General features: G+C 50.8%; 5 protein-coding genes and 1 long non-coding RNA gene across 10 annotated transcripts in view; 2 read left to right on the top strand and 4 right to left on the bottom strand.

The window, feature by feature from the left end:
* The first annotated feature begins 37,280 nt into the window (after positions 1-37,280).
* Positions 37,281-38,475, top strand: LOC122183741. Its single transcript, XR_006180348.1, has 3 exons — positions 37,281-37,306; positions 37,379-37,564; positions 37,870-38,475. It is a non-coding gene; the product is annotated as an uncharacterized LOC122183741 (long non-coding RNA).
* A 10,519-nt stretch (positions 38,476-48,994) lies between these two features.
* On the top strand, positions 48,995-57,836 carry GALNT5 (polypeptide N-acetylgalactosaminyltransferase 5). The gene is made up of 10 exons (XM_042877981.1): positions 48,995-50,173; positions 51,845-52,011; positions 52,709-52,828; positions 52,926-53,061; positions 53,622-53,741; positions 54,053-54,170; positions 54,309-54,632; positions 55,946-56,026; positions 56,144-56,296; positions 57,022-57,836. Exons 1-10 carry the CDS (start codon positions 49,041-49,043, stop codon positions 57,160-57,162), a joined length of 2,493 nt encoding a protein of 830 aa, XP_042733915.1. The 5' UTR covers positions 48,995-49,040; the 3' UTR covers positions 57,163-57,836.
* A 1,279-nt stretch (positions 57,837-59,115) lies between these two features.
* Positions 59,116-62,163, bottom strand: ERMN (ermin). The gene is given in 4 exon segments (XM_042877897.1): positions 59,116-60,208; positions 60,210-60,436; positions 61,491-61,595; positions 61,917-62,163. Coding segments are annotated over 4 exon segments (762 nt in total). The 3' UTR covers positions 59,116-60,025.
* Positions 62,164-66,744: 4,581 nt separating this feature from the next.
* LOC122183742 (cytohesin 1 interacting protein) lies at positions 66,745-80,570 on the bottom strand. Of its 2 annotated transcripts, none has more exons than XM_042878017.1 (11): positions 80,489-80,570; positions 78,104-78,286; positions 76,912-76,994; positions 75,239-75,432; positions 72,753-72,802; positions 72,377-72,431; positions 70,302-70,404; positions 70,078-70,171; positions 69,702-69,771; positions 68,040-68,106; positions 66,745-67,504 (listed from the first exon to the last, which is right to left on the bottom strand). In XM_042878017.1, the coding sequence occupies exons 4-11, from the start codon at positions 75,365-75,367 to the stop codon at positions 67,044-67,046; spliced, it is 1,029 nt and encodes a 342-aa protein (XP_042733951.1). In that variant the 5' UTR covers positions 75,368-75,432; positions 76,912-76,994; positions 78,104-78,286; positions 80,489-80,570; the 3' UTR covers positions 66,745-67,043. The 2 variants fall into 2 exon arrangements, with proteins under 2 accessions (XP_042733951.1, XP_042733952.1); XM_042878018.1 differs by having other exon boundaries at positions 78,104-78,207; positions 80,489-80,552.
* Positions 80,571-84,203: 3,633 nt separating this feature from the next.
* Positions 84,204-103,085, bottom strand: ACVR1C (activin A receptor type 1C). Its single transcript, XM_042877813.1, has 9 exons — positions 102,928-103,085; positions 94,766-94,996; positions 88,961-89,206; positions 86,934-87,164; positions 86,579-86,746; positions 85,734-85,890; positions 85,484-85,608; positions 85,072-85,202; positions 84,204-84,904 (listed from the first exon to the last, which is right to left on the bottom strand). The coding sequence occupies exons 1-9, from the start codon at positions 102,983-102,985 to the stop codon at positions 84,779-84,781; spliced, it is 1,473 nt and encodes a 490-aa protein (XP_042733747.1). The 5' UTR covers positions 102,986-103,085; the 3' UTR covers positions 84,204-84,778.
* A 4,971-nt stretch (positions 103,086-108,056) lies between these two features.
* The window catches only part of ACVR1 (activin A receptor type 1), a 45,123-nt gene continuing 11,060 nt past the window's right edge, over positions 108,057-142,119 (bottom strand). The window contains exons 1-10 of one of the 4 annotated variants that reach the window (XM_042877687.1): positions 139,778-139,878; positions 128,544-128,620; positions 125,461-125,715; positions 125,051-125,268; positions 121,976-122,075; positions 119,632-119,778; positions 117,351-117,626; positions 114,392-114,589; positions 110,034-110,164; positions 108,057-109,323 (exon numbers count right to left, since the gene is read on the bottom strand). In XM_042877687.1, the coding sequence (XP_042733621.1) occupies positions 109,189-109,323; positions 110,034-110,164; positions 114,392-114,589; positions 117,351-117,626; positions 119,632-119,778; positions 121,976-122,075; positions 125,051-125,268; positions 125,461-125,715; positions 128,544-128,620; positions 139,778-139,863 (1,623 nt within the window). In that variant the 5' untranslated portion in view covers positions 139,864-139,878 and the 3' untranslated portion in view covers positions 108,057-109,188. Of the gene's footprint in view, positions 109,324-110,033; positions 110,165-114,391; positions 114,590-117,350; positions 117,627-119,631; positions 119,779-121,975; positions 122,076-125,050; positions 125,269-125,460; positions 125,716-128,543; positions 128,621-133,656; positions 133,725-139,777; positions 139,879-142,119 lie in introns of those variants that run through there. The other 3 variants (XM_042877683.1, XM_042877684.1, XM_042877685.1) reach the window with 3 other exon arrangements.

Below are 142,119 nucleotides of genomic sequence, written 5' to 3'. Positions count from 1 at the left end.
GGATTTTCCTATGGTTCCCTCAGGCTAGAACAATATGTAACCAGAGTGCGCACTGTCAGGATGAGCAGATCTCAAAGCCATCATAAAATCTAAATGGGGACTAATTAGGAGGCCCTTCCCTTCTAGAGTTACTATTTCTATTGACATTTTCCATGCATGAGCCCCTCCATAACATCATAAGTCACCAAGATAAGAACTCCCTAGATTATAGGGAAAAAGCTTTAATGGAGAAGTTGAACTCAAAGGCGATGCATAAATTTTCCTTCTGATACCACGGCAAGTCTGTGTTCTCTACTTTCTTTACAAACTTTCCTCCCTGGGCCCGGCTGCGGTTCCTCCATCCCCATCACCACGGCGCTGCCCAGGGCTGGGGGATGTGCGCCTGCGGGGTTCCCCCAGGCACCACCGGGACCTCCATGCCCAGGACAGGAGCACCAGACCCCACTTGTGCACAGCCCTGCATATGGAGCCCCAGAGTCACAGGGCTGCTCCCAGCCCAGGCTGAGACATGCGTACAAGCCGAGATTTATTGGCTGTTTACAGCAGGCTTTACATTTAATTTTCCCTTGTCAGTTGCACACAAGTAATTGCCCTGGTGTGTATGTGCGTATTCCTGTTTGCTGGAGGTGCGGGCACATGTCCTTGCTGCTGCCCTGATTAATGGCCTCAGGCCCGGCCTCCAGCTCAAGGGTTTGGGAATCGTCCCAGCACTGCGATGCAAGATGTGGTCGTGTTATTGAGGTGAACCACGCCATGCTGTGCCACAGTGTGTCATGAAATGCCATGCTGTGCTGTGCCACGTCTTGTCATTCCATGCCACGAGGTGCCATGAAGTGCCATGCTGTGCAGTGCTGCGCTCTGCCATGCCATGAGGTGCCATGCTGTGCCATACCATGCCATGGTGTGCCGTGCCATGGAGTCATAAGTGCCAGGTCATGCCATGCCATGCCATGCCATGAAGTGCTATCCTATGCCGTCAAATGCCACAAAGTGCCATCCCCTGCCATGCCATGCGAGCAGGAGCACAAGGCCATGCAGTCATCACGGGCAGAGCAGCTGTTGCTGTTTTTTTAATGGAAAGCACAGTCCGATGGCACAGTCACAGCAGCTGCAGTTGCACAGAAATGTTGGTGCAAATCATCGATAGCCACCATCATTAAAGTGAGCAACTCCACTAATTCAAACTGACCGTACCACTGGGATAAATGGATTGAAAAGTCAGTCTGGCAGCTCTGGAAACCTGGTGAGGGCAGTGGGGGTTGGAGCTGCCCATCCCAGCACCCATGGGCCTGGAAGCATTGGAGTATCAGCTGCCGTGCCCCCAGCTCTGCTCACACAGGGCTGCATGTGCTTTGGGCGTGCAGGATCCAGAGATGTGATGTGCTTCTTCAGGATGTCTATTTCTGTGAATTAGCAAGAAAATAGGAGAACGTGATATGCGCCAAGCATATCGTCCACAACCTACTCTTCTGTAGCCTCAAAAAGTACTTTGGAAAAGAATTTGGGTGAGCTTTTACAAATATTTTCCCCTCGCATGCATAAAACAATTAAGCAAGTACTCAGAAAGAAACGCAGCAAAGGAAGTTGTGTCGTGTAGAACACACAGTGGCTCCTGCCTTCAGTGGCATTTACCTTTACTCACCGGGGCGCCCAGCACTGCGAATTATCGCATCCCTCCCCACTCCTGAAGGATGCTGTCAGGAAGGCCCCACGGCCCCGTGCTGTCGCTGTGGTCGCTGCTCACCCTGCCATTGTGGGAGCAGGCGCTGCCTGGCGCTCCATTGTTCGCATGCAGCCAGCTGAGCCTGCATGCGGCGGTGTTAAAATGCAATTCTGCCGGAGCTGCGACCTGATGGGAATGCTGGACTTCGCAGTGTGATTATCTTTGATCTTTGAATGCACATTATATTTTTGAAAATTACTGACATGGGTAAACAAACATTTTCTCAAAAACAGCATTCCTGCAGGATGAGTCTAAATACCCTTTTCTCAACTTTGTGTTTACACAGAGTTATACAGGGGAAATGAGCCTTCAGAGAATTATTAGAGGGCAAACGAGAAGCGGCCAAGTTTATGAAAAAATAGCACAAAAATGACTGAGAGGATAGAGATCTATATCCTAAAGTCAACTTCAGTTCCATTTCATTTTTTTAAAGGAAAATCACCGCTGGCTGAGATGCACTTTGTGTTTCCTACCAGGGCTTTGCAGAGAGGAGGAGCGGCTCTACGTCCCCCAGGAGCACAGAGGGGCCCCACTGCTGTTTGCTGGAGATGGACCTCATGTTGGGCTCTGGTTCAGATTCTGTCTGTGGGGAAGTGGGGTTCAGCTGAAGCAGGAGGAGCTGCTTAACGAGAATTTCCTAAGAGAAAGTGTGCAGTGCAGCAGAGCGTTTGAATAAATGAGTATGAGAGGAGTGGCACAGGGAGGGCTGCATGGTGCCGGCCATGCCAACAGCACCAGGAGGGAAGGCCAGCCTTGCACAGGGTTCCTACACAGCACAGCCATTGCCGTGCGCTCATCTCAAGGTTCCCATCTGAGCACCTTAAGGATGCTCCCAGAAAGCGGTGTTGGTAATTACATACAGTATTCCCATGGCAGAGGCAGAGCTGTTTTTCCAAAGTTCTGCTGAGATACACTGAAATGATGGCGTTTAAATATCAGAGATAAACACCCACTGAAAGGCTGTGAATTCGGGGAAATGGGAAAAAAATACATTTAGATTTTAACACTCCATTAATTCCTGTCAAAGGGCTGTTGCATTTAAATGGACCCACGGCCATGCACTGTAAGAGGAGCCAGCAAGGAGCAGCACCCTCCCACGCCAGGTGTATCACCGGTACTGAGGCGGCTGCTTGGGCCCTTTATTTCAATATTTGAGCCATCAGCTTGTGTTGTGCAGATGGGGATGAGTGGGTTTGTTCACCAGAGCGAAGTAATTCAAAACCCAGCCAAACAATTAGGAAAATTTGCTCAGCACCTCCTTCCCTCTGGTTTGTGCTGGTTCTCCCAAGGTATGGGGTGGTGGTGTGGAATGGCTGGGTGAGGGGGGCACAGCCGCACACCATGGGATTGCCTGGGGCCATCCCCACAGTGCCAGCGTGGCCTCACCAGGGAAGAATGATTTATCAACAGATATAAATCAAAATGACTGTTCAGCAGCACTGATTAGCTCGAGATGAGTACTTGTGGAAGAACAACAGCATCTAAACATGACATATCTGTCTCAGCTACTCGGCATGGCGTGTCTCGTTTAGTCCATGTGCCCATTTGTGTGTGCCCTTTAGTGCCTGTAAAGATTTAAAATTGGAAAGAGAAGAATTTTATCTCCTGTTGAGGACAATCCCATTTCACACACACCAGATCTGCAATCCGGAGGGTGTAATTCAGGCACACAGGACGCGGCTCTGCGGACACGGCCATACATCACCTCGGCACGGCTGCCATGCGGAGCATCCCCTGCTCACACCTCCCCTCCGCCCTTCCCCAGGAGCAGTGAGCGAACGAACCAGTTGCACATCCGCACTGAATCCTGAAGGCACGAGCGGAAACAAAAAGGCTGGTTCCTTCGGAGCCCCCAGCTCTGTGTGCGCGGTGCCAGCCCATTGCCCACCAGTGCTGTGGGGGCTGCAGTGGGGGCTGAGGGGCTGCGTGCTGCGGCTGCCCTGGAGAAGGGCTGCAGAGACCCTGCTGGCGTGCATCGCCGTTGGAAACAAGAGGGGGAATGGGTGTTGCTTAGCAATGCGCTACGGCATGCTCCAGTCCTGGGGAACGGGCACAGCGCTGTCAGAAACCCCAGCACTATTACTATTATGGCAAGAGCACCCAGATGCACGCGGCGCTTTGCAGACAAAAGTAGTTGATGGTCCTCAGCTTGTGGAGCTGCAATAGCACAGGATGCTGCCCCAGGCAGCAGTGGGCACGGGCTGTAGAGCAGAACAGTCAGCATGGCCTCTTTTGGCCCTCTCCCTGCACCCACTGATGGCATGGGAAGACTGTGAGGAGTGAGTGCTGCCAAACTGCACCTTGCATCTTTCTGTCTCAAGCTGCCGAAGCTGCAGCACAAACACTGGTGCACGGTGTTGCTCTGAGCCGGTGTGCAACTGATTGCTTTGTTACCAGGTCAGCTGTCACATCCATAGGAGCAGTGGCACATTCTGAAGGACTCAATAACACCTGTTGTGTATGGGGGGGTATCCTGTATCCTGCAGGCTGCCTGCCGGCTGCGTGAGATGGATTTTTCTTTCTCGTGTGGATGCTCTGATGAACACACAGACACCTTGCTTCCAAAGGCAGACACATGGCTGCTGTTGCACTGGAACAGCCCTGGTAGTGGATCATTGTGCTGCCCTGAGCATCTCCGGCACTGAGACCCAAATACAACACGAGCACTTCATCCGGCACACATTCCAGATAACAGGAAGCTTCCTGCAGCTTTTAATGAGTTCTGAACCAGGTCCCAGGTCGTTGCTGTGCTGTTTTGTGAAATTACTGAGATTTATGTCCAACTATTTAACATCAGCCTGAAAAAACACCCCAAAGCCTCACCCCCATTGCTCAGCGATGTGTCGTGCTCCCCAGCCAAAGATTTTAATCTTTTATCTTGTTCGGTCTTTTTCCCTTTGCGCTGATATTTTTTTTTCTAACTCGGCCAACTCAGCACAAGGATTTGGAGGCTCCTGGCAGAGCATCACGCATCAGCTGCAGGCAGGCCGTGGCTTCCAGGAGGTCAGACGGTGAGCGGTGCAGGGCAGCCCTCCCCATTGGGGTCCAGCAGTGCCCACCCCCAGCTGGAGCCGCCGCAGCAGGGCTGTGCTGTGCCCAGGAGCTCCGAGCCGATTGTTTTAATACCAGAGCGACACCAAAGGGGGTCAAGTAAATAAATATGCATGCCTCACTAGTTCAAAATAATAAAATTCCAATGTGTGCAAGCCTGCTTGTTGAACATATGTTTGCGGCACGGCTAAGCCATCTGGCTCAATGTCAAGCATTTACACCAACTGCAGTCTTACACTACCTGACAGCAGAAAAGCTTTATTCCCCTGGTGTTTGGGCACAAATGGAGAAATATTATTGAAATGATTATCTGCATCAAGACTCAGATTTGGTTTGACATTTAGCTGGCTCTGTTTAATCCAAAGGGTTGTCTGAATGAATAAAGAGAAGGGTTCCTCCAGAAGATGCTGCGAGCGGCCGGGGAGAGCCAAATGATTAATGAGAGCCGGAGCCAGGCACACCCTGCCCACCTCCACCCGCATGGGGAATGAGGAGGCACTGCAGCCTGGCGGGATGCACACAGCCTCACTTCTGGACCTGCAGGAACCAGAAGGGATGGCCGTGCTCCTCCCAGGGAAGAGAGCTCCGCATCACAGTTAAATCCATCTAGGAGAAGTCCCAGGGCATCCCTGAATGAAAGCTGGTGCCGCAGGAGAGCACAGTGTCCTGTGCCGTGCAGATGGCCCATTGCAGGGCTGGAGTGGGTCCATCCCAGCTCCTTTGTAGAAAGGTGTTCTGTGACACGGGAACAAAGGAAGAGACACAAGTGTGAAGTTTGGAGCAAGTTAATAAAAAGCGAGCGGGAGCAGGATTTGTTTGAACTCAGGGGCTCACACTGACAAAGACAGATCTATCCGAGGAATCAGGCGTGCAACGTCTGAAAATAAAATGGGATGGAGCTGCAGAGCACGGGGTGATGAGCAGCGTTACGGCCCAGAGAGCTGCTCCACCTGGGAGTGCTGAGCAAAGGAGCCCTCCCTCCCCCCAGGAACGCACTGTACCATTTTTTTCCCCTTTTTCTTTACATTTCCACTTCCGATCGCTGATTTGGATTTAAAATTAATTTGGTGATTTGAGTTTAATAAGAATGTTAGACATGATTTCCTTCTCACTCTTACTTTTAATTAACTTTTTAATTGAGATTTAAATGAATTCTAATGAACAGAATTGGTTGCCTGATGGATTTGTTGCAGCGGCGTGGTGAGGGATCAGCGTGCTGGCAGCAGCGTGATGTATCGCTCTGTGATGTCAAACAGCTACAGGTTAATTTTTTGGCAGAGGTTACTTAATGTCGGCTGAAAACAATAATTTATTTTTGATTTATTAGTAAACAGTTCCTCAGAAGCACACGGCCCGTGGTTCTTAAGCACACTGTGTTCATGCCCAGCCACCTCTGCCAGCCATCAGAGGACAGTGATGTGGGGGGGTTGGGAGGCTCTCGGCAGTGGCTTTGGCTGCCAGCACTGCCTGTGGATACTGGGACCTCCAACCCACTGTCCTGCACATGGGGTTCTGGTTCAGAAGGGATGACCCCATCGTGGCTTTCTGAAATAAATGCCTTTGAAAACCCCTTGGTTCTCCTGTTAAGAACACTGAGCAGTGGAGGGCACACACTGAAAAGTTGACCACAAGCTGTGATTTCTCAGGGCACAAAAGGTCCATTTTCATAGAATCCTAGAATGGACTGGGTTGAAAAGGCCCACAACGCTCACCCAGTTCCAACCCCTGCTGTGTGCAGGTTGCCAACCAGCAGCCCAGGCTGCCCAGAGCCACATCCAGCCTGGCCTTGAATGCCTGCAGGGATGGGGCATCCACAGCCTCCTTGGGCAACCTGTGCCAGTGCCTCACCACCCTCTGAGTTTTCCCCCATTGTGACCCAGACTGCAAAAACGAACGTTTCTGAAAGAAAATGACCAATGTGTGATTAATTGCAAGCTCACAGAATTTGCGGCTTCTAGAGTAAATCAGCTGCTAAGAAGTGCTAACTTGCTAAAACGTAAACTAATTTTAGTCTCCAGATATTAAAATATAATCCATCTTCCTCCTCTGTGGGGAAGCTAATTACAAACCATGACTGACAGAAGGGAAATAGAATCATAGCACCACCCCACCGTGCCCACAGAGCCACGTCCCTTAGTGCTGGCAAAGCTGGGGCAGCTCCACCAAGAGCTGGGACAGCCCCTTCTGCTCATTCCATGCACAGCAACAGCCTGTGCTGCCCCTCTGCTCTATGCCGTGCCTTGGAGCCATCAGATCCCGACTCACAGGGCTCATCCTCCTTCCCACAGCAGGTGTAAATCAGCAGCACTGGGCCTCCACTGGTGTAACTGCAAAGCTTTCGAGAAATTACTGCCGTCAGAGCATAAAGCAGGATGTATGGAAAAGGAGAATGGGGACGGTGTGAGAAAATGGGATGGGAGAGAGAAATATTACCTGCAGTGCCCCAAATGGTTTGAAATACAGGGTGCTACAGAACTGAAAGAATCGACCTTAAAAGTTTCGTTCTGTGGACTGTAAGTAATTTGTGAGAAATACCATGCAAAGACTTGCCCTTTTTTTCCCCAAACACCACACACTCAGCAGATGAGGAGCATCCCTGGAAGGCACCCAAAGACCCACCCTTACCGCAAGGGATCCCTGTGTGCCACCTTCCTGTGCCCATTCTCAGGCCTCCCATCACAGCACCTCTCTCCTCATGGTACCCAAGGAGAACAAACCAGCATGTTGAGGTGGAGGTGAAAGCTGTTGGTGCCCCTTTATGTCCCCCATCCAGTAATAGTGGCTTTTTTTTTCAAATGTAAGATAATGAAATTCATCATTTGCTGCAACGTGTTCCGTTTGGAGTGCATGGTACATCACAACCTCAAGATTAAGGAGAGAGCCTTTCTCAAGCGCAGTTTAATTTTGTTTTCAACTTCCTAGGCTTCTGTTAACACCTTTTCTGTAATCAGTACAGTATCTTTCAGTTAATTAGTTCTGGAGAAGAATTACCAGTGTGAGCAGTGCCCCTTCCATTCAGCAGACTGAGCGGCATCTGATGCAGATAAAAAGGACCACTGGAGGCTTCTTTAGTGAGAGAGATGTTAGATATCACTCAGACACCTCTTCAAAGCGTTTATCCCTCCTCCAGCCCTGTGAGCAGGGAGGCCCACGTTGGCTGCACGAAGCACACATCCTAATAGCAGCTCCCTCCATCGTTGCCCAGCTCCCGGCGCGGTGCTGCACGGCTCTGCCCGGCTGCAGCAAACAGCTGTGTGGCACTGCTGAGAAGTGCAGAAAGCTGAGCCCATTTCCAGCACTTCTGTAAAGCCCTGTCTCCAAATTCAGGTCTTTTCCAATCGTTCTGTTGGAAAGCTGTCCAGAGGCATCCAACTGTACAGTACTGTGTGTTTGATGCACAATGCTGTAGAAGGTCCTGCAAAGCCTCCTATGGAACTGAGCTGAACATTGGGTCTGTGCAGGCCCATGGTGGGCTGACATGTCTGAAATGCATCCTGCCGTTGGGCTGCCAGGAAAGGCTGTGTGCTAGCAAAGCCTGAGGTCCCGTCCTGAGACCCACTCTCAGCTTCCATTTCAGCAGCTGAAGGATTGGCCCTGTGTGAGTGATGTCCGCAGATCCTATCTGACCCTCCACGTGTTTGTGTACATCACTGTATTCTAGCGTACAAGAGCTGTCCCCATTGAACTTCCACATCTCTTTGACTCACTGTCAAGCTCAATAGTGTCAGAAATCAATCAGCAGTGCATAAATTTCCCTTCCAAGAAGAGCAATGCACAGGACAAGTGTCCTGCTCTGAGCATCCATCAGCAGAGCACAGCAGTCAGCATTCCCTGTGCCTGCCAGCCCAGTGCAGCCAAAGCTGGGTTCAGTGCAGCCTCGTCTCAATGGAAATCATGTATGGAAAATAACAAATTTTTATTTCCTTTTTTTTTGTTTGTTTTTTCTATAAGCCCCAGATATAGTGGTACTTAATTTGTCTCTTTCTGGAGAGCTGGTGTTTGTCAGTGTGACTGTGGATGCCCCATCCCTGCAGGCATTCAAGGCCAGGCTGGATGTGGCTCTGGGCAGCCTGGGCTGCTGGTTGGTGACCCTGCACACAGCAGGGGGATGGAACTGGATGAGCACTGTGCTCCTTTGCAACCCAGGCCATTCTAGGATTCTATGATTACTTTCAACTTTCCTTGTTTGCATGGAAGGTTCTCTCCACACCATCAGTGTTGAATAGTGAGGGCTAAAGCAATTCAGCTCCCAGGTGCCGAAGGCCCAGCAGCACTTTGTGGCCCTGTGACAGTGTGTGAGCTCAGTATTCCAGACCCGAGGGTGCTGCGACAGCTGGGCTGCTCCCAGCAGCAGCACTCAGTGCTACGGCTGTCTCTGATGTTTGTCACAGCGTCCTGTGCTGGGAGTTTGGAAGATGATTTTTTTAACATTCTTTTCTGCCATGCCAGAAGAAGAGAGGCTGGAGATGAGCAGAGTCTGAGACAACAGGATTTATCTTCAAAAAACAAACAAACAAGCAAACAGAAAATCATCTCCACATCATTATTGAAAAAGAATATGAGGAAGGCTCCTGGTTTTTCCTTCAGCAGCACAGAAAGCGTTGGCTGCCTCTGGGTGAGCTCAGCCTGCCCTGGTGGCACGGGGTTCCTCACCAGGAGGGTTTCCCCCTTCACACAACACCTTTTTTTCCTCCTCCTTCCTTCTAATGCTGTTCTGTAACTACTTACATGATATCATCTGCCAATGTCTTTCAAATTTCTGCCCTGCACTATAGACAAAGAATTCTTCTCAATTAATGTGTTTTGAGAGGTTCCTGTCACAGGAACGTAATTAACTCTTTGCTGGCCTGGCTAATTTCTGCATTTTAAAAAGTAGCCTGATAATGACAAAAGTGGAGCACTCAATCCACAGGATAGCCATTAACTGCACTCAGTTATTGTGCGGTCTCAATTCAGACCACAATTACTGTCAGAGGATTGCGCTGGAAGCGGCTTCTTGTACGCAAACAAGAACGCTATTCATTAAAGGCCACTTCCAATAAAATACAATCTATGTTTTTAATGAATATTTGAGAAAGAAAATACAATCTTGGGTTCAGAAACCCGCAATACAGTTATTATTCTTTTAATAACAGACTTCCTCAGGTACAGCCGCTGACAGATGCCGGCGAGGAGCAGAAATGCGATGTTTGTTGGGAGAGCTTTGGCTGCAGAAATGAGGGGCGGCACACGAAGCCCTAAGCCGGCGGTCAGGAAGGTTTTCCCGAGCGTCCCCCGCCCGGCGCTGCCTCCCCCCGTGCCCTTATTGCCGCCCCCGGGCCGGGCTGCCATCCCCAAAGCTCCGTGCCCGGCGGAGCAGCACAGCTCGGCGCGGTGGGTGCTGTGTATCACCGCACCGCACAGCCCCGCAGCACCGCCCGGCCCCGGGCAGCGCTCGGACACGGGCACCGGCAAAGGGCGCCGCCATCCCCCTTGGCTTCTCCATTTACAATAATCATCATCATCATCTTTATTTTCCCTATGAAGCACAAACGCTGCCCGAAGGCTAAAAGCCGAGCAGCGCCCGGTGTAGGAGCGGAGATGCGTGCGGCTCTTCGGTACGGCGGGGGCTCCGCGTCGGCCCCGCGTGTGGCACCGCATGGCTCCGGCACGGAGCTCCGCCAGCGGGCACGGAGCTCAGCCGGAGCCGCAGCCCGACAGGCCGCTTCTGCACGGCAACATTGCCCTCTTTTGGCAAAGCGGCGTGCGGAGCGGGGCGGCCCGGATTGCCGAGCCCTGAGCAGCCCCGCGCCGTCCAGGAGCAGTTCGGTGCCCCGCAGCCGGGGAGCGGCCGGAGCTCGGCAGGCGGCTCCCTGTGCCCCATCGGTGCGCTGCCGCTTCCCCAGATGCTGCACAAAAGTTTCCCTGCAGAGCAGCAGAAGTGTCCTGCAAGGTCCCCTGCAGCCCCACAGGAGGCCCCACGCATCCAGGAGAGCTCGAGGTCTGCTGTCAGCGGTATCAGCCCTGCAAATACTGTGTTGGTTATGGAGCAAATGTGGGGGAAGGTTTTGGGTCAGCAGCTATTGGTGATGGATTTACTGTGAGGCCAAATCTCCTCTTTGGCTACAGAGGTTCTCAGCTCAGGCATGGGCTGGTCCAAATGGACTGGACGTGGCTCTGGGCAGCCTGGCCTGGCGGTTGGTGACCCTGCACGTAGCAGGGGGTTGGAACTACATGAGCATTGTGGTCCTTTGCAACCCAGGCCATTCTAGGATTCTATGACACCAGACTGGAGGCAATCACTGACTGGGAAAGGGAAACAGAAGAGATCCCTTCACAAAGGAGTGAGTTTTGTACATATTTCTCAGTTATTTGTTCTCTGTGCACTTTTCCATTATGCTTTATAGAGAGGTGAGCACAGCCAGAAATGAGCAGTCAGCAACAGCATCATTCAGTGCATTTTTTTCCTCAGGCATGTAGAAACGTGGATGTAATCAACACAACATCACCACATAATGAAAGATTACTATCTTTAATATCCGAGGTTAAATACACTGCAAAGGCCTATGATACTTGCTCTTCTTTAGCACGATCTGCCCTTCTTAAAGTAAAGGTGCTCTGTGCAGTGCCATCCTCCAGCTGCTGCTCTGGGCTCAGCAGTACCACCATGGCTATTGCTGGTAGCTCAGTGCTCCTTCCTCCTGCACCAGCTGACCTGACCTGCTGCAGCAGTGCACAGCGGGCTGCAGGCTGGGACTCTCCTAGGAGCAGAGTGCAGCACAGCACTGCTTCTCCTGCAGACTATCAGTGCTGCAGTTTTAGGACCCCGAGCCCGAGGGAATTTTGGCTGTGTGCTGTGCAGTGAGAGGCACAGGGTGTCAGAGCACATGCTGTGGGCATGCAGTGTCGGTGTCATTTATGGGAGATAGGAGTGCACAGAGCTGGTGGGCTCCTTCCTCTGCAGCTCCTGCAGCACAGCAAGCATTCTGTGTTTGGAAAAGCAGGAAGATCTGCAAGGACTGCTGGCCTTCACTGTTATTACCATAGAGCAGCCCTGGCATGATGCTGGTGCTACTGTGTATGTGAAAAACCCCACAAAACTCTTTAATGATGGCAGCATTTCTGATGGACTGGTGAAGTGATGGAGGAATTCAGTCCCAATTTTAGCATGGCAGTTTGTGTTTCTACATATTTCTACATATGCAGAGCAGCCAAAGGAGGAACTCGTGTGATGCAGAGCAATCCCCTCCCAGGAGCAGTGGGAGGGAGGAGGGTCGGGTGCCTCTTGCTGAAGTGACGATTTCCAAATAACCTTTGCCTCCTCAATATCAAAACTATGTTTAGTTAAGATTTTACAAATGAGAACTTTAATGATCATGAGAAAGAGAACTAAAACTATCATTGTTGGTGTTAAATCCTAGCGGGGCTATTTAACTTAACGGCCCCACAAAAGCTGGTCCATCAGAGGGATCCCTCCCCCCTCTCCCTAACAGGGTAAACACGGTTTGTCACATTGAGAGAATACTCTGTGACATGGGAATAATCAGAACGCATTGTAGGATCCGATTTTCTGTCATTTGCTTTTGGGTATCGAACAAAAGTAAAGCCCAGGACACAATCTGACCGTGGGCAGAAGGAGAATTAGCCACGTCACGCGGGCTGCTTTGGAAGGGAAAGTTGGGGGATCTGTGGCTCACACCAACTCGAGTTGCTCGTCGCCCTCACTAATGCGATGAAGGGATTTTGATTTTCAGTGTGATGTCCTTTGCATGTTGCTTCTATCGGATCAATGGGCTGCTTCCCTCCTCGTTTTCCCTGCAGCCGATCTAAAAGGCTTTCTGAAAGAAAACTGAACTCACACAGACAAAGACTGATTCTTCATCCGCCTGACATGTCACGCCAACAAATGGCTTTTTGTGCACTCTGTCAGTGTCTTAATCAGAGTGTCACGCCAGCCCACAGCACCTCCACAGCTCGGAAACCTCTCCCAACACTTAATCCTTCAACTTGTATACGTTGTACAGACATTCAGATGAGGGCCGATAATACAGGAGATTTACATGTTTCTGTCATCGCTGAGATTTGTCACACATCATAACAGGGCCGGGCAGCACAGCGGGCTCAGCAAGGGGAAGGAGCTCTGTCTGCTCTGCTCTGCTGGGGGCACTTGCTCTGCATCATAGGATCATAGAGTCATAAAATCATAGAATACAGAATCCTAGAATGGCCTGGGTTGAAAAGGCCCACAACGCTCAACCAGTTCCAACCCCCTGCTATGCACAGGTCGCCAACCAGCAGCCCAGGCTGCCCAGAGCCACATCCATCCTGGCCTTGAATGCCTGCAGGGATGGGGCACCCACAGCCTCCTTGGGCAACCTGTGCCAGTGCCTCACCATCACCCATCACCAGTTGGGTCCCACCTGATGGGTCTCATCTAACGGGTCCCACCTGATGGCCAGGAGGACGGATTGTGCCCAGCTGTGTTCCTCACCCATGTGTCACCTGCCCTGGCCTGAGCTTCTATGACCAACTCTGCAATGTCTTTAAGCCTAGAAGTATGGAATCACAGAAATACCGAAGTAGGAAAAGGCCTCCAAGGTCATCCAGTCCAACCGTCCACCTATCACCAACATTTCCCACCATATCACACCCCTCAATACAACGTCTAAATGTTTCTTGAATACTTCCAGGGATGGTGACTCCCCCACCTCCCTGGTTAACCCATTCTAGTGCTTGAGCACTCCTTCAGAGAAGAAATTGTTCCTAATATCCAACATCCACTCCCCATAGGACTGTGCTCAGACCCTGCACAGCTCAATTGCTCTTCCCTGGGCCTCGATGTCTTTCTTGTAGTCAGAGGCTCAAAACTGAACACAGCTCTTGAGTTGCAGCCTCACCAGAGCTGAGTACAGAGGGATGATCACTCCCTGCTCTGCTGGCTGCCCTATTTCTGATACAAGCCAGGACAGCATTGACCTTCTTGGCCACCTGGGCACACTGCTGGCCAAGCACTGACCAACACCCCCAGGTCCATTTCTACCACATAGCCTTCCAGCCACTGCCCCACACCTGTAGTGCTGCCTGGGGTTGTTGTGGCCAAAGTGCAGGACCCAGCCCTTGGTTATGTTGAATTTCATTCCACTGGCCTCAGCCCAGCAAACAGCTGCAGGGACAGCAGCTCTGGTCCAACAAAACCAGAAAGTGTGCCTGAGATTTTTGGCAAGGTGATGGTGAAGCTGTGAGATGGGTGCAGGCTCAATGGGTGCAGGCACCCACTGCTGATGGCAATGAGAGTGGTAACAGCAGCCCTGGGGCAGCACATCTGGGACTTCTACGAACTTTTAAGAAGGCAAATGCTGAGAGGAACACCAAACCAAGCTCTTATTTCCTCTTCCAGATCTCCACCAGAGCAGCAGTTGTGGTCCTGCTTGCTCTGGCTGTGCAGTGAGTGCCCCCACCACCTTCCAGCACTTTGCACATCATTGTCTCCCGAAATGCACACATCGCCAACCTGTGCGCTGCACACAATGCTGGAATCGGGCTGCTCTTTGTCTCACATCCAGTTTGTCTGGCATCTGACATTAGCATTGCTAAGCGCCGGATTGCTAAGTGCTTACCAATTCAGATATTGTACCACCACATCATTCATCCCGTCCAGCAGCCAAAAAGCAAAAAAGAGAAAGCCAAGAGAGGTAAAGACTTCCCAGCCAAGGGGCCGTGTTTTGAGAAATCACATATGCTAATTGCATGGCTTTGGGAAGCGGGACGCCAAGGAGAGAGTGCTCTGTGCGGGGCGAGATACTGAGCGGGGAGTGCAGGGCTCAGCTGACCAGCAGGGCCACAGCCAGCTGTCCCCAGCACGGGGACGGAGCCAGAGTGCCACACGCTGCCCAGCCCCACAGCCATCCCTCTTGCCCGCATCCCCAGCCCTGTCCCCAGGTGGTGCCAACAAGATGCTGGGCTGCAGGCACAGCCCTGGTGCCGGGCTCCGTCAGTGCTGGGTGTGATAATGAGCTGTAATTCATGGCAGGATAAAGAGTAGCATCCACTCTGTGCCACGGAATGCTTCCCTATAATCACCGCAACACATATTTTAAAGTGCATTATGCAATACATAAAAAATAATGATTTTGAGACAAATTAAGCCATAACAGCCTCAAATCAGTTTGCCTACACAGTTAATATGTTGATTAATGTCCTGTTAGGACTGAGACACTCATTTTTATCTCATTATTCAACTCGGTGTTTTCCCATAGCTATTGAATAAAAATGTAATTATTGCTCTAAATTATGTTATTATTAACTTTCACATGGTGTTTCTTGATAAACAGCGGCACAAACAGAGGGCTTCTGCTGGTGGGGAAACAGGAATAAAAGTACTGCAACAGATGGAACGGGCTGTCTGCATTACTTTGAGTGTTAGCATTGCAAAAACCATGCAAGCAAAAAGTGGGCAGAGCTTTAAAAGCACACAGACATGGTGCAGGAATTGGTGCTCCAGACACTCGTGTGATGGGCAGTGCTGCGCATCGAGGTTTGTTCAGCTGGGGGGCAATGGGTGCCCGAGCCCTGTGCTCATCCCATGGGTCGTTGTGTTGCTGTTCAACCACTGAATGCTTCAGAACTTCAGAAACACATCGCTGCTATTCAGAAACAACAGCTGTCAGCACTGGGGGCAGCCGCTGCTCTGACACGGCTTACCAAAGTGTAGAGGTAAAACCCTTGAAAGTAAAACGGAAGAAAACTTTTCAGCATGTGAACTTCGTTTTCAGGTTTTTGGTTAGCTAGAAAATATTTTTTTTCCCCACATTTCTGTTGTTTAATTAAATAAAGCAACATTTAGAGACATGTAGAGACATATAGAGGGGAAAACAAACTGGAAGCATCGGCTCTGCATGTCTTCACCTCTCTTTCTGAGCAGATTTTTGGAACGCTGGAGTGCACAGGGACAGCAGGCTCAGCCCGCCGGGACGATCCTTGTCTGGATGCTCGCTTGGGGCACCAAGAAAAAGGGAAAATAAAGTGATGTTCCTACAGATGAAGCATCTCCCCGTGGCTGAGCACCCGACCCAGCACCCCCAGCTGCCCCCTGCCTGCCCCACACTGCTGTGCAGTAGCAGCTCACCGTGCTGCTGCTCCATGCACATGGCTGTGGGTGCGCCGCCGCCTAGAGAGGTGCAGGGATGCTTAGCTTGATTGAGAAAGGTTAATTACATGTGAAATGAGACTGGGATTCAGACTGTGTTTGCTCTAGATTTTGTGTAATGTTATATCAACACTGGGATTCTCTGTTATTCTATTAACAAAATCAACTCATTTTGTTTGGTTTCATTTTACTGTTGTTTTAATCCCGCTGAACATTTATACTGTTATTTAATTTTACTAAACATGTGTGGATAGTAAAATACCTACAGAATTAAACTACCCAAGGATATTAAAGTGATCCGGTTCTCATCGAGATTTGATCTGCTAATTAGCCACACCAATTTTATGGATCATTGCAGCGCACTTAAAATGTATTGTTATATGTTCATAATCTTTTCTTAATGAGCTTTTATTGAGAGCAGAGGCCGGCCTCGGCACACTGTTCTTCTGAGCAGGTTTTCCAGCCTGTGTGCCTGCTGTGGTTAATGGCAGTGCGGTGTGGGCAGGGCAGGAGGTGCAGGAATGCTCCTGGTGTGTGCTGCTCACATTTAGGGCAGGAGGAGCAGCAGCAGCCCCTGCAGGATGGCAGCTTCCCAGGGGCTGCTTGGTGCTGCTGATGTCACACTGCAAGCAGGGCAACGTGGCACCTGCACTCTGCACTCTGCTCTGGGAACTTCTCCAGAACTGCTCGTGCTCATTCAGTACATCAGTGCTGACACTGTGCTGGATGTGAAGGGGTGGCTGAGGCTCGCAGGAGTGCTGGCTGTGCTTCGATGGATGGGTGGCCGTGCTCTGAGGGTCACAGATCTGCACACTGCGCTTTGGGCCCTCCTCCATGCTCAGGTTCCTCAGCCTCCTGCATGAAGAACTGAAAGCAGATTTAAGTTCTCTGCTCACCAAGTATCATTTTGCACCTACACATGCACGAACGAAAGTTATGAGGATGCCAAAGGCTGGATGTCCCTCACACAGGAGGAGCTGGATGAGCCCAGCTTTGGGCCACCAATGAAACCAAGCACGTCCAGGCAGCACCATCAGCTCTGGGTATTCCCCAGGCTACAACAAGTGAACAAATGGCATTCATTGAGGCAAAAAGGGCCGTGAGGATCCCTTGGACCACGAGGTTTCAGCACTTGCCAGGTGTCCCACTCCCAGAGTTCGTTCTGACCCCACTGCAGGGGTGGACGGATGAGAGCTGGGCACCGCCGCCACGCCGAGCAGCCATCCAGGGTCTCGGTGTAACAGCCCAGGGATGGAGGCGCCGGTGGTGAAGGAGGGAGCTGGGATCGCGGAGCGCCGTTTGGCGCCGGCTCACGCAGCAATTCGAGGTCGCTACCTGCGGCAGCGAGGACGCAGCTTACAACGCGCGGCCTCAGCCCGCAACATCGTGCGCGACGGGATAATGAACTTAAAACAATCGCAATTAACAGGCAAAGACAAAGGCTTAAAATTAAAGATGAATGGTGTGCCGCGTGCCGCTCGCTTGTAGAACAGCGCTAAGCCGACGTAATCCATTCGAATCGCGGGCGCCGGCGGCGGAGCCGTGCGGCAGCGGCGGGTCGGGTTCGGCTCCTGGGACGCGCGATACATCACCTGTGCCAGCCCTTCCCGCTGCGATAAAGCCGCCCCAGCGCCTGCGGGAGCCGGCCCGGCAGCGGGGCGTCCCCGGGGAGCGGGTGTCAAAGTTGTCCATCAGATGGCTGAAAGGGAAGAAGGGGAGCGGCACTCCGCGCTATTGTGCCACAGTTGTCATTGACTGATCGGGCCTTTTAAGCGAGCTTTCACAGTCAATGAAACCACCTGAATAGATGAAAGCCAGACAGCTCCTGACAAACAAGGGGCTGTGGAATATTCATTGTGCATCTGCGAGGGAAAGATTAATGTATTAGAAATTAAAATGGGGCCGGGACGTATGATCTTGCTCTAACACTTGGCCAGACCTGTGTCACCCGTTGCTGGTGCCTGAAGTCGACAGACAATCCTGCCAAGGTAACGGGAATCATTAAGCATCCTGCTATTGTGCGCGGTGAATAATAAAACTTTCCCCTATTCTTTGCCCGGAGCTGACAATGAATAATTCTGGAGCTATTTGCAATGTTAACAGCACCTATCTTGCCCATCCATTCCTTTACGATAAGGATGAAAATATGCATTTCAACAGTCTGTACAGATACTGATTCACAGGCATTTCAAAGGACACCTGTCACTCAAGTGAAGGACCTGTCAGTCTCCAATGGATGACGGTGCCAGGAAAATGGCGAAAAAGATTATCTGTACTTTATTTCTTTTCTCCTCAGATTATAACACTGTTACATTTGCCATCAACTGACAAGTGATTTACACTCGCAACCGTAATGTGTTTAAACTAGAAAAAGCTATTCTCTTAGGCAGCCCTTATTCTTTCAAGGTTTACAACTGTATCAAATATACTATCACGGATGTGATCTAGACCATACAGAATGTCATTATGTGAGATATTAGAAGCATTTAATCTGTTTGTTAACACAAAGGTGACATTGATAAAGTTGGATCTTTGACGTCAGGACCGAGCTGGATAAACCCTCTTCTAAAACCACGGGGTCAGCTGCAGTTCTGGGGGTGCAAAGCCTGGATCTCGGCAGCTCCCGACCTCACCCCGCAGGAGCCAGCAGCAGAGTGAGCCCACACAGCCAGCACTGCGATCCCATGGGGAGCAGCAGGCAGGGTCAGCCAAGAGGGACAGCAAGGGGTAAAGCCGTGCAGAAAGCTGCCAGGGAGACAACCCTGAATATCTCTTAACTCAGCTGGCTTCCAGAAATGGGGGTGGGCAGTGAGCCAGCCCGTGATCATAGAACCACAGAGCCATAGAACCACAGAATGTCTTATGTTGGAAGGGACCTTAAAGATTATAGGACCATGGAATGGTTAGGGGCCTCAAAGATCATAGAACCATGGAATGGTTGGGTTGGAAGGGGCCTCAAAGATCATCCAGTTCCAACCCCCTGCCATGGGCAGGGTCACCAAGCGCTGTATCAGGCACTGGATCTGGCTACCCAGGGCCCCATCCAATCTGATCATGAACACCTCCAGGATGGGGATCCACAGCTTCTTTGCAGGAGTTGTGCTTGGGATGAGATGTTCAGAAGTGAATATGAGATTTCAGAAGTGAAAATGAGCCCACTGCTCCTTATCTGCCTCTTCAGTTGTGCACCCAACCACACAACCATTGTGGTTAAAGTCAGCTGATGTCTGAGTTTCACCCACCCACAGCCTCTACTTTCCAGAGCCACAGGAGAGAGGCAAAACCTCCCAGGTCACCCCAGCGATGTGTGTGGGGATGTCCATAGGGCTACTGCCCCACAAGTGCTGCTGTACTTCCCTGGATACTAAATAGAAGAGCTACAGCCCTGACACACATACACAAACGCGTAGTCGTGTGTCCAAGAAACAAAAAGCCCCTCCCCACACTGCCATCCACCTGGTTTGCATCTACCTGAGCCCGCTGTCCTGGTGGGGTGCTGCTGGCACAGAGGCCTCTGCCACACAGTTCAGCTGTTGCTCTGCATTGGGTTCTCCCCACAAAAATAAACAAACAAACAAACAAACAAACAAACAACAAAAAAAAACCAACACTGTTCACATTTATCTTAACTATTTTCCAGATTATTTGTTTCCAGCTTTTCCTCGACAATCTTCCTATTGTGGCTTTTAAGCAGAGTCTGCAAGCAAAGGGGCTCCTCAGCATGAATGTTCACTTTCTTCTTCAACCCAGTAGGCAGAAATGCCGCAACGTGACTCAGAGCTTCTGTGACTACATTCGAGTTCTTTCCATGGCAGAAACAATTTTAGCCCCAGAGGAACAAATGCTGTTGTGTTGGGCTCCCACCCGTGCAGTTCGCACAGCTCCCATGGACCTGCAGCACCAAGCAGCGCCCAGCAGCGATGGGCGTCACCTCTGCTGAGGTGGATACTGACCAGTTGAGCAGGACGTGCCGCCTGGCCCCGAGTTGGCCAAGACAAATGGCAATGGTGATGGAGAGGGCAGAGCTGCCCTCAAAGCAGAACTGAAACGTTTTGAAATTGCTGAGGGAAAAAGCTGATGTGAGAGAGAGGGGGTGGGGTGGCTTCAAATCAGAGGGTGCTGCAGAGGAAGGTGGAAATCTCCATCGGGGGAGGAATAATGGTGCTGTGGCTCCCCCTCTCCTGCCGTCGGTGTGCAGCAGTTTGCAGTGGGCAAACTTTGCAGAACTTGTTTCTGCACAGCTGGATGGGGAGGAGGGGAGCAGGTAAGGTGCTGCCAGGAGGTGGAAGCAAGGAGCCTGCTGCATGTTTCTTACAGCACGTTGGCCTTCAGCCTTGCAGCCTGCCTGCAGGAAAGTGCACTGAAACCAGAGCGCATTTCTGCATGCTGCAGGGATGCCGGCTCAGGGTCGTTGTTGCAGGGATAGTAAATGGCACCTTAGCATTTTGTATTTATTCTCTCCCAGTGACTCCCACATAAAATTTGCTTGGTAGAAAAGTCAGAAGCAAAGTTTTATGACTGCGAATGCTGCAAACCTGACCCCATACCTGAAGAATCATGCAGCAGTCTTTCTGCTTTGCGCATTGCTGGCAGTAAAGATTTGAGAATTGGGACCTGGCAATTTCATTGCTAATTCATGAGCAAAGGAAATGCAATTTGCTCAATTCTATTGCTCCTAGATCCAGAGCGGGACCGACAGGAATTCTTTCTTCATGTTTGCATCTCCTTGTGCTGCTGGATTCTTGTCTTCATCAATAGATGCACACCCACAGGGAGCAGAGGGACTGGAGCACATACCCTCATGGCTCCATTCGGGCTTTGTTATGGGTTCCCTCAACGTGGTTATGGGATTTATTCATATTGACACTTCACAGAATCACAGAATCACAGAGTCATAGTATGGCTTGGGTTGGAAGGGACTTCAAGGATCATGAAGCTCCAACCATCCCACCACACACAGGGCCACCAATCTGCACATTTCATAGCAGCCCAGGCTGCCCAGGGCCCCATCCAACCTGGCCTTGAACACCTCCAGGGATGGACGGGGCATCACAGCCTCTCTGGGCAGCTGTTCCAGCACCTCACCACTCTCATAGCAAAGAAATTAAATGCTTCTCCCTTCTTGCCTGCTACCAGCTGTGCCATGGGGCATGTCAGAGGTGCAGCCATGGTTCCCACCAAGGCCACAGGCAGGCAATGATGGGAGGGACCAGTTTGTTCCTTGCATGAAATCCTCATGATGCCAAAATGTCATTCTCCCAGTGTTGCATTGCCTGATCTTCTTGAGCAGAGCTGGGTTGTGAAGGGTTTGCTTTCAAGGTGCAGTGTTTTCAAAGCAGCTCATTTTCATCCACTGCTGTGGTAGAATTTTCTGTTGGAAGTGGCATTTTGAAATGAAGCACTTTGTTACCTTTAAAGAGTTTTCCATTCACTGAGAATCGTAACAGCTACACGCTGTGCTGTTGTGTTCCTCTCAATGCGCTGGTTGTCTGCCGCAGTCAAAATCATAGGAACATAGAATCATTGGATGGACTGGGTTGAAAAGGACCACAATGCTCATCTACTTTCTATCTCCCTGCTATGTGCAGGGTCACCAACCACCAGACCAGGCTGCCCAGAGCCACATCCAGCCTGAATGAGCCTGCACACCTCAGCCCGGTGTAAATAACGAGGGCAGCAGATGGGGTGCTCCCTGTGTGCCCCTGCTGCAATTCCAGCTGAGTGCGACCCCAGCACAGCTCAGGTCAGGGAGGACCCTCTCTGGAAGGTGCCCACAGTGGTCACTGCAGCAGTGCCACCATTGTGGCAAGGCACCAGCAACAAAAGGCTGCGGTGTTGGGTCGCCCTTCCAAAAAGCAGCATATAATTGATCTCGTTATGCAACAGAAGCAAAAGGAAGGGGCTCTGAGTCAGGTCACAGCGGTGCCAATGGGCGCAAATAGAGCAGATTCTATTCCAGGGAAGCAGTTTGAGAGCTGCCCATGGAGAAGGAGCGGTTTGAGAGCATGCCACATTGTTCCCCTGCATGCACACAGAGCTGAGGGCAGCTTGAGGAGACACAGAGGGATCCCCTTCCCACACAGTGTATTCCCCCAGCCGAGTGCAGAGCCATCTTTTCTATTCCCATAGCTCTCCGGCTGAACAGAACGGCAGATTCAGCCTCTGTCCCACTAAATTACCCAGCGAGGGCTGAACCCTATTTTTCTTTTGAAGAAGAACAAGGGCGTGGAAATAATTTGTGGATCCGGGTTCCTAATATTTAATAATTCTTACCATTTAAAACAGTTTTTGTAGGAAATATTTTATAGTTAGAGAAATAGTTTTTGACATTTTGGGGGGAAAAGAACAATGGACCGTTTACAGGTCTACACAGTAGATTAATGAATCTAATTGAGTCTGTAGGGAAATGCTTCAGTTTAACTACTGGAACTAATTTATACATTCACTACATCGTAATAAGTCAATTTAAGTTTCTGGAAATAAAACTGGATATCCTGGGTATAGATTTGAACTATAAATTTCTGCAAGAAAGGAGTCTGTGTGTTCATTATACATTGTAAAATTACCATATGGACCTGTCAACACTTCTTAGCACAGCTTTGTAATAGTGTCATTTAGTTTAACATTGTAATGTGCCAGCTGAATTAATGCGTGGCACAGCGAGCGGCCCGGGGGGGGCACGGCTTTTAGGGATGGATCTGATGCCAAAGGGTCCTGCTCGCGTTTGCAAGGCTACCATGCAGCTCTGATCGGGCACTATCAGTGCTAATGAGTGTCAGAGATCTGCATAACTGCCGGCAGCTCCTCCCGAGGGCTGGGCGGGGAGGGCTGGAGTGCTACAAACACACAAAGCCCCAGTGCTGTAGCTGGACATGGCCAAACTGAGTCCCAAATCACGTTCTGCATCTCTCACCACTGCTGCCCGACTTCTCCCTCGTCCCACTGTTATTTACTGCTCCTAAAGCTGCACTGGTGCTCCTCTGTTTGCCACGGCGGCAATGAAAGGCGCCCGTTGTTGAGTCACATAGCAGGGCTCGCTGCCCTTCTCGTTCTCTACTTTCTGTACTTTTGCCACAATGCGCTTTTCATTCATTTATTCATTCATTTATTCATTCATTCAAAAAAAAAACCCAAAAACTCCCAAGGAGGAGACAGAGCCACAAGTGTGTGCAGAGCACTGATCCGCTGCTGTGTGGTGACACACTGGGCAGTGCCTGCAGCCCTCAGGCTGGGTGCACACCAGCAGACACCTGTGCTGTAATTAAGCACTGCAACAAGGGCTTCATGTTGCTAATTGCGTATTAAAACCCAGTGGTTATTTACATTTCCACGCTCTGATTTCTACTTAGATCTATAATGGTTCATGTCGCTGCTCCTGCAAGCCTGATGGCAGCTGCCTATAAAAGGGTGATTATAATAGATGGTGCCTCACCCATAAATTCAGCTCACTAATAAGCAATGTGCTTGTGACTGAAAGTCAAAGAGACTTTTAAAGTAGTTAGATGCTTTTTTTCCTTTAAAAACTCTTGATGAGAACAGAACAAGTGCTTCAGAGCAAGGTGCACGTCAGTAGTGTTAGTGCTGTGCGTTCAGTAGCTCTGGGAAGAGTGATGAACAGTGGGTCCTCAGTGACATCTCCACTTTATTCCCCCAGGGACTGTGTTTGGGCTGATATACAGCCCACGTGATTGCTGCAGTTTCCCAATGCAGGAAAATGCCCTTCATGGAAACATTATTAACTGCACGGAGCTCTAAGTGTGGGAACGCTATACAGGGGGCAGGGAGCTGCCGCAGAGCCCAGCCCCGTTTGCCCTGCCTCGGGTTTGTCACCTGCATCCCACATCCTCCTTTCCGAGAAGCAGACGATGCTGGGACAGAGGCAGTGTGCGCCCAGCAGCGGTGAGCAGCGGTGCTGCAGCAGCATCAGGACAGCACTGTGCTTCCCAGGGTGTCTGCAGGGATGGCTGTGTCCATACCGCTCTGAAGTTCCGTCCTGAAGCACCTTCCCTAGTTCATAGCACGGACAAGGAACAGCAGCAAAGGGTTCTGGATGCTTTGGCACGGAGGAGGGAGCTCAGTCTGGGCTGTGGGCCGGGCTGCACGGTGACAGCAGCGTGGTGCAGCCTCCGCTCTGCAGTTGAAGTGCCCTCCATGCTGCAAAGGATGTGGGACAGCACATCTGCCTCCAAATCTTTGGCCACAGTGGGACATTCTTGGAGCCCCAGGGGCAACTGCTGACACCAGTTTGGCTCTGCTGGAAAAGCACTCACTGCACACCTAAGCCAGCTTTATCCATTGATCATACAGTCCCTGTTTCCTTTAATAAACTTGTGATTGTACTTGCTCACAGATATTTGCCATGCTTCACGCTCTGACATCTCCTGCCTGAACCCCATCCAGGTTAAGTGAGGTCAGCAGTCAGCAGTGATTTCCCCAGAGCCCCCACCAGGACGTGTGCTCATTTGCAATACCTGCTGCCTAATTGCTGCTGTGCAGGGCACACAGCACTCCCTGCTCGGCCCACCAGCACAAGAAGCACTGCAGTGCATTTCCAAGCACGGCATTTCTCCTTCCCACGGCGCAGCCCCTCTGCGTCAGTGCGGGCCGTGCCCACGGAACCCGCCTGCTGCTTCCCTTCCTCCCTCCTTTCCTCTCTCTCTTTTTAATTATGAAAATCAAGGAACCCATAATTCCCATGACAGCTGTGACTACACTCAGATTTAACCATAAACTATGCAGCAAATGCTTGGTTTGTAGAAAATCATGTTCTATAACATATGCTTCTCATTATGGGGTGAATTTGCAAAAGAGTAAGGCTCATTTCTTCTGCAGGTGCAAAGCGAATGCATGCGTTTCCTGCTACTGCTTTGCACCTGCAGCCCACACATGGAGGTGCAAGGCTGTCCACCCATCCCCCTGCAGGGAGCAGAGACCCCCCCCTGCTCCATCAGGTGCTCAGAGCCCATCCCCTGACCCTGGCCGTTTCCAGGGAAGGAGTAACACCTTTTTCAATCGAAATCTATGCAAACCAGGATTGAAAGTATAGAACAAAGTGTTCAGTGTACAGAAGTCTTATTTCTTACACGTGTTACAAAATTGCTACACTAACTGTAAGAGCAGGGTTGCCATTATGTATTAACTAGACAGGTATTAGCAATAGTCCATGTCAGTGCTTTAAAGGAAATCAATACGCGACATAAATGCAAAATCAAAAGGTTCTTCCCTGGATGGCATCTCCTCCCAGCACTGAGCAAACCAACACTGCTGGCTGGCCCCAGCACAGCGCATTGCTGCCCACAGTGTGCATCGGGATGGCAGGACAGCGTGCACCAGGAGTGTGGGCATGGCTGTGCATGAGGGCTCGGGGGCACTGACTGCTGTGAGCGGCTACCGTGGAGCAGGTCATGGCAGCTGAGCTCCATTGGGTAGATATGGAATCTCAATTAACCAGGGGGTGTGCACCTCATGGTAACTGCTCCATACGTTTAATTGTGCTCACTTCTACTGAATTGCGCTTTCTTTCCAGGCTGAGTGTGTCTGACCTCCCCTTTCAAGCGTAACTTTAAATGAAGAATGAGGATTATATTTTTAGGATGTGTGAGCGTTTGCTGGGAACACAGAACATATCGGGAGAAGTTGCCTCGTTAGATTAATTAACTCATGCAGACGAAGCCTTACGTGCCAGCTCTAGAAGGAGTACAGAGCCCTCCCTGCCAGCACTTTTGGGGGGGAGAGGTCCTGCAGGAGTATCCAGACCTGCAGTGGGAAGGAGCAAGTGGCTTAGCGTCCTGCCTGAGCTGCCCCACGGGTGGCTGCAGCTGGGGTGTCCTTGCTGCTCATCGGGGTGTCCCTGCTGCTGGTTAGGGTGCTCCTGCTGCCCACTGGGGTGTCTCTGCTGCTGGTTGGGATGTCTCTTCTGCCCATCGGGGTGTCCTTGCTGCTGGTTCAGGTGTTCCCGCTGCCCACTGAGGTGTCACTGTGACCCATCAGGGTGCCCCTGCCACACACTGGGTGTCCCTTGCCCTAAGAGCCAGGGGAGTTGGGTCCAACCATACCCCCTCGCCTTCCCCCCGTCATCAGCTGCCAGAGAACAAAGGGCTGAGGCCATTGCATGCCCCTGTCCTGCTTCCCTCCGCTCAAAGCCCACTCCCTTCCCGTTGTGCTAATATAATTCAATGTCAAGGGGGCTTATGTAATATTTAGGCATGTATTACACTAAATTAATCTTAACATGAAAAATCTTTTGATTACATAGTATGCTTTTGTCATTGATTGATTAATTCATTTATTCATATAGTAATGCTATGTCCAACTCCTATTTATATTCAGTTGTAAGAGAAAGTTCCCATTCATGTCAGGGGAGATGAATTAAAATGGATATCGCTGCTGTTTTCCACCCTACTTTTGTACAATACCCACTTCCTCCACCTTTTTCCAAGGGATCTGCCTTCCATTGGCCCCTGTCTGCCATCCCCTCCATGGCACCACGAAGGCTGACAACAAAGTGAGCTAAAATTACCACCAATCTGTTGTTTAAATTGCGAGCACAATAACGAAGCCATTGAAAAAGTGGTGTGTACACATGAAATATACCTTCTGCTATTTATATGTGTTTTTCTAAATTAAAGGGAATGTAAAACCGGTGAGAAATCAACTTGGAAACATTCCCCTTTTGGGTAGAATAAAATACACTGAGTCAAGCAACGCCAGCAAGGAGGGGAGTGCCCCAGTGGGGCAGCTCCATGTCTCACCATGCAGTGGGGCAGGGGCTCTGGCCCTGTGTGCCTGGCAGGCAGGGATAGCACCGGCTGCATACAGACCCCAGTATGGGAGCCCCCTGGTAGAGCCCAGTGCTTGGTAGATGGGCTGGAAAATGAGCAGGGGGATGCATGGTGGGGCTGGGAACCGCAGTGGGAAGATGTTATGAAACTCACAGCACCTCAGTAAGGACTTGAGGTGGTGCCAGAGGCGACCTCAGCCTGTCTGGTTGTAACTGTTCACAGGCAGCTCATGTGCACACAGGTGTGGATGTGCTGTCTGCCCAGGGCTGAAGAGTGTCAGCCATCATCTGGGAGACTTCTGGCTGAGGGGAACATGGAATGCTGGGGGCACTGGGCATGCAGGTGGTGCTGGGGACACTGGGGACATTTGGGATGTGGAGAACATAAGGGATGCTGGGGACACTGGAGGCACTTGGGATGCTGGGGATATATGGGATGCTGGGGATGTGAAGAATGCTGAGGACACTGGGGACAGTTGGCATACTGGAAACCTGTGGTGTGCAGACCCCTGACCTCACGAGCTTTGGATAGAGGTGAGATGAGCAGCACCTGGTGCACTTACTGGCCTTGTGGGGGTCTCACTGCCAGAAGGGGGCTGTTGCACCTCACAGCTGATTACACACAGGAAATCACAGCTGCTATTGAGGGCCCGGCCAGCAGCTCCTCATTTCACTCTTAGCCCACAGAGCAGGGAGCTGTGTTTAAAACCACTGTGATTTTCCCTGCCTGAAAACTGGTGCTGCCGTTCCCATGTACACACCGCTGGGTCTGTTCATCAATATTTCACACAGGCAGGTGTAGGCAATCTTCATTTTCATGCAAATCTGGCTGCAGCCAGACAGGTGCGCTCTGATCTCTATTCATCATCCAGAAATCCAATAACGGGGCTCTGTGCTTACATTGGGTTGGGGCTGACCCAGTGTGCACTTAAGCATGGATTTCAGATACGGGCAGCAGGGAAATAGCTTATTTCCCCCCCGGCCTTATAAAATTAAATGCAAACCCCCCAGTGTTAATGCAATGTTAATGTTGCAAGATCAAGCATTTAAAAGTCAGGGAATTCCATAAGTGGTGGTGATCCCGCGGTGCCGAGTCGATACATTGCCCCTCCTCTGCGATTTGTGGGATGTTTGACCGATAGAGAGTAACAGCACAACATCACTGCGCTTCAGCCCGGAAGGAAAGCCTGGCAGAAAGCAGCACATCCAACAGGAGAGCCCCCAGCCTGCCCTCCCCAGCACAGGCAGCGCTCTGACAAAGCGCTCTGGGAGAGGTGGGGCGGAGTTGTACCAAACAGGGGGCTGAGAGCCCCGGGCTGTTTCCTCGCCAGCACCGCATCCCTGCACGGCACCGCTGGGGCTGCGTGCCCAGGGAAGGACCTCCTGAATGGCACTGCCATTGTCAGCCCCGATCTGCTCAGGCTCAGAGAAAGGCATCTGTCCTCATCGGGGCCGTAGCGGAGCGTGCCAATCCTCCAGCATGGTAATGATGCTGCTATCGCTGCTGCTTCAAAACGCGGCTCTTTGTTTTCGTTTTGTTGGAGTGGGAAGAGCGCGTGTTTCTTTTATTATCTTGGAAACACATAGAAAAGATGAACTTAATGTCTTTGAAAGGAGAAGAGCAAAAGGCTGTGTGTTTTGGGCACGGGCCAGGCGTGAAGCTGGACTTTTCCAAGTCTCTTCCAATAACCAGAATGAACTGCTCGTGTCTCTTGCAACTCGCCAGCTCCTCCCCAGCAAGAAGGGATGGGAAGACCACTACAATTGTACGTGCAGCTGTATAAAACTAAATAGCTGGGATCAATGTAGCTCACCAAAACTGCCCACTGCCAGACGCCTTGCATCTCCATGGAGACAGCCGCCTTGGCCAGAGACAGAGCTCTGCTGACAGCACAGCGCCCACAGAGCTTCTGGGGATGGGGACCCAATGTTTAAACCACAGTGCAAAGGGGTAAGGGTCTGCTGTGCTATTCCTGCCCAGCTGCTGTGGCTGCTGCACTTCCACTCCAAAATAATAATTTTTCAAATGAAGTAGCAGAAAACAGCTTTACATTTTTGTTATCCCTTCAAGCACAAAATAAAAAATGCCTGCGCTGCCACTACCTGATTCAATCAAGTGGAGTACATTGGATACCCACAGGCTACGAGCACTGGAAAAAGCTGACTTGTATTTTAATTAATAATGCGATACAGTGTCTCAACAACTGGGCCTTTGGCAATATGCTGTGCTTTGTTCATTATTTGCTGTAAACAATTTCCAAGCAACGCGCAGACGACCCTGTGTTTTAATTTCTGCTAATTCATAACGTTATCAAACACAGGATTTCTTTTGTGCAATAAAGCAAATGATTAAACCTCTTCTTAGCGCATGAAAGATCTCAGGCTGCATGAGGGAGCCCACACCCTGAGCTGGAAAGGGATGAAGGCTTCAGCAGCCCCACTTGTATTTCCTGGGTTGTCCAAAGCACTGGCAGCAATCCATCCAGCAGTCAGGCAGAGGCACAGCTGCCCATGGAGTGGGGGGTCACCATCCCCGGAGGCATCCCAGAGCCGTGGGGATATGACACTGAGGGATGTGGGCAGTGGGCACGGGGGGGTGGATGGGGTTGGGCGTGGGGATCTCAGAGGACTTCTCCAGCCTGAATGGTTCTGTGGTTTTATTCCATGATTCTATAATCGGTGAATGCTCAGACTGAAAACACATTGCACCAGAACAGCTCTCTTTCCACCGTGCTCATCATCAACACGTGGGCTATACATCACAACGGTGGCACACGCTCACAATGTGAGACAAGTGTCAGAAACAGTGAGCTCTGAGTGCTCTGATAAATATGTAAACATATCACTCAGAGCCACATAGGAAAATGGACCAGAAATAAGAATGTGTATTCTGAAGCTGTACACCATCTGCTGCATAAAGAATTCTTACACAGCCACAGCCGGTTCATTGGTACGTGGTGATGGAGACAGATCTCCCCTCCCAAACATCTCCGATGGCCTGGAGGACAGCCACAGCATCTGCAAGAGCAGGAGATCTCAGCACAGCCTCAGTACCATGAGTGTTTTGCTCCATCAGTTGAGCCCGTGCGTTCAACCAATCCATCAGGGGAGCATCAGCACGAGGGGAAACCCTGACCTGCCCAAGTCACAGCAAGGCCCCTCAGCCACTGAGGCTGTGTGTTGAGACAAAGTCGTTTCACCTGTGATCACCCTCTCAGTGACATTCATTCCTCAGATCCCTTCACGCCTGTATGTGCACTTAGTTCTTGTAACTTCAGGATCAGCTTTCTCCAGGTCTATATAAACATGTGCACAAATAAACACATTCTCTTCTGACTGCTCAGCAGACTCCAGACATTGCTTTGAGAGATTTGTTGGACACCAACAGAATATGTGATAACATCATCACTGCTTTAATGGGCTGCAGAGCTCTGAAAGCCCTGCATCTGCCTAGAGGAACCCACAGCATCACTGAATGCATAGCCCTGCATGGCAGCACTGCAATTACACAGCTCCCAGCAATTACCTGCTTACTGATTAGCAAAGAAAAGAAGCTGAACACCGTCAGATGGTATTGCTGCTGAGTTATTGAGTTGTTATTGGCCACATCCTCAAGCTCTGACTGCCCTTACTTGATCAAAACTCCTCATTTAACTGAATGAAGCTGAAGAATTTTGCTCATAGTATTTCAGTGTGTAATCTCAGGACCTTTACAAGTGCCATTTATAATCCCAAAGCATATTGTTTTATGCTTGCTGAGTTTTAAACAACTGTTCTTCCTGCAAGGATAAAAATGAAGGCAAGCAATGGCTTCTGCATGTAAGCCAGTCACCCCAAAGTGCAACAGGCAGGATTTCAGAAGGTCTGGTTTAGAAGTTATGGGAGATGAAGGGAAGAAGGCTCTTGGAAGCTGACTGGTTCTGTGTGTGCTACAGTAAATTATGTATGAAATAAGGTCATGGGTGCATTATCTTTGTGCCATACATTAGGCATGAAATGAAACGAAGCTGACGAGCACTTCTCTGTGTGTCTTTTGTTAATATCACAAACGTAATTCAGGTGCAAGAAGATTCTTAGTGCAGAGCGTGCCATTGTCAGAAAGGTACCACGCAACTGCAGAGAGGACAAGGTAAGTGATCTTCATCATTATTATTATTTATTCCATCTCTTCTCTTTTCCCCATTAAGCCTTTCATTTGGAAATTCACTGGGGAAAAAGAACGGGAGGAAATGCGTTCTGCTTTCCCATCTGAATATCCTTAAGTCACATATGTTATAATATATTTGCATTTTTAAGTAAACACCCCTCACAAAAACAAATTAGAAATGATTATTTATGTCTTGCGAAGCTATGTTACCCCGCAGTGCTGTCAGAAGGTCAACCATTGCCTCTAACTTTGCTGTGCATACCATGACCTGGAAGTACCATCGATAATGACCCCATGGCTGCGAGTCTTGAAGACTTAATCATCTGACATACAAGGAGCCCTGAGGCGCCCGTACTTGGCATTTGCCTTATTGAAACGTACACAGACAATATACATTTTAAACAATTCAAAACTGTGTGCCTAAAATAGACGCCGGGCCACAGAGCCCTCTCTGAAGCAGGCTGCTGGCTGCTCCAGCTCTCTCGCTTTGATGAGCAACTCAGCTAACGAAACAATCTGATGCATCTGGAGCTAGAAACTAGCTGCATTTATTACTGGCATTTGCTCCATATTGCAAGGGAAAGTTATCATCCGCGTCATCTGGAACTTAATTACTATCTGCCACCAGCCAAATTTGATTTTAAGCCTCTTGGAGAGAGAGTTGATAGAGAACCACAGCAAAAAGGAGAGGGAGAGGGGGAAGGAATGCTGCCCTGCAGAAGGAGCCCAGGCTCAGGGGTCTGCTGCACGGCTGCAGGCCTTAGGATGGTCCCAAGCCCTGGTTGCTGTTGGGGCAGAAATGGAAAGACCCTTGGACACAAAAGCCAAAGTGAACGTTGCCCATCAGGGTGGTGAAGCTTGCAGTTGGACGACGGCCACGAGGAGCACAGCGCTGCGTGTTGTGCTGCTCTGCAGCCCTGCATGCTCACCCACCTGCATTTCACATTGCTGGGAGCCACAAGCAGCAGCCCGTGCACTTGCCATGTCTTCTGTTTTAATAAAGCACACATTAGTTTCGTTCAGCAGCTCCAGCCCCTGGCTATCCGGTGCGCTGTATATTAGTTTTAAATACACATTGCTTGCAATAACGCTGGGGCAGGGAGCTGTGCCTCAAGTTAAGAAATGGTTAGGATTGCTTTACATTCGCAGCCTCATTGAAAACATTTATTCAATCAAAGGGAAAAATAAATGCGGTCCCTCCGCTCTGTCAAGTATAAACTGTTATTGATCCCCTAAATGAAATTTGTCCATGCTGATCGATCAAACACATTATCTTTTTTTCCCCAGTCTATTACCAGCAATTGGAAACTCTCAAGCATCAATAGCAGTTTGACCACACAAACTGCAAACTTAGCCTATTGGTTCCCAAAATGTGAATTACTCCAGTCCCCCTCCTTTCTCTGCAAACAGCTGCACCCCTGCATGATGACTGTATTTTTCCTGAGCTGAAGGTTAGGAAAAATTAAATTTAGTAAAGAGCTGAAGATCGTGTTTGTGTCGTGTTAAACTCCAGCTGCATGGTAATGGCTGGGTGTGCAAGATGAGGTGCTGTGGGGCTCCCAGTCCAACACAGAGCAAAGCACTGGGGTAACCACAGAGAACATTGTGTGCACCTGCAGACAGCTGGCACGGAGCACACGCTGCACTTCCATGGGTTGTAATGTCACTGTGTGGTGCTCCTTGTCTTCACACCCCAGGGGAAGACTGGGAAGGAGGGGAAGCTCATACACCTGGCACTGCCCAGAGCTGAGGTGCTTCAGGCTGTGGATGGGCCCTGGGCAGCCTGAGCTGGGGGCAGCCAGCCCGCGGCAGGGCTGAGGCTGAGGGGTCTCTTCCAACTCAACCATTTCGTGGTTCTACAATCATTAAGGACCATTCCAACACAGCCAGTCCCTGCTTCTGTGATCTTTAAGGCTTCTTCCAACACAACCATCCTGTGATTATTCCGTGATCTTTTATGGCTAATTGATCCTTCCACAAAAAGAGAGGCTGGAGAGGGGATGGAGGCTCTCTCTTCTCAAGGAGACGACGAAGAGCTGCAGGTACAAGCTGCACTGGGAGAAGTTTCCTCTTGGTAAGTTAAGGGATGTGGTGTGTTCCCATCCCTGGAAGTCTTCAAGTCATGGTAGGGCTGGGCACTGTTTAACCCCACTGAGTCTCTTCTTCCACAGGAGGTCGGAGACAGCGATCTTCTGAGGTCCCTTCCAGCAGCACTGGTTTGTGGTGCTGTGATTCTGGGATTCTATGATTTCTGGCAAGGAAACGTTGTGCCATATAAGCCTGGTTTGTTCCAAGGTTCCATGGACTCCAGCCCCAGTAGTGGCCAATATTCCTGCAGGGAAGCCCTCAGTGCCCCAAGGGCAAGCTGACATCTCATGGGTCTCTCTGTGGGAGGACACTCTGGGGTGGGCAGTGCATGTGCACATGTGTGTACGGCTGTGAGTACACGTATGTGTACGTGCATGGGAACACACACACACAAGGTGGAGGGGGCTGCTCCATCCTTGCTGCCTGTCACACCTTTTGCATCAGTTGCCTTCAGAGATGTTCAGAGGTTGTGTGAAGGGAACTCCCAGCTGCTCAGAGGAGCACCAGTCTTCAAAAAGAGCTTAATTTCAGGTACACAGTGAAAAAAAGGTAACGCTTGTCCCTTAATAGTCACCATGAGGGGTTCACTCTCTGCTGCTGTCAATAGCTCATATGTTTGTCCTCTGTCTTGCTGATAGGTAATAATTTTCCAAGCAAGCTTAGGGAGCAGTGACTCTTTATTAAAACTAATAAGGGAGGGAGTCACGGGTTTTTAAAAATCACTCAGGAAATTATTACTGACAACTCTTTCTTGTCTCACCACGCAGCAGGAAAGCAAAGAGAAGTTAAAGCTGTTCACAAGAGGCACGGTCAGGGTACGGCTGTCACATTCACTCAGGACATGCAAACTTGGCAATGCAATCCCTCACAACAACGGCAAATAAATACATTGTGAATAAAGCAGTCCCCAGGCTTCACCTGGAGCAACAAAAGCCTCAAATGGAAGTTGTTGCAAATGTCTAATTTTGGCTAAATACGGCAGAAATTGCATATTAAGGAAATAACTGAAATACTTCGGGTACTTTCAGCATCTGCTTAGGTACTAATAATGTGCACACTGAGAAGTACTGGAGCCAGCTCTCACGGGGTGAGGATGCATGGCAGAGCACTGTGCCTCTGCACACCTCACCCCAGCCAACCCATTCCCACATTACCTGGTGCATCCCATTGCCTCCCCTCGCCCTTTCCCTAGCTCCCACTTCCCAGGTGCCAACCTTGGTGCTGGACACGTTTTGGGGCAGTATTTAACCCAAAGCTTGGTGCTGTTTCAGAGCTCAGCAGCAGCTGTGTGCCCAAAGCCCTGTCTCTTGCAAGTGCACAAGCCAGGCTAATGGAGGCAGTGACCTCTGCTGAGATTCCGCTGGGATGTGCTCTCAATGAAGTTACTTTTATCAATCGCACTTTTAACCTAATAAAAGAGATGACCGGGGAAATGACATAAAGACCAGTTTCTTGCCAATATTGTTGCATTTCATGCTATTACAACAATCTTCTGTGAAAAAAAAAGAACACGGTCATATATGGCAGCATCCATTTCTGCCAGGAATGTCCCTGCGGAGGGAGCAATCCCTTCACACCGCTGGCTGGGAGCGTGCCTTGGCCATCCATGTTTGGCCCCATGGGGGGCTGTCCCACCTGTGCTGTCTCACAGCCAGACTGTCATGTAGATACAATTCTGCTTTGACCATGGCACCTGGCTGACCGAGGGAGGGGCAATCCCTGCAGCCTGGTGCCATCCCAGCCCAGCCCAGTGCTGCCCCAGCACCAGCCCATCCCAGCCCAGCACCATCCCAGCCCACTCTGGAGCCCTGCTGCTCATCCCTACATGGCAGAGGTGCAGAGCCTTTGCTGCAGATGGAAGTTGGCTGTGTTTGGGGGAGCTGTCAATGCCTGCTAAAGCATGGGGAGCACAGAGCTTGTGGTGGCATCCTCACCTCCATTCATTGCTTTACTGGGTTCCATTCATTCATGCTGGGAAGTGTCTGCAGGCCAGCTGCCACAAAAGGTGCTTGGTCTGCACAGTCCTAAGGGCCCGTGCCCTGGGCAGAGACTTAAAGCAGAAGTTAACTTTCCACATGCCTCATTTTCTTCCAGGTAAAAGAAAGGGATTTGCTTGTGTTCCTGTGCCTTTTCTCTCATGACTCTTTTTAAAAAATTGCTAAAAAACATGGACCTTCTTCCCCCAAACATCCCTTCCCCTGAACTTTTATCCAGGTGACTGCTGCTTCCCCTGCTGCTGACAACCCCCTTCTCTCCCAGCACTGCGTCCCTCAGGGCTGTCAGCAGCCCCAGACTCAGGCTTTGCAGGCAAAATGCCTTCAGGCTTTTTCTCTCAAACTAAGCAAGGAAAATTCTGCAGTGCACGCAGTGCATGGCACTCAAACTGCAAGCGGGGCAGCTGCTCTTGCATGCTCTGCTTTGCTCTGCTCTGCATGCTCCACTCAGCTCTGCTCTGCTCAGCTCAGCTCAGCCCTTCCTTCCCACCTGGGACCTTCAGAGCCCAGGAGCCCTGCTGGATGGACCCGCAGGAGATGGGGGCACTGCCGACTCCCAGCATCTCCGGGCTCCATGAGTGATCATTAGAGAAGTGCTGTAATTACAGAGTTAGCTTTGAGAAGAAACCCAGCAAAGTCGGCCAGGTTCCATATATGATATTTACCAGTAGATAATTCAATTATTGTGAAAAATTATTTTAAGCATTAAGATGCACAAAGTTCGGTTTTTCCCCGTTTCTGCCGCTATCATACAAGCTATTGATAAGATGTCTAAATTTATTGCAGAATAATTCTGCAGGAAAAGAGATAAAAGGTTCCTGAATAAAATATGAGGCGAGAGCTGTAAATTGTAGCAATGCATATCATTTCATTCAAATGTAGGAAGCAATTACCATCTGCTATACTCATCAGTTCCCTCCTTTATGACTTAATTATATGTTTAATGCTATCAGATCAAGGAAAGGGCACAATAGATGAATGAGTGAAAGAAATAGAAAAGATTCGGCAACAAGACAAAAGGCAGATGAAAAGTAACCGAAGAACAGAATTGATTTCATTTGTTGGGAGAGAAGTTAATTTAAATAGTATATTCTATCATCTCCCGTGCCGTGCCGAGATAATATAAATCATGTGTTTGTGAATTTGCTTCATACAATTTTAACAAAAGCATTCAAGTTTCTGAAAACCTGGGGTCTGCAGGTTTTGATTTATTTATGAAACGAGTAACATTTACAAAGAAAGAGCAGTGACTGACAACCCAAGCATTTATATTGCTATTAACAGCACTTTGCTGTACAAGTATCAGGTGGTGGCGGAGGAGCTGACGGCCCTCACCGGGTCACATATCAGGTCATACAGCCAGGTGACACAGCTGGGCACACAGCTGGCTCACCGACACCATGGGAGCTGCTGCCATGGTACCTGTGGGGAGGCAGCTCTGTGCAGGGGTATGCACAGCTGCACCCTGCACCCATACACCTGTACCTGCACCCACCCCATACCTGCACGCCATGCCCTGCCTCTGAGCCCTGCTCTCCACTCACCTACAGAGATGTCTTTTTAGTGCTACCCTTGTTGTCCTGCTGGGTGCTTTCTTCCCCAGGCCCTTGCACTGTGCTGCAGTCCTGTTTTCCCCAGATGGAACAGAGCACACCTCTTTCCACCAGCATTGACACAAGCAACACGTTGCAAGTACCTCCTGCACCAAATATTTTGCACCAAATACTTCATTACATCCAATGTTTGAAGCTCCTGATGCTTTAAAGCTTTTGCCTGTGAAGTTTGGCAGCACACCTGCCTGCTGCGTGTTGGTTTGTGCTCAGCTGATGATACCTGTGTGTGCAGCTGCTCACAGTGTCCAGTGAGCAGGGCAGGGAGCCTGGGGCTGCCCAACCCACCCCTGGGGGTGCTGGTGAGAGCAGTTGGTGTGGGACCCTACCAGCACAGCCCAGACAGCTCCTACACCTGGGAAAGCCTGACATTTAGAAAGGATAAACGCTCTATTTAAACTAATCCACTTGATCTAACCCTAGTCTGTAGGAGATTGCTTTGACAAAACACTGTGGCACCCACCAAAAGCCTGGCAGAGCAGTCAGAGAGCCCCTGGCTCCCACCCAGCCTGCACCTGGGAGCTGCACCCCAACCTCCTAGCAGCAGATGTGAAAAGACATTGAGTAACCAGGTTGCAGTAGAAATGCTGTGTCGCGACCTGAATTAGTGATTGAGCACCTGGTGGGAAGGCAGGGCCAACCCAGAGGAGCTCAGGTGCATGCAATGTACCTGTGTGTCAGGAAGGGCTGGAGCCAGGATCCACCCCTTCCCAGATCTCATTTAAAGGTTGGCAGTGGAGGTGAGGGTGTCTTGTTGGAGATTTCTGTATACCTGAGGTCTTATGAAGGTAAGCAGCTTTTTTTTCCTATATTTCTATACACACAGCTGTTATATTTGAGCAAATCCTCCCTTGATACAGCCTGGGACTTTGCTGCTCTGCTGTCATTGAGGTGCTCTCCATTGCATCACACAAGGATATTGCAGGGAGCAAAGATGGCTGCTCAGAGCCCCTGAAAAGAGCCACCACCATCTTGATGCTGCTCAGCACAGTGTGCCTCCTGCAGACAGAGAGCCAAACCAGTTCTCTGCTGCCAGCTAGAGAAAAGTGAGTAAGAGCAAACAAATCAAGTTTAAATCATTGAACTTAGAAATCATAGAGTCATAGAACTATAAAGTTGCAGAAAAGCCTCTGGGATCCCCACGCCCAGCTCACTGCTCACATCCCCACAGCTCTGGGTCACCCCTAGGGATGATGACCCCCCTGCTCCTTGGAGAGCTGTACCAACCACTGCCTGGCTGCTCTTTAAGAAGGAATTATTCCTCATACCCCCCCTGACCCTCCCCTGGTGCAACATAAAGCCATCACCTCTCGTCCTACCAAACTTATATTTGCCCTTCTGATCACTGCAGGACTGGCTCCCAATGAAGATGATTAGGCCAACCCTGTAATCAGCAGGGTACCTGACTGAGGGACAGCTCTTGCTACTCCTCACCACTGACAGGTTTTTCCATGGCAGCAGCACACATGGACTGCAGTTGGTGACCTGAGGCAGGGCTCCAGTGCCTGGCTGCCTTCAGACAAAGCTCTCTGCTGGCACTGCACTCTCTGGGAAGGACCGAAGATGCTCTCCCATCAAGGAGCAGAGCTGTGTGGTGCCTGGTGCCATGATCTGCACTCGTGCTGTGCTGCTACACAGGCATTCACACAAGAAGGCCTTGCAGAACACCCTATGTGCACATGTGTGTGCTGGCGGTCTGTGGAAAAAGGATGAGATTTGATACCAATTCCCTTAATTTATTCACACCAAATGTCAGTGTGGTGTCATATAAAAATCTTTAATGATTTTAAAACAAATGGTCCTTGAGGCAGGAAAATAGTTATAGTGCCGTTTCTAAAATTAATTTAATGCCTTTGGAATAGAAATAAAAATGAATGCCTGCTCAGCTGCGTGTGCACCTCAAAAAGCATCTGTCTGTACCTGAGGACCCTCCGGCTGCCCCGGGCTTCCTGGCTACATGGCCCATGTCTGTGGGGCTGTATTGCAGGCTGTGTTCTCATTGTCTTGCTGCAACAAGCACCTGTGCTAATTAGTACCTGCAATTTGCTTTACACAGAAGCAGAACCTATTTTTATGACATTTCCAAATGACTCATAACAGTGCATCTCCTCACCATGTGTGCTGAAGCCCAGGCCAGCACTGTGTTCCAGGCCTGGAGTCCTCTGTGCAGGCTGCTGGGATGGCAGTGCATGGTGCTGCTGTGCCCTGGCACATTGCTGGCAGTGGCTCCAGCCCTGTGGTCACTGCAACACTTGAGCATGTGTGTCTCAAAAGGAGCTCAGCCCAAGAAATCAGGAACAAAGGTTGGGAGCAGCCATGCACACCTGGGCACAACCAGCTCTTCTGCTCTGCCTGACCAGCTGGGACCTCTGAAACAGGCCGTGAGCACGGCACAACACCTAATGTTTGGGTAAGATCACTCCAAGCACTTCTTTAAAGACTATATGATGATACTGATCTAACACCTGCAGTTTCACATGTTGGTGCACCTCTCCCAGCCAGGCTGTGCTGCAGGCATCCCAAATGCCTGCCCAAGGTGAGTTTGCAGCCACCACCATCTGTGCTCCTCTCTGTGCCAGCAGCCCAGCCTCCAAGGTCCAGGTAGGATCCTCGTTCCTATTTCTGAAATGAATCACATGTGCCTTAGTGAGCCCTCACTGAGAGGCAACGTAGCTCCAATATTTCATAGAACCATGGAATCATTAAGGTTGGAAAAGATAACTAAGATCGTACAGTCCAACCGTTCAACCTCCAGGAGGAGAGTCACTGTCCTGAAGGGTTTCCCAGAGCCATGGGAATGTGGCACTGAGGATGGAGTTGGGCTTAGGGATCCTAAGGCTTTTCCAACTTCAGTGGTTCTGTGATTCTGAATGCTTCTGCCACCTCAAAGGCAGCTGTGCTGAACGGGCCCCCTCGTTAGCTCCATCACACTGTAATTGAGGACCTTACCAGGGATTTCCCACCTGTAGCTGGGATGGCAATAATGTGCAGTGCTTTCTCTCAGGCACAGAACAGTGCCAACATCCATGCTTCTACTGCATGGAAACCAGAATCTTCATTTCACGTCCTGTGTGTGATTGCAGCATAGAACCACCTGTGAATGCAGGCTGTCATTAAATGCAGCAGCCTTTATAGAAAAATATGTCTGTGATTAGTAAATTAGACATTTGTGTTTCGCAGTTCTTACGGTAAGTTTTAGGAAAGCAGAAGCACGGGGCAGTGAGGGTAACTCTACTTTTCCCTAGAGGGTGGTGAGGCACTGGCACAGGCTGCCCAAGGAGGCTGTGGATGCCCCATCCCTGCAGGCATTCAAGGCCAGGCTGGATGTGGCTCTGGGCAGCCTGGGCTGCTGGTTGGTGACCTGCACACAGCAGGGGGTTGGAACTGGATGAGCACTGTGCTCCTTTGCAACCCAGGCCATTCTATGATGATTCCCAGCCATGCCAGCATAGCTGCATCAGCCCTCAGGGCCATGAGGGTGGGCTGCCACATCCCCACTGTAACAGCGCTCTGCTGAGAGCCCTCACCTCCCATTGACGCCAGCACTGCTCTGCTACCAACAGCACTGTGAGTCGTACAAAGGTGGGAGATTTCCTGGAAGTTGCCAGCATGGATAATTAAAAAAATACCCAAACACATGAAACTCTGTTCGGTGACTCAGTGCACACACTCCCACTCTCCCCTCCCACGTTCCGTCTGATGCGCTGCGAGAAATTCAGTGCTTCATGCTGCTCCCTGCAGCTCATGCCCATAGCCGTGCCTGCGAGGAGCCCTGCCTTCCCCAGCTCACCACGGAGAGCTGTATCCCTGGGATAAGGATTGTACATCTCATGGCTTTACTTGGAGTGCCCGACTCACATCGGCTCCTTTAAAAAGCACAGAGATTGTATAATCGCTGATCCCAGGCTCTGAGCAGGGCTAGGATTTACTGCAAACTGTACACTTGATGATTTGGATGGGCTTTTGCAGAATAATGGGGCTTCATTTTGCTGTGTGCCTCCCACCTGTGTGGTTGAAACTGCTCACAGATCTCTCACATCTGTGCTGCCCATTGCTGGGCACCTTACTGGTGGGGCTGCTTCCTAAAATGCTCCTCTGGTACTCCTGGAAGGAGGCAGTGCCACGAGCTGAGCTGTGCCCAGAGCAGCCCCTCCTGAGGGCAGGAGCCGGGGAGGGGGGGGGGAAGAAGGCAAAGGGCTCCCAACTGCTTCCATTCCTTTCCAGTTCAAAATCCAGCACAGTGTCAGCAGCCTCTATGATGCAGATAACTGTTTGAAGGAAAATATTTCCAAAGGCACAGGAGTAAGCTAGGTGCCTAAATCTCATTTACTTTAATTAAGGAAAAGGTAAACAAATCTCTTAAATGAATATAATAGATCCGGTGTCAACAATTCAGTGTCTTTGTTTCCGGCGTTGCTGGGAAGTAAGTTAAATACCACGACTTTGAATTAGTGGCTGCACTTAAACTGAGGTGCCAGGTTCTAATTATTAACAGATTCGATAGCATCCATATGACAGTAGATTACATTTCAAATGGAGATTTGACATTTTAATTTCAGCTGTGCCTTTAAATTTATTCAGGTGGAAAATAGAACAAATGACCATCTCCAAAGATATCACGAAGCCATATGTTCTTAGCCTGCCTCTCCTTTCCTGTTAGTTTAAAAACAGAGCTGAAATGCAAGTACTCAGCAAAAGCCTCAATGCCACCCTTGGGATGCTCACTTTCACCCCTGGTGCTGCCCCAACGGGCTCCCATCAGCAGATGTGTGTTTGTGGGCCAGGACATCGCGCAGAGGGGCTGAGTGCTGCCATTCAACATCTGGGAAGAACAACACACCTGGCAGCGTGGAGTGGAGTGTCTTCAACTCACAGCTCCGTTGATAGATCCAGTCGCTTTCAGGTCTCACAGAAAGCTGCCCACACAGGATGCTGCCCAAGGGCTGAGGGCATCTGAAGGTATCTGATGCAGAGCCCCATTGCTGCCACTCTCCTCCTGCTGAGCAACCCTCCGTCCCATTGGCATGACCTGCTGCTCCTTGGGATCCCTCCAACAGGGTTTCCAGGGTTGTCTCTGTGCCCTGCTGACAGTTCCTTGCAGCAGATCCCATGTATCCAAATGCTGCCCAAGCATTTTTAAAAATCTGTCCTGGGGGCCATCCGCTCATTTCACATTGACAGAGCTCTGTGGGATGGGAATAATTCTTCGGAGAGGAGAGGAGAGGAGAGGAGAGGAGAGGAGAGGAGAGTAACAGCTTTGTACAGAGCAGTCCGGGGACGGGTGCGTTCACTCCCAGCTCTGCCTCGGTGCGGGAAGAGCTTCTGTAAGTGGAGAGGAACAACTGCTCTGATCCCCTGTGATTCTTCTAAAATTAAGGACTTTCTTCGACAGTTTCCGAGCTATTTTTACTGCTCGACGGGCTATAGGGAGGGCAAAAGCACCACCCTGTGGCCGGAGGAGAAATAGGCCGCCCATAATGGCAACACATTTGTCCTTCCTGCGGCTATGTTCTGAAACATCCAACTTCCTGATCAAACAGCAAACGCACCTCCTCTGCATGCGATGCGCTGAGTGAGCGCGGCTGCGGATTGCAGCGGATTCCTCCACACAAAGTCAGACTTCCCAGCCAGGTAGGGACACAAAGTCACCCCATGAGAACCATAACTTCAGCCTAAGCCCTTCAGGTCAGGCTGTCATCAGCTCTCCAAGGATGGCATCCCAGTAATGCAGCAGGCAGCGCCGGCTCACACGGACAGCCCTCCCCAGTGCTGACAGAGCTCAAGCATCTGCTGGGCCAACAGCCTTGTCTGTGTCAAATACACTTGGCAGGGCTCTGCTTTGGTTCCCCTCAGCATACAGCCATGGCAGATCTCGCTCTGGCCAACCTCAGTGGTTAGGACCATGTCGGTTCACTATCACTGTGATAGAGTGGCATTAAAATACCTGCAGCTGCTCATCTGCTCCTTCCTTCCTAAGCGGGGCCAGCAGAGGTGGTTGGATGTGTCCACCCTTTCCCATGGGCATCCACAAGTTGTGGGGATGCCGGATTTTATTGTGGGCACAGCAGCAACAAGATCAGGAACACACTTCCAGACAGCCTCTGGGCTTTTGAAATTGGGGATTTCATTTTGATTGGCGAGTCTAAAGAGTACACTACATGCTACTGGTTACTTTCCCTGGCTTTCAATAGATTACTGATTACTTTCACTTTCTTACACACCATGCATGTGAACCACTCAGTTTGACAGTGGCTGGCTGCCTTCAAGTGGTCATGCTGACCATCTGCACATGACACATCCTTTCATGGCCATCAACTACCACAGCATCTTCACTCACCCTCAGGACAGGACGCCACGCACAGCGACCGCCCCGTGTTGGCCAGCTCTCCCTTTGGGACTCCATGACCCTTGCTGGCTTCAATCTACGCCAGTGTCAAGATCAGCAAGAAAAACATTTCAAGAGAATTTTCCACAATTACTTCTGGTAAACAAATGACAGAACCCCAAGTATTCGCTTTGTGACAGAAGAGAGGTGGCTTGTGATGAGCAGATGGAAGCAGCCCTGCGCACATGGATTGCTTCAAGTACCAACAGAGAGCTGCCTATGCCACACTCAGCATCAGCACCTCAGCCAAACACACACTTGTGTGCTGAAGAAAGTGCCCCTCTTTTCTTAAAAATTTGATGTACAGAAATTAGAGCAGGAAATGAGCTGCTTCAGTGTGTAACAGCAGTTTTAGCCTCAAAACAACACAACAATCCCTCAAACAGAGATGAAAGGGTAAGCTGAGATGCAGAAGGGAGACTCTTATCTCTGTTTTTATGCTGGTAAAGAGAAGAAACTCTGCCAGGTTATTTTACTCGACACTGGGCTACGTGCATTCAGGGAACAATGGGGCCTTTCTTTCCCACCTGCAGAAAACCTTGCAGACCTCACTTCTTAAGTTACTTAACCAACTCTGCCAACGTATCCAACATTGCTCGGAGGGATGGAAGAACCCAATGGGTGGAAGGGAACACCCACGGGAGGCAGCGGGCAGGAGAGCTGCCAGGCCTCTGCTCAGGCCATGCCCAGGGCTGGGATGTGGCATTGGTTTTGTTGGGCAAACCCCTCCCAGGTGGGGCTGGGTGACATTTGCCTCCATTCCCAGCAGCCCCATAGGTTTACCATTCACCAACGTGTGCACATGGCCCTGCTCATGCAAATATTAGAGGAGTGCTGTTGTTGGTGCTAATGTAGCTTTCCATGGGCAAACAAAGGTACCCGTGATTGCACACCTGCAATTCACCATCTATTAGCTAGCACTTGTGATATCTTTATTAGGGATTTAGCCTTTCAGGCAGGAGGCAGAGGAAGGAGTGCATAACTTCAGAAAGCACTCCAGTACCTGAAATATTAAATAATTATTTTGCACAAGCTTTGCACACCCCACCCTGTGAGCTGAGCACATACAGAAGTATATATTTACCAAAATCTGGATCCCTTCTTGAGTTAATCAGGATCAGAAGGAAAGACTGAGCTCACCTGCAAATGCATTCGTGGTGGGGTTGCAGTGTCCAGCAGAGCTGGCAGCCCCTGAGCAAATGGCAAATGGCTGCAGCCATGGTGGGCACAGTGAGTTCTGGGTGGGTGTCGTGTTGGGAAGGAAGGGTGGGGAGGAGAGGAGCCCTGGGAGAAAGCACCTCATTGGACAGCATCCATCCATCCTGCAGGAAATGCAGCATATAAAAAATATGCATAATATTTTTCACAACCCCCAAAAAATTAACCTGCTCGTGCAAAAACACTGCTGCAATTTTGTTGTTTTTTTATTATTTTTTATTTCCTCCTTTAAGAATTCTGAAAGTAATTTGTCTTGTATTCTGCTATGCAGAACCACAGAACCATTCAGGCTGGAAAGCCCTGTAGGATCCCCACGCCCAACCCCACTCAGCCACCCCCCCACGATGCCCACTGCCCACATCCCTCAGTGCCACATCCCCACAGCTCTGGGACACCCCCAGGGATGGTGAGCCCCACTCCCTGTGCAGCTGTGCCACTGCCTGACTGCTCTTTGGAGAAGGAATTGCTCCTCATACCCACCTGACCCTCCCCTGGTGCAATGTGAGGCCATCACCTCCTGAATGTGACCCAAAACCCCCAGACATCCCCAGCACTTTGCTGACAACTTGACAAATTTACTTGAACTATTTTGATGTAATAACGTAATTAGGTAAAAGGGTTCAGCATCCAATCCCATTCCACTAATTTCAACCATCTGCTTCAACATTTGTGTGCCAGACTTCAGAGTGTCTTTGCTCTAATAGTAATTAATGAAACTGTTAATAAGCTACATATATCATATTATGCTGCAATGATTTATCAAAGGATAATGTTATGAGACAAATTATATATAACAATTATAGAAAATGGCTCGCATTACTAAGCGTTGCATGCTGCTAACTAGTTGCTTTACTCATCTCTTCTTAACGAATTCCCTAATTAATTTAATGCATACTTTATGCATAATTTGAAATTTAAAAACACCGCTGGGTCAGGTTGTAACCGTCCTCTTTTACATGCTGTCTGCTCCTACAAGACACACATTAGCCAAACATGACCTCTATGCAAATTGTGGGCCCTGCTGCTGCTTCCACTCCCAATCCCAGCGCACGCGCTCCCATCCATGGGCATGCAGGAATCTGGGTCACTATTTATGCAAAAAAAAAAAAGGAAAATAAATGGCTTTTCTAATCTTTCCTTACATAACCGGCTCCCTTTGGGGAAAAGCTGTCCTCAGACAAGGCTTGTGCAAACAGCTACCTGAGAACAGAGCTTCCCCAGCACCGTGCGCCCAAAATCCCACCCCAGAACAGCAGGGTCAACCCCAGGCCAAAAGATCTTTAAACATAGAAACACAAAGTTCAATTTCTTCATGTTCAAACGTTTCAGCCTACACCACATAACTGTCTGATATTCGCCAGTTTTCTACATCGAGAGCTTGGCAGCTTCGCCACAGAACCAGACCATAAACTTTCCTTCCAAAGCAAAAAGTTCCATCTCATCTGATTGCAGAGCAATTACTGTGAGCTGAGAGTTCAGGAAAGCCACCAATTCCCCCAGCATCTGCACAGACCACCAGCATACACCAACTTTAACATTTCCTCATTCTTTGTCGCCTGACTTTCTGTGTTAAGAGAAAGGAGCTGCCCCACAAGGCTGCGCCCAGCGGAACCCATGGACTGCCTGTCGGTACAGAGCAGCACAAAGCTGCCTTTTCTGACACTCATTTGATAACCAGAGACTGAGATCGAGTTTTGAGGCACTCAGTGATTTGCCAGCATGACGCAGGACATGCTTGTTGAGGCACTGAGCATACCTGCTTCATTAGGGCAACACTGTATTACACTTAGGAAGTTAATTCATAGAAGGTGGCAAGTCCCATCGAGGAGCAGCTCTCAGCTCTGCCCAGGGCTCATTCTTAACCTCAGATGGAGAGAGGTGCTTCCTCCCATAGGAACGGCTCTCTGGCAAGCAGCATTAGATTTATTTGCAGAGCACAACAGGAAGGAGGAGCCCAGCTCTGTCCCCCACCCCATGAGTAACTGCCTGCCCTGATAAATCTGCTCCGCTGGGGAAGGAGCCCAAAGCCAAACCCAGCACAGCGTGCTTCCCCTGCCTCTGTGTCCCCAGGGCACAACACCCGCTGAGCAAGGCCAAGGGTTGCTGGAGCACAGCCTCCATCTGGGTCCTTCTGACAGCAGCATGGATTCTCTGCTGCCTGGTGCAGTGGCTGAACATCCAGCTTTCCCTTCAGTGGGGCACTGAGCTGGGGATTTCCTTCCTCAGATTGGGAACCCGAGGTCTTTGAGATGTGTATTGCTCTGTCAGATTCGATTAAAGTTAATCAGCAGATTCAAACCCCAGCAGGACCTCGGAGAAGATGCACAGACATAGAGAGAATTGTCATATCATTCTTAATGAATATAATTAATACTTCATGGAACTCAATATCTCAACGAACAAATCGTTCAAAAATAAAGTTACTGTAGCAGCCGATTATCACCTGTAGGCACAGTTGTGTCTCAGAAACAAAATCATGATTTCATAACTGGGAGCATGGATGGGAAGAGCTGGGGTGCTTGGGCAGCTGGGTGCTGGGTGCCTGGCCGGGAGGAGGTGACCCACAAGTGCAGCAAAGGTGGTGGCAGAACACACAGAGCCATTGCTGAGTGGGATCCCTCCGTGGGAAGTCTTCCCTTCTCCCATTGGCATTCCTGCTCATGCACATCTCTCCTCTGCTGTCCCTTTGTGCACTGAGCAGGCCTTCTGTAAATGTGATTTCCAACACGGCTTTCTTAATGCAATGCCTGTGTCCGTGTCTGTGCCACCTGCCCATGCAGGAAGCACTCTGGTGCTCAATGGCAAGAGAAGTAATTAAGACATCAAGTAATTGAGATATGGCAGATCCTGCACTGGGATGAGAGGAAGAGCTCAGCGGCTTCCTGAACAACCCAGCTGTTCTCTGCCATTTCCAGGAAAGGCCCCATGCATTCTGTGTGGTCTGACCAACCCATGTGCCCGACTTTGTCATCTGTGGCCCTATGTACTGTCTTCAACTTTGCTGGGTCTCTCATGCTCCAGACCAGAAGGACAGTTTTCCAAGCCTGGCAGCCTTTAGTATGGGACCATTCCTCCCCAGTTTCTCTTTGGACAGTATTTTTTATACAATAGGAAACTACTATACAGAATTATCATAACGTTTGCTCGCCTCCAGCACACTTCTGTGCCAGAAAAAAGAATACTGAGTTCTCATCTACAAGTTATCTCGCTTCTGTGCTTTTCAGTCTGAGCTTTGGATTGCTGTAATGGCAGAGTAGCCTCAGTTAGATAATTTCTCCCTGCAAAAGCAGCTGCCTTGTGCCAGGAGTCTGCTCCAGGATCTGGAATGCTTACACTTGCCAAGGAGGATGGAGCGAGCCGTGGCCGTGCACAAGCAGCCCAGCAGCCCTGTGCTGACCCAGGCTGGAGCTGAGCCACTGGAGTGCAGGGACCTTCCCTGCTTGAGGCCATGGGCAGGGTGAGGGCAGGGTGAGGGCAGGGTGAGAGCAGGGCTGCCCCTTCCCTCAGCAGAGCACAGCTCGGAGGTCCAAGTCCTCCCTGTGGGGTGGCTCTGAGGGTCTGCACTGAGGAGTTAAAGTAAAACAAGGAACTGATGCCAGTGTGGGGAAGGAAACCACTGCCTGTGGTTTATCTCAAACTTTCTCTTTTACGTTGAAGGGATTATTTATTCTGCATTCAATCTTGACTCCAAGCTATCATCTTTTCCCTTTTAACCATCCCTTTGAATCCTATCCCTCACCCCCTCTTCCTGAGGGTCCCTTAGTGCACACCATGCACACACACACATCCTGCAGGTGCAGAGCTGCCCGCACAGCAGGGGAGAGGAGCTACACAGCCCTGGAAGACCATCTCTGCCAGGAAGGTGTGCCCATAGCCAGCAGCACGAGCAGGGGCTGGGCTCAGAACCTGCTACTTTTTCTTAATTATGAACGCAGCGTTTTGCCACTTGCTTACTGATCTTTCAATATTCATATGTGCACTGCAGTAGGCTGGAGCCCGGGCTTGCAAAGATCTGTCATTTTGTTACGTGGGACGCGGTGCTTTGGCTTTAAGGTCATCGATGCCAGATTTCGAGAGCTGCAAACTACCGACTCCAGCTTTTTCCTCTCAATCCGCACCCGCGCTTCCGCTCATAGGCACGCACCACGCGGGGCCGCGTTCCTCCACCAGCCCGCAAAGCTCTGCGCGCTCCGTAAGGGGCGCAGGTGGGGAGCAGCGCGGCTCCCGCAGCAGCCGCAGCTCCCGGTGCGCAGCGCTCGGAGCCCCACCGGGCCGCGCCACGTCACCGCCTTTCCGCCCCGCTGCCCGCAGTCACCGGCACGGCGTTCTGCGCCCCGTCCGTGCCGTCGAGTAAATGAGCCGGCGGCAGTCCGAGCGGTGCCCTGCGCTTGCCCGCGGGTAGTGCCGAGCACATGCGCTCTTGGCCGCGGAGTTAATGAGGAGTTAACGAGGTAGCGCGCTGCTAAAGCAGCGAGGGAGCGTTGCGGCGGCACGAAGCGTAGCGACACGTCCTGATAAAGTTCTGCGAACGCAGTCAGGAGCTGGGACGGCGCGGAAGGTAAGAGCCGGGCAGAGTTGGCCGGATAATGAGAGGCAATAGTTTCCTTCTGTGCGGAGGTGTTGGGTTACAGCGCGGGGCTGGGCGGGGTGGGGAGAGGAGAAGGGGAACCTCGCCCCGCCACCTCCCCGCTCCTTTTCCTTCGGGCTGCCCACGGCGGATGGGCGAGCGGAGCGCGATGCTACGGGCCCAGGGGCCGGCGGGTGTTGGGGGGGGGCTGCCACGCAGGCAGGGAACGGCGGGCGGCCGGGGCTGCGGCTGAGGCTCCCCCCGCGCTGCGCTGAGCCGGGCAGGGAAGGGGACCGAGCCGCCCACCCCCAGGCAAGGCGGCCCGGACTCGCCTGGGTGGCTCGCGGGGAGGATGAACGGGCTGCGGAGGCTGTTCCGCGGCAGCGGCCGGGCGCTGGCGTTCGTCTTCGTGGCCTCTGTTATCTGGCTGCTCTTTGACATGGCCGCGCTCCGGCTCTCCTTCGGCGACAACGGCGCGCGGGCTGCGGCGGGACGGGGACGGCGGGAGCGGGAGCGGCCCTGGAGAGCCGCCCCGGAGTCGGAGGGCGGCAGCCGCCGGGACCACAGCCTCCCCAAGGCCACGGCGGCGCGGCTGGCGGCGGCCGCGGGGTCTCGCGGGGGCGCGGACGGGAGGAGCGTGCCGACGACGGCAGCGGGGGAGCGGGGGCCGGGCGGGGAGTGGAGCCCCCCGGAATCGGCAGCCCCGAGCGGAGGAGCGCGCCCAGGAGGCTCGGTGGCGGCGGTGTCCGTCCCGCACAACGTGGCACCGGCGGTCAGCGCGGCCCCGGCACGGGCGGAAGACGCGGCGGCGGATCGGACCGTTCCCGGGGGCGGAGAACCGCGGGTGCCGCCGGGCAGGGCGGGAGGTAGCGCTCCGTCCCGCAAAGCCGCGTTTCCTGCAAAGCGAAATGGGACGGAGGGACCCGCGCACGGTGCCCACGGCGGCCCGCACACGGGGGGGGCCGCCCCGACGGCCCGGGCAGCGCGGCACGGGGAGAGCAGAGGGGGAGAGAATGCAGCGTCTCCTCCTGAGCACTTTGTCCTTATTAGCAAAGAGGGGGTCAACGTCAGCAACCCTGCAGCCCCCAGCCTCGGCTTTGACTCTGAGGGACACTTCACCCGGAGCCAAGCACCGCACCAAGTACTGGGGAGCAATGGCACCTCTACCACACACGCCTCCAGCAGCACTGCAGCACCTCACACCCCAGGCCATGGCACCTCCAGGGTAGCAGCGGTGGGACCAGGGGTGGCCCCCGAGCTGGGTGGGCAGGAGGCAGCAGGCATTGGCACGCACCGAGTCCTGGCCATGGATGTCACGCTGGCACCCAGAGACCCTCAGGCACCCGGGCAGTTTGGGCATCCGGTGACAGTCCCCGATGACAAACAAGAAGAAGCCAAAAGTCGATGGAAGGAAGGAAACTTTAATGTCTTCCTCAGCGATTTGATCCCAGTGGACCGAGCCGTAGCAGACACCAGGCCTGCTGGGTAAGCCCTGCTTCGCCACGCTGCTGGGTGAGTGATGCTGGTAATGGTGAGGCTGGGAGAACTTCCAGTGTGGCTTGACTGGCTATGCCTGCTGACCAGAGAGGTGAGGGCACAGCTCAGCATATATCAGGTGTATCATATCAGGTGTTACACCATTCAGTGCTATTTGGTGTCAGCGCTCATACATTTGATTCCACACACTGCCAGTGTGCCTGGGTAGAGTAGCCTTCCCTGCCCATGAGATCGGGGGCTGGCACCCACCTGGAGAGTAGGTGGCAATCTGGCCAAAGCCACCTGCTGTGTGCCAGCACACGGATGTGCCTGTGGCCAACACAGTGATGGGGTCATCCCAGGATTGCTCCTTTTCCCACTGTTACTGTCCTGCTGTCCAGCACAGGGATTCAGCTCTGCGATCCTGGGACCTGTGGGCAGCATGGTGATTGGAAAGCAAATAATTCGCAATGATAATTCATAATGAAAGGTGATGGCCTCACATTGCACCACGGAGTGTTGTGTTGGGTACTAGGAACATTCCTTCCCCAAAGAGCAGTCAGGCAGTGGCACAGCTACCCAGGGAGTGGGGGGTCACCATCTGTGGGGGTGTCCCAGAGCTGTGGGGATGTGGCACTGAGGGATGTGGGCAGCAGGCCCCCCATGCCATGGGTGGGTGGGGATCCTACAGGGCTTTCTAGCCTTAATGGTTCTGTGGTTCTATAGCTCCCCATGAAATGTGCTGCTGGTTCTGTAAATGGCACTTTGGGCAGGTGGGAGAACTCTGGTGCACAGACCCTCCTGTCTCTGCCACAAGAGCTGTGACATGGGGTTTGTGCTGTGGCCTGTCCCCATCAATGCACATGCATTCCTATGTTGCTCTGGGAGCCACTGGAGGTCCTTGCATGGAGGAACAGGGCAGAGGAGGAGGGAGGCAGCCATGGCAGCTTCCCAGTGAGCAGAAGGTGTCACATACAGAAGCCACCTGCACACAGAGCAAGAACTGCCTGCAGCAAAACCGGAGTTGAGGGCCAAGTGCTGGGAGCTGCAGTGCAGAACAGACCTGCAGGAGCACTGCCCACCTCTGGTCGATCAGAAATGCTGCTGTCACAGCCGTTGGCTATCCGGGATAACGCCTGGCTATCCGGGTAACAACGCCTTGGCCAAACAGAGGCGGGTCCCCACGTGCCCCGGTTCCTCCCACACTGCTGCTGCAGTCCCTCTAGAGCAATTTGCCCAGGATTAGGTAGGAACCCAGATTTCCTGGCCAAAACAAAGGCTGCACACTGTGTGGCACTGCGTGGTGGGGCTGAGCACCATGTGGGTCGGGGTGGCAGTGCCAGGCTGCTGCCAGGCCACGGGCAGGAGACCTGAGGGAGCAATCTCCAAAGCAGCTCCAGCAGTGTCAGAGCATACACCTTCCTGACTTCAAGGGGACATCAGCAGAACATCAAGGCTGCGGGCTGCTTTTCTTTAGAGTCCTGTCTAGGGGTGCGGTTTCAAAAGAATTTGACTTGTGCTTAACATTAGTTATATAGAATTAATATGCATGCACATGTATAAAATGTATGTGTTTATGTATGTATGTTCTGTGTAATGAGCGAAGAAAGGAAGCCCCAACTCACAGAACGTGGTGAATTACCTTCGGCAGTGACAAACCCATCGCTGCCCTCCATGCAGGTGCTTGGAGCAGCAGGTTCACAACGACCTGCCGACCACCACCATCATCATGTGCTTCGTGGATGAGGTGTGGTCCACACTGCTGCGCTCGGTGCACAGCGTGCTCAGCCGCTCCCCCCCACATCTGCTCCAGGAGCTCATCTTGGTGGACGACTTCAGCACTAAAGGTGAGTGAAGCCACTTCTGCCTTGGTTAAGCTGACACAGCTGGAGCCAGAATACAGTTTGTTCTTTGTTACCCACTTTGAATACTAGTAAGAAGTTGCATTTTCTTCTCCTGATGTATTACAATGCACACACAGTGACTCCACATGTGTGGCACAGACACGCAGATGGTTCCAACCTGTGCTTTGCTGTACTTTGGCTCTCTGTTGGCTTTGACTCTTCAAAATGTTAAACTGATCCAATTCTCTAAGTGGTGCTCCTTCAGGGAGCGTGCTGCCCAGACACCTGTGTCCCTGCTGCAGATACAGACCCCTCCCCAACCACCTACAGTGAGCAAAGCAGCACAGGTGAGAGAGAAGGGACTCATGAAACATTTTAAACAACCAACAGTATGTGCTCATACCGTTTACTCCCTCCCAATGATGTCTTTTCAGTGTCCCTGTTCATTGTTGGACCAGATGGCCTTTGAAGGTCCCTTCCAACTCAAACGATTCTATGTGTCCATGAAAACTACATTTTGGAGTCTTTTGCCAATGGTTGTATTCCCAGCTGGGGCAATGAACCACCCCAGCTTGTGCCCCAGACCTGCAGACACCCGTGTGTCCTGGAGAGCTTCCAGGAGCACTCTGCCCATCACTTCTCACACCTGGAAATGGGTGCAGGGTGGGTCTGTCAGCCTCGCTCTGCCCTTCTCCCTCAGACTACCTCAAGGAGAAGCTGGATGCATACATGTCACAGTTCCCGAAGGTGAAAGTCCTGCACCTCAGAGAAAGGCATGGTCTCATTCGGGCCCGGCTGGCGGGCGCACAGGTGGCCACAGGTGAGACACAGCCAGGGCATCCAGGGCTCCCCATGTGGCCCAGCATGGCCAAGGGCTGCTGGCACGCACCCAGCGGTGCCACAACTCCTGCCCATAGGCACCGTGCTGACCTTCCTGGACTCACATGTGGAGTGCAATGTGGGCTGGCTGGAGCCACTGCTGGAGCGTGTCCGCCTGCACCGTGCCAGGGTGGCCTGTCCTGTCATCGAGGTGATCAGCGACAAGGACATGAGGTAACACGGCTCAGGCCATCCTGCCGTGGGAGGAGAGCCCTCGCTCTGTCTGTCAGAGTGCTAATAGTGAGAAGCTGTGCACCATGACCCTCTGCCCGGCCTTCCACAGGGGGCTACACCAGAAATGAGCAGCAGCGGTCCTTGCCACTGCTTTATCGCACACACCTCTTTGCCTTTTCATGAATTTCAGGATAAGAGGTGATGGCCTCACATTGTACCAAGGGACGGTCAGGCTGGGTGTTGGGAGCAATTTATTTTCAAGAGGAGTGGATGGGCAGTGGCACAGCTGCCCAGGGAGGGGGGGTCACCATCCCAGGGGGTGTCCCAGAGCCATGGGGATGTGGCACTGAGGGATGTGGGCATGGTGGGGTGGGCTGGTGAATCCTAGAGGTCTTCTCCAACCTTAATGGTTGTGCTGTTGTAGATGAAGAGAGCTTCTGATGAAGTTTGTCAGAATCTTGTTTTAATTAGGTACAGATGTTCTTCTTTGTTCATTAAGGGTGACATTTCAATCAGGAATGTGACTCAGAATTCGTCATCTCCATCTCTGCCCTGTTCAGCTACATGACTGTGGACAACTTTCAGCGTGGGATTTTTACTTGGCCAATGAATTTTGGATGGAAGCAGATTCCGCTAGAAGTCATTGAGAAAAACAAACTCAAGGAAACTGATATAATAAGGTACGGACAGCAAATCTGAGAGCTTTGGGAGCCCACCTGTTTGCAGCTAGCAGCTCGCTCTGTGCTGGTGGTGTGACACAGGGCATCACCCCACCAGCCATGGCAAAGCCCCAGCCACCAAATGCTGTGTTTTTAATGTTACCTTTATCAGTTGGCACCAAAAGGATGGGTCCCAGGGTCTGCACTGTAAGTGCAAACCCACACACCGATCCCAGGCACCTCACAGCCCTGTTCCTGGGTGACCCCTTGATGAAGGTGGAGGAGATGGGTGCATTCTAACCGCCTGACTTGCACCTTGCCACCTGTTGCAGGTGCCCAGTAATGGCAGGGGGCTTATTCTCCATTGAAAAGAAGTACTTCTTTGAGCTGGGGACGTATGACTCAGGACTGGATGTCTGGGGAGGTGAAAACATGGAGCTTTCATTCAAGGTAGGTTGCTCCTGGCAGCCTGTCCTGCACGCCTGCTGTGCACACTCCTGCAGGCACAGCCACCAGCCCTGCCACTGCTCTCCTGCCTTGCACAAAGCCGGAGCGCAGCGTTCCTGCCCAAACATCTCTGCTCCTCAGGTCTGGATGTGCGGAGGAGAAATTGAGATCGTCCCGTGCTCCAGAGTCGGGCACATCTTCAGGAACGACAACCCTTACTCGTTCCCGAAGGATCGGGTGAGAACGGTGGAGAGGAACCTGGCGCGTGTGGCTGAGGTGTGGCTGGACGACTACAAGGAGCTGTTCTATGGCCATGCGTACCACCTGCTGCCGCGGCGCGCGGAGCTGGGCGACCTGAGCCAGCAAAAGGCGCTGCGGGAGAGGCTGCAGTGCCGCAGCTTCCGCTGGTACCTGGAGAATGTGTACCCAGACCTGGCGGCTCCCCTGGTGAAGGCCAGCGGGCTGGTATGTACCCAGTGGTGCTCTTCCTTTAAACCTCGTCTCGCTGGCTTGGATTAGAGGCACGGAATCATCTTGGTGTGCCTGGCTCTGAGCAGCTTCCTGGCATGTGGTGGTGGTTTAGGCTCTTTAATCCATCATGACAGTCAGGATTCCGCTGTATTTTTATGAAGTTTCTATAAACTTCATCAAGTCTGAATTTTTATGAAGAGCTCCAAGTCGCATTTCTGAGGGGCGTTGAAGAGCCGTGCAGTTCTGTGCTATTTCATTCCGTGCCCACCAGCAGGGCGCAGCACATCGCCGCTCTGCTCCGGAATTCTGCCAAGACAACGCGCTCAGTTCCTCGCAGTCTATTTCTGATTGCAGTCACATCAGTAAAGTGCCTGCTTTGTAAGATGAGGTACAGCAACACCAGCAGTGCAACCCAGAGGGCTCCCCGCCTGCCCCTTGTGTCTGAGTGCATGCCCAGGAGCTCCACGGCAAGCTGGGCTTCGCAGCACTAGTCTTGAGAACACGGAAAAAATGTTCCAAATTTCTGGAAAGCATTCACTTTTTTAGGAGTTCTGCTTCAACTACAATAATAAAACCCCACATCAAATCCAGCACAGAGCAGTGAGGCTGTACACAGGGACCTTTGTTTCAACGGAACCACAACCTCCTCAGTTCTGTGCCTGTGAAAATGTCCATGGTGCTGCCATGCTTTGTCCCAGTTCAGGCCACCTGAATTGCCCTTTTATCTTCATTCTCAAAATTTAATAGGGCAGAAAATCTGTTTTTCAGCTAGCTCTGCAAATTCCAGCTGTGCTGAACCCTAACGAAATTTACTTGGGAGCTGTGTTCTGAACAACCTGTTTATTCCCCAGGATTAATTTGGAAATTCTTCAGCAATTCTGAAAGAGGGAAAGGAACTGTGTTTGCAAGGAAAGAAAGACAGGAGTGCACAGCCCTGCAGGGGCTGGGATTTGATGGCAGCACCTGCAGCCGTGGCTGCTGCCATCCCTGTGGTGCACTGCTCTCAGCCACAGGTCATGGGCAGGGCTTGGAGCTGCTTTCAACGACCTGACCCAATGCTGTGCACTGAAAAGAGCTCATCTTGTCCTGCTTTGAGTGCTTCCAGAAGGGGCTGGGTTCAGGTTTCTCCTGCTGTAGAAATGTGTAGCAGAGCCAGTGTGCGCTGACACACGCACCAAGGAGCGTGATGTGTGGTGGCTCTGCTCCCCCCCTTTGAGTGTGCAGTGTTAATCAGTGCTGGCACGAGCACGGCCTATGCTCTTTGTGACAGCTGATGTCTCAGTGTGCATGTTGGTGCTGTTTTCCAGCTTGTGAACGTAGCCACGGCGCGCTGCATTGCCGCACAGAACACCTCTCTGGCTCTGCAGGCCTGTGATGCTAACAACAAGGTAAGGTGCCGCACGGAGCAGGCAGTGCCATTGCTGTGCGTGCCTCTGCCCCTGTGGGAGCGGCTCCCGGGGTCCTGGCAGAGGGTCCCCATCACCCATCCCTCACCCATCCTGCAGGCGCAGCACTTCAACTATACATGGCTGCGGCTGCTGCGGCACGGAGAGCTGTGCGTGGTGCCTGTGGGTGCTGCGCTGGGACTGCGGCCCTGTGGGGGCTGGGAGAGCGACCTGGCCTGGAGGCACAGCTCCATGGCAGCACGCCCTGAGCTGGTGAGTGGCGTCCCAACACCCCACAGCCCCCAGCCCTGACAGCCTGGCCACTCTCTGTCTGGAGTGGGAGGGAAGCGCCATGGCAGGGCTGTGCGCAGCAGGGCTGCACCGTCTGCAGTGTGGTGACAGCCACAAGCCCTGGTAGCACACCAGGTGACGGGTAGCACTTACACTGGTGTTGGTATCCACTGGTGTTCCATTCACAGTCTGGCTTTTTTTAAAGAAAAGTGTTTTGAAGAGGAAGAAAATGGGAACTTAACTTTATGACCTGTACTGCAATGCCTGTGCTGGCCCTCTGCAGGGCTTTGCTCTGAGGAACTTGGTAATACTCCTAATTTTGCAGAGAAGAACAGTAGCTGTGACTTAGCACTTCATCCTATAGCAAAGATCCCTTTCCTCTTCTGTCCAAAGCAGTAATACTTCCATGCATTATGGGGAGAGGGGCAGCATGGCATGTGCAGTGCTTTACCTTCTGATGCCACAGTGACTGTGTCACGTTGGTGATGTAAGTTGCATTTACCACGTACAAAAAAAATCCAGTTTTTGCCCAGGCAGAAATGCACGTGTCCTTTCAGGACTGTTTCCCACCACATGTGTGTGCAAAGCACTGCAGGCCAGGCACAGAACACCCCAATAGGAGCAGCCCTGGGACAGAGCCTGTCTGGTATGAGGGTATGGGGGGAAAGATGTGTAGATGTGAACCCAAAGGATCACCCTCTCCACAGGCTGAGCACCTTGTGGTGCAGCAGCAGCATCCACCTGCCTGCCTGCTCGTGCACCCAGTGCTGCTGGCCCTGAGGCTGGGTGCATGCAGTGCCACCAACCGCTACCAGCAGTGGAGGTTTGGCAGTTACCACATGGCGTGATGGAGCACTGGGCCACTGCAAGACATCCAGCAGCAGCGACAGAGCTGAGAGTTCCTTTCCAAGCCAGAACTGAACCAGCACAGAGAGAGCTTGGAGCACCCTGTGTAGCACAGCTGGCATAAGGACATTGGAAATGTGGTTTTCTTTCAACTGTGAGGCAAAAAACCACATCGTTTTCTGTGTTATTAAATAGAAATATTTTCTGAAATCCTCTGTATTCTCATAAGCTGACCTTTTTAACATCCCAGAAGCAGCACGTGCTGACAGGAGTACCCCTGGGCTCCCTGCTCTGTGTGCAGCCAGCAGGGCACTGTGGGGTGGCTGTGGGCACTGTGGGGTGGCTTCGACACTGCAGCTGCACATTGCTGTGCAGCATTTACAGGCTGCTGCAGACCAGCTCACACTTCTCCGAGTTCAAGAGGCACAGTGTAATGTTACCCTTCACATTGAGGATCAGTGCTGACAGCACTTGACAGCCTGCGTCTGCCAAACCATTGACTGCCCTAACAGATTTCCACAATTGGCTCCTGCTCCATATGTCTTCCTGATTTTATCTCCCCCCTTTGGTGCTGCTTGCCTGCAGTCACTATCAGAAAAATTGCACAGATGTTGTTTGTGCAGTCATGTTGTATCAGGAGCATGGATTTCATTAAATGCTGTTTGCTGACATTCAATCATTTGTCACTGAACAGTCAGAGCGTGTTCCCATGTCACAGTCACATCCCATCCGCAGCATTGTCCTTTGCATTTATCCCCCTGTGCCTGTGTCAGTGCTCGCTGCGCTGCTGGTGTCTTTGACTCAGACCCCAGCACACCCTCAGGGACTGCTGGTGACGCACAGGGAGCATGGATCCCAGCACAGCCACACAGCTCCTAACCCAGCACAGTGACAACAGAGAGGAATTAGTTTCAGAAAGAGGCTGTGCCTCCAGTCCTGACCCCCTGGAGCTACCTCCCGTTCCCACCGTGCTGTGTGCCCTAAATGTCATAGAATTACCATGGTGACTCTTAAGGTTGGAAGAGACCTCTAGGATGGCCGCGTCCAACCTCGGCCCACCCCCGCCATGCTCACTGACCACATCCCTCAGAGCCACATCTCCCCAGGCCTTGAATGCTCCCAGGGATGGTGACTCTACCACCCCCTGGGCAGCTGTGCCGGTGCTTGACTGGCACAGGAGAAGAAATGTTTCCTAATACCCAACCTGTCCCTCCCCTGGCACAATGCGAGGCCATCACCTCTCAGCCTATTGCTGTTACCTGGAAGCAGAGGCAGACCCCCACCTCACCACAACCTCCTGTCAGGAGCTGTAGAGAGCTATAAGGGCTCCCCCGAGCCTTCCCTTCTCCACGCTGACCCATTCCAGCTCTCTCAGCCTGTGCTCTCCATAGGTCTGTGCTCAGAGCCTGCACAGCTCCATTGCCCTTCTCTGGGCGCACTCCAGGACCTCAGTGTCTTTCTGGTAGAGAAGGGCCCAAAACTGAACACAGCACTGAGGTGCAGCCTCACCAGAGCTCAGTACAGAGGGACAATCACCTCCTGCTCTGCTGGCAGCACCACTGCTGACCAGGATGCTGTTGGCCTTCTTGGCCACCCGGGCACACTGATGGCTCATGATGGATCAGCCTGTCCTGATCCTCTGCAGGGCCTTCCCACAGAGCACCTCCCCAGCGCACAGCCCTGAGAATGCAAGCCAAGCACTGCAACACGGTACAGGCAGGTGATAAATGGAGACCTGCAGTGGGGTTGGAGCTGCCCACAGTGCAGCCCCTCCGGTGCCTGGGAAGGAGCAGGGGGAGCAGGCAGGTGCCAGCAGCCTGCCGGGAAGTGCTGAGCGGGGCCGGGGGAGCACCAGGCAGCGGGGAACAGACCGGCACTATGGGGCATACAACCAACCTCTGAGGTTTTTGCAAACCAAAGAGCAAATAAACAATTCTGAATGGTACAATGAGGACTGTGTTTTGTTTGTACAATACAGAATTGCCATTTATTATTTTGACGTTGCCAATAAATAATTGCCTTTCTGTGGAACAAAAAAAAAAGTCAAAGCAATACTCAGTGCTGCTGGAAATAATGTAAAACTGAGAATTAAAAAAGCAGTGATGGCTGAAGGGGAGTGCTGGGGTGGGAGTCACGGTCCAACCCTGCTCAGACCGCCTCTCCTTACCTAAAAGATCCCCAGTCCTTTCTGGGATGATGTCTGCAAAGCTTGATCCCAACTCAAGACAAAGCTTTCCATAAAATAGTTTGAAAGAGAATGCATCCACAGCACCGTGGTTATACAAGAGAGCTTTAAAATGGAGAAAGGGAAAAGGCTGTGTTCAGGTGGCAAAAAAATATTACCCCTGAAACCTGCTTTGTCTCAAAATAAAATAAAATAAAATTTTGCATCTAAACTTAGTTTGAAAATTGAGAAGAAACGTTAAGAAATGCAGCCACAATGCAAAACGGCAGCATGTGGAGAACACAGCTGTGGTGCTGGCAGGCTGTACTGGACTGATCCCAGAGCTGCATGGGGCTGGGTTGGGCTGTGCTCACTGAAGCTGGGCTACGTGGCCCCAACCACCCCAGCAGCACGAGGACTGCAGTGTGCTCAGGGCATGCTGCCATGTGAGTGTGGGTGTGAAAAATGGAGAGAAAAGGAACAGGTGAACTTGAAGTGAATTGACGTTACACCTTCAGCAAACCAATCGTTCCCTGTCCTATGGATGCCCCACCTGCTGTCAAGGGGAAAGTAGTTGGGAAATCACATACAAAAAGGAAGCAGGGGTGGATCTGTGCTGTGTGAAGGCCGTGTCTTTGGACACAAACAAAACCAGAACCAGCACGAGCTCTCAGGCACATTAAGAGATTCCCCACCTCGGTTTATAAGTGCATCATGGACTCAAATTCATCGATTCTTTGTTTGGTGTTTCCTTTCCTGATCTTCCTGTAGGAGATGGTGTTGTACCGGGAGTAGCTGTGCCTGGAGATGTCGTTCTTCTTCCCCAGCCCCAGCTGCTCCCCAGCCCTCTCTGCCGGCGCATTGCAGGTGGGGCTGCAGGGGGGGGGACATCTCCATGCTGCCCTCCTGCTGCTGGGGGACCGCGCCGCTCCCCTTCGGCACCTCTATCACCTGCACCTCGTCCTCCTCGGTGTCCTCCTCCTCCTCCTCTTCCTCCTCCTCTTCTTCCTCCTCAGCATCTTTCCCTCTCTGCTCGGTGCTGTCCGTGGGGGTCACCGCATCCTCCCCACCAGCACTGCCCGCTGTGCCTGCTGTACCCAGCGCCCGCTGCCCTGCGGCACAGAGAAGCATGGTGAGCCCCGTCTCACTCGGGTGGATGAGGAGTGACACCTCCAGGATGAGTTGTGACACCCCCAGGATGAGGTGTGACACCCCCAGGCTGCACCCACTGTGCACACACGCATTGCAGGCACAGCCCAGCACACAACAGTGCCATAGCTGCACCCCTTGGGGCTCAGACCCTCTGCCCACCCAGGACGTGGGCAAACACACGTCCCCACTTGGGAAGCGTTTGGTATTGTTCTGCTTGGCACATCTCTGCTCCCATGTCACAACAAACACTCTATTCAGTGTCTGCCTGCAGGGTTCTGGGTAGTAATTAGACTAAATTGGTCAGGTACTAAAAAGCTGCCTGCAATTTGGAGATAAAGTGCTCGTGGCTGAGGTGAGGGGGCCGTGCAGGATCATTTAATAGATTTTACTGTGCACTTGCAAAGCAGCACAGCTGGAGTGGGGATGTTGGTGTGGAGAGGGAAAGCCTCCATCCTGACTCATCTCAAAGCCATTCAGACGTATTTTGCTTAGGACAAATGCTCATATATTTTTTGCTTTCTTAGGGAAAGGTACACCAGTTTCTGATCATGAGGCACAGCCATGTATCTCCTGTATCTGCATTCACACGGCTCAGCTCTGTGACACTCACCCCAAGCTGCTCATTTGCTCCCCTCTGATGAGGAGCTCAGTATCAATGCGGCAGCTGACATATAGGAACCAGCAGCTCACGGCAGCCTGCTGGGCACGCGGGTGGGGGCAGCAACGTGGGACAGCAGCAGCCATTCCTGGAGCCAGCAGCTCTCATCCCAGCCACCGCCTGTCCCCGTGAGGAGCCCAGAAGCGTCCACATGAATGCTCAACACTGGGACATTACACTGGAGCCCTCATAAATCAGGGAGGAAAAGGGTCAGGAATGCATCTCTGTCCTCTGCAATGCAACGCGAGGTTTTGGCTGAATTTGGAAGTGATAAAACTCTGCATAACATTGCCTGGGAGGCTGCTTGCTGCCATGCTCAGGCTCCGGCACTCTGCGCACACAGCATTCTGCATTACCTTCCTCCAGCTCCTGCCTGCAGGCTCCCATGTCCTGGGGCTCAGTTGTATCCTGGGGCTCAGCTGCTCCCTCCTGCAGCATCGCAATGTTGTCCTCTTGCTTTTCTTTGGGAAATACAAAGGACAAGAATTGGACTCGTGGAACAGTTAGTGACAATAATTAGGCTTTAATTGTTGCAGATTGGCAGCAGAATTTTCGAGCAGAGCTAAGAAATTGCTCTTTTCTTTGGTCACATACATTCCAATCCATCCTTTGTAACCACCAGCTCAGATCTGTCGCTAACAATTACTCCAAGTCTTGACACCCACAGTTGCAGCTCAGGAGCTCTGAGCAGCACACATAACACATCCAGCTGTTCGTAAGGCTGCACATCAAACAATCTTTTCCGCCCAAATACTAAACAAAAAGGCAGCACCGCACATTACCTCTGCATCGCTGCTCTCCATCACAGTCCCCACGTGCTACATCCTCCGCCGACGAGTTCCCGCTTTCCTCCACATTTCCTTTTGCCAGCAGAGTGCCGAGCTGCGCACCCTCCTCCACGCAGGGCACCGTCCCCACGGCTCCGGTGATGCCATCGGTGATGCCGTCAGCCAGCGGCAGGCCCTCCTGGGGGGCCGCGGTCCCGTTGCACGCTGGCAGGCCGGGCACCGAGGACACGTTGTCGCTCATGCTGAGCGCCCGGCGCCGGGCCGCGTGTGCGGGCAGCCGGCCCTGCTCAGCCCCGGCGGTGACAGCGCGGGGTTTGGCCGTGGCACCGCGGGGTCCAATCGGCGTCTCAGCCACCACGCGGGCTGCCCCGGCCGCACGGTTAAATGCCCACTGCCATTTACATAAACAAACAATATGAAGCAAGGCGGCTTTTGTGCTGGCGCGCAGAGCGGGGCTCTAACGTGTCAGCCGCGGTCACACACAGAGATTTTGTCTTCCCGCACAATGGCCCTTTGTGCCTTCCCCCGCAGCGGGAGCACCGGCTGTTCTCGCCCCGTAATCCTCAGAGGGTGACCGCCCCGTCGCAGCCCCATAACCGGCTTAGCGCGGCTCCGGCTCTGCCCCGCGCAGCTCCGGTGCGCCGGGGCCACATTGGTACCACCGGCACGGAGCGAGGGCACCGACCTGACATCACATCCCAGGGGATGCTCAGCGGCCGCTCCGTAGAAAGGCGCCTTTGGATTGCAGAAATGCTCCCTGAGGAATATGGAAGGGGAAGGCGTGAGACAAATGTGCGTGTAGGAGCTGCCAGCCAGACCTTCCAGCCAGACGGCGTGTGAGGGCTGCAGCCGGCCCTTTCCTGACCACAGCTGAACCCTGCCCTGCCGACCAGAGCCAGGTTTACGTAAGGATGTAATCTCCTGCTCTGAACAACTTTTTTGTATTCGTACAATGCAACATTTCTGACATCTTTGGGCTCCGGGATTTGGAAATCCTCTTGTTGAGGTCAGACCTCGATTAAAAGCAGAGCCAAAGCCCTGTGAACTGTTTTAGTTCAGCTGTGAGTTTGCATCTGTAACTCAACGACTTCCAATTGCGCTGTACGTGGGGTTGGTGCGATTGATTCATAACATTGATCTTTTGTTGGAAAAACGAGTCCAAGAAAAACGGGTGCAAATGGTGGGAAACTGCTGCGGGTGCCATCAAGAGGTGTGTGTTACAGGCTGCAGAGCTGAGAGGTTATTTCTGTTCTTCTGAGCTATTGGCATAGCCCCAAACTAATCCAAACGGCCCTTTGGTGAACGCTGCTCCTTGGTGGCCGGGTCCTGTCCCCACAGCTTCCCTCTGGTGGACACGGCACTGTAGAAGCCCTGAGACACAGCTTGGTGCCATCTATTGGTGGCACACTCCGTCCTCACCCAGAGGCACCATTCCCAATTAGCACCTGGTGGTCATAGCACTACTTGCACGAATCTCTTCTGAACCACTTCCCGAGTGACCTTTGAAGCAGGACGTTTCCACTCCAGAAGTCCCTCCCCTCACATTTCGCAGGTAGCACTGTGAGTGAAGACAGCAGGAAGGCACATAGGAGAGCCTCATTAGAGCCACAACTCCATCTCAGCAATACTAAGCAGCCATTCCATGAGGTGCTCACACGGCTCCTTGTGCTCTCCGTAGCTCATCGCCTGCCTCCACATTTCTGCTCCAGTCACACAGCTCAGCTGTAGCGGGTGCTGCAGCCTTGGGCCAGGGCAAGGCAGTGCTGCTCCTGCCCTTGTTCCAGAAACAGTGAGCCAAGGCCATCGGGCACTTCTTGACTGCCTCTGCAACTTAATGCTGCCTGGTCTGAAAGGCACAGAGCTGCACAACTGTGGATGTAATGGGGCTGTGCGGCAGGCACGAAGTTCCAGGACTGTCTCACCTGAATTGTGGCTGGAATGGAACAGTACTGACCAAAGGCAATTCCTAGCTTTGTGGATATGCAAGGTGTGCTCACCACTTGCACCCCAGGTAACTGCACTCTGTAACCCCCTCAGCACCACGAGAGCTGGCTGCCTCCATTGCTTTGCACAGAAGCCTCTAAAGCAGCTGCACAGAACAGAAATACTTGGTGAAAGCAGAACTCACCTGGGCAGAAGCACCCACAGAAGGCAGAAGAAGCACAGCTGACCCTGAAACGCAGGTGGAGATCAGCCACTGAAATGAGAGCTGCCTCCGAGCAGAACGGAACCAGGGGCAGGCAGAAACCCGAGGCTGAGACAGGAAGGTGCAGAAACCTCATGTAAGCCCATGGCTTCCAGGGTCAGGTCTCCAGACAGCAAGGGGAGAGCAGTTGCAGGATAAATTTGAAGCCAGAATAGTTTTCCATCATAATCCCTGCAGAAGCCAGAACACATCCCATGGCTTTGGGGGAAAAAGAAACAAAAAACATCAGCTACAGAAAGTACAGCTCGAGAGAGCCAAGCACAAAGCCCACCCAAGGCCAGGCATCCCACCTGGGCCCTGAGCTGCTGGCGACAACCAGCCCGCAGCAGGGGAGGGACTGGGGGGCTCTGGGGTCCCTTCCGAGCCAACCGGGCTGTGGTTCTATGGCTTTCCCCCAGAGGGCGGTGGGCACTGCACAGCTCCTCAGGGCAGCGGGCAGCACAGCCCAGCGCTGCCGGAGCTCAGGGAGCGTTGGGACGCCGCTCTCAGCCATAGGGTTTCGGTTTTCAGTGGTCCTATGTGGGGCCAGGGGTTGGACTCGATGGACTCCTTGTGGGTCCCTTCCAACTCGAGATGGTCTGCAGTTCCGTGATTCTCCTCGCACACCTCGGGCTGCCCTCAGCGCTTTCTGCTGCCGCTTGCGCGGAGCAGCGCGGCTCAGAACAGCGCTCATTCCCTCGGCTCTGCAGTTTGCCCGTGCTCCTCCCCCCCGGCCCCAGCCCGCTGCAGAGCTGTGATCGCCCACATCCTGTTTTTGATGCGCTGTGCGGCTCCTGGCCGCCAGAACACCGCGCTTTGGTCGCACACTGTGCTGTAGCAACCAGAGCTCGCTCCCACCACTGCAGAAACAGCATCGCCTCCCTAACAGTCTTTTTAAGGCTTTCTTAGGCCAGTTGGCTGTACGGGTACGCTGGGTCCCTCCACAGTACCAGCAGGCACACATCAGCCAGCACAGTGTGTTACCCTCCCACACCAAGAGTTACTGCTTGTGACCACAAACCTGCATTAATTCCCACCAAGATGCAGCCCCAGGAGCAAAGCTCACATCGCATTTTGAACACCTCTTATGCAAAAGGAGGAGCAGGATGTGCAGCAATGCAACTGCCTGCCCAGAGCCCGCAGCCTGCACCAAGGAGCGTGTGATGGCAATGCAAAGCATGTTTCTGGGGAGCCGTGGGGGCAGAGATGCCCCTGTTTTCCTGGAAGCCCTGAAAATAAACCATATATTTACTTACAAGTGAAAATGATGGTACCTGAGGAATTCCCAGTCTGCTTCTTCATAACATTATGCACCAAAGAGGGCTCTTAGCCCATTTGCAATCTGTGTATTTCTGGTGATTAATCTGGATACTGAAATGGACTTGGAAGGTACTTGGAAGGTATGGCTTCCCCAGGCATCATTTAGTAAGGATAAGCAAACAAATTAGCCGAGTGAGATGTCTTTCCACCAATAAATCAGGCACGTCACTTGGCAGAGGGTACAAAATGGGAATATTTGCCTCTCTACACTGCACAAGCATGACTGAGTGTAATGCCCCTTTTCAAATGTGGGATCTCTTCTGGGCATTAAATCAACTGGATTGGCTGGCCATGGTGCCCATGGCTGCTGTCACTCGAACAGTTCTGTGTCTGCCATCAGCGTCCACTTGGGAATGACCTCTACTTGTCCTCATTCTTTCAAACACCTCTGTTGGCAGAGGGAAGCTGCGCCTCAGGACAACAAACCATGGGTTGAAACCTTTGTGTCTAAAAAGGAGCTTCAGTGAGGAGAGTCATGGGGAACCCTGTCCAGGGGTTGGTTGCACCACAGCACAGCCATCCTCGCTCATCCTCATGGTGAACATCTGCCTCTGCACCGTGCAGAGCTAAGAGCTCAGTGAGCCCGGATGGTGCAGTCAGACCATGGCATGCTGATTAGCATTTTCTCCAACCTGCTGAAATTCCAGTTAGCCAATCTGACCACAGCAACCTCAAGGGGCGATGGTGATGACATCTAGCACAGAAATGACCCGTCACTGGGCACAGAAAATGCTCTTCTAGCAAGCCTGGTAGGAATGGCACAAAAAAGTCCCATGGCTTCAGCAGGGCCCGAATTGCCACACTGCCAAGCTGTATCACAACATGGGTCACAGAGCACCACACTCCCATAGCCCGCACTCCACTGGGATTCTCCCTTCAGTATCTCAGCATTGCCACCAGCCTGTTTTCCTCCCTCCCAAACTCACAGATGATCGAATCACGGAATGGGTTATGTTGGAAGGGACCCCCAGCACTGCTGCTGCTCTCCATCGCACTCGCCCTGCACTCACCGCCACGCACCCCACCCCAGCACATCCCTCGTGTATCAGCATCAACGCCTTCCGTCCTGCACAAGCCAGCAGCACAGCAGCTCTCCTCCATCAGCAGCGTGCAGTTCTGCAGCACAGGCTGGGCACAGGGCTCTGCTGCGTGACCCAGGACATTGGTGCTGCACATCCCCTGCAGTAAGGGAGGCTCAGCTGAGCAGTGCCCCTGAGCAGCAGCACTGTCCATCCCAGCATCACCTCTGGGACCTACCCCTGGACGAGGTCTGGGCTCTGCCCTGCTCCTAATCACCAGCTTAGTAGAAGCTCTCGCTTTATTGAAGATCTCTGAAGATTGACTTCAGTAACAGAAAATAAATAGTTAGAAAATTTGCACTTGATTAAAACCCGTCATTAACACTAAATATGCTGAGGGAGTCGCTCACAGTTCTTCACGTCTTGGAGCTAGTCATTTTTTCTGTTAATGAAGAAGTCCACGATTCACTCCGATTAAAAATTAAAATAATTAATAAATCAGAGCATTTTAAATACCATCAGTCCTGCTGTAAGGCCGTGTGGGTAAGGAACAAACGCAGCCTCATGCTGCTCCTCCTGGCCCTGGGGAACGCAGGGTCACACCCGGCTTTCCTCCTCCTCCAGCGCCCGGTGAAGACCTGGAATGAATTTCAGGAGCTGCTTTCGAACGCTCGATCTCCTGCTCTTCCTCGGGAGCGTCCCGAAGCTGCTGGAGCTGCCGCCGCTCTCCCACAGCGGGGACATGGAGCCGCTGCTGGCCAGGCTGATGCTGCGGTGCCTGCGCAGGGAGCACCTCCCGGCCGTGCCATCACCATCCCTCGGTAGGAAGCAGTCGTCGTCCATGCTGGACTGGCGGCTCAGGCTCTCTGCTGCAGAGTCGTCGAAGGCACCGCTCTGGTAGAAGCTGTCCTCGCTGTCCAGAGTCATGGAGCTCAGGCGGCTCCGGGAGCTGCTCTCGCTGGAGAATCGGGTCTTGGTCGGAGAGAGTGGTCTTGGCATACAGTCCTCAGATAAGTTGGCCTCTTCCAGCTCCAGCAGAGCGTTGTCATTCACCTCTCCTGGAAGCAGAGGTCAAGGAGTGTTATTCAACAGCATCAGCGAGCTCCTGGAAGCAGACGTAGCCTACAGCTCTGCAGAGCTGCCTAGATCTATGCAGGGCGGACAGCCCCGCTCCTGTTCTCCACCCAGCCAGGGCCACCAGCTGGGCCTTCGTTCTGGCCCAGCCTCCTGCCCTTCCATCCCACTGTGGGGCTGGGCAATATCTTACCCATATCATATCTCATCCCACATTTCCAGCTATACGGGACTCTCTACTGCTGCCTTGCCCCAGAATGCAGAAGCAAAGTCCAATTGAAAACAGAGAACAGAAAAGAAGCTTTCCAACCCACATGAACTCCTCTCCTAGAACTCATACATCAGCCCAGCGCCCAAATTCTTCAGACACTGATAAAAATCTTCCCCCGGGGTCATTAAGACAGAAAAAAAGAAAGCAGATGGAAACCAGGTTAGAGGAGTATGTGGTGCTGCTCAGCCCCAGCTTCCCCTGGAGGTCTCAGCAGCGCTGCGGTTTCCCACCCGGAAACGGAGACTCACCATGCAGCAAACGCTGTTCCTGTAAGTGCAGGGAGCGCAACTCCACCCACTTCTGCTGCAGAGTTTGCTGTGAAGGATTAAAAGAGCTGACTGTCATTCACACTTTCACAAAGTTACAAAACACTTCAAATAAAGCAGGTTCCCAGAGAGCACTCTTTGCCTACAGGATGCGGAGGTGTGCCCTCTTTCTGCACAACACAGCATTCCTGGGGCTCAGCAAGCCTCCTCCAGCTTCCCTGAGCAAAGTGCTTTGGCTGAGGCACTGTCTGCGTGAAATGTGCAAAAGCAGAAGGCTGAAATCTGGAATGCAGGCAGCTGTACTCAGATGGCCTTTCACTGAGCCACTGCTGACGTGCTGACATCCCACCCTACCAGCGAGCAGCATTATGTTATTTCCTCTGTTGCAGGTCAGCCACTGATCTAACAACCAACTGCTGCACTGGTTAAGAAGCTGCCAAGTGAGTGCCGGCTGGGTCCACAGGAAAACACCGCACACTTCCTTGGCAACCTGCATGAGCACACAACAGGGCAGTCTGGCAAGTTACATGGCTATCCATGCAAAGTGCCCAGGCAAAGCTCTGTGCTCTGTGGCATGGCATGGTGACACGGCACTGATGCTGGGCACAGCCCTGTGCCATGCATCAGGTAGGAGTGCAGACACACAGGGCCAGGCTCACACCTGACTTCACACAACAGTGAAAGCTCTCCTTGCAGAGGCTTGGCACTTTTGGGAAACCACTGCTATCTGAAAGCTGAGTGTTTCACAGCAGCTTCTGTCTTCCTGAGTTCTCTGAACCATACGGGGAGGGGCAGCCACAGCACTGCTCACACAGGCGTTGTTCCCAGATGGCAAATCCCATCCCTGCTGCAAAGTTCTGGCAAGCCTGAACATTTATCATGAGGTTTATTCTAGCCAGATCAGTATCCAGTTTGAAGTACTCCATTCCTGCAGGGAGGGCCTTGGCTCAGTGCTGCCATCAGGAAAAACTCTCCATCAGGTAAAGAATACTCCAAAGTGTCTACAAGCCACACTTTGACATTCCCCAAATGCTGGCCCAGCTTACTGTTCGCTTACAGCACTCATCAATTCTCACTCTGACGATGTTTAAGAAGAGGCCAAAGTTATCTTAACAGGAGGTCAAAATTATCAAAATGACTTTTTGATTATTTTTTTCATCATTTGACCTAATGGAAAACAAGCCTATGACATGCAGTCAGCATTATTTCTTCCCTGCATCAGGCAGCAAAAAAGCTGGAGAAGCTCAGCACCCCTGGAAGGACGAGAGCTTGGATGCTTTCAAAAAATGCCCAGGGGCTCACAGAGATGCTTTGCAGCCCCAGAGTTGGAGACACGCGGGTCCTCGGGATGTGATGGGGAGCCAGGGCCCCGTGGTTGTGGCACGGCAGCCTCATGTGCAGGCTTATGCTGCAGCCGGAGCGATGCCGCAGTGCGCTCAGTGAGGTGGTGCTGACATCACCCCCACACACAGCACTGGCACCCGGCCCCCACAGCATCCACCAGGGAGGCAGCAGGGCTGCCAGCAGCAGCACTGGGGACACACGGCTCCCCAGCCCCCACTGCACCCCACGGCTGCCCCCACAAACAGCAGACCCATGGCAGCACTCTGCGCTTCACAGCAGCACACTGGTTCACCACGTTACCTTCAGCAGCTGCAGCTTGTTCTCCAGCTCCATCTTCCTCAGGAACAGGGCCCCATTGACGGTCTCCAGCCTGGAAAGAAGAGGGGCTTTGGGTACCAGCATGGGGGAGTGGTGCCCATCAGCAGCACATGGGGCCACGGGGTCCTTAGGGAGGGGATGCAGACGGGATGGAGGGTGCCCTAGTGTGCCATCAACTCCCCTCCACGGATGGATTCAGCAGCTGCTGTGGGATGAGCAAAGTCACAGCATGGGCAAGAGATGCACATCACAGTGCTGTGTGTCTGTGAGTATGGCACTGCTGCTTAGCACAAGAAGGTTTCATGGTTTCCAGCAGGACCACGTCAAACTCAAAGCACTGTGAAGGGCAGATGCTTACCTTAAATAGTTCCCTGAAGACTTTATCAAGTCTACAATTTGCTTGTGACTAAAACCATCGGTGTTCACTCCGTTGACGTTGGCAAGAATATCACCTGTAGAGATAAGCAGAAACTACAGTGAGCATCTTCAGCACACACATCCCTACCACACTCTCTAAAACAGAACTAACATGGAGAAAAGCAACTAGGGCCACCCGCAGATAGGAAAAAAGCAAGTCATTACCAATTTGAAGGCCAGAAACATGGGCAGGACTTTCCTCTTGAATTTTGCAGACACAAGTGCATACCTCCAAGGAGTAATCGGTTTGGTTTGGAAATCTAATAGTCTGTAAATAGCAAAGGAAAAGTGCTGCTGATATTGAAGACATGACTACAAGTAATATTTGAAATACTGTCATGTGATCTACTTTCATTTCACACTCTTTTTTAAAATGAGAGGCTGTGTTGAGCAGGTTGTATTATCGTAACTCTTGGTAGAATCCATCGTCCTGTTATCAACTCTGACATTCATTTAGAAAAATGCTAAACTGAGAGATACAACCAGAGCATCTTGTGTTGACAGGAAATGTATTTTGGGTTGCATGCAAATATCAGTATTCAGCCACATCCTCTGCCAAGAGGCTGTTTAAGACTGAAACTGAAGTTCCTGAAAACCTACGACAGTCAAACCTACCTTACACACATCATGATAGATTCCCAAATTCCTCAGTCAACACTGAACAGAGATGAATTCTATCACGAGTTCAGAGTTTGTTAGAGCAAATCACAACAGTATGGCGATTTCAGCCTTAAAACCATCAGCAAAACTTTCAGCTAAACTAAGAACACCAAATTATGTGATGCCCTGTCCCTGGAGGTGTTCAAGACCAGGTTGGATGGGGCCCTGGGCAGCCTGGTCTATGAAATGTGGAGGCTGGTGGCCCTGCCTGTAGTGGGGGGGTTGGAGCTTCATGATCCTTGAGGTCCCTTCCAACCCAGGCCATTCTGTGATTCTGCGCTGAGGATTCTGAAGGAATCTGCATAACTGAGGCAGTAGGACATGCCTGTCCTTCTGTTTGGACCTCGTTGAATGTCCCAGAGAAGCAGGATGAGATTCACCATGCCTAGCTAGACGTCTGTCCACCAGCTCAGCATCCCCGCCAGAGCCACCCAGAGGGGCAGATGTCCCCAGTGAGTGACTGGTGGCCCTAAGAGCCCCATTTTTGACCAGGAGGATGGGATTCCCTCACCACACACCTTCCTCTCTTCACAGACCGCAGAAGAAGCCGGGCCATCACTTTGGGTGGATAACTGGGCTTTAGGTGGCCACAGTGCTGGGAAAGATGTGACTCGAAGCAGCTGATGTGCAAAATCTGGGCACAGACAGAGGCACACCGAGTCCATGTCACCACCAGAATCCACTTAATAAGTGGGAAGTACCAGCACAAGCAGCACACAAGAGACCCCGTGTTCCACCATGGCTGTAGCTCTGAGGAGCTCCTTGCAGATGGCAGACCCAGAATTTCACATCCTCTTATTCTGGTTTGCCTACGATCAAATTGTAGCAATAATGAAACTGCAACTTCTAAATAATGCCTTATGCTTGGTACCAAACTGATGCTGTCATTTCACAGCCTGGACTTTCTAGTGAAATGCTCACACTGAATGTACGTTCAGGAAGAAACACGCCAAGAACAATTATTTTTAATCAGAATGTCACATATAATGAAAATCTGCCCCGGCAATTTGTACAAAAGCCCGATAATGGACTCAATTATTTTCCCTTCTGAAAGCTCTCTGAAAGTGTTCCTGAGCCGAGCACTTACACAACCATTAGTCACAGAATCAACTCTGAACAAGTTGGGCTTTCCCATAGCACTCCTTTCACCAAAGCTAGCACGTCCCTCTGTGCATGGCAGTGCCAGGTCATTTCATACAGCAGGCACAAGGGATTTCTAGGAAAAGGAGAGGATTTTGATCTCTCTCTTTTATATAAAAATATTTCCATGTGGCATTCTCTGAAAACGTGATTGCCTAAGGAGGAAAGAAGGCGTTCCCATTGTCTGCTTTGTATCTGAGCTGTCTCCTATGGTCAGCACTCCAACTTGCCATGGACCAGGCTCTCACCTGTGACCTATGAGAACTCCTCAGAAGCACATCCCATTTCTGTGGTGCTTCTTAAGCACTCCGGTTTCACAAAGGATTCACAGGTGTCTTTCTCTACCCCATCCCATGTTAATCTAGTTTGGAGGATGTGATGCTTAAGATTTCACACAGTATTTTATCTTTAAATGAATCAATTTGTCACGTAAGTCTCACCTGGATTTCAAAGCCAAATGTCTCCTTATCTTCTTTGAATATAGAAATGAAGTGTCTGCAAGAAAAGCACTCAGGATTACCCAGGTTGTACAGCGGGGAAAGGCTGTGCTGCAGAGGGCGGTGGGCACAGCACAGCTCCCAGGATAGCAGGCACAGCCCCGAGCTGCTGCAGCTCAGGGAGAGCTGGGACACCAACCTCAGACTTCGGGTTCAAGTGGGGCTGTGCAGGGCTCGCTGCTCCTTGTGGGTCCCCTCCAACTGGGACACCTTATCTTTCTATGACCTCATTCCTGAGCCCCTTCCCCCTACTTCCCCCATGAGTCCATCCCACCCAGGGCTGCACTGCATGAGCACAGCTGGCAGGGCATCACTGTACCTCTGCGGCCGGGAGCAATCCCCCAGGGAGCTGGATCTGGTCAGAGCGAGCTGCAAGCAGAAAGGGGAAAGGAAAAGGGTCAGTGGGGTCACAGCTCCTCAGGGCTCCCTGCGGCCTGCTGCTGGAGGAATGCCACTGTGCTGCTGTTAGGTTGGAAATCAGTCCCTCAAATATAGCATTATTCCAAATCTTTTAAACACGATATTCAGCACTACCAAGATAGGAACACCACAGAGAAAAAGCAAAATCATAGGTGCTCTTAGCTCTTGATCCAGTTGTTGACACCCAGAAAACATCAAGGGATGTTTCTCCCCGGGGGACTGTGCTGCACTGCCAGTCCCAACCCGATGTGAAAGCATCACTGCCCAACAGCTTTCTGCTGTCCCGGCCTGCCTGCAGTGAGCTAAGAATGGGGAGCTGAGTCACCGCCAGCCGATACCTGCTGATAACATTTTGTGCAGGGGTGACAATGTGACCTCTGCCAACCGGCTGTCAGCTCTCAAGCATCGCTCCCAAGGAAGAGGTGAGCACAGCAGGATGTGGCTGGGGAACACAACCCATACATACACCGGAGGGGTTTGAGGCAGGAGGGGCTGCACAGGGATCTGAGGGCTGCTGTGCTCATATCAGTGAGTGCAAGAGAAAAAATAGTGACGAAACCCCAGAAAAAAATCTGCTGGGAACAGTGCCTGGAGTAGGGAACTCTTCACACAAACTGCTGGAGGTGCAGCTTCTCAGGAGGGCAGAAACTAGGAGAACAAAAGGCACAGCTGCTAAAGAGGAATGCTGCGTTCTGTAGGGCATCAAAGGAGGACCTCCTGCTGCACATCTGCATTCAGCACTAAGGCAAGGAGGCTGCAAAACTGTATAAGCCAGGGATTTACACTAACACTGTAAGTATCACCTATACTGTACCCAAATCACACTTTTGTTATGCTGAGACCTCAACTTACTTTCACACCTATCCCCTAAAAAATCTGTAGGTATTTATAACTTCAACACCCATCAAAAAAGGCAGAAAACAGACACACACACATACACACACCACAAAGCTGCAGGCAGCTCTCAGCAGCTACTAGTGATGGCCAAATAGTGTTTCCAAGCTGACGCATGGCCATGGCAACAAGCACCCAGCATCCCTGCTTTGGGCAAGGCAGCCTTGTGCCTACAGAGGCCTGAGAAAAGCCAGGATCAGCTCTTAAACATCCACGCTTTCCATAAACATGAGCCAAAAATAAGGAATTACATTACCACTAAATTGTACAGTCAATATACTAAAAAGTCCTAGGCTTCAATACTGCAAATCCAGGCCAATGTGCAACCACCAACACTACCTCCATTTTATGAACCTGGTTCAACTGGAGAGAGAAACAGGGAGGAGCAAGGGGTGCCATGCAGTAACACACTTGGAATTCTTTGTTAACACCCACAGACACATCACGGCCATTATTGCTCATTTATCTGCAGCAGAACCACAAAGTGCTGCTCTATCACTGCTGCTGGTGGCTGCATCAATGCAGTGTGCCCAACGCTTGTCTGCTTCTGGCTGTCTTTTACATCCCCAGGATTGTATGGGAGGAATGTGCTTCTGTTGCTGCACAAAGCAGAGCCTTCAGTGCTTGGATACTATGTGCCAGTTTTCTGATAACACTTCAAGATTATAATGCGTTTCAAGCACTTTCAATTCAGGCTTATTCACACAAGACAAAAAGGTGGGCTACAATTGCTCAGCTGGCAATTTACAGCAGCAGCAACAGGCAGTTTTGTTCACCTCCCGTTGCAAACAACAGAAATTTGCTTTTCCGCATGAAAAGGGAGCTTATAAACAGGAGGGAGACTGACTTTGTACCTGGGCAGATAGCGACAGGACAAGTGTTTTTGAACTAGAAGAGGAGATTTAGGTCAGATATGAGGAGGAAATTCCTTACTCAGAGGGCAGTGAGGCTGTGGCACTGCCCGGAGCTGAGGTGCCCCGTCCCTGGAGATGCCCCAGGCCATGGATGGGTGCTGGGCAGCCTGAGCTGGGAGGCAGCCAGCCCACGGCAGGGCTGGGGCTGAGGGGTTCCTTCCAACCATGCTGCGGTTCTGTGATTGATTGCACAAAAAGCACAGCGACAGGGACAGCCAAAGTAGCTACAATAGTTGTAATAAAACAGCCCAAAGTTTGGAAGGAAACAACCCACGATAGATGCTTCCTGCCAAGGATGCAGAACAAAGCCCAGCCTGACCACCGTGCTGAAGCACGCCCAAGTTTAAGGGAACACCAGGCAGCAGGATGCTCCCCTGTGCCTCGCAGCACACCTGGAACAAAGAGCCGCAGCCGGGCAGGATCCCAGCTGCAGGAGCTCTGCTGACCGCCGGCAGTCCCGCAGTCTCTCCCGCACCTCCCCTTGGCAGTGCTCCCACACAACAGCTGCTGGAAGGAGCCCATCGCCACCCAAACTCACTCTCCGCCCGCGGTGCCCTGCAGGCTGGAGGTGCCCTACCTGCTTGCGGCTCCTCGGTAGCGTCCCCACCGTGCTGACCAGCTGCTGCAGCCGCCTGCTGTCCATCTGCACGCCCCGATCCCCGCTGCCTGCGCGCTGGCTGTGCTGGGCGAGCCGCCGCAGGGACATGGCGCTGAAGGGCAGTGCTCAGTGCAGCATGGCAAAGCGCGGCAGTTTGGGTACACTTCTCCTCTCTGAGCGATCAGAAAGTATGAAAATGGAAAGCGGGCCATGTGACTTGTGGTTTAGGTGCACATTACATAAATCTCTTCTTGCAGCTCACCAGGGCTGCTCCGTGTTTGTGCTCATGCGGGAGCTAAGAACTAGGCTTGGCAGCTACAGAAATCTGCTTAATTTTTCCGACCCTGCACACAACAACCATTCTTACTGCACAGATCCCATTTGCTGTAATAACGTGTCCTTAAAGAACTGTTTGCTTTAGACACTTGCCCGAGCTCAGCCTGTTCATTCTTTCACTTGCTCGGCCTCCCTTGCTTTGCTCAGATTTCCTTTTGGCAGAGGCAGGAAAGTAATGCTTTCTTTGGAACAACAGCATCAGTGCATGATTTTCCAGCCACAGGGAGGGAAGCAAAAACTAAAGGCCACGGCCTGAAAGTAGGAGCTGAAACCAGCGCTCTGCCCTCACTCTGCAATACCATTAGCTGAGCACTGGTGTGGAACAGTGACTCACCCAGCAGATTAGGCTGTGAGCAATGGCAGTGTGAGTGCAGTGAGGAGGGCCGGGGTGATGGGGATATGCCTGCTCCATGTGCCCTCAGGATGATGCCACAACAGGTGCCCACACGGCAGCACTGCCACCTGCAGCCAGCTGGGACAGTGCCTGGGCCCTGGGCACAGTGCAGTGTGGTCACTTTCAAATGAAGTCACATGGGGCTCCTTTCTTTGAAAACACATCTGGGAGGACCCGTAACTGTGACAGAACTGGCGCTGCTTTGCTTTCTCCCTCCTGCAGAGGCGCAGCACAGGCTGGCACAGCATCTCCTGCACTGCGTGGTTGCTGTGCTTCTGGACACGGCTGGGTGTCTGGTTGTGCCTCAGAGCATTCACACACACAGAACAGGGAGGTTTTTAAGGTCTGTGAAATAAGCAGTATGAGTTCTTAAAATACATATAATTTAAAGAAACCCATGCCTGCTCTTATACTGGAAACAAGGCCATTTTTGGACTGCGGAGCACTGTAAATCCAACCAGGATCTGAGCAGAAACACCGGATAAGTAAAACCATGAGTGCAGTGGGATGGGCCATCCAGACTAAGAGATAAGCAAAATCCATCTCCTAGCACAGCGATTTTCGGCAGTGTTTTTTGTTTTGCTTTTCCTTCTAGCACAGCTGATTTAAATCACATCTCTGCAAGAGCACGCTAGTTTTCCTCCCTTCGTTTGGCAGCCCCTCGCCATGTCAGCACACGGGGAGGAGCTGCCATGGCTCTCACCCTGCACTGCCAGAGCTCAGCACACACGGGTCACAGCATGAGATCAACGCTGGCTGCTCCCAGTGCAGCACCAGGCACAGGCAGCTTCACCCCCCGGGGCCTCCTCCATGGCCAGCCAGGCAACCCCCAGAATGCCTGCACGCACATTTCACTCTCCCTGGACTCACCTTTTGGTTAAGGTTTCTTTTTATTTTTTAATCCTGTGTTGCCTCATCTTACCTTCTTCTTTCACATCAAATTCCAAATAATTTCTGGAGCGATGTCTGGGCCACGAAGACGATCAGAGGGCTGGAGCACCTCTCCTGTGATGAAAGGTTGAGAGAGGTGGGATTGCTCAGCTACATAGTGGTAGGACAAGGGAGGATGGATTTAAACTGAAAGAGTGGAGGTTTCAGGTGCTACGAAGAAATTGTTCACTCAGGGTTTTAAGGCACTGGCACTGCTGCCCATAAAGGTTGTTCATGCCCCATCTCTGGCTGGATGGGTTTCTGGGCAGGCTGATCCATGGTCTGGCAGCCCTGCCCACGGCGAGGGGGTTGGAACTAGATGGTCTTTGAGGTCCCTGCCAACTCAAGCCATTCTATGATGCAAATTACTTCTTAAGAAGGATAGCAAATTAAAAAATGCTATACTGCTATAGCAGTCTTCAAAACCATTCAGGGCTAGGAAGGAAGTAAAAAATGACTTAAAGAAGGAGCCAAGCAGCCCAGTTCTGCAGGCCAAGCAGACCCGGCTCATGGCCCTGAGCTGACAGGGAAGGACAGTGGGGCACTGAAGGTGTTTCCTGACCATGAGGTGTGCAGCCACCTCCCACCTTGGCCTCCTGGAATAAATGCCTGGCTTCTGCAGCTCAGTGGTGCCCATATCCTGGTCTTGGGGGGGGGGGCTTTCATGTCAGCCCCCAGAGCTGAGGCTATCAGCACACTGCAGCGCTTGTTTTCTGGCACCAAAAATCCAGGCTATCAAAAGATGGATATAACCCAGATTTTGCAGCTGATGTAGGTAATACAGGAGGCAGATAAACGGTGTATCCCACTTTTTACAACGAGCAGACAGAACTTTGGGATACAACAGTAAACAAAGGGATTTTTATTTTTCCCTTGTATAAATCCCAATGCCTTGACAGGAATGATCTGTAATGCCTCAGGGGTTATCCCCCACCTGACACTGGACGTCTTGTGAAGGTCATTGCCTGTCTGTATCTCACTGGGGATCCTGAGGAATGTCATTTCTTTTTTCAGCCAGCAGCTGAGTTACCATTAGTACTATTAAGTATATCCAATTTAAAATATGGCCATGGAAACTTCTTTGTTTGATATGTATGTACAAAGAAGGAAAGGGAGAAAGGAAAGAGGAGAAGGAAAGCAGTGTGTGATGGGAGGAAAGCTCTTCCTTCTTTTCAGAGATGTACCTCAGAGATGATAGCAGTGCCCAGAGCAGGCTGAGTAATGCGGGGATGCGGTGACTCAAAGCCTCTTCCTCTTTTCCTGCCCACCATCACTACACCGAGTAGCTCTGAAAACAAAGTGCATTTCAGTTCCTCAGGCAACCCTCTTCTACGTTCCTGAAACCAAGTGACACATCTGCAAACAAGCTGAGAAGAGAAATTAAATAGATCAGGGCTCTGTGGAAATCACATCACCGGCCCCATCGCCCTCTCCATGGGGACACGGACACGCACACATGCCCACATGGCCATCACAGCATGGCCAGGCCCAACATGGCACCCGGTGGCCCAGGGCAGAGCACACAGGGCAGCCCACTGTGGTCACACCGTGCTGGGGACCAGGACAGACAGGACAGGCAGCATCGCATCGCCGCCCAGAGCACGTCCCTGTGCCGCACCATTCCAAAGAGCCTCTCGGTATTTTTAGAAGGCTTTGTATTTTTGCACTTGTACATACATACAGAAAAGCCACAAAAGCCATTTTGTTTATCTACTCATCCTTTGTGCTACCAGATTTTCCACTTGACAAGCAGCTGGCAAGCCGTGCAATGACTCAGAACAACGGTCTGCAAACCCAAACATGCATCAGCCCTGTGCCTCTGCTCTGCTGAGCTGTCTCATGGGTTCCTCTCCACTTCCTAACCAATAATAAAGATTTTCATAAAACAGGGCTCATTTTCAAGATATCTTCAACAACAGTCCCCATGCTGAGGGTTGAAATTGTCCAGAAGTGTTACATTCCTCACCTCAGCTGCCATGATTTGACATGAAATTTTTGAACATTTGCAAAGTGTAAGATGATGATCATGAGCACAGCCAGTAGGTTTCCACCAGCTCTCACTGAACTTCCCAATGAAATCAGAAAGGTGATTCACAATGGATGCAGTTTCAGCAATCCAGAAGTGCATGAAGTATCTGCATGATTTGCTCCATCTGACTGTATCTCACTGCAATAAACATCTGAGCACATCAGGACTTCACGATGGCTTTGCACTGTGCACTGTTCAGTATCATAGAATCACAGAATGGCCTGAGTTGCAAAAGCCCACAATGCTCATCAGTTCCAACCCCCTGCTGTGTGCAGGTCGCCAACCAGCAGCCCAGGCTGCCCAGAGCCACATCCAGCCTGGCCTTGAATGCCTGCAGGGATGGGGCATCCATCCCTCCTTGGGCAACCTGTTCCAGTGGTTTCAGTATCTGAGAGTGGGTTTCACTGGAGCCCTCCCTGCCGTGTTCCAGGAGCAGGACATGGGGCGCTGAGCCCCCGGCGGGGCCCGGAGCTGCGGCTCCTGCCGCGCTGCTTTCCGACATCCCGGCAGCTTCCCCAGATCCCGGCAGCCTTCTCAGCCCGCACCGCCGCTCCCTGCCACGCAGCGCCGAGCAGCCGCAGCTGCAGCGATCTGTTCGTCCACGAGAGGGCCCGAGAAGTCAGCGCACCTACGGTTACCCTGCAGTGACTTCCTGCTCCACTGGAAACCAATTTCTGAACAGCAAAGAGAGCTGCTGCACGTTTGTCAGCGCTACGGAACAGGACTGCGCTGCTCTACCTCTGGAGGCACCCGGAGCTGCAGCAGACACTGCCGGCGCTCAGCGGCTTGAGCAGGCTTTCCTGCAGGCTGCAGCCTTCCTTCCTTCCCTCGAGCTGCCAGCCGTGCCGCCCGGCACAGGGCCCCCATCCCGCAGGAGCTCTGTGCTAAGGGTGCGCAGTGCAGAAGAACTGCGCTGGCAGAACGTCTCTGGAACATGGGTTTATGAAACGATTGCAAGCGCACTTTAAGCCCCCTGCTAAGTTTTGGAAGGCTGTTTGTAGAGGAAAACGCTACAAAGATATTTCAAGGGGAAAGAAACCAAAAACAAGCAAACAACAAAAGAAACAGTATCTTTCAATTTCTGCTACTGAGTAGCAAAGATGCAATGGGACGCAATGAGAGAGGAAAACGCTGCAGCCTACTGACAGAGGATGGTTTGGCCTTTGGTTGTCTGGGTGTTTTGCATTTTTCCTCCCTTTAATTTCTTTATGGACTGTCCGTGTGGTTCTCCTGCACTCACGTACATCCTGAATTCCCACAGCCTGTTCTGGCCCAGGAAAGAACCAAACAGGGTGCTTCGGCTTCCAGCAACCCCAGCTGTTTGCAAGCAGACCCATGCTACCCCATGGCTGTGAGCCCAGCACTGCAGCTACTGCCTGTGGGAGCTCAGCAGGCACTATGGCACACAATGCTCCTACATGCATGCTCCGTGCACACAATAACACAGGTGTGCACACTGCCCTCCAGGCCTCCCAGAACCACCATTGACATCTTCAAGCTGCAACAGCACTTGCCATTACAAATCAAAGCCTTTACGTACCACAGGCAATGTTGGGTTTACCACTGCTCTGCGTTCAGATCGCTGTGACTGAAACACCAACTGCAGATCTCCAAGGGGAGCTGAATGGAAAAGAACAGCAGTTAGCATCCCAGCATGGCCCAGTGCCAGGCTCAGCACTAACTGAGCTCTGGAATGCTCGGGAAGTGGTGGGAATGCCCACAGGAGCAGACTGTGCCACGTGCCACCGTGGTCCCACACCTCCCAAACCCATGGCCATGCCCACACTCCTTACCAGGCAGAAGGAAGGAGGGAGACATCCGTTCTTAGCAGCACATGGCCCTGTACCCGGGGAGCACAGAGCTGGCACCAGTGTGCATTGGTGACTGCAGCACAGTTGGCTGGCCTGGACACAAGCATACAGAGCATCAGCCTGGGCTCCTCTGGACCCAAAGAGCACTGAGTGTTCCTGAGCACCTCCACCTCCCAGCATCCTACTGATGTGCCAGCAGGCGTTGGGCTCTCCAAGGGGAGCAGCAAGTGCTGGTGAGCCCCGTGCAGCTGCTGCCGACCTCAAAGCATGCACCTCCTAGCAGCACTGTGCCCACAGCCAGAGCATCCCTGAGGCAGACTGCTTCCAAAGCACAGCAGCACACTTACCTGAGCTCCCTGCAGCACCTGCAGAAGGACAGAACTCACAAGCAACTGCCAGTTACACGGTGCTGACTGCAAGAGAACAAGAGAGGCCTACAGCATTCTGCAACAGTCATGAGCATCTCAACATGGCTTTGTAGTGCAGGACTTTGCACCAGCATATCTTTAAATTGAGCACAGCCCAACTTAAAGTCCTAGGTTATGACTCTCTGGCCAGGGCTCTGCCACCTGCACAGCACAGGAGTTCTCCCTCATGGACCTTCCTGGGCTCTGGTGTGCCCCTGTCCTGGTGCTAGGCACTGCACAACAGAGCCCGGCCCCATCCCCTGCCCTTCAGCTGTGGGTCAGCGCTGCTCAGAGCCCTCAGCCTTCTCTCCTTTGGGCACACAGCCCCAGGGCTGCCTATGGCTGCCTCAGCCCTCCCCGCTGCCCTCCCAGCACAGACAACAAACAGAGCTCTGCACATCACGGCGACACAACGGCAGAGTGTGCTCAGTTTATTAAAATCTTCCCAACCTTTCCGAGAGTATATTGGTCTGTAAAATACACATACAAAATACAGCATCTCAACTAATTATTTACATCCAGCAGCAACTTTAGCAACAGTTTTAAGAACTTGCTGCAACATACACAAGATTGGGTATCTCACAAGGTGCAGATTGAATTTCATCGCTAAGTTCTAAAGTATTGCAGCACTTCCAGATAAAGTATGAATGCTTCTGTATAGAACAGACAACTCAAGCTGGTTTTTGAGGTTGACAAAACGCGACGCATTTCTCTTTGGGGACTGAAAGAACCACAGCAGATTTAGACACAAATGTGATAGCTACATTCAAAATACATTCGGTCTATTTATGCCAAAAATACATTCGGAGCCTTTGGTTACAGATTATTGCACGTCTTATGTCCTGCAGAAACGCACTGTGCCTCTGGCTGCTTTCCTCCCCTGTGTGCCCACAAAAGGTTCTGGGCACACAGAGCGGTGCCTCCCCAGTTCCAACAGACAGAAGTGGTGTGTGATGGGACTTGCTGTGGGGTTACCTGAGGGAATGAGTCCAGTGGAGTGCAAACGACCATAAGAGCAGCAAAGTGCAAAAGAGATTGCAGTTTGAGTTTCTCATGGGGTATTTAATGGGGGAAGACTTAAGGAGACATAAAATAAATGAGGTGCTAAACGTTCGTTAATTAACTTTGCCTTTCAGTTCATGTTCTGCACACATCATTGTAGGTTTTTACTACTAGTAAGCTTAAGAAAATGTAAAGTAATTCCCCCAGGTGAGAATAATGGCTTAAATAGGTTGGGAAGGCTGGGCGATGAGCAGCATCCAGCATCCCCAGGCCTGAAACATCCCATGAGCTGAAGAGTCTGCACTTTAAGTGCAGATTAGCAGCAGAGATTGTCATCTCTCTCTTAAGAAGCCCATGGCTCCCTAAGGAGCAAAGAAGTAACTGAGTATAACCTCTGTTATTAAACAGGGTGTTTACATGGAGGGAAAGGGTGACAAGACAAATGTTGTGTTGTGTTTTTAAAGAGAGGGTACAGCTTACAAACATTTTAAAGCCCCATACAGCAACACCGGCCACCTGGCTCCCTTATTTGTACCTGCAGTTTGTTAAGATGTGTATTCACCTCTCAACAAAAGGCAAAAAACCCACTGCAAAAAACACTGAGCTAAGGGAAAAGCAGGGAAAGCAGACTGATCCTTGTGGGAACCTCGCAGTGCCCTCGCAGGGTGGCACAAAGGAAGCAAAGCAGTAAGGAGAAATGATTCTCAGCCCACTGCTATCAGTTTCAGATCAATTGTTCTACGGTTTCAGGGAGCTGATCTCAGTGGTTACCAGATGGCCTTTTCCCACTCTGCAACCAACACCTCCATGCTTCCTTTGCAGCACAAAGGGTTTTTTTCAGGTTATTCTCAATAGGAGCAAACTCTGAACCTCAGCTCTACAAATCCTTCGATGCTCATGTGAGTATCACCATTGGGATTACACACTTGCAGCACCTTAGGAAGTACCATCTGTTGAACTCTTGGCATAGTTCATGCAGTAGAAGCAGATGAGAGTAAAATCTATCTGATGACTTTGATTACGTCTCAGAAAGCATGCTAGGCAAATTCTACTGGCAATCTGATAGAAATACTCTCACCATTCAGCAAACAGACTGCAAAACAAGGCAAGGTTTGCACTGCTCAACACAAGCAGAAGCAGACAGAAGTTATTCAAGGAGACGCGTTTCATTCCATCCTATTTACGGGCCAATTAGCATCCATAAGAGCCCATAAAATCCCCATTTGTGCGTCTGAAGGAAACACGGAATACTGATAATATTGATCATCCCACTCGTCCACACAGCCCATTCCTCCACAGAGAAGCTCCTGCTCAAGAGGTTCCATGACAAATATTGAACATAAGGACCATAATTAGCCAAAATCTCACTTGCACAGAGCTGTGGTGCTACTCCAGATTTCTGCAAACCTTCACTACTTGGGGACGTCGCAGGCTTTAACTTCTCTGACCACCTGGATTTAGAAACACCTACAGAAGCAAGATTGTTGCACAAGGTGTAATGCTGGCAAGCAAAGGCACGAGAACACTGTACTCAAACAGATGGCCATGGAGTGGGACAGAAGTCTTAGAGACTTCTAAGAAGCTGCTTAAAAATGCACACATTCTCAGCTTCAGTAGAATTTCTCCCATTCCATTCCTATGTATTCACCAGAATATTATTGCTTGCACTATACTTCCTAGAGAGAAATCAATTGGCCTTTGATCGATGCACTCAGCTCAGATGAAAAGAACAAAATAACTTCAACTCCTGACTGTAATACTGTGTGTGAAACTGAGACAAGAAGAATAAAAGTAAAAAAAAAACAAAAACAAAAACAAACAACAGCAACAAACAGGCTTTTGTTCACAATATTTATGCTCAGTGGAATTTTCATAGAATCACAGAATGGCCTGGGTTGCAAAGGAGCACAGTGCTCATCCAGTTCCAACCCCTGCTGTGTGCAGGTCCAGGCTGCCCAGAGCCACATCCAGCCTGGCCTTGAATGCCTGCAGGGATGGGGCATCCACAGCCTCCTTGGGCAACCTGTGCCAGTGCCTCACCAGCCTCTGTGTGAAAAACTTCCTCCTAATATCCAACCTAAACCTCTCCTGTCTCACTTTGAAACCTTTTTCACCTTATTTGCTTAGGTAAAGACAAACACAGTATTTAAAAATGCATTTTACTGACAGCCCCTTCTCAGATCCCTGCGTCGAAGCAGCAAAAAGCTTGATGAAATTTGGTCTTTTGCTGGGTTTGAGGACGAAACTGTGCTTTCTCTTGCAGACGTGCTTTAAGCAGTCCCAGCGATTTGGCAGTACATTGGCTTTGACAAGGACAGAAAGCACAATAGCAGAAGGTACATTTACACCGACGTGTTTAAAGCTCCTTCCTGCTATTCACCTAGCATCCCATCTTCCTCAGGCAGCCCAACCAGCAGCTTGCTGTACAGAGCAAGAGCTACAGGTCACAATGAGCCCCTTCCAGTAGCCAGCTATGAAGCCAGATGGCAGCACTCTGTTCTGGGCACTTAAATACCGACCTGCGTCACATGAGGTAGACCAAAAAGAAAAATAATATCACATGTCAACAGATGAACAGCAGAACGCAGTGCCCTCCTCCTGCTGGAGCCGTTAGGTTTTGGAGTCTTCCTGCACACAGAGCTGTGAGATGGTCTTCTTGATGCGCAGAGCAGTGAGCCGTGCTGCACCGTTGGCGTACCAGCACTCCCTCATGATGCGGCCCATCACCCGCAGTGCCTGCAAAGTGTCATGGGGACAGGGGAGAACACTGGGACATCACACACAGCTCTCTTCAACAGCAGCATAACAGCCATGCCATTCACTAAGAGCCACACCGACCACCCTCTGGCTCGCCGAGCAACTCTGTCTGCATCCAGAGAGGTTTCCTAAAGAACTGCTCTTACCTCACAGCTTTGCCACTGGTTTGGAATATTTGGTCGGAGCTTCTGCTCACAAACCACCCTTCTCATATCTTCTATCGAGGGATCAGAAGGCACGACATCGTAGTAAGGCAGCTGGTACTCCTCAGTGATCCCTAGAGAGATGCAGCAGACACGTCACAAGATGTGCAGCAGCTGCCCCAGGATAAAAGCATGGCTGATGTTTTCATGGGCAACGAGAAGGAACAGAGCAACTTTCGTGGCCACCTCATTTCCCGGTGGAGAAAAAATGCTCAGCAACAGATTTATTTCCACCTTCACATCCTGCCAAGATAATTGAGAGTGCAGGGCCAGGGACACAGCTCCTTTAATTGCTCTGTGTTTATCTGGGATAAAAGCAGTCCAGATTGCAAAACGCCAAGGGCAGACAGCTCACCTCCAACACAACACCTCCGTGCTATCTCCCAGTACACCAGCCCAAGAGAGTAGATGTCCGCACGCTTGAAGGACTCAAAGATGTTGGTGTTCATCGCATCATCCAGTATCTCAGGAGCCATGTACCTTTAAAGGGGACACAGGTCACAGAATTACACCCCGGCAGGATGGTTGTCTTGGAGGGGCCCTCACAGCCCCCCATCCCCTGCCCTGGGCTGGCTGCCCCCTGTCCCACCCTGCTGCACCCATACCTCCTTGTCCCCACCCGCGGGTTCTGGGGGATGTCGATGGTGTTGAGCACGGAGTCGTGCTTCACTGCCAGCCCCAGGTCTGCAATGGCACAGCTCTCGTTCCTCTTCACCAGGATGTTCTTGGACTTCAGGTCCCTGTGAGCGATCGCCGGTTTGCCTGTTCATGGGAAGGAGAGTGCTGGCTGTTCTGATGGCCACAAAGAAAATTGTAACATAATGAGCAAGCAAAAGAAAAGTGACTGCAATCAGCTTTGGTGCTCTTCCTTGTAAAAGATAGGACAGTCGATTCCATTCCAAGTAAAGCTCTGCTTAATGCTATCCAATTAAAAAACAGCAACAAGACCTTGAAGGTGTTTTTGTTCAAATGTTTGTATTTCAGGAACAGAACTGCAAAACTCCACTCCAAAGTGGTAGGGAACTGCTCATCAGTGCACCCTCCAACAGGTGCTCCTACAGACACCCACTTATGATGACTGGAGCAGGCCAGGAGTGCCTGAGTGAGCCAGCACTGCTGAGCCATCACATAACAGCAGAGAGCTTTGTCTGACTGCAGAGCAGATCTTCATGTCTGACTGGCAAGGAAGGGTCTGTTTGAGCTGTCTCCCCAAAAAAACAGTGCTGAAGCTCAGAAAATTTGCATTTTAAAAGCCGAGAGGACCGCAAGCTCAGTCGGGCTGACTGTTTCCTATCTTCTGTTTGCACTGTATCATGTACACTTATGCTAAGAGCATTTCTTGCACTGCAACAGCATGTAGAATGCTCTGCTGACAGCTAAGCATTTCTGCCAGCAGCAGTGCAGTCCCTAATGCAGGTGAAGGCGGAGGATCGGGAGGAGGAGCGCTCACCCTGCGTGCCCACGATCTCCATGTGCAGGTGTGCCAGGCCGCTGGCGATGGACAGTGCCAGCCTCACCATGCCCTCTGCCGTCACCGTGCCCCTGTTCAGGTAGTCAAACAGGGAGCCCTGCTCGTGGTACTCGGAGACGAGCCACAGCTGGGTCCAGGTCCCGTTGTCTGTTGAGAAGAAGCAAGGAGATGCAGCTGCCTAACAGAAGGCATGCGGAGGAGCCCTCCCTGCCCTTTGGCCAGCGCCCACCCCAGCACACAGAGCAGTCAGAGCCCACCCCAGGCAATGTGCAGTGATGGTCTGCTTCCCAGCCAGCCCTCAGTTGTGAAATGGAATGAAGAAACGCCACCGTACCCTTGTTATCAGCAGCAATAAAGCCCAGGATGTTCTCATGTCTCAGCATAACCGTCTGATAAATCTCTGCCTCCCGGAACCAGGACCGCTCGTCTCTCGAGGAGAAGATTTTCACAGCCACGTCCTCCCCGCACCACTTCCCACGCCACACTTCTCCGAAGCGCCCCTTCCCTACGATCTCCTGCAGAACGATGGTCCTCGCAATGGTTCTCTGTACGAGCAGAGGTAAGCCTGGTTCAAAAAGAAAGCACAGCATCGGTGAAACACTTCACCAGCAGTTTTCCAAGGCTGAAGTCAGAGGTCATCCAGTGAGCTGGCAGACAACGACCCTTCCCCAGATCAAGTTTTCAATTTTACTTTCCATCTGAAGCACGTCGCCCACTGCTGGACATCAGACAGCTGAGGCCACGCTGCACCCAGTGCAGCCCACGCCGCCCTGCCCTGCACAGAGCGCACACAGAGGGCTCAGCCCAGGCTGCCCTGTGTCACATTCACCTCTCAGAGATGGGCCATACCCCAGGGCTATGAAATACCAGCAGCAATAACATTTTCCTCGCTTGGAGCACACACACCCACGCTCTGCCCCTATGCCTGTGTCTGCTGAGAATGCAAAAGCCGTCAGAATTAATAACATCTGACCTGCACTTGTCTCTGCTGTGTACTCCTCTGAACAGGGAGTCATTTTCATGCACATGGAGCTCTGCATGTGCTCCTGGTTTCCCATTGGGCCGTGCCTCAGGTGGGCATAGAAAATAAGGTTAACTAAACTCAGCACCCTTCACATATTTTTCACCTATTAATAAGATTAAGCACAATATGTGTGTTTTTTCAGATAAATAAAAATCCTAGTTACAGCAAATTGGGCCACACAGACTAGATGTGCCACGAAGTGATGATCTGGAACTTGGAGATTTGCGATTAGCTGATTTAGCACGTTCTCAATAACAGCAGAGCAGGTAGGATATAAGAAGGAGAAAATATTACAAAGGTTGGGATTCTGCTCCAAAGAAGTGTGTGCAGTAATGGTATCCTGGAGCCCTCAGGAAGATCCTGGAGCACCTCTCCGACTCACCCAGCTCTGCGGCCAGCCACAACACATCAGCAGTAATGCCTCCTTTAGCACTGGCAGCAAATATCTGAATCACAATGCATTAACTTCTGTACCAGAACAGGGGATTGAGCTTGGCTACCTGACAAGACCACCCACTCAAGGCCCTGCTGCCCTCCATTCACATGCAGCCCTTGCTCAGCATGGGACTCACAGTGCCCACACTCAGGGTGCTCGGCACAAGCACTGCCAGCACCTGGAACCTGCTTCAGGAACCTGCACTGGGGAACTCCAGAGCTCCCTTCCAAACCAAATGGTTCAGGGATTCTGATGTCCCCAAAGACCTGCAGGGGTGGTTTTGCATTGGAACCAGATGATGTTAGTGATCTTTTCCAACTTTAATCACAAAACCATAGAATGGCTCAGAATCATAGAATCACAGAATCACAGGATGGCCTGAGTTGCAAAAGCCCACAGTGCTCACCCAGTTCCAACCCCTGCTGTGTGCAGGTCACCAACCAGCAGCCCAGGCTGCCCAGAGCCACATCCAGCCTGGCCTTGAATGCCTGCAGGGATGGGGCATCCACAGCCTCCTTGGGCAACCTGTAACAGTGCCTCACCACCCTGTGTGTGAAAAACTTCCTCCTAATATCCAACCTAAACCTCCCCTGTCTCAGTTTAAAACCATTCCCCCTTGTCCCATCACTATCCACCCCCATAAACAGCCATTCCCCCTCCCGTTTATACGCTCCCTTCAAGTACTGGAGGGAGGTTAGGTTGAATGGGACCTTAAAGATCATCTAGTTCCAACCCCCAGCAGCTCAGGCTGCCCAGGGCCCCATCTATGGCCTCGGGCACCTGCAGGGATGGGGCGCCCACACTGCCCTGAGCAGCCTGCAATGATTCTGTGATTCTGTGGTCCAGAAGCAGGACAGATGCCGGCCGGTTGGAGACGCAGCTCACACGGACACCCACATACCAGAGCCGGAGCCAGACGTCGTCATGTCATAAATGAGGTCCTTGAGCGTCTTGCCCGCGCTGACCAGGTTGCATTCGGAGAGCGGCTCCTCCACGTTGGGCGGCTTCGTCCTGCCGCGGGCGCAGCGCCGGCCCTGGCAGCTGCAGGCAGCCAGCACTGCCACGAGGGACAGGACGCAGATGGGCACAGCCACTGTTGCCGCCAGCACCACGGGACCCACAGCAGCACGACTGGGGGACTCGGAGGCTTCAGGGAGAGACGAGGGAAGAGGTGGGATAAACAGACGGTCAGTGAGGAACTGCTGGGGGCTGAGCTGTGCTGTGACCCAATGGCTCACAGCCCACGGGGAACAGGGCCCTGCCTGCTCCTTCTGGTTTGTGCATGGAATTCTCAGCGCCAGCCCAGCCAAACGCAGAGCCCTGGAGAAGCTGCCTCCCTAACACCCAATGGATGTGGGACACACAAAGATCTAATGAGACAGTAACAGGATTCCTAAGGCAGAACACTTGGAAAACATGTGCTCACAAACTGTATTTTACAAGGGTCAGGAGATGGGACTGTCCCACAACACGTTCTGCTTTAAAATGATATGGGAAAAGCACACAGCAAGTGTCTGCAGGGACACATTACTAAGGGATTGCACATCCATACACAGACTCCTAAGGCCTAAGGAGTTGTGAATAATCTAAATAAACAAACAAACAAATAAATAAACAGCCACTCAGAATCAAAACACACTGAAGCACAAGTACCCCACGGCGGATCCACAAGCTATCAAAGCCTGGGAAACCATGCACACCCCACAGAGTTGGCAGCTATAGAACACCAAGAGCCTCTCTCCCTCCAGAGGGCACTCAGCAGTGTGCAACAGCCCTTCTGGGGGCAGCGGGGCTCTCTGGGTGCTGCACAGCCCCAGCATTGCTCTGTGTTGTGGAGGAGGAGGAGGAGAAGGAGGAAGGATGTGGATCTCCCCAGCCCAGCACTGAAGGGTTACACTCCTCCAGGTGCAGTGACACCAGCAGCAGTTTCTCCACAGTGGCAAGATGTGCCCTCGGCAATGCAGAGGTGCCGGGGCTGTGATCAGCTTTGCAGAGCTGCCTTCTTTCTTCTGCCCAGCTTTGACCAAGGGAAAAAGGAAACAGAGTGTTAACAACAGAGGTCTGCGTCTGTTTGCAGTGTGCAGCTCAAACTGCTCTGCAAACAAAATTCGCCCCATCTTGCCTGGGAGTTTTCCTTCAATACCGCTCAGGAGGCTGTGCAGACACGGGCGCTTCCCAGTGCCAGGGGCTGGTAAAGAAATGCATACAGGAAAGACCCTTTGAAGCATCAGTTCCTGCCACCAACTGCTGAAAAACAGCACAGCAGAAAATGCTCTAAACGAAAAGCTTGCTCGTCCTAAGGACGGTGCGAACAGCATCCAAAGGGAAATGCTCAGGGAGGTGTGAAGTGCACCGAGCGGGCAGCAACGTGCAGCAGGTTTCAGCAAGTGCAGCAAGATTCAGACAGATCCACTCATGAGGCTGACATCCAGCACCAGGGATGCAAACAGACACCAACTCCACAACCTAAGCAGCATTTTTGGAATGAAATGGACTTCAGCAACACTTACTGGTCTGCTCTGAGATTGCTGCTGCAGGTTGGGAGCTCGGGCACAGAAGGGGAGAGGTTGGAGGATGGGGTTCCCAGAACAGCTTGGGGTCTGCACTGAGCTCCTGGGGGACACAGAGGCCCCCTGCCCAGGGAAGCCTGCTGGGAGGAGCAGCTGGAGGCCGCAGCAGCCATCTCCTAGCACTCACTGGTAGGGAAGACAAAGCACTGGTGGCAGCCACTCCAGTCCTGGCCAGGCCTGCGCAGAGCACACATAGGAGTCTCGGGAATTACCAGCACTGTGGTTTCTGCTGCACTTCCCAGCACTGACCCCACAGCACAGCTCCTGCAGCCACAGCCCCACCTCAGGGCTCAGAGCTGGCACCCGTGGGGCTGCTCCAAAAGCACATCCCGGGGAGGGACAAACAGTGCCAGTGCAAAACACACAGCGCTCGCCATACAAACAGCAATTTAGGACCAAATCACCAAATAAGTGTGGTAATGTTTACAGAATTGTGCAACACTCAACTCTTTGAGAAATAAGAACATCTCTCATGGATACCTAAAGCACTAAAATCAACACCATTAATCAAAACATGTTGCAATCTTATTTCTAATCTATTATTGACTTACTGATCAGGAATAGGCCCTGCAGATTTGTTGTCATGTATGAAACAAAAATAGAACATCTGGCAACTTCCAGCAATTTCACAATGTGGTGCAGCTCTCTTCCAAGTGGTGTAAACAGGAGTGCTTTCAGGCAGGAAAAAAAGAAGGATGGTTCTCTTTGCTGCCATGGAAAAGACATTCTCTCACACAGCACCTGCCTGGGTTTTGACATGCCACCTTAAGACTCCCGAAAGCACAAAACTATTCATATTTAAGTTACCAAACTTTTCAGAGATGGAAAAAGAAAACCAAAACCATTCTTTCCATTGCTGTAAGGAAATACACTGCATTTAATGCAGAGTTCCATGACTGCAGGCTTTCAGGACATCCAGAAAACAGCTGGGAAAGGGCTGCCAAAGGCTGCCGAGGTTCAAGGAAAGCCTTCGGGGATACAGCTGTGAGATAAACAGAGCATTATCTAAATTGCTGTTTCCCTGCCCCTGCCCCCACCTCCCTTCCACTGGCTGTGCTCTTACAAATCCCCGCAGAGGACACGGATCTGGGCCAGGCGAGGTGCGCGCAGCCAGCAGCGCGCACGGCGCACGGAGCGGCCACGAAGGCTGCAGCACCGCCTGCAGGGCTTCTTAGGGCGAGCATCCCGAGGGCTGCGGCACAGCACCGAGCTGCATGGACGTGAGGAGCGAATGAGTTCGGGTTGAGGGCGCTGAGAGCTGGGCGCAGCAGCTCCTCCTGCCCCCCGCTTTTCCCAGTCCTGACCCCGTCCTGATGGCCAGGCTGCCGCAGACCGAAATGCCTCCGACAGAAAACAAAGCAGAAAGCGGCCAACTGGATGAAGTTGCTGCAACACAACACAACCTGCAGTAACACACGCTGTCAGCTCTGCACTCCAGCATCGGCGCCCGAGCTCATCCACTCAGAGGAACCAAAGCGGCCACGAAGAAGGGAGAAAAATATATCAAAATATCTCCCTGCCTCTCCTCTCTGTGCTCCATTCTCCATCCTCCCTGCTCTTATCCATCAGCACGTTCTGGGAAGATACTGGAAAGCCTCTTCACTCACTATCTGCTCTGCAGCTTCCACCTAACTGTGCTTGACCAAGTGAGTGCTGGGAAGGCAAAGTGAAGCGTTGTCATCCTGCTCAGTAACAGACAATTAATGCCAGTTTTATAAGGTTCACGTTTTGTAATGTGAAATTTGTAAAAGCTCTCATACAGCAGTGTCCACTTCTTGAATACTTAGATGAATGGAATGCACAGATAAAGGCTTTGGTGTCTTGAGGCACTTTCAAGCAGGTAAATGTAACGGAGTTATGCACAGAATGGAACATTTCTCCTATGAGGATGGGCTGAGAGCTGGGGCTGAGCAGATGGAGAAGAGAAGGCTGCGGGGTGACCTGTGAGCAGCTTGGCAGTACCTAAAGGATAGAGACAGGAAAGAAGAGACAGATTCTATAGCAGGGTCTGCGGTGATAGAACAAGGGGAAATGGCTTGAAACTCAGGGAAGGGAGGTTTAGGTTAGATATAAGGAAAAGGTCTTTCACAGTAAGGGTGGTGAAGCACTGAACAGATTGCCCAGTGATGTGGTTGATGCCCCATCCCTGGAGACATTCAAGGCACGGCTGGATCAGGCCCTGGGCAACCTGATGGAGCTTGGTGTCCCTGTGCATTGCAGGGGAGTTGGACTGGATGGACCTCAGAGATCCCTTCCAGCTCTAAGGATTCTATGACTATATGTTTGTTCATACAAAACCTACAGACAATATTGAAAAGAGTGAGAGAGAGGGAGAGAGACAGAGAACGTTGCCTGGCAATTAGTCTTCCAGTACAAACCACCTTTTCCATCAACATGGACAAACACAAGGGACGTGTATTTCTAAATCCAGCTCTATCCCACTTTTTCTCTCCCTGCTGCACATTCCCACGCTGCAGGTGTGAGCAGCAATGGGTGCTGCCAGTGCCTCCATGCCGGCTGGGCAGCAGCAGGGAAGAGCCATCAGTCACAACTCATAGCACTTGTTAACCCCACGCCACTCATTCTGCTCCACAAAGCCCTGCCACTTTGTGAGGAAGGGCCGCTCAGTATTGTGGTTTAAATAGCAGAAACCTGGGGTACATTCAGGGCAACACAACAAAACCCCCATCACTGCAAACTACTTCTGCTCTTTGGAACATTTCATCCCCTAATGCAAAAGTATGGTAATGAAATCCATGGCAGCGAGTGCATAAAAAGCAGATGGGAAGCCTGCATCTGCCCCCAGAAAGGTTTGCCTTCACACACTGTGAAAAGCTCAGCTCAGAACAGGAGCAGCCTCCTCTCGTGCAAAGCAGCAATGGGAACTGTGCAGCTGAGCACAGCACACAGGTGTGGCCCGAGGAATGCTTTGCTCTGCTGGAGCCTGAACACAGCTGGCACACAGCTCCTCCTCTGCAGATACCCAAACCCACCGGGGTGCACTCCTGTGCAGCTGCTGTAGGGAACTGCTTCACACAGGTTGACCAGAGAGTGCAGAGAACCCTTCCAGCCCTGCAGTGCTGTGATACAGCGAGGGCTGTGTGAAAGGGGCTGTCAGGGGAGACCAGGAAACAAAGGGCCTTGGCACTGTCACTTTCTGACTACCGTGAGCTCCCCCAAATGTTCAGAGGAAAGGGTTCAGGCTAAAAATTAATTAATTTTCTCTGGTACTGAAATACAAAACCAGAGGTTTCACAACCCAGCCCAAACATTGGGAACAGACATGTCTCCATTCTCAACTGTAGGCAGCAGCTTCTCCCAGGCCCCAGCGTCTCTGCCTACACAAGCGTGGCGGTTTGTTTCTGCATTTCTGGAGCTCAGCTTCCACTGGCATCTCCCTTCTGCCTTCAGCTGGAAGATGTGCACCTGAACAACCCTTAGCCACCAGCAGCAGGCACGGCTCATTCCCATGGATGAGATTCACAGCCCTCCTTCCACCCTTTCCCTGTGGTCACCTGCCTATTGCTCACATACTGAATGGTGTTATAGGAGCATTTCATCCTGCCAAGTATTAACAGAGTGCTTTCACTATGCTGCTAATGATAGCAGCTTGAGTGGAAGTTGTAACTATAAATTACGCATTAATCCACATCTTTCTTACCTGTAAGATCTCTCACTGCTCTAAGTACATCAAAAGGTGTCATCTGATAAAGCTGAGTATTTGACAGCATACTGTAAAGCTTGGATTAGACACACAAACCCTGGAGAGAAGGGTGAGGTATTTTACCAATAATTAAATCTAAAACCAGTGCAAACATACATTTTTTAAAGAACCAAACCAACTCCATTGCACAGGAATTGGTCCAGCACTGTGCGGTGCACTCAGCTCCTTCATCCCCTGAAGGCAGAAATTTCATTCACACCTTGTGTCTGCTGGGCAGGGATTGCTGACACAACTGAGCTCTGAGCAAGGCTGTCCCACAGGCCGCTCCCCTGCACTGCATGGCCAAAAGCTGAAGGCAAACCTGCCTGCTTGCAGAGACACAAGGACTCCCCCCAGCAATGACAACCATACACACCACCCCCCTCAGCTTCAGTTCTGCTGCCAGCCCCCAGAGCAGCGCCGCAGCACGCACCTACAGGCAGGCGGAGGGTGATGTTGTTGCAGAAGTCGGTGTAGCAGCACTCGGTCTTGGTGATGTTCTTGGAGCTGTGGCAGAAGACCTGAGCGTTGAGCTCCGGCAGGGACACGCAGGATTTGATCACCTCCTCCTTGCCGTTGGTCAGCATGACCGAGGCCCAGCACGCTCCCTCCGTCTGGCAGGTGAAGTTGGTGTGCTCGCACAGCTGGCACACGCACTGCAGCCCTGCAACACACGGTTCTGTGAGGACAGGGCCAGCGGTGCCCCTGCAGCATCCCGCCCGCCTGCCCTGCCCCACCATGGACTTGTGGGATGCGTTCTGCACACCCTCACTGGGTCAGCGGCACCTGCAAGGTGGAACTCTGCTCTGTGACACAACCTGGGGTCTGCACAGAATAAAAAAGCATTATCCTTGCGCCATCCTGTTGCTTTGGGAACCAGGCCAGGCTGCAGAGCACTATTTATTTTACTTAAAGATGACGTCTAAAAAGCAAAAGCACGAGGTGACTCAAATCTCAGATGGCCAGTGGCCACCAGGGCCAGAATAGCACCATTCCATCGCTAAGCCACGCTCAGGAAGGCAGCACAGCCCCGCACACACTGCAGTTCCTCTCTGCCAGGCACCACCTGCCCTAGCCAGGAGCTCCACCAGGCTGTGCCATCACACCTCATCACACACATCACACATCACACCCAGCCTACAGAAGATGAAAGCACAGAGTGCCCACCCCTCCACATAACCTACTGCATCTGAGCTCACATCTGAGGAGGGACGCAGCCGAGGCAGAGCAAGCTCTGACAGAGATCACCACGAATCCGATTTCTGTCTCTGCCACACAATTTGCTGTCTTTACAGCAATCTTCATCCCATACTACAAGGAACAGCTTGTGATGTTTATCCTCAGCTCGGGCCCCACAAACTTCCCTGGCACCATATGCCCGTGTTTATCCCACCCGCAGGCAGGCAGGGCGCATCGCCGGCTGCAGCTCTGTGCAGGGAGAGCACAGCCACCCGGTGAGCTGCTGTGAGATACATCATCATGGTCCTGGGGTGGGCAGGGTGAGACCCAGCACATCCAGGGAAATGAGACATCGGGAGGGAAAACACTTCGTCACTGATGCTGCAAAACAAAAGCATTACTTGAGGAAATGAAAACAAACTGCTGCTGCAGGGTCTTCAGTGATTCAGATGTGCCATTATGCTGCTTTCTCTCACCTTCTCAAGGCTAAAAATAAAATAGGAAATGGTCTTTTCAATGCCATTCACGGTAGATAACTGTTTTATCTATACCCTGACACTCTGTGGGTGGCTTCAGATGAGCGCAGGGGGAGAGAAGGGCGCCCCGGAGCCCTGTGTGCCCACTCTGACCGAGCTGGGGCCATCAATTATAGCCCAAATGAAGAGCTTCACCCTTCCACCTGGAGCCTGCTCATGGCCGGGGGCTGGAGCTCACACACACAATGTCCAACAGCCAGCTCACTGCAGGCAGAGCAAAGCACCACTGCATGAAGGTTGGCATTTCCTGCTGCTGTGCTCAGAGCGCTCTGTTGGAGTGCCCAGGTCCATTTTTCCTATTAGTTCTGGACATTCTGCTTGAAACTGACCCATCCAATTCGCTGCCCACAGCTAAAACCAGGGCTCTTCCCCACAGAGTTCTTTCTGCAAGACACCATTACACCACGCAGAACAAAAAGTTTATGGGTACAGACTGTCAGTACAGCCCCATCACATTACCACTGCTTCTGAAAGTGGAGGTGTTCAGCCCCCAGATGAATCCCCGCCCCAGCAGAACACTTCAGAGCCCGTCCACCAGCTCCTTCCAGCTCTGCTCTGGCCCTGACAGCCCCCACTGCCATCACTCTGTCCTGTTTCTCCACTGAGCAGCCCTTCAGCTGCACGGCGCTCCTGCAGCCAGCCTGCAGTACTGCACAGTGTGCAGAAGAGGAGGGATGAGGGACAAGAAGGGCTTAAAAGGAAAGGATCAAAGGGGCAGGAAGAAAACATGCTCCCAGATTTCAAAACGAGGCAATCTTAATGCAGTAACAAGAACAACTCTGTTATTTACTCAAGCATGGCAACATTTCCCTTAACACATTGCATTCTCTTGTTGAGAAATTAGGAGAAAGAGGACAAGCGAAATCCTGCGGCCTCGCAGAGCTATGCCAGGCATCCAGCAGCCTCTGGCCCCACACACAGCCCTCCCACAGCCCCACGTCCCCTCACAGAGATGGGCTGAGCCCCGGGGCTGCACAGCCTCTGCCCTGCAGAGCAGTCGGGGCTGACCTTACCCAGAGGGGCTGCAGTGCCAGGAGAGGCAGTGGGTGGGTTCACAGTGCCAAAACTCACAAGGAAAGCAACTTCTAGCTAGAGAGACCGGGCAGAATGCGTGCTCCCTGCTTCAGCATCGTTAAGGGTGTTTTTCTTCTGTTCTTGCTACAGGAATTGCAACAGATGGAAGAACACAAGTTCAGACACCGGCTTAAGGACAGCAGTGAACAGTTAAAGCAAGCAGAGATACACAGTGCACGTTTGAAAGTTAAATGGAAAGAATAGAGCACACATGTGGCATAGACTGACCAGCAGCGTGGCACAAAGTATGGGCTGAGGCTGCAGGAGGAGGGGACTTGCTCTCCTGTGAGCTCTGCATTTAGCGCAGATTCCTCACTATGCAGATCGGCACAGCCATAATCCTCCATTAAGTCATAATCTGGCAGTATCCACAACGGTGAGCAGATCCTGACTGTGCTTACCAGGCAGCAGAGTGCCTCAGAATGAAATCTGAGTGCAGACATTGATCACATGCAAAGAAATGTGCTGCCACGAGGCAGAGCCGCTCTCCCCCTTACCACGAGGCCGTCCCGTTCCTCTCCAAGCAGCCGCGCAGAACGTCTCTCAGCCACGTGCAGCTGTATGTGGCAGTGGGCCCCACGCCTGCTACTGCCATGGCAGGGGTGGCCCAGAGGCGGCCGTGCTGCCCAATGGCCCCAACCCCATTGGGAGGAGCAGGGAAACACTGCCGGCCCTGGGCCTGGCCTCAGTGGCATGTTGCAATGGGCACAGAGCCTGAAAGGCACGGAGCAAGTAGGGGGGTGAGACCAGCTCGGAATTGGGCTCTTCTGCAGAGTCTTGTAAAGAAATTGTGGCTCACATTGAGAAGATGAATGGGATTGGTCCCTTTCCCTAACAACATAAGGTGTACGTCTTACCTCCACCACTTAGGATAAATCATCATAGAATCACAGAGTTATAAAGGCTGGAAAAGCCCTCTCGGATCCCCACACCCCTCCCCAGCCCAGCCCCTGGAGAACGGGTGCCCTTGGAAACCTGGCTTTGAAGATGAAGATATGGATGTTTTGAAACTACTGCAATAAGAAGAGCAAACTATTTCAGATCAGCACTGGGAAACCTGAAGTATCTCTGTTTCGCCCCATTCCACAGTGCCCACATACGTGCTGATGGAGGAGGCACTGAGGTTCTGCATCCAGCTCAGGTCGTCTGCAATCCAGCTCTTCAATATGTGTTACTTATCTTGCTGCTGCCGAGCTGAAGATGAGCCAACAACAGAGAGGTAAAATGCCACTTGCGTGAAAAACAGAATGTGCAAAGATCACTTGTGCTGAAGAAGATCGCTTCAGGAGCCACATCCAGCACAGAGGTGCTGCCTCTTCAGCCTCCAGCTCGGACTTTGCTCTCTGCAGGGCAGAACAGCAAAGGGCAGCTCAGAGCCCAACAGCAGAGAGCTGCGAGGGAGGAAGCATTTCTGACCTGGGTTGGAGTTATTACCCAAGCAGCTCGCCCTGTTATCTGCCCCCTGCTCACTTCCACGTTGCTGCTCTGTAACCCCCCAATGGTACCGAGTGCTCCTCAGGCAGAGCACGGGGCTGGACTGAGCCCCAGACAGCCATCCACACCAGTTCAGATTGAGCCCCAAACAGCCACCCACAGTGGCTGCTGAGGCCCTGAACACACTGTGCCCCACCACATCCCACCTACAGCTGCTCATCTGACTGCTCCCCACAGACCGCCCAGGGCTCGCAGCACCAGGACTGGCTCTCAACAGAGCCCAACTCATTGATCGTTAAGCACTTGGCATTCTCACTGCTTTGTTATTAAACCTTTTATTAATATTACTATTGTTAAAGCTTTCCTCTTGTAAAAGCAATGGAAAAGAGCATCAGCTCTCACAGCCATACCTTGGTACAGAGCAGCACATTAAATCCTCCAGCAAAGGGGTACAACTGCTTTGCCACCACGGTACATAGGGGTGCTTTCTGCTTTTGGTACATCACCACAGGCATTTCCACATTCCACAACAAACTCCACTACAGAACCTGCCACAGGGCATCTCCACAACTGCTTTTATCAACAGATAAGTGTTTTGCAGTAGGAGAAAGACAAAGAGCTGAAGTTTGGTTGTTTGGATTTTAACACTGCACTTACTGCATAGCAAGAGCCCAGTTCTATGCTGTTCTCATTCATTTATCCCTGTTTAGCAATTTTCAGCTGCAACCTGTTCTGAGCGGGGATCCACCTCTCCCAAATGCACAGCGCGTCCGAGGAGTCTCTCAAGAAATGGGAACAGTGCTGACACTGGGTGCCAGGTGAGCCCCCAGGCAGCACTGTGCAGATCCCAGCCCTCACTCCACAGCCCCTCAGGCACCCCGAGCAGCACAGGAGGGACTGCCGGCACCGAGCACAGTGCAGGCAGAGGAGATGGATAGCAAAGGCGGTGGAGCAAAGGATTAAACTGCCAATAAACCCAAGCACCAAACCAATGCAGACCTGAGAGTAAGCCCCAATTTCGAGTGAGTCCACCCAAGGGATGAGAACATACAGAACAGTGGGACAGCTCTCCGTGTCTGCAGCAAAACCCTTCTCCTCTTAACCCTACAAACATTCCCAAGCACTGAGATACACTGATAGCTCCTCAGGACCCTGCAGTGCCCAGTGCAGCGCTCAGCCTTGCTGGAGAGGCAGACAACCAACAGGGTGGGAAGAACAGAGAACAAACCCACAGCAACCCAAGAGAAAAAGCCATGCAAGATGGTTGAACACAATGATAAAGCCAACTCCTCTTTCCCATGAGGATCACACAAGTCCTTCGACATGAGAGGCTTCATCCCTTCCCATCAGCTGGGGCTGCAACCACCTCTGTGGCAGCAATCTGAGTATCACACCACAAAACTCCCACAGTGGAAACACTGAGAAAAGCAAACTGCAGAGAGCCTATCAGAGTAACTCAGATCTGTTCTACTGCATGCTGTGCTGCTGCTCCTTAAAGATAAAGGTCGCTCTGTAACCCTGCAGCTGACACCCAGGGTTAGCTTTTAAAGGAAAGAACGAGTAGAGTGAACACCCCATAGTGCTGTGAGGGAAGCAGCTGGCTTGGGAGGGGGCAGAGCAGGACAGGTGAGGATGAGATGAGATGGGATGGGATGGCACGGGATGGGGCACACCACTACCTCCGAACCCCAAGGGAACACCGAGTGAATGCGAACAGTACAGGACGAGGTGCAGCGGGTACGGCCCGTCAGAACCCCCCGCTCAGGAAGTTCAGAGACATCAGAGCCGGGGAGCGTGGGCTGGAACCAGCGCCGGACCGGCAATTCCCTGTAAATCCCACCTGACCTATTTCTGGCGGATACACGTTGATCATAATTAAATGCATTAAGCTCTTTAACCTCCCGAGAAACAACGCTGACCCCGGCCAGGCGGCGGCACAGCTTTCGGAGTGCCGGGCCGGGGGTCGCGGGCACCAAACAACCCCGAGCGCCCCCCGCCGCCCCCTACCTGCGCACAGCCACACGGCGGCGCTCAGCAGCGGCAGCGCCGCCCGCAGCGCGGAGTTCGGTGCCCGCCGCATCGCCGCGCATCCACGCCGGGGCCGCAGCCCGCAGCCCCGCGTCCCGCCGGCCGCTCCGCGCTATACGCGGCGGGGAGGGGCCGCCCGGCACCACCTTCTCCTCGGCCACCGGGCAGAACCCGCCCGCGGGAGGTGCTGCCGGCGGCCCCGCCCGGGCCGGGGCTGGGGGCGGGCAGTGCCGGGAGGGGCGGCCCCGCACCGCACCGCACCGCTCCGCACCGCACAGGGCAGCGCCGCGGGGCCGCGCGTCGGCTTGGTGCCCGGCTCTGCACGGAGATGCGCTTCAGCATCTCTCCGGTCGGCGCTCGGTCAGACCGCTCCGCGGACGCCGGCGCGCCTCGGCGGCCGAACCGCTCTCCGCATCGTACAGGTTGGAAAACACCGCCACGGTCATGAAGTCCAAGCACCGCTTCTCCATCATCCCGTTATCTAATCCGTGCTGAGGGCCTCAGAAAAATTCTCCTTTCGGCCTCACAAGCTGTCCCGTATGCCGCAAACTGCCGGGGAGATTTTTACCCCTCTGTGCCTCGTCAGTACCAAAGGGTACCATCAGAAGTCAATCACACTGCAAACGTAGCCAAGGAAATTCTAACAGGGCCACAGGCACAGGCTGTACCCTAAATCTTGAGGTGTTGTATGCTCCGTGTGTCTGTGTTTGCTGTAAGATAAAGCCACTCCCAAGAGCCCGGTTCCCCACGGGCTGTTACATGCATTTCTACTGCTGCCAACTAAGTAGCACTTTCTATGAAGTTCTTACTATTATTGCTATATCTCCATTAAGTCTTTTGAACATAACAGAAAATTACAGCGCCATATCACCAGCACAAAACCCAAAGCACCTGTGGTTCGTGTCAAAAAAATAACAAAATAAAACTGAAATGAACTCATTCACCCAAACAGCACTCAAAGCCACTTGGTTTGCTTCCCCTCAGCCTTGGTTCTCTCTGAATCAATCAGTTCTGCAATTCCATTCTGGCCTATTGCAGCCCACAGTGCTCTAACTGACTTGTCCCAATGAGCTCATAGAGGATCCGTAATGAGACACACAGACAAACAGAAACAAATAAATTAAAAGACAAATCTGTTGCTCTTGATCGTGTACTTTCCTTAATTACTTGTTCAGGACCCTCTCACCCCAACCATTCTATAGCTCAGTGACCCCCAAGTCCTTCCCAACCCAACCATTCTATGAGTCCCCCTGCAGCTGGAAGCAACACTCAGCCCCCAGGAGGAGCCCGGCTCAGCGCAGGGCTCTGTGTGTCCCTTTATGAGAGGGGCATCCAGGGGAGGAGGCCTTGAGAAGGGGCAAGGAAGACAACAACACAGCATGCAATGAAAGGAGCACAACCACCTTCCTCACCCGCTGCCTCTGCCCTCCAGGACAGCCCCAGGGCCCTTCGCAGGGCACTGAACACCACACTGCCCCCCTGGCTGCAGGGATGCTGGCTCCTCTCCTTCCCCACAAAGGCACCTTCACAGACCTGAAGGATTGGGTTGGGCAGGCCGGCCTGGGAGCCAGTAGAGCAAACAGAGTGTATTTGTTGGATTCAGTGCTGCGGGTTTGTTCCCTTAATTTCATCATGGACTCACCTGGATTAATGCTCAGACGAACATTATTTGGCTTCAGTTCTTCTTCAAGAGCGCTCTGTCACAAGAAATGTCACTTGACTGAATACTTTTAGAAAGACTATGAATTAACCTCTACCAAAACAAAACTTAAGATACAGAAAAGACAAAATCCAAAACGTCCAAAATTGCACAGCCATTGGCTGAGACCAAAAATAGTTGCTCTCCTACAGTTCCACCCTACGAGCACAGTTTATAGACAGAAATTTACTCTGCACATGCAAGCAGTCGATATTCTTGAGAACTGCACTGTCACAGAGATAAGGGTAAGAAGTGACTTAATACCACGCTTTGGGTTTGTTATGTAACTGCCAGGTTCCATACAACATCTCCCACATAACTCTGGTGGTGACGCCTGGCAGCGATGCACCAAACCAAAGCCATCAGACTGAGATGGGGCACAAGGATTTGAGGTCCCTTCCCTCAGACATCAGTGAGAGCACGGCGCGATGCGAGCCGCGTTGTGATGGCACCACACGAGGCTGAGCTGCAAAACCAAGCAGACAACTTGAAAGCAGGCAGGTGTGGGTGCTGCCCTTCATTGGCTCTGCACCAGGTCCTCCAGCAGTGCCACCAGGACAGCCCTGTTTGCCATTGCTGACAGAGGAGGGCCCACCGCACAGCGGCCCTGAGCAGCGCCAGCTTCCCAGAACTGAAGGAACTGACTTGAAATCCCAGCACCTCCGGGCTCCTGATTTCCAGGGCAGCTCTCATCTCCTAACATTGGTTCAATATAGTTCCAGGTTTGAAATTGGTTCCAGGCCAAGAGGCTCACGGCAAATCTGCTCACAGCTGAATGTGCTCCATTTCAGAGCTCTTTTATCCCCACGTTGTGATGAGGGCAGATTTGCATGGGGAGCAGCAGAGGAGCAGCTGACTGAAAGCAGAACAACTTCCAGCAGGAAGCGCTCAGGTGAGAAATCCTTATTTCATAGTAAGAGCAGAACACCACGGCATGAGAAGAGTTAGGGGCTGCCTGTCTGCAAAGGCACAACCAGCCCGGAGCTGCCCCGCTCACACGTGCAGGGCTGCTGGGATCACTGCAGGAGCTGCCCCTTCCCCAGCACTGCAATGAGGCTGTGCTCACAGCCCACTGCAGCCACGGAGCTCAGGGAGCTGCCTGGCCAGGTGGCACTGCTGCCTGCAGCCAGGATGCAAAGCACTCAATGCTGTGCTACAGAAAATATTTCCATTCCACTGAAATTGTTTTCTCTTCTGCCACAAAATGAGCTCTGTTCCAACATGACATCTACAAAACCAATGGCACAGAACCCCACACAGGATGGGGTAAGTTATTTTTAATGCACTGCTGAGAGAAAACGCGCAGAAAAGAAAAATAGGGGAGAGATTTCTGGGGACAAATCAAACAGCTCTGAGGTTTTGTGCTGGGCTTTGGATTGCTGGCTTTTTGGGGTTGTTTATTTTCAAACAAACAGTATGGTTTAAGACTAATTAATAGCTTGGAGACATGAATTAATACATAGATATAAGTTTTTCACCCAGAGGGTGGTGAGGCACTGTTACAGGCTGCCCAAGGAGGCTGTGGATGCCCCATCCCTGCAGGCATCCAAGGCCAGGCTGGATGTGGCTCTGGGCAGCCTGGGCTGCTGGTTGGTGACCTGCACACAGCAGGGGGTTGGAACTGGATGAGCACTGTGGGCCGTTGCAACCCAGGCCATTCTAGGATTCTACAGTAAAAAAGGCTTTATAGAACCCCAGCAGGGCAAAGTGCTGACAGACTGAGCGCCCTAAAGAAGTGCAGCCCTGCCTCTTTCAGCAGTGCCACCAATAGCTGTGTGTGAAGTGGAGCCTTTTCTTTGGGACCGGGGTGCACAGCTGTTGGAAAATAGAAGTTCTGAGGCTGCTGACCCACGTCACTACGGGCAGTTTGTTAATCAACGGCCAGGTTTTATAAAATAGAGGTTTTGTATCAGAATAGGAATAAGGCTCTGGTGTATGCGTTAGCACAGCTCTCTGTCTGGCTTTTTCATGCATCGAATGACAACACTGCTGCTGTTATCTATTTTAACCCTGATCTATAATACCGCTAACACTGTGTGTCTTCAAAACACACTTAAGACCTTTTGCTTCTATGTCAGCTACTAAAAATTAATCGTCTGGACATTCCACACGTTACTGTATTTTGTGGTCTAAGATGCCTGCATGATTTGGAATAATGCCTTTCAAATCACCCCTTGGGTCTGAAACTTTGGAAGGCTTCATGGAAATAAATATATCAGAATTGTTGTGGTTATTATTGATACAAAATTACAAACTGTGCCACTGCAGAGCTGCTTTGAAACAGAACTAAGAACCAGCCAACTCCACACCGCTGTTTTCTCAGCCCTTCTCTCCCCTCAGCTCCCCATTCTTGTTTGCTCCCACTCTAACCCAGTCACTGCTCAGGAGGCACTCAGAGTTGCTACCCTACAAAAGGCAGCCCGCTGCTGGAGCAATAGCAAGCAGCCTCGTGACAAAACTGCTGCTCTGAACATTGGCCTTTTCTTGTTTTCCCAAAGATTACCAGCATTGCTTTACTCTGAAGGCATCAGTGTGGCAAGCTGTTTGAGATGCAGTAAAAGGGGGAATTCTGTGGCCTGAATTTAAATTGCACTGCTGGGACTTAAAAGCGAGGCTCACTCAGCACAGAGATGGAGATGCTGGGCGCCCACCCTGCTGCCAGCCGGGGTCTGGGGACGGGGACACGGCAGCCCCTGCTGTGCTGAGGCAGTAGGGGCTGGGAGATGCCCAGGATCATGGAAGGAACTTTTAAAGCCTCATCCAACCCAACCGTCCCATGGTTCTATGATCTTCAAGGTCCCTTCTGGCACCACTACCCATGGTTCTATGATTCCTGAGGTCCCCTCCACCCAAGCCATCCTATCGCTCCATGATATGATACCTGCGATCTCTGATCTCTCACCCTCTGTCCTCATCAGACCTCTGACACACCAAACGCCAGTGGGAACACGAGCCGACCAAACAAAGGATGAGAATAAAGAACAAAGATCCTACTCTGAGGCACCGTGGGGCAGACGAGCTCCCAGGCGGGATGCCTGCACGGCATGGCTCACAGGGGACCGAAACAGCGTATCTGAGGGATGTAAGGGCCTCTGGAAAGGGGTAACACCGTGAAAGCATTTACCAACTGGAAGTACTTCTGGGGTTGGCGGGGAAACAGGAATTCTGTTCTGTAGCTTGTTTTGTTCCACACCAGGACAAAACCGATGGGACTCCAGTGCGAGCAGAACGAAGCAAAGCGCACAGACAGCGCCGGGCAGCGCCGCGCACACGGCCGGGTCTGCGCCGTCCTGCTCCGCTCCCTCAGAGCTCCCAGGAATCCGCACAGCTGCCGTCAGAGCGACGTCCGCGGAACGGCACCGCTCTGAGAGCGACGGGGAAAAGACTCCGAGGATTCCCGGCCGTTCCGGGCGCCGTCGCAGCGCGGAGCTCCGCCGGGCACCGCCAGAGCCGCGCTGCAGGACACTTTTAGCACACAAATGAGATGATCGCTGACCCAAATCCCCGCCTGACGTCACCCTCAGCGCGGGGCGGAGCGGACCGACGAGAGAAGGGAATCGCGCAGCGGAAAGCGGCGTCCCACGAGCGGAGCAGCATCAGCTCCCCGGCGGCAGCTCCGCGCCCGGCACTGCAGGCACCGCCTTCGAAACGGTTTGGGATTTTCCTTCCAAGTGGGGACAAAGCGCACACATTATTCCCGGTTGGGAACTTGTGTCACAGCTCAGAGCTGCTGCGGTGGTCCCAAAGCTCTTTTCCACCTTCACGGCTCTGCGATTCCGCTTTGCGCAGCCGTCCCGCAGCCCGTGCCGAAGCTCAGCACCTCTTCGTGCCGCCGCTGCACCGCACAGGTCAGGCCGTGGAGCTTTGCGTTGATGCCCCGCGTTACTCGTTCTCACACACCGGCCCTCCCCGTGCCCGCGGCCGGGCCATCGCCATAGTAATAAATGGCACAACGCGCTGTGTGCGTATCAGCGCTCCAAATCCCTTTAGAAGATCGTATTTTACGGGAGGAACGGAGGAACACCCATTAACAAGCACACGGGAGAAACACAGTGTGTGCTGGGGGAGGTGCTGGCCTGAGACACTGCACTGGAGGCTCCGAGCTGTATCACCCCATCCCACGCAGTCTTGACAGCACCAGCAGCATCTCCCCGCTGCTCTGACTCTCAGCAATGGGACCACAGACGCCCCACACCCAGCACTGAGCTCTTCCTCCTTGGATCCTGCTCCAAACCCCCACTTCTGCACATCTGGAAGCACAGCTGTACTCCCTGCCCCCCCTGCAGTTGTGTGTTGGGGACACACAGCACTGACCCATCTCTTCTCACTGTTGATCCCCACGCAGAGAGCTTCTCCTGATGCAAGTCTGAAGGTCCATCAATGAAAATGATAGCTGACATTTCACGAAGCGTAGACCAAAAACACCTCATCTGCAGGGCATGCAGGTGGGTTTGCTCAGCAGCAGCCCTGGGCAGCTCCACACGCTGAAGGAAGCTTCCAGCAGCAGCTCCAACCACAGGGGCTCACTCTGGCACAGCCAGTGCCTGGCACTGAACAAGATTTTAAAAAATTAATTAAAAAATAATTTATTTTTACCCTGGCAGCAGCTTGCTTGGATAATCTCTACCTAAGCCTGAATAAATGAGTGGTTACTGAGCTTTTTCTGGCTTGTTTTCCCATAGCAGGTTACCCCCTGCTCTGCTGACAGGGAAGGCCCATGCTCCAGGCTTATCACATCACAGCTCTCCCATCCAGGACGGCCCACCCACGCTCAGAGGACAGCAGAGCTCTGTCACAAATGCACATGGCAACACGTGTGCACCAGGCAACAAGAACTAAGGAGCCTTGGGCAACAGCTGGTACCAGAAAGCATCTCTAGCACTGCTGATCTCGGTTGAGATGCTCCCTGTTACCTCCATTCATACCCTGTTGCTCCATTTGCATCCCATCTCCAGTCCAACAGACAGATTCCCTCCCCAGCTGCAGTTGTTTAACAGCCCACCTGGCACACATCGAACACCCAGACCAATTCAAGGCAAACCAGAGCACACTCAGCCAACAGAGCCTTTGACTTCCTATTAAGAAAAATCAGGTTCCACATTTTGGCAGCAGCAGCATTAAATCTGCTCAGATCCTCACCAGGAATAATTAGCAGATCCAGTGACTGGTGGCCACTGGTGACTGCAGGCTGTCACACCAGGCCAGCCCCCAGCCCAATGGGGCACACACCCAATGAGAGGCAGTGCCAAGTCCAAACAGCAGGAACCAAGGACACACCACACCGTGCAGGGCAGCGGAGATGGGGCCGAGGAGGAGGAATCGCAGAGAAACAGGAGAGTGGGATCTGCTGGGCACACAGCAAAGAAGGGAACTCTGACAACTGCGAATCCAGAGGTGTCACGGCATAACGGACGTGTTTTCAGTTCCTGGGATCGTCTGCAGGATCTCAAGGCCCTGAACGAGGGAGCTCACCAACAGACAACAGCACACGCACTGACCGGCTGCCGCTCCGCACGCAGCGAGATGGGGGGAAGCAGCCGGGCAGGGCTCTGCAGGAGCACAGCTGGGCTCCCCCCGCTCAGCTGCAGGGACCTGGGAGCGGCTCCTGCAGGACGTGCCTGTGAGCCTGCACAGCAGCAGCACACAGCGACGGCTGCCGAGCCTCAGCTGCTCCGAGCTCAGCCCTGCACCGCCGGCCCACCGCACCTACCTGTGAGCACGGCCCTGCTGCAGCAGCACGCGTGGCTAAGAGGCAGGAACAGAACTGAAACGCCTTCGCTTGACTTGAAAACATTCTATTTAATTTATACAAATAACTACTAAATAGAAAAAGTAGATTAAAACAAAATAGTTATTTTTCTGGCAGAGTTTAAATGCATATTATATAGCTTAGAAGAAATAAAATGCATTCTCCCCACAGCATTCATGACCTAAAGTTCTAGTTAATTCCTCCGCTGCTTTCCTCCTCTAGCTCGGTAAGATACTGGACACGCTGTCCTGTGAGTAATGGCTATATATATGTTCCATATTTGAACTGAAAATATGTTACAGACCACACACCTACAAATGTGAAGCACTTAAGATGTGACTATTGAGTTGTAATAAGATAATACAGAAAACAATTTATGCTTCAGGTTATATCGTGTTACAAAAACGTCTGTGTAAAATCATGAAAGAGGCCACATAAAAATAAGCTTTAACTTTATGCACTCACTGTACAGTTTAAAAACTGGCAAGTGCACTGTAATAAATAATTTGCAAGTTTTGTATAAACGAGAAATTCCTAATGTTCAGCATTATTGTAAACATCAGTACACGTAAAATGCAGCTAAAATCTGACGGTTACATTTTCTTTCCTTTGTCCAAATTCTTTTCCTATTATTCAGGCATGGATCAACGCAGTTTACAGCCAATTGTATTTTTGGCAAGTCACGTCATTAAAATTAACAGTGACAGTGCAAGTAAGGAATGCAAAGAATTCCTAGTGCAATAAAGAAGAGAAGCACAGGCAATATTGCTGATTAAAATTACCACTTCCGCGTGTTCACCCTGGGAGTGATTAGGAGAATTTAAAAATAAAAGGGAAAAAAACGGGAGGGGGGGAAGCTGTTCAAAGCCATTATTTAATGCCCTGATCTCGTCTTAGGATTTCTCTGTCTTCCTTCAGGCCACTACCTTTGCAACAGTACATCCAGCATGAGTCTTTATAGCTTGACCGTTTGTGAAATGCCCATCGCAGTCACTGAGCAAAGTCCGTATGGTGCCGGTGTCTCCCAGGGGACGGCTTGGTAGGAGCTGCTGCCTCTGGAAGAAGCCACGTGGGGACCGATGACATGAGCTGCCTGGCCGGGCTGCCTCTGAGCCAGACAGGTGCCTTCCTGTCAGGAAAGCACCACAAGAAGAAGGTCAACAGTCAGCTTTCAGTTTATCTAAGGAATTGTCAATTTTGGTCAAAGTCTTTTTGATTCGCAGGGCTGTTAGTCTTGCTGATGGATTCTGATACCAGCATTCTTTCATCAACTTGGCAAGAGATGTTAACGTCTGGAAAAGAATAAGAACAAAACACACACGTGAGTACACAAATCACAATCCAGAGCGCAGCAGCAGATTGGGCTGCTGGGCCCTAACACGGCGTGGCTTTACTACCTTACACATCATCCGTTAAGTATTTCAAATATACGAGCTTTGAGTGTTGAAAAATAAGAGTTTGATCATTAAAGAGAAGAAGTGACAAGACAATGGCTGACTGCAGTGTCAAAGCACCGTAATTTTAGAACAGCAGTCTGAGGGGTCTGGACTGACTGGGATGAAGGAAAACTTCAGCAGCAGCCTTTCAGAGAGAACAGTCCCTTATCATGTGGGTGGGGGTGGTGTGGTGTAGAAATCAGAACTTTGTTCCAAGTCTGTATGCTTATGAGCCACAGAAAGGCCTAACAGGCTGCATTACCCCTACGTGTATACACCCTTGGAAAGTGAGTAATAACAAAGGGGGAGTCGTGTGAAAACAAGTATTAATTCTTATTACTGGAGGGCCAGTGTGAGAATAGCTCAGATTTAACAGTCTGCTCAATTCTTCTTCCTTCTGCAACATCAAGGTCCACACCTACGTGTCTGAAACCTATATGGGTAATTCTCCTGGCAAGCAGCACTGAGATCATCTCAGCTTTGGGTGGCTATGGCAGCAGATTGCACGGCTTCAGTTCAGAAATGGGGTCGGCTCCTACAAACCATATGCAGGAACGTCCACTTACAGGGTCTGAGAACCACCTGTTGGGAATGTTTGGCCTTTGCTGATCTACACAGACCACTTTCCTCATGTCTTCAAAACTGGGATCATTTGGAACCAGGTCATAAAATGGTGGTTTATAGTCTTCTACAATACCTAGTGAGATACAAACAAGAGAGGCATCATTAAATGGCTGTCAGTGAAAGAGCACCTCTGCAAAGCCAGCACACACAAACTAGCTGCCTGAGAAGCACAAAAATAGTTTTAAGACTCCATGTTAAACAGTCATTAAAAACATAGGACAGCACTTACTGTCACAGCAAGAGTTTCTCCTACCATTCTGCAAATTAAAAGCTACATCCACTTTGGAGATGCCTGAGCCAAAGTAAGAGGTAAAATTCACTTGCTGGAAAGTCATCTTCCATAAGGCATGGAGGTTTACAGGATACCAGAAAACTGAGATTTCTACTAGAACAGCATCAAATTTCCACATCTGCACTGTTGTTTTCAATGGGTTTGACACACTTTGCATTGCTTCACGCATCATGAAAGAGTCCAGCAAGGATGTCAGCATCTACAGGCCCTCATGCTGCTGCTTCACATAAAATCATTTCTTCTACAACACAGTAAAATGCTTAGGATAAGTGGTGCCACATATCTTCAGGTATAGGCTTTGCTGTCATTTTCTGCCTTGAAAAGTGAGCAAACAAGAAGTTGTGTCTCTGCTTCGTCCCCCAGGTTACATAAGAGCAGCAGGCTAAAAGACTTTTGCCTACTCACTACTGCATGCATGCAGCACTGCTGCTGCTGTGGATTAAGCTCACCAATGATCTAGGGAGCTCAGCTTTCTTTGGAAATCAATTTAAAAACTGGTGTTTCAAGTCAGGCACTTGGACCAGCAGCTTGGAGAAATACTGAGCAAATGAAGTCCTCTGTGTACAGTGGAAGTGTGGACAGAATGAAGCTAAAACTGCTGCTTAGCAGCCCGGCAGCTGGCCTATAATCAGATACACATGAAATTCAGGACATTTTTTTATTACTTCAGACACACCTGAGTAGAAAAACAGTTCTCAGAAGCTTTGCTACAGTGCTTGGGATTTAATGCTCTTGTTCTACTGGAGACTAAGACTGAAGTCACACAGACACTCTGTAAAAGCCTGTAAATCTGCCTGTGGGGACTGGGCTTCAGCAAATCCTAGCTCACATAGGAGACAGCTCAAAGACCTGGCTACCCAAGGGATGCTCCAGAACAGAGCCACTGACAGCCACAGGTTTGCCACGTGGACTCACAACAAGCTATGCATGCCATGTGTGCCACATTCCATTTCCAAGCAACTTCTAACTGCATCTACTGAACGTCACCTAGAGGGCTGAACTCTTGGTCACATCCTCCTCCTGCATACTCCCAGAACACAAAATGAAGTCTGTGAGAATTCAAGAACACAAATAAGCTCTTTTGCATCAGTATCGTTTGAAATGGAAGCACAGAGACAGCAGTGGTTTCACACCATTCACACACAAACCCTCAGAGCTACACGGTGCAGTCCTGGAGGCGCAGCCAGCACCATTACGACACCGACAGACCATCACTGAACAAGCCCAGCTCTATTTCAGCTTCCTACACTCACGGAGGCATTCCAACAAGAGAACACACAGGTGGCTATCTGAGGTACAGCACAGTATTAGAGCACAAAGTGAAGTCCTGCCTTGTTCCAACAGTCACTGGAGCGCTCTGATCCCCCAGGGACAGCTGCTGGCTGCAGCAGCAGCTGGCTGGCACAGGCACTGAGTGCCACCTCTCACCCACACGCCTCCTCCCAGCAAGATGGCCATCCTGAACTGTGACACGCTTCCCTTTCCACTTCCAGAGGAAAGGAAATGAACCTCTTACCACAAGAGGCCCTGAAGTCGTTAAGCACAACCTACAGCTTGTCACTTTTGGGACAGCCTTAATGACTTCTGTCACTGACAATACTCTACACTTTCCTCTCTGGAGGAGCTGCTTTTTGCTAAGTAAATGCATTGCAACTCACACAGAGCAGCAGTTTTTTCCACTTTTATCCTTTGTTACTTACATGAAGGCTTATCTTGTGTGCAGAAGCATACTGCTGGAGCAATGTAGGACCTCTGCAAACCCCCAGGCTGCAGGTACAGCCCCGCGGGCACAGCGCTGACCACGTGCCATTGAGCAGCAGCCCTTCCAAGCTTGGTGTCTCACATCAAACACGACCACATTATTGCAAATGACAGCTAAGACCTAAGGAACAGACTGCACTGCAGTGGAAGCACATTCCACAGCCGTGAGTAACCACTGCGGTGAGCAAGCACTGCTCTATTGACATGGAGTGAAACACCACTGGGGGGCTCAAATCACATTTATGTACAGTGAGAATTGCTGAGGGACTCCTGCTGCAGCACAAGGACAGCACACAAGCACTCTTGGTTGTGGAGAAGTTTCGTAATGTTCTCCTCCTCCTGCTAAACCACAGCAGAAAAGCACTGAGAATCATGGTGTTGCCTTGTAGACCAAAGAAAAGCAACAGATTTGTGGTTCAAATCACAACAACCTTGGGTTCTCCAAGAATGAATATACTTAGGCTGACATGGAGCAGATTTCAAGTTCACACCAAGCAACAGATGGCAAGCATCCTTCCTCCTAGGACAAAGAGCAAAGCCCTATAATCACATACACCAGGCACACCTGCCCCATGCTCACCTCACATCTTATTACTCAGTTCACATGAGCCCTGCTGCCTCCATCTTTGCAAGCTCACTTCAAGTACCAAAGTCTTATTACAGACCAGACAGGGTTATCTGATGAATTCCACCCAGTCAATCACTTGGATTTCTGAGAGAAAATGTTTACTTCACCTCAAACCAGTGCAAGGAAATGTAATCACTTTCAAGCAACAGCCCGGAATACAGAACAATGGAAGTAAGTACAGCTGAGTTCATACCACTGCTGCCTCCAACTTCAGACTCACTGGCAAGACTAATGCCACGAGGTACCCACATTACTGTTACAAGAGCTTCCATGGCAGCACCAACCTTGGCCTGAAGTAAATTCTCAAAGCCTTTCCTTATCTTCTTCGTAGGTTTGCAGTCTGTGCTGAGCTTTCTGCTATCTTAGTTAAGCTGCCAGCACAATCCAAACCTGCTAGTTCAACATTAGCTCAGGTAGGTCTCCTGTAAACTGCTGTTACTGCAACTGCACGTATAAATACACGTCTCAGCATGGGAATGTTTAGATATGTACCATTGCACAGAACTTTCATTTTAAGAGGTAATCAACACAGGACTGTATGTGTCATCTACCAAATACACACAAAGTGTATTAAAAACATATTTACTGATTAAAAAAAGAAGAGCAGGACCTCTGAAGCCACTCGATTACCCTGATCTTATGCTCTAGGGGAGATTCCATTCTAGGTCACTTGAGAAGCGGAGAAGTAGCATCTAGGCTTATAAGGAGGCTTAAACAAGCCCATGCCTAAGCCTACCTCTGAGTTTCGGTATCTGCAAGGCAGCTTTGTTCAGGCAGCTTATCAGCATCCCAGAGAGGAAAGGCAGAGAGGAGATGATGCAGGGGAACATCACGAGGCACATACCTGGCCTTTCACTGGCACGTGGGCCAGGCTTTGTTACACTGAATGAGCTACCAGCAGTCTTCACCATCACACCTCACAGCAGCCCACCTCTGAACACCCACTGCTCATTCATACCTCACTCTCTCCAATAAAATCACTCATTCTCTCTCCTTTGGCTCTTGGCAAAGTCCTTTGGGAACAAAACAAGGTCCAAAAACCAGACAGGACTTCTGAGTGACAAGGAATCACACCAGCAGATACCCAGCTTCAGGGTCTTTACATTCAGACTCCCTTGCCAATGAAACAATGTAATGCTGTGTGCTACAAAACAGAATTGTACTCTGACCAAAGCTCTGGGAGTGGTTCACTTGGTACAGCAAGAGCATCCTTGAATTCCAATTGTTTCACTTCTTAACTTTCTACATTTTCCTCCTATTTAGGTTCTTTAGGTTTTGTTGCGTGAAACAGACACCCAAAAGCGTTCACTGTGATTTAATGGCACATACAAAAGGTCACAGATTCCACAGCCTAAGATTTTAGTTTAGTTGACTATCTGGCAAAATATTTCTCGTCATTATTTAGGATTCAGAAGGGACCCCTCTTTCCCACCTCCACATTACGTTCCGGTGCCCAGCTTACCGGCAGCTTCAAAGGAGGCAGCAATGTGCCAAGAACAAGCAGGCTTGGAGGTGCAGTGTTTTGCTGCACCCCCTGTGCATTTCAGTGGCAGATTCTCCGCAGCCAGTTATTTGCCTAACACACTGCAAACACAACGACAGGGGTCCCAAACACCTACCATTGCTAACCATGCGCCGAGCCACCTCCCACAGGACCAGCCCGAAGGCCCAGATGTCGACCCTCTTGTAGGAGTCGAAGCAGTCAGCCTGGATGGTTTCGTCCAACACCTCCGGCGCCATGTAGCGTTTGGTGCCCACTCGGGGGTTGTTCCCCACATCCAACTGGTTCGTGCTTTGGGAGTGCATGACTGCAAGGCCTGGACAACAGAGAAGAACTGTTGAACCCCTTCGGAAGCAGACATTAAAAGTTACACGTCAGGAGCGACACCCAGCAGACAGTTCATTAAAAAGAAGGAACTCAGAGTCCAGCTGTCTGAAGACCAACTGGGTCAGTTCCACAGCAGCCCACAAAAACAGCCTCGTGTCCACAGTCTCAGTAATCCCTCAGGAGGTATTGATCTATTAAACATGCTATTGCACGGCTCTAAAATGCTGTTATTATAAGAACTAAATGTTTTGCAGCCACTGGATGTCACCGGCGCTCTAGGCACGTATACACACAAGGCTGGGCAGCTGTTACTGAGAAGAAAACAATTCTACCCAGCATTCAGATTTATTTATAGAACTCTTGGGTAGGTGGATGCATCTGAGCTGTGGGAGAAGAGAAGAAAAACACTGCATGACAGATATACACAAGTTAAAAAATAAAGCTGGAAAATAAAAGCCACCGTATTTGTAGTATCTTGAAAAATAAACATCCTCAAGTGATCCAAAATGAGTCAGCCAAAACCACTCTACCAGGCTTCTACTAATTACCAAACATTTAAGCAAAGAACATTATGTGAGGGTCTAATTTACTGTAAATTCGGAAACGCACAAAGTACTCATTTTGCCATGGTAAACAGCCAGCACTGCAAATTGAGCAGCTACAGGTGCATGACATAACTAAGCAATAGAAAAGGCACAGACTCCTGGCTTTCCTCAGCAACTCCTTACTATTTCCATTTAACACGACTGTTTTAGATGGAACTAAGAAGCCCTTACTTCAGGCCCAAAAAACATCAGCTCACCTGCCATTCATTTTACTGTTCTTCCTTACCAAAAGAATAATCTGTACTTCACAGGAACAAAAATCTGGAAAATCCTCTCCTGCAATTCAAGTGACTTCAGACTGCTAAGAAAACGCTCCTGGCACCTTGAGAAAGATGCTGTCTACTGACTGCCCAATGCCACTCAGAGATGGAGCTGAACAGCCTATCCTCCAGATAAAAATCATTGTTGTCCTAGTTGTTTTTTTCTTTTCTCTTCAGATCTCACACACTGGAAACAGAGGTTAGAAAACAAATTTCCTGGCAACCTCTACACATGTCAAGACTCTGGAGGACACTGGTAAAATTCATAATGTTCCATCCAAATAGGGCAAAACAGATTCAACAGATTGATGGGTCAAAGTTTAGGGCTGAGGGATGCGAGTCAGCATCCAGTACGCCATAAACTGAGAACGTGTTGCAATCATGTCAGGAGACAGCCATGTTGTAATCAGTCCTCATCACAGTGACATCTGTGCTGCTCAGAAGACAGACATCGCACTGCTTCACTTCCCCTTCACCACAGAACACCCCCCTGCACATTTAAACCAAGAGAGCTCTTACTGTAAGATACCAACCCTCTAAAAAACAAAAAGTGTCAGGGAAAAAATGGAAAAAATGATGGAACACACCGACATTCAGGTTGCCAAAAGAATCACTGTTACTATGCTGGGATATTTCCAGGAACAGAAAGTGAGTAGATGTGTTCCGTCAGTACTCTTCATACCTTCCTTACAAATACAAGTTCTTGTCTCAAGCTGAGGTTCACTGCTCAGTGTGAAGGGAGGAGTTCAGTAAGAGGAGAGCTGAGCTTTTTCTTAATTTTTCTTTTTGTATAAGCTTTACACCACAGTTTTATGAAGTTGCATACGTGATGTACGACCATGTACAAGAACTGCTTTATAAAGCAGAATAGACCAATTACAGGGCAGAGCTTTCTCAGGCCTAACAGCACTGACAGACTGAAGCAACACTGACATCTGTCCTTGAACTTCATGAGAGCTTTTGCATAGCTAGGACATACTTGCTAACTCTCCTCCTTACACTTAAGAAGCAAAAAGTGCATGACAAATACATGCCTGCATTTTTAAACATTTAAAGTATAGGTATTTTACCATCACAAAAGTTATTCAGGAAATGTTTATGACTGTCCTTGCTCAGAGAATCCCTTTGATTTTTAAGGCTTCCAGGTAAACCACAGTATGACTTGGGCTGGGGGGACCTGGTAGATCACCCAGTGGATTTCACTTGGTTAGTGTAGTGCTAATCAACGCCAGGACGTGCTGGCCCCTTCTCAGTACGAACATGAATCAAGAGCCAGTCCCTGCAGTTCTGTTTTTCAACATACAGCTCTATGTTTTACTAACTATTCCTCTGCAATTTTTGATAGGCCACGACTCTCCAATGCTTCTCCCTTCTGTTTATAAAAAAAAAGCATTTTGCAGACAGCCCTGCTGGTGTGAGCACTGCCGCAGCCATCCCACCAGCCTGACGCCTCAAGCCAGCTGTTGTGGAGGGCTCTGTCCTCGACTGAGTTACCTGGGCAAAAAGCACAACTGGACAGGCATCTTGAAGACCTACAGGCCTGGAATAGTGAGCACACAAACAGAAGGGCACTTGAAGGATCAGAAATGATGTGAACCATTGCAACCGCTGCCCACGTAGATCTGTGAGTGGCATCCAGCAACAGAAGACCAAGACAAATCCAAAACGTTCCATCTGTTTGTGAACTCTGCCCTGGGCCTTGGAGCCGTGCAGCTGCACAGCAGCATCTCTAAGTTAGAAGTGCCACCTAGCGGCTGCCAGACCTTCAGGGCAACACCAGTAATTCTCACACTGAGTTTCCTTCAGGGCTATTTAAGGTAGGAGTTATCCAATATATTTGGCTGCTGCAGGAACACAGAGTGCATTAGCACTGAAATGAACTCACCCAAGTCTGCTATGCAGCACTGTCCATTTTTCTTAACGAGGATATTTTTGCTCTTCAAGTCCCGATGAGAAATGGCAGGCTTCCCCTGCGTTCCAAATATCTCTATGTGCAAATGTGCAAGGCCACTGGCTATGGACAGTACTATCCGCAGGCAGCTGACAGTGTCCAGGGTGGTGAGCTGCAGGTAGTCATACAAGGACCCCATCTCGTGGTAGTGGGTAATTAACCACAGCTGAGTGCTAGAGTTTCTGGAAGTCATATCGGATGCAATAAAACCTAGAAAAGATGGAAAAAGAGAGAAAAAAAGAGTGACTAAGTGACTTCCTTAAGTAAAGAACCGACACAACTAGGCCTCTTGTGCATTTTAAAACTCAACTGAACTGAAACTTGACCACCAGGATCCAGCACTGAAAACAGACTGCAGGTATTACCACAAGGAGAAAAACAGTTCATACGTTCTGGAACTCTAGGTCAAGTCCATGCACAAGGATGTCTTTGTATGGAGTCACACCAAACAATTACTTGTCAGGACCATATATTTTTTGAAGTCCAAAACAAATACATTTTGTAGTCCCACGGGAAGCACCACATCCTTCAATCGAGCAGACTGACAAAGCCCATCCCACCCCACAACCACCCCAGCCACTTGATGGGCTGCAGGCCGTGGCAGCACAGCAGCCCTCACAGCTGGCACTGCTCTGTGCTGCAAGCACAGCAGGTGGCTACAGGCAGTGTGGCAGTCCCGAGAGATCTGCACTCCAAAACCAAGCTACAGCAGTTCTACTTCAACCTGCATGCACACCACTTCTACAGTGAAGTGAGGTAGAGCACCTGAACACATCAGGGCTGTACTTAACAACTGCTTGCTAGAAGGGGACAAAGGAATTTCTCTTCTAAGCTCATGAACCTCAAGGACTGTTTCTAAAAGTATGAGTTCTTAAAACTTCACCCAAAGGTCAGGCATTGCTCCCTTCCTGCTACCTCTGAGGTTGGGCATCAGCACACTGCTGTGCTCTCACCTGCGCTGGCCAAGAAGCAGCAGAAGCATTGCTCTCAAGCCAGAGGAACAAACTGGGTTTATTAAAAGCCTGTGTAAGACATTTGTCAGCAAGAACACCCACTGCACTCTTCTGGGAGTCAGATCTCTCCACAGCACGACAATATCATAGATGACAAGTGTTTAAAGCCAGCAAATTTGACAGTCATCAAGACAGACGAAACACTAAGAGAGGAACATGGGAAACATGCAATGTAATTTCAGTCAAGTTCCTTGCTCTCTGGGAAAGGAAAGTTCAATAATTCACATCTCAGGAGTTCACCAAATTATTTATGTAGTAACAAAGGAATTGCTTCAGGAAACATTAGAGCAGCATCTAGCAGAGTGAGCCACAGAGCCAAGGAATATTCTCAGACAGGAAAGATGAAGGAGCCCCAATAAAAATGTCTGATGACAGACTGTGGGTGAGGTAAGGCAGTGAGCAGAAGACAAGGTGTTGCTTTTATTTGTAAAGGTGATTCCCCAGAAGAGAAGCCTGTGTCCAGCTGAATAAAAACAGCTTCAGCCACAGCTGATAACATCAAAAGCCCTTTTTACCGAAGCTCTCGGACTCAACACACATGCTCAAAGGATGCACAAGATTAGAAATCATCACACTTGACTATTTACAGGGAAATGAAATAAAGGGCAACCATAACCGAAGTTAAACCCCAAAGATTCACCAGTTTGACTTAAGCTCTGAGCAGAACAATCAAATTTAACAAAAAATAAACTCTGCTACGAGTCCATTTATTCAGGCACAAGGGAAAAGAGAAACTCCTTCCCACTCATTCTACTCTCAGTCCTCCCAGGTAAACTCAAGTTGTAACACCAGACTCACCAGAACCTCTTCACCTATACATTGCACAATGCTCTTCCTCACCATTTCACCTCCCTGCAAGAACTGCTGCAAGGCTGAACCCTCAGCAGGAGGGGCCGTGGCACCTCCTTCCCTCTCTACATGCTATAGTGCCAACAATCAATTAATCCACTTGACTGTTTCATGCCAGAGCATTTCTGCAGGACAATAAAGCACAGTTGCTGGGACACTTCCTCCATTTATGGGACTCAGACTTCAGCACCTTCCTGAAAGTCTCTCTGCTTAAAATTCCCTTCAACCACTGAAACACAAGAGTTAGCTCCTGAGAACTGCAAGATGTAAAGTAGCACAGAACTGTCACATAAGTCAACTGTTTGGTTAACTTACCTTCATGTCAACTATGTGAATACAATTATTCTACTTACCTAAAATATTTTCATGCCGCAGCAATACAGTGTTATACAATTCAGTTTCCCTGAACCAGGATTTTTCATCCCTAGAAGAGAAGATCTTCACAGCAACATTTTCTCCTTGCCACTGACCCCTCCAGACTTCTCCATAGCGGCCCTTTCCTGGTCAGGGAGGAAACACAAAGAGCTGTGAACTAACAGTCCTCATAGGATTAAGGACAGAAGCAGTCAAGCAGACAAAATCCACCCTCCCAAATATGGGTACTAAAGAATTAGTGCTCATCACTGCCCTTCACCTTATGTGATATTACCAGGACAACATGCAGAGACACATATGCTATTAAACCCAAGTTCCTAACAACAGCACGAGATTACTGCCAATATGCATGAACAGAGGTACATATGCACACACATCAAACACTGTGGGTGTCAGCTGTACCACAGCTGAACAAATCTACAGGACACAGTAAAACTTGTATTTTCTCTGCAATCTGACATATTTGCCTCTAAAATCTCCCACAACGCGTTCCTTGCAGTAATTCCTTTTCTGTTTTGTCTAGAAAGAAAACAACACATCACACAACTCCCTGAAGTGGGGGTACCTCAGCCCCATGATGCCAGAAGCAGTCAGGGCACGAAACTGAAGAGATGAACATTGACTCTGAATTCCCACTTCTCTCAACAATAAAAATTAATATAAATTATAAAAATAAAAATACAATAAATGCAATAAAAAACAAAGAACACTGAAGACCATCACCAAAACATCAGACACACTGTCTGCATCCCAAGCTTTCTACCCAAAAAATAATTAAACTTAAATTATTAAACACCCAGAAGCAAAGCAACATCCTGGAGAAGGCGCAATGCTAAGTTCCTGATCATCATCTCCAGCACACCTACAACACCACAGCCTCAGTGTTCACACAACACACTCTGCTGCAATTGACAACTGTAAATACCCAAATTTTGCCCTTCGTGGCTGTGCCATTCAGTGTTCCAGAGGGACGCATACAGATCAGCTGCACACAGATAGCCAACAGTGACATCTCAATGCTGTCACCCAGAAGAGAACTCCTGCAAAGTGCTCCCACCTGGCTCTGCCACGTAGGCAAACACACACGGGCTCTGGAAATAGCACCAGCCTGTGTTACCTGAGGAGCAGGCATCAGTCCAACAAGACACACACACCTCTGCACCAGACTACACACCTCTTAAAATCATTGTGCATATAATATTCTATGGCTTCTGATGAAGAGGAACTGCTCAACATGTAGACTAAGATTTAATGTCAGTGTGGACACATGCCTACTCAAAGCATGCTATAGGCCAGAAGCAAAGAAACACTGGCAAAAAGTCAGCCCAGGCTCAAGGAAAATGTAAAAGATCCTTAACGTCACACATAAAGTTCTGCAAAAAGATCAGAAGGAGTTTTAGGAAAGAATTATTTACAGTTACTTACACCTGGTTAAAAAAAATAATTACTAGAAAGAGTTTCTCTTTCAGGAAGGACAGAGCAGCACCAATACAGCATTGCCTGCACGCTCCCAAAGCAACCGCAGAGAAGCAGGGCACAAAATATATCAGAAGGGGCAGAAATACTTAAGTATGCCAGCAAAAACCCTTTTGAAAATACTAGTGTGAGTGGAAAGCTGCAAGGAACATTACCATGGCACCAACTGACACCCTAAGCCACAAAAAAGGGGGTTTGGCCCCATGGCTGCAGAGGCCTTGCAGGAATTGAGGCAGGGTCTCCAGGTGAAAGTCAGGCTGGTGGCAGCCGCCTTCCTGTGATCCCCAGCTGCCGAGAACACTCAAAGGAATACCAGACTCCCAGGGTATTGCTTTCTGCAGCCTGAGCGTGCTTAAATTCACATTATTTGCATCTCCTCTTCTAATCACATTTTTGTAAGTGCTATTTTAGCTACTTCACTTGCTGCTTCAGCTCCAGATCCTGGAATCCAAACAATCATTTTCCAATTCTAAAGCCTTCTAACTGAACACCATTTACTGTTCTACAAATGTGCTAGACAGTTTCAAACTCCAAATGGTGTTTGCTTCTCTTAACACACTGCATCTAGCTTACAAGGTGCCCATTCAAATGCTCCTCAATTGTATTCTCTAGCATCACCTTCCTGAAAAAAGGTCAAATTTTTCCTTATAAAGCACAGATGATATTTGCTGTCTTCTGCATAGATCTGAAAGGATGATCCCACTTTCAAAGCAGAAATGTATTCTGTAAGCCGAAGCATGAAAAGTTTCATAAGCACAACTGAGGAACAATTAGGATGCCACACTGAGCTTTCTGCCTGCATTTGTTACCCAGACACAGCACAAGGCAAACAAGATTTCTACTGACCTACACACTCCACAAGCGTGATCTGGCGAGCCACTGTTCTTTGCACCAAGAATGGAAGTCCAGAACCACTTCCAGATGTGCAGGAATGGTCCAATAAATCCTGTTCAAAAGCAAGAGCAGAATTTTACTACATAAACTAAACTGCATTTTTTCCACTTAAATACACAAAGGTGCATCTCTTCATAAAATTGAAGCTATTGGTAGTATCAGACACATGGGGAAGTGTGGCCATGCAGAATCAGAATACACTGCAGCCACCATGAGGTGCTGAGAAACCTGCACAGGGTTTTCCGACTGCAAAGGCCATCCCAGGCATACCAGAGAAGAGAGGAACTAAAAGTTGAGTGTAACCAATTTATCTCAGAAATTTTACAGTCAATTCAGCAAGGAATAGCAAACAAATCAAGCACTGCTTCACGCTCACATTTCCTATTCTGTCCCTATCCTTTATTTTCTGTTCCAGTATCATTTTCTTCCAGACAAGCATTTGTTTATTTTAAGAGCATGACATTTAGTGCACGTGAACCTGGATGCTCACTTGCAGCATGCAATCTATCCTGCCATCAGACTCTGCCTCCTCTGGTTTTTCAGCAATTCATCCTTCTTAGCTCCTTATCTCAAATGTGCATTTGTCACTTATTTTAAAGAGAAACTTCCTTCCCCCTCTCCAAATCTTCTAGGCCTTGCAATAATCTGAACCGCTTCAATGAGACCTAAGTTCTCAGACACACCTTCACCTCTGTGTAATCAGCAGAAGGAGAAGCAACATTTCTCTTGAGTCTTACCTATTTTTCCAGCTCCTTGTGGTCTCTTCCTTTTGAAGATGACTACAAGAGCACACCCATGCAAGTGGGCTTTCACTGTCTAGAGCTTAGCTTGTCTCTCCGATCTACTGACCTGGGGATCCCATATCCTCTAAGTCTGCTTTATGCATCTCCATGAATAAACATGCATTAGAAAGAGCTGCTGACAACTTCTATACTTAAAAACCCAGCCACAGATGGAGTCTGGAACAGAAACATGCAACAACTTGTTTTTCCAACAGCCTCTAACTTGTGTCTGCAGACAAACGCTGGTGCCCAGCCAGGCGCACGGCTGAAGACAGAACAGGGAGATGCTGTCAGGGCACTGCACAAAAACAGAGGGCTTTGGGAGCAATGGCTTCCACGCATGGCTCAGGAAGGGCTGTGCTTTGCAGAGCTTTCTGTTCAAAACAAACGTTAGGAAAATTCTAGTTGAACATTAAAATCCTATTAGCCTACAAAAAATGCTAATACACAGCTACTTTTATAGCTAGGACTCCTATACCAGTTCTAAGTATTAGCACCTGGTTGCTCCGTATTACCGGGCTTTTTTTTTCTCTGTAGAAAGGAAAACAGGATAAAAAAAACCATATGCCCAATCAACCACAAAGCATTTTCAGGAAGCTGCACTGCTGGGCTTCAACTAGATCCAATGAAATCTCATTTCTCCTCACAATTTTTTTTTAGTGAGTTCTCAAGAAAAGATTGTGTAATAGTGACAGGAGACTGCTGTTTTGCTTTTCTGATGGAAACAGAGCTCATTATCTTATCTACATCAATGACTGTAAAAACAAGATCGAGGAGGCCACAGCTCTTTTATTCTGCATTAGGAAGCTCAGCTTAGGGCTGTATTTACTGCACTAGGGAGACTAATCCTAAATGCAAACAAACTTAGTGTAACAGAACCGGAGATTTAGATCCCGCAGCTGACATGAAAAATCCAGAACATGAAAGACTTCCTGTGCAGGTAAACATGTACAGACAAGGAAATACCACTATCTTTATTTTTTGTTTACATCACCAGCACCAAGAGGCAGAGACACCATGCTTACAGAGCTACAAGAGTTACACAGCTGTGAACAAAACGACAGCAGACCAAAACTTCACAGCCAGCAACTTCTCCAATTTCTTTTGAAAGAAAGTTTTTTAATTTATTTCTCCCAGGCTTTAACTGCTGTTTCCTTGGATCATGAAACAATAAAGAGCAAAAGGTCTGCAACTGGAATGGGAATGGTCTTGCACTGATAAGAGATAAGAGCTGGAAGACAGTGCTTACAGACGATCACGTTGCATACCTGCCTAATCTGTGGGGAGCACATCAAACCGGCTCTTTTAAGGCCAAGAATCAAGCCTTCCAAGAGAGCCAAAGACATTAAAAAAAGAAGTTACCAAGTGTAATTTATATATGGCTGAGCTGAAGCAGTGACACAAAGCTGTTGCAGTGTACAGAGCGCCTGATCCCAGTCACACCAACCACCCAATACTTCAAGCTCAGGAGGAAGGCACTGGTTTCAGTAACACTCAATGTACTCCTGAAGCCATGAATGCTCAGTTTTGATGGGAACATTGCTGGAAACATTTTCAATTACTGTTACTTAAAATAAGGCCAAGGTATAACACTTCAAAACTTCACAAGGAAACACTTCCCCATGTTAATTTTCCATAGACTGAGTGACCTGAAACATTTTAAAAATCAAATTTTGAACAAGATGTCCAAAGAAAATGGGAAGTGCTGCTACTCTCCTCTGTCAAAAAAAATTCACTGATTTCCTCCTACTCCTCCACTTACCAAGTTCACGGGACTCAGATCTGAAGTTTTAAGTTGAGACAACCTGTATTTTCTTCTCTGCCCATCATCACATCCTTTTCAGTCTTTCAAATTGTCATTGAAACATCAAATCACAATACATTTTTACACCTTTCATATCACGTTAGGCTACCTGAAAACTGTACAAACGTTGTTTTGCTGATATGTAAGCTTCTCAGTAGCTTTAGATGTTGTTTGTAGAACCAGACAATGTTTGACTAGAGCTTACAGCAACTCTCCAAGTCAAGGAGACTATAGTTGCAAAAGTGTTTGTTTTTTGTTTGGTTTGGGTTTTGTGTTTTTTTTTTAAGTTTCATTTAAATTGTGGCTTCTGAACACAGTAACATCCCCACACGAGTCCTGACACTTAAATGGCATGCTGGCAGCATAAAGCCATGGCCATGTCTGGAGGGGCTGTGAGGGCATTTGGAAGCAAAGTTTTTACCATTCACAAAGGTTACTTACTGCCAATGTACTGTCCCCGACATTTGAAGCAATGAGTCCCTCAATTGTGCCATATTCTGCATCTCTAGAATTGAGTCTCTCCATGTGGTTCTTCTGTATTCTCCGGATGATGAGCACAGCTACCACAGAGAAAACTACCAGCACTACCACGGGAGCCAGTATAACGATGATCAGCGTTTCCATGCTGTAACCTGCAGCTTCCCCTTGCAGGGTTTGCCCTTGGAAAAGAGAAAGAACAAAAGAAAAAACGTTAGAACGCCTGGAGAAAACACTTCCACAACCAGCAGTTTGCTCGGTGGCCACTCACACTGGGAGAGGCTTTTACACAGTCAAGGCAGCAGCACACCTGCACAAAGTGTGCTGCCATGACTCAGCTGCTCAGAATTCCTTCTTTATAAGTTAACCATCACCTTTAGAAGAGGGCAGCTTTGCAGTGATATTCATGTTGCACAGGTATCCTTGGCAGCACTCCACAGCTTGGTCAGGAGATGGCGGAGTTTTGCACGTCATTTTCCCTTGTTCGTAGACTTGGAAGCAGCCTTTCTGGTAAACCTTAGCACCATCGTTAATGCTCAGGGAGGCGAAGCACTGCTGGCCCTGGCAGCGGTCTCCATTCCCACATGACATGCCTTCACACACACATTCATTTAGCTTCAGCTCCTCGTCTGCAAAAAGGGAGAGGTGAGGAAAAAACACACCGTACTCTGTAACTACTTTTACAGAGAGATTTAGTTATCTCCATAGAATAAGACAATAAAAATCCTTTGTTTAAGGGAAGGAATACTGCTTGCAGCTATCACAGAGGAACTACCAAGTAGGAGCTAACAATACCCATTTATCTGATTCAGCAAGGCAGAGATACCAGCCCGCACCACTGAAGAAATACCAGTCTTATCTGCCCACTCCAAGCACTCACATTCCCAGGGCTCAGCTTTACATCACCCCACAGGCACTACTGCAGGGGTACAGCATGGAAGTGTTGTCTGCACAAGGGCAGTTAGCAGAGAGAAACCAACCGTAACTGTAAAGGACATTTGCTAAACTCAATTGCATTGCTCTGCTCAGGGCAGCAGAGATGAGGCTGCTCCTGCACACACTCCCTGGGTGCATGGACTCTTACAGCAGACTCGCTCACATTCTTTTTTCAGCTCTAGCAGATATTTCCAGCCATAAGCACACAGATGTTCCTAACACAGCAGCATGCCACCACGTGTTCAACTTTTCAGAGCCTATCATTGGAGGTTGCCCACTGGGAATAGAACTTTGTTTATTTTCCTCTTGTTTTTTTTCTGCCCTCCCACAGTGAACAAATACATAACTATAGTTTTCCACTATTGAACTGCCTAAAGTCAGCCAGCTTCCCTGCAGCCCACACTCTGCTCAGTGCACGGACAGCCCCTGTGGCTCGCATCCTGTTCTATCCCTCCTCCCACCCAGGGACCCCTCAAGGCCTAGGGCAGCCTGCACCAGCCAGAGAGCAGAAAGCCACCCCTTTGGCAAAGAAACTCTGAGCTGGGAACACAGACACTCTCCTTCACAACAGTTACTCCTCATGCCCAAACTGTTCCTCAGTTTACCCTGCTGGTTTCCCAGCCTCGCAGTGCGTTACCGCCCACCCCTGTCCCCCAGGTATGCCCCTGCAGTGCCACTCAGCACACAGGCCGTGCAGGTTGCACAGGGCCAGCAGTGGTTGCCATGCCCCGGCAGGTACTCATAAGCTGGATGCTGCACCACAATGACACATCCTCACGTGCATAAAGCCACCCACAAGGGCTGCCTGTCCTCACCACGTTCTCCTGTGGAAAAATACACTGCATGCATTCCTTGTAACATCTCAACTTAGAGATGCTCTCTCCACTGAGAGGAACGTTCCGCTTCCTGCCCAAGGAAACAGGCACGGGGCCACCTCGTCTCACTTGTACTACAGCAACACCACTAACTGATATTTCTTCAGCTCTGACTCAAAATAAATGCTATGTCAGCTATGTCATATGGTCAGCAAACGACAAACTAAACAAACGTACAAAAAGTCAAAACATGCAGCACAAAAAGTCTCCGTTTCCTCTCTAAGGACAACCCACTCCCAGTGGGGGAACTGGTGAAGCATATGAACAGGTTACAAACCCAACATGGAGCCAGCCCAGGGCTGCTGAAATCTCTCAGCACGACAGGGACTTCAAGCACAAAGGTCACAATATTTAAAAACAACAATTCTGCTTTTCTTTTTAAACGACAAGTGTTAAGCAGCTCTGGGGGCAGATGGGGGCAGGGCAGCAGGTGAGCAGGCAGCACAGGGTCAGCATCCATCCCTCACAGGGCCCCAGAGAACAGCAGCATTAAGTGCACAGAGAAAGAAAATGCGCCATAGGAAATTTGGGAGAGGAGAAGGGAAAGAATAAAGCAAACAGAAGCACAAAGCTGGCATGGCTCTTCTGCAGACACTTCCACAGGAAGCTCCACTTCACAAACAGGAAAACATTCCTTGTGCACTCAGCTGGCATGGGTCAGTGGACCACAGCCCCCAGACAGCTGCTCAGAGCGCTGCACAGCCCCAGCCCAGCCTGCCATTGCTCTGCACTCCTTAATGGCTCTGAAAGCTACTAACATTTTTATTTGAAAAGAACCAGCTGTACTTCAAGTGCGATAAGGAGGTGCAGCATGAAAACTGCTATCAAACTTTATTTTAAAAGAATATATTGTATGGACAAAAACAATAGTTTAACATATTTCCACTAAGATCTGTCTAGAGTTGCTTCCTATTCCACTCGTGCCTTAATCTCTGCTTTGTAAACACACATAAAATCCCACCAAACCTGCACACATGTATTTCCCCACTTCACAGTCTTTTCCAAGGATCCAGTCATCATGCGCTTTTGTTATTTGCATCAATATTTGAGAACAAACTCAGGGGATTTCAGAAGGACCTGACAAGGCAAAGAGCACCTATGTGCCACAGCAGATGCTCTGTGCATGTCACACATCACCTGGAATGCAGTCACAGCTGAGGAAGTCACTGGCAGAAAGCCTTCCCTGCACGCTGACAGCAGGCAGTTTTGGAAGCAGCTATCACACAACATCCAGAAACCTTCAGGTGAACCACCACCCTTCTTCCATTTTGCTGAAGCAAACCTTACACGCACTGCACATCTGAAAGCCTTACATGCACACAACAACTGGAGTCACTCAGCATTTCCAAAGACCTGACTGGAGCTGCCACAGAGAAGTTGAAGCGCCGTGCTGAACAGCTCAGACATGAGAGCCCTCCAGAGGACAACCCAGTAACACAACTCCACCTCAGCCCGCTGTGCTGCAAAGAGCTGCTCAAAACTTTGCCATTCAAGTAAGGTTTCCCATTTCACCCCCCAGGTCCTGCTAAGCCCTATGTCAACCACACACGCTGTAGATTTTGTACACAAGCAGGCAAAAAGCAGGATCTCAAGCAACTCCAAGTGCTGAGAAGAGCTCTCCCCACCATCACCAGCACAGCACTCACCTTGCACACTGCGGGAGGGCAGGGCCAGCAGCAGCAGCAGCACAGGGAGAGCCATGGCTCCATCTGTCACTGTAGGCCTGCAGGAAGAGACAGACATGAGAGCTGGGCACACTTGCACTGCCTCCATGTGTAACCACCCCAAAACAGCGCCTCTCCATATCTCCCATCAACTCCATAAATGAAGTGCGGACGACCAAGTTTGGTCTCATTTGCTAAATGAGTCGTTTCCCACATCTACAAAACTTCTATTTTACCACAGTTTCTTAGTGAGATTTATACTTTTCTTGTATAGTCACAGAAGCATAATTTGCAACTGTAGCATGTAGCCAAAGTGTGCCAAGAGGACAGCATGCAACCTTTCAGCAGCAAGCAGGCATATAACATAGAAGATCTGCTTTACCAACCAGGTTTTAAAGAGTTAAACTGCTATGAACTTCAAAGGAAGTTGTGTAAAACTGCATTGTTTGCACTCAGTTGTTTGCACATGGTCTCAGCCGAAACTGCTGAATAACTTTCTTCAACCAGCAGCAACCGGCACTGGATGGCAGAGAAAGCACTGCATGGACGGCAGAGCCAGCCCAGCTCCGTCTGCTTGACCCACGTCCTGTGCAAGAATTTATGTGTTCCCAGCAAAGGCACGGGCTCCTCTAAGGAAGTAAATAAAGGAGTGAATTCTTTCACATACTTCAAACCTTTTCCAGGATACTTGCTCCTTACAAGAACACAAAAGCTCTCTTTTCACTTTGAAGAGCTATTTTACAGGCTACTGACAAGGAACTTCTTTGTAGCAGGGGTTGTCTCAGAGGTGGAGAACTCGGGACTGCAGAGAACAGCAAAGAATGGCAAGCAGCCGCATGGGTCTCCAACTCCAAACCACCCACCTGCCCCAGCCCCAAACACAACACAGCAGCAGGGAGCACACCCAGATCAACATGGCTCTGGTGAGCAGGCACAGGGCTGCTGCTGTGCCTCTGGCAAGCAGCACTTACATTCGCTTATAGAATCATAGAATCATAGAATCACTAAGGTTGGAAAAGACCTAAAAGATCACCCAGTCCAACCGTTCACCTATTCCCAATAGCTCCTACTAAACCATGTCCCTCAACACAACATCCAGTCTTTCCTTGAACACCCCCAGGGTCGGTGATTCCACCACCTCCCTGGGCAGTCCATTCCAGTGCCTGACCACCCTTTCTGAAAAGTAATACTTCCTCATGTCCAGCCTGAATCTCCCCTGCCGTAGCTTGAAACCATTCCCCCTGGTCCTATCACTAATGACACGAGAGAAGAGGCCGACCCCCAGCTCACTACAACCTCCCATCAGGAAGTTATAGAGAGCAATAAGGTCTCCCCTGAGCCTCCTCTTCTCCAGGCTGAACATTCCCAGCTCCTTCAGCCTCTCCTCATCAGCCCTGTGTTCCAGACCCCTCACCAGCTTTGTTGCCCTCCTTTGAACACGTTCCAGGGCCTCAATATCTTTCTTGCAGTGAGGGGCCCAAAACTGGACACAGTACTCGAGGTGCGGCCTCACGAGTGCTGAACATAGGGGAACAATCACCTCTCTGCTCCTGCTTGCAACACTGTTTCTGATGCAAGCCAGGATGCCATTGGCCTTCTTGGCCACCTGGGCACACTGTCGGCTCATGTTCAGCCGAGCATCAATCAATACCCCCAGGTCCATTTCCTCTACGCAGTCCTCCAGCCACATCGCCCCAAGCCTGTAGCGTCGCCTGGGCTTACTCACACTGCATCCCAACGCAGCAGACAGAAAAATGGCAGTACCAACATTTTTCAATTTTCGTCAGCTATCTTCTGTTGCTGCCTTTTCATACCATTAGCAGGCTGCCTGTGTGCTTGGTGACTAAAGCCAAATCATTTCTGTATTTATTTCCTGACACAGATTAGTTTTGGAAAGATGTCAGGGATTGTTCTGTGACCAGTTAACATGGTCAAGGATTTGTGACCCTGTGTGCTCCAGTTCTGAGATTCCCTACTTGAAGGGAGGAGCAAGCAGCACCCAGCATCACTGCCTCTGGCACAACCCACCTCCCACTGCTTGCACCCACTCTGCCTGTCTACTCCCATTGTTGAAGACCTTGCAACACACAGTACCTCACCTCCAACAATCACAAAACACAAGTAGGGCTGCATGCAGCACGATCAGCGAGCACTCATGGATAAGGTGCAGGCTAGGAGAAAGCTTCCCTGGAGCAGCCGGTACGTAGTGCTGCAGCCAGCCCAGGGTCCAGCACGGGGACAGCAGAGTCCCCACGTCCCCAGCAGCAGAGCCGGGCTCAGCTGTTGCTTGGGGCCATGAGCAGTGGCAGCAGGAGGCTGCTCAGCTCTGCGAGAAATGAGGCTGAGCACGTGAAGTGCGTGCTCAGGACATGCTGAAGGGACAGAAGACAGAGAAAGCAGATAATGGCATGCTACCTACGTGCTGAAACCAGGAGAAGCCTGCAAGTATTTGTTTTTCCTTTCAAGCAGTCTATTTCAATAAAGCATGGTCCCAGAAAGGAGGAGGGGAACCAAACTGCCCCCAGCAGAGACACCAGCCTCCCCCAGCAGTGAGCAGTAACAGTGCTGAGGCTAGCAGTGATGCACTGGCTACACAAGGGCTTCCAGTAAGCCCTCAACTCTCAATCCCTCATCCAAAGGACCGTGGAAGGGTGCTCTGCAGCACAGACCATCACAGATTTGCAGGGGTTGCAAGGGACCTCAAGAGATCCTCAAGTCCTAACTGCTGCTATAGAAGGTACCCTACCACAGGTTGCACAGGAAGGTGTCCAGCTGGGTCCTGAATGTCTCCATAGGAGACCCCACAACCTCTCTGGGCAATCTGTGCCAGTGCTCCCTCACCCTTACCATAAGGGTGTCTGCATGTTTGTACAGAACTTCCATGCAGAAGTTTGAGGCAACTGATCCTTGTCTTATTGCTACACTCAACCGAGAAGAACCTGGCCTTATCCACTTGCCTCCCATCTCCCTTCAGATATTAAGGAGGATCACCTCCCTCAACCTGCTGGCCACGCTCTTTCTAATGCACCCATGGATGACTTCACTCAGCAACACACTTGCTGTTGGCCTCCCCCAACAACAGGCCTACCAACCCACCATGGCTTCTAGGATCACCGTGCCCACCATCCCACCAGGGCTCCGTGCCCAGCACCCACAGAGCCCAGCACCAAAGGCTGCAGGACAGCCAGCGCTCAGCTATCAGCAAAGCAAACAGCAAAACCCAGGCTACAAAGAGACCTCATGCATTGTCCTCTCCAAGAGAAAAGCCAAATACCAAGAAGTTAAACCCGGCTTGTGTGAACCTTCATTTCCTGGATGCCTCCAAGAGCAGGGCCAGAATGCCTGCAGCACTGTGCAGGCTGGTGCTGCCCGGGTACCCAGTGAGCGTGTGCTGCAGAGGGAGCTCAGAGCAAGGCTGCAAAGAGCCAGACCTGTCTGCAAAGCACGTACTGCACATACACGAGAACCAAAAAACAACTCAGGTAACACCAGCATGCATGCTTTCTCACCTACTGTTTATTCAGAGAAAGAAAATAAGTTTTTAACATAAAGAACAAAATAGTCTTTAACAAAACACCGTAGAAACTTAAGACATGGATCCAAAACACCAGAGGGGACTGCTCCATGAGAACTTTTCCCAGGGGGAGAGAGTGGGATTTAATCCCAAAGAAGACGAACTGGAAAGCAGCAAACAAATAGCATGTACCATTTATTTTCCTTTCTCCGTGGATCAGTCTTTGTTGACATCTGACTGCAAACTTTTGGCACGCCCAGTGCTGAGAACGACTGCAGTTGCAGTTACCACTAGATGGCATTCAGAACACGAGTGCCTGTGCCTTGGGCACTTCGTGACATACTGCATCCCGCCCAGGGCTTGCTACACAGCAGAGCTGCAAACAGGATACAGTATTGTGCATGTTACCATCAGCATGCAAGGACAAACATTGCTTGTTTCAACTTTTTCACCTACAAAAACGCACAATTAGAAAATGGGAAGTTTGCTATGGGTCACCATAGACACATCCCCAGGGGTAGCAGCAGGCAGATCCACCCAGGCCTGCTGACCTGCTGCCACAGGGCAAGCCCGGCTCAGGCAGGCACTGCAGCAACTCAGCTCTGTGTTCCTAAGGGTCAGGAGAGCTTCCCAGAAGCAGAGGAGCAGCAGCAAGCACATCCCTTGGCAGAGGAGCTGCAGTTAAAACTGCCCACCTCACCGTACCGGGGCACAACTAAGTTCTGCCTACATTCATGAAGCCCCAGATTCCGCAGGACAGGTTCCGAGAAGCCTCCACCCCGCGCACAGCACAGCCCCAGACGCAGCGCCAGCAGCAGGCAGAGCGCGGCCCGGCGCCGCAGACACGGGGTCACAGCTCATCTGAATGCAGCGCAGACGCGGCACGCCGACCCGGGGCAGCTCCGCTGGATCACAGGCGGCCGCGCTGTCACCCGCAGCCCCGGCGGCAGCAGGCCAAGGCCCCGAGGGCCGCGCGTATTTGGCATGCGCCTCACCAGATCGCTATCAAAAGAAAACCCCCGGCACTGGGCTGCGACTGCCATCCTCAACCACCACACATGAGCACAGTTCGCCAGCGGCACAAGCTTTAAAAGCAAAGACAGGCGCTTAAAACTGACAGAGCGCACGGCGGTTGGCCGTTTCTGAAATCCAAGTTCACAGGAACACGCGAACCTCCTCAGAGCAGCACCGCAGCAGCGCTCCATGTGTCAGGACAAGGGCAGATCCGGGTGTTCTAATGCCAGCAGCACAAAACCCAGCCACAGCACCGCCCGTGGGCAGAGGGCACCCAGCAGCACATTGAGATCCAGGAGAGCAGTGCCCTGCAAGGCCACACACGTCCCAAATCACCCCAAGAACAGAGACAACCAAGTGTGAGAGCTGCTGGGCCTGCCGCACCCACACACACCCATCATACACAATGCCAACTCCCAACACAACTGCCAGGCAGCAAACAACCCGTACAGCATCAAACATGGAGGAAACACATCTAACATCGACTTCTCACAAAGTGGCAGCTCTGCGTACGCTCGTGCACATCCACTCCTTTCCTATGTAATAGCGAGGGAACAAAGCACTTACAGAAATAGAGGCCTGCTCAGCCTCCCTCCTGGCACCCACAAGCAAGAATCCATTTGTTGTCTATGCTGTCACCCCCTGTCCTCAGCTGCCACAACTGCAGATATTGCACAGCATGGGAGAACAAATTAGAAATATCCACAACGTCTGGAAAAAAAAACAACAAAAAACCCACATATTTATCCAAGAGGAAAAAATACCTTACCTAGGTCAGAGACATGGGCCAGAAATACAGGAGTTCTCATTGCATTTGAAAAAGAGGAGGGCAGGGAGAGGACGAGGCAGGGCTGGCCCTGCAGGACGGCTGAACAACCCGGCAGGGCTGTGGGCTCTGTGAAAGAGATGGCCATCAGAGCCCAGCTGCAAAGCTGCACAGACACTGCATTGGTGGGGCATCCCGAGCAACTGAGCAGCAGATGGCCTGCTCCACTGATCCCACACATTTCTACATTGACCTGAAAGCCTCATCCTATATCGCAACTTCTTTGTGCCTTGGAAAACTCAGCCATCCTTCCCCATTATTTATCACCTTGCAGGCAGCTGCCAAGGATCAACACCGCACCGCGGATCACCTTGCCTTTGCAGGGCCTGCACACGGTGACACTCCGTAAGACCCTATGATACTGCACACAGCTCACTGATCATCTCATCCCTGAGCACCCTGGGAGTTAGGAGCAATTCACACGTGCAAAGAGCCCCCACACGTGGTCTTACTGATACAGGCAAACAGGTGTGTTTGGACACAGTGCCATCAGGCAGTCAGTGATCAGCCAAGCATGCAGCAGCTTCACCTCAGTGCACAACTGCGGCGCTGAGCAGGTATCAATTCACAACACCTGTGTTAGATACATCTCAATTATTGATGCCTAACACAGTTCAGAAACTCATTAAGCACCATGAAGATGAAACAAGGATGTTAAGATGCATGGTACACAACATATTTCTGCACAGGTATTACAGGAAGCACAGTTCCCTGCAGAGGGGAGCATGGCATTCTGCACCAGAAGGGCTGCATCACAGGTGGGCAGTGGAAATTCTCTTGGACATTTTCCCTGTTAAAAACAATTGAGAGTTACAGACAACCTTAGGCACTAGTCACTTTGCCAGCACCATTCCAGATGATCACCCCATGTGGAGACAAGTTCAGCTGGCACCCAGCGAGCCAATCTGCACAGAACACAGAACTATCTGCAGCTCAGCACTGGCTGTGGGAGGCATGGCCTTCCCCTGGAGCTCTCAGATCCCAACACACCATGAATGGAAGACAGGAACTCTGCCATCCATCAATAGCCTGGACTGATCCACAAGCTCTGTGTAAAATCCAAGCACAAATACTTCTAGCTATTAGAAGTTGCACATGTAAGCTTTCTATGCCTTTAGAAAAAGTGCACACTAACACCTAGTAGCTCTAACTTACTCACTCGAAGTTGACTTCTTTGAGACTTGGCTCACTACCCAGCAGGCACTCCTTTACTTCATAAAGCTTTCATCTGTGCAACACCTGATGAAAGAGTTCAAGGAAAAACAAACCTCCACAGCTCACAGTGCTTCCCAGCCCACCACCAAGCACTCCTCCATCCTGCTCCAAGCAGCTACCAGGCAGGTAGCAGCCAGAGAGGTACCAACACCTCCATCCCTGCATGGGAGTGGCATGGAGGGTGGGGGGGAGTCCCAGGCACTGCCCCCAGGCCCCCCAAGTGAAACATTCATTTCAGATAAACCAACCACCTGCAGCATAAAGATACGCTCACCAGAGCTTTACTCCAGAGCTCTTCGTGTTGTTTTCAGTCTATAATAAAGTTTCCTATTCTACAGTTCACTTTGGCTTTCCTTTCACCCCTCAGAGGCTGCCCCTCCAGACACGGCCCCCTGCAGGCTGGATCCTGCAAACCTTTTCAATGGCATCCTGCTCTGGAAATTTCAACAACCCCAATCAACTTTGGGAACCAATTCTGGGAAAGTTGTAGTGCACTGCCTGCACGACAGGCAGAAAGCACAGCAAAATACTCACACTGCCCTGTTGTTTTACCCCATCAAGTGCATTTCATCAGTATGCCAGACTAAGCCCAGGCATTCCAACTGCTGCCCTGTGACAGGCTGTGCAGCGCCCCACAGCCCCATGGCCCTGCTGCCTGCAGCTACACTCCAGAAGCAGGAACAGTGCAGCCATGGTGTAGGTGAAATCAGTGACTGCTGCACTAAGATCAGGATTTGTAAATGCTTTATTACCTTCCAGTAGCAAAAAGGTTCCTTTCAACCGTTTCTCTGAATGCTTCCACCAACATAAACAGTGTAAAACAAACAGTTCTGAACACAAATCTTCAGCTCTGGACTCAGTAAGAAAAATCCTTTCCTCTCAATGTCGTGGTAGTTTGGTTGGATCCCCGCCCCCTCCTTTTTGTTCCTTCCCATGAGTTTTAGACACAGATCTCTTGGCCGTGGGCAGGCGCTGTGTTTTGGTTTGGTTCAGTGCAGTAGCTAGGGCCTGATGATGTAACGTGAGCAGCATTTCAAGATCGCTTCTCATTCTGGCAAGCCTGCTACAAGACAAATGCAGCCCGACTCCCACAGACGTACACAGCAGTGTCTCTCCACCAGCCAGTGCTGTTTGCATAATACGCAAGGACCTTCGGAAGGTGCAAGTGCCTTTTAATTCCAGCCCAATGCCGTTGAGCTGGCTCCCTGAGTCAAACACCCAGTAACAGACCCAAGGAACACGTGCACAGCAGGCAGCGCTCCATGGACCCCCATCTATTTTGGTGCTGCCACTGCCAGCCATGAGCCCATCCAACCCACCAACAGCCCCACTGGTCCCGCCTGCCTGGGCACATCCAAACCTCCATGTGGGCTGCAATGCCAACACCACCACCCTACCCACAGCCTCTCAGCCCAAGCACCCTAACCAAGACATGGTTTGTGGTATTTTGGTCAAATCCAGCAGCAGCTCTGCACACCAGGAGCACAGCTTTTACCAGGCCTGCATGCAGCACGAGGCTGGCGGCTCCGAGCAGAAGCCAGGCTGCTGCTTGGCACGCCTTAGAGCTTGACTACAGCCACGTGTCAGCTAGCCAAAGGAAGCCAAATACAAGTAACCTAAATATTTTTGGAGCAATCAGATGGAAAACAGAAGTTCCTAATGCTCTGTGGGCACGCACCTCTGGATGATGTTTTGCTTCATCAGATCCTTTCATTAACTATTGCTTTGGTGTCCAAAAAGCACCCAGTGCGCCACATGGCTGCATCAGCTCCAGCCCAAAACCTCTGTGCCCCTCCTGGTAACAGAATTACTGCATCACCACAACAGACACTCAGCACTGCCATCACAAACAACTCTCAGCCTGATAACTTGGCATCCTATCACTTCTCCCTACTGATTTATTTCAGTTACCATTCTGACTCTCCTTTCCAGAGCTCTGTGCTGCATCTTCCTTTTCCATCGCTAGCTGCATGCTTCCAAATTCATGCCTCCCACATGGCCCTGCCAAACCTGACTGTACTCGCATGTCTTCAGAAAATTGTTCCACACATTTACTCAGACTTTTGTTTTAATTGCTGTCAGAGATGCCAAAAGCAATCGAATAACTATCCACCAGCTCAATTACTGTGACTGACCTCACACATACTTCTAGCTGCAAACATGAAGTAGAACACAAGCTACGTCTCCTTACAGGCAAGTCTAGCTTTGGATTTCTGAATGAAAGACTGCCTAGAAGCAAATCCTCTGTGATCACACAGAAACTAAGCTGTATTCTCTTGATTAAAGTAAGCTTATGACATACATCCATTGGCAATTCCCAAGGCTCAGCACCTTAACATAGAGGATTCAGACACAACTGTTAACATAACAGACTGAATACAAGTCAGAGAGAACCTTCACCAACCGCTTCCGAGAGAGAAAATGGGATGCCCAAATTTGCCCTGAGTCAAGAGCCACCTCTAACAGGGCACGACTAAGAGACCGTTCTGAGCCCAATACAAGAAAAGACAGCATTTGATCATAAACAGAGCATGACCATAGTGTTGGTTTTTTTTGTTTGTTTTTCAGTGTCAGGAAGAGTTCAGCATAAATCCATTTGTCTCCAGCGTGAGAGAGCACAAGTTACAGGAATGAATATACTTCACCCAAAAATCCTTCAATGGCAGCTGTCCCAAGACAAAAGGGAAAAGAGCACTGCCAAAGACACTGTGAGTTACATTTGAATGTCCGCTTACTGTCAGCAGCCTCTCAGTGCAGTTGGTAATGTTGATGAAGGCACCCAACAGTCAAAAGAAAAAGCTTTTCATCTTCTTATTGCCACCCAGTGGAAATGTGAAGCCAGATCTACCTCCGGAGGAAGGCACCAGCTTTTCACCTATCTCCTGGCCATCGAACAGACTGGGTTTTGTGCTGCAGAACTTCCCACTCACCAGCACAGATCTAGTTCTGAGAACTCTGAGGTCTGCAGGAGCACAGCTGCAGAGGTAAAGCAGCAGCTGCCATGCCTGCCTGTGAGCACGCAGTTTTGCCAGGAACCATCTCAAATTCAGCTGGACTAGACGCTAAGGAAACCACAATTAAATGGACTGAGACATCTAAAGCTATTCTCAGAAAATAGGCCAGACTGGGCATGAAAACATCTGAGTTTGGCTTGATTCATAAACCACATGACCAAGACACCCCAGCAGTGCCTCCAGGCAGCGGGTGAAGGAATGCTGAGCAGCACAAAGGTACGCAGCAGAGCTTCTCAGCCCCAGCTGCCTCTCTGTAGCTCCCGCATTTCCTCTCAGCTTCCACATTTCCCATCATCTCCCATTTGCCACAGCCATACATCCTGAGCCACCCCTTCATCCCAGGACATCAGGGCTCCTCCAGTCGGTACTTGGGCACTGGGCCATGCTCACAGCCAGAGATGGTCAGTCAACCACCACAAACCCACCTCTGATGCAAAACCAGAGCAATGCAAGCTAAATCATCAATCACATCCAGCTAGCTATGACTGTGCACAACTCCAACTGTCTTTTACACCAACACACAGCAGTTTCCTCTGCAACCAACCAGAACACAACACCAAGCCCTTGTTTGAATAAGTGCACAAACTGTGATGCGGACAAGTCCTTCCCAGTTCCAAGCAAACACAGACATGACTTCAGACACTGGGAGAGCTGCACAAGCTTGGCTCCTCTGCCCTGTGAGTCAGTGTAAGTACTGTGAGCATTGCAGCATTACACGTAAGTGAGCAGAGCACTTAGGGAAGCTGCTCATCAAAGTGAAAACAAAAGGCCAAAGGACATCTGCACCGAGTGGAAGGGACAAATGGCAGGGAAAGCAGACTGCTTCCCATTTTCTAGTCTCAGCAACTGAAAAAAGCAGACATTTTTCTTCTTAAAAAAGTAAGCAGAACTGCAGCAATAATTTCAAAAATATACTGCTTGTACACGTTAGAAATAAGCACACGAGGAGGAGTGAGTCACGAAGAGATACAGGACATCTGACTTTTATGTCCTGCCCAGCTACAGCACACAACCTATGGAGCAGCACAGGACATGGCTCTCTGCCCCACTCACACCAGGACCCCCCTGCCATCCCAGCAGGTTCACACTGCTCTCACTGGAATGCTGCTCACACCCCACAGCTGTCTCCTCACACAGTTGGCACTGACCCCGCCAACGTGGGACTTGCTTCCAGCGAGGACAGTGTTATTTCATGGCTACTAGGCAGCACATGCACCACTAGTGGAGTTTTTATCTGCCTGCTTTCCTGCCATATAGAACCAGCCAGGCTGACTCCGTGAACATTAAGATCACTCACTTTTCTCCATTCGATATCTCCAAGCCAAAACAACATCTGGAACTTCTGTGTGCTGCACAAAGAGGGAGACAGATTAAAGCTGGAGAAAGCTGCACAGAGCTTCCTGAGCACTGCGTGCGACCGTGTTTATCCACATTTCCCATATAGGCCTTCCAGAACGGCCCTGCTGGGAAAAAAAGTCCCTTGCACAGACTCAGACACAACATAAAACTCCTTCCACTGCAAAATAACCTCAAGAAGGATTATCAGAAAAATAACAGGAACAAAGCTGATAGGAAAGTTAAGAGTGAGAATGTAGCATGGTTCTTACAGCAAAACAAGGTGACGTACACTGACCCACAGAAGGAAATCAACAGAACGGCCCAGCACCTTACTCGATAGCTCATGGGAAGCTCCTGGCGCCTCACACACATCCCACCCATGGGCGGCAGCCCCCCGAGCGCACCCAGGGCTCAGGCCATGCCCAGCACATCCCCACAACCAGCAGAGCAACAGAGAGCTGCGCCGCAGACAGGCGCAGGGCCAAGACGTGTCCCAGCTAGCACAAACCTCCCTGCCGACAGACACGCCAAGCACACACACAGACCAGTTGCTCCAACATTTACTTAACTCCTGGTAGTTAATTAACAGAAGCCACGACTGCTGGTTATTCCCTAACCTGCTCTCACATCGAGGGGCCAAGCTCCGTACCAACCAGGGGCAGCCAATGGCCTGGACAGCCCTGCCCTCACAGCGAGATGTCCTCTGCCCGCCCAGCCCCGGGCAGCGCACCGGCCCACCCAGCCGCAGTGCAGGCCGCAGGGAGCTGCCGCACCGTGCTGCGCTGGAGGTCACCTTCAATGCATCACAACGACCAAAGTGGGATAAAGCGTGTGGCTTCAGGAACAAACTGAATGTGTCGACAACTCCTACGTGGGTCACCACTACACCCCATGCTGAGCTCCCACCAGAGCCTGTTACCGCCCTGCCCCACACTGAGCTGTGCAGCACCACGCATACTGCAGGTGAGCACAGAGATGGCCACTGCTGCCCTAAACGCGTTATTTATCTGTAGCAGTTGGCTGAACAAACACACAAGTCACTAAAACACCTCCCAAACTCACTAAACAGCATGACTGCTTGGTCTAGTGAAAGCACCCATCCCTGCTGAGCAGCACTGCGCCGTGTTTTGCCGCACTCACCACCAACGCGCTAAGATGGCATTCAGCTCTGCTGGAGCCCTGAGCCCCATCCCCTCCCGCTGTCTGATGGAAGGTGTTCCCTTCTTGTCCTGCTAGCATTTTGAAGAAAATATTGTAAGTATTTCTCATGGATATCCAAAGCAAAAAAAAAACAAGACCACAGCTAAATAAGCTTGGAACTCAGCCCGGTGAGCAGCTACAGCACCAAGCCACCCACTGGTTAGCTCTGATATCCACGAAGAGCCATTCACACAGCCCAAACCTTTTCTCTGCCTAGAATTTCCCCAAGTTAAAAGAACAATGCAGCATTCTCTTAACATCTACTTTACAACACACACTAAAGTTAAATTTAACAGGCTACACAAACTGCATGGCATAAATCACTTAACTAAGGAAAAGCACCATTTTCTCCTCTTTCTCTGTGCTTTGCCACCATGACCATTTTCTCACACTTGCAGCCTTTCAAAGGGATCATTTTCACCCCATTTTCTGGAATCTCCCCGATCCTTCCCTCTCCATTTGCCTTCCAGCCCACAGACACTCCTTTTGGCCACAGTTCAGCCATCATCCACACCGGATGAACTCACATACACCACGTAGCAGGTAGTTTTCAGGCATTTGCAACTCTCCTGCAAAAGGTTCTGACAGAATTTGCATTGATGTTCAAGCATTCATGGCACTGAATGGTGCCTGAACCATGTACTCTTGCCGTATGACAAACAGGGACCTGGGGCCTGAGACTTCATGCATGTGCTTCACAGCAGAACAACGTGAAAGTCAGTTGGCTCATTTTCATTTACTCTTGAGGTAACCTAAATGCAATCCACTGCCTCCAAGCACTTTCTGTAGCTGGATCAACAACCCCATTCCTTTCTTCCTTACTACCCACTGAAGAGACAGCAGGGCCCTTGGCTGTGACACAGAGCGTTAGCAATGCTGCAGTGGGGTTTAGTGAAGACAAGCATTGCTGGACACAAGTTAACACTGGTTTGGGGGTTTAAAAAACACTGCTGCAAGAAACACGAAACTCTGAGTAACAGATCTTTAAACAACAATCCTTCATAAGAAACTTCTTACCCAAAGCTGCTTAGAGGGACCTGAAACTACACGTTACTTTCCAGCAGTGACTACATGCCTCATTTCTGCATTGTCTGCTTGTTTTGAAGTCCAGCAGCAACTGCTGTAGCTCTGAGCGAGCAGAGGCACCCGGCCCATGTGGGAGCAGGAAGCCAGCAGCTCGGCCACGGGCGGCACAGAAGGCAGGCTGCAGGCAGGGGCTCCAGCAGCCCTGTCACACAAGGCCAGCCCCACACACGGCTCCCACAGGTGGGGCAGCACAGAAATCAAAGAGCTTCAAAGTCGTTTTGTGGTGAGCGCTGGGGGCAGAGCTGCCAAACCAGCAGTGCTGGGGAGGGGCGATCCACAGCAGCTGGGGATCTCTCCAGGTCTGTACTGCTCCGCAGGGAAAACCATCCCTGGCCACCTGAAAATCCAGCC

The sequence above is a fragment of the Lagopus leucura genome, unplaced genomic scaffold, assembly GCF_019238085.1.
Source record: "Lagopus leucura isolate 7727_CA_CO unplaced genomic scaffold, USGS_WTPT01 Super-Scaffold_100019, whole genome shotgun sequence".
Lineage (NCBI taxonomy): Eukaryota > Metazoa > Chordata > Aves > Galliformes > Phasianidae > Lagopus > Lagopus leucura.
The sequence above is the reverse complement of the archived record's forward strand: the minus strand, read 5'-3'. Positions and strand labels throughout refer to the sequence as shown.

Bases quoted from the DNA above. Each gene is read 5' to 3' on its own strand.
- ACVR1C (XM_042877813.1), bottom strand. From the start codon at position 102,985: ATGTTAGGAGATGAGAGCTGCCCTGGAAATCAGGAGCCCGGAGGTGCT. The intron at 87,165-88,960 runs GTATGTGGGTGT...TTTTTGAACCAG, and splicing joins GACGTCTGGCTCCGGCTCTG to GCTTACCTCTGCTCGTACAG. The intron at 85,609-85,733 runs GTATGGGTGCAG...TCCCCTTTAAAG, and splicing joins CCGCGGGTGGGGACAAGGAG to GTACATGGCTCCTGAGATAC.
- LOC122183742 (XM_042878017.1), bottom strand. From the start codon at position 75,367: ATGTCCCTGCGGCGGCTCGCCCAGCACAGCCAGCGCGCAGGCAGCGGG. The intron at 72,432-72,752 runs GTACAGTGATGC...CTTTTCTTGCAG, and splicing joins GATTGCTCCCGGCCGCAGAG to ACACTTCATTTCTATATTCA. The intron at 70,405-72,376 runs GTGAGACTTACG...TGCTATTTACAG, and splicing joins CATTTGGCTTTGAAATCCAG to ACTATTAGATTTCCAAACCA.
- GALNT5 (XM_042877981.1), top strand. From the start codon at position 49,041: ATGAACGGGCTGCGGAGGCTGTTCCGCGGCAGCGGCCGGGCGCTGGCG. The intron at 52,012-52,708 runs GTGAGTGAAGCC...CTTCTCCCTCAG, and splicing joins GGACGACTTCAGCACTAAAG to ACTACCTCAAGGAGAAGCTG. The intron at 54,171-54,308 runs GTAGGTTGCTCC...TCTGCTCCTCAG, and splicing joins ACATGGAGCTTTCATTCAAG to GTCTGGATGTGCGGAGGAGA.